The sequence below is a fragment of the Caloenas nicobarica genome, chromosome 7, assembly GCF_036013445.1.
Source record: "Caloenas nicobarica isolate bCalNic1 chromosome 7, bCalNic1.hap1, whole genome shotgun sequence".
In the NCBI taxonomy this organism is placed as follows: Eukaryota; Metazoa; Chordata; class Aves; order Columbiformes; family Columbidae; genus Caloenas; species Caloenas nicobarica.
Genome location: NC_088251.1, coordinates 634,253 through 746,465, shown reverse-complemented (window position 1 = coordinate 746,465; position 112,213 = coordinate 634,253). Strand labels below are relative to the sequence as shown.

Below are 112,213 nucleotides of genomic sequence, written 5' to 3'. Positions count from 1 at the left end.
GAAGATTTTGGGAAGAGTTCCAGAGGGAGTAACTCATGAGAAGATAAATGCAAATGAAAATGAAGTGTTTTGTTCCAAGGTATTTCTTCATGACACAGAGTATGTCCTATGGTTTGTTGAATATCCCGCAAGCCCAGTTTTAGGGAAAAACATGAAGCTATGTTCAGGAAATCAAGTTGGAAATTTTTTTTGAGCTTGCAGTAGACCATGGCCTGCAGCACGATGAGAAGGACAGTATAATAATTTATAATTTGCTCTCCCTGAATGATGACAAAAGGCTTAACATTGTCCCAGCAAAAAGTTCGACCTGGAAGAGAGTGAATGTTAAAACACATGATCCCTGATCTGCATGCTCAGGGCTGGGGGACGCGGCGAGAGGGAACAGAAGGTTCTATCACCTTGGCAGGGGAGCACGAATACTGCAGAGCCCCAGCCCAGAGCCAGGCAGCAAAATGCATCCTCTGGAAAAAGAGGTAAAGGAGGAACAATCCAGAAGAAATCGCACAGTGTGATTGCGCGTATGGGCCGTGCAGGAGCGCGCGGAGCCGGGGCTGTGGGACGGCAGGAGCGAGCTCCCGGTGCGGATCCCGAGGTGCAGGAGGCGGTGGAGGAGCTGCCCGTCCCTGGAGACGTGAGACAGGAGGAAACACCAGCTCCGGACAGGTGAGATGCACCGATCAACTGGAAACCCCTTCGTTATGTGACTGTATATACTGTGTAACTCCCTTGACACGGCTGGTAGTCTCTCTTGCTCAGGTTAAAATGCTTCTGAGGATCACACAGTTACCAAAGTGTTTATGTAAACATTATTTATTTACCTCTATCTTACTTTAGTAATTTAGATATTGAGTTTCAGTATGATATAATCACAAATGCTGACTTTATGCTTTTAGATCAGTGGTCACTCAACAAAAAATTACTAGGGAGGTCATGAAATACACTGTCTAATTTGTATGAACAGTGAGTAGTCATGCAACTTTTAAAAAAAATATGTTTTAAATGCAGCAGATTAAAATATTTTTCATTTTGCATTGAAAAGTAAAATAGTAGTCAGAAAAGTATTTTAATTCACAATTTCACTTGTTTTCTAATTGATGCTGGTAAAGCGTTACTTGGCAGGTGAACATGATGGGGACAGTAGCAGCGGTGACCCCAGCACTGTCTGGAGCTCCTTTATTTAAGAATATTGAAGAATATAGAGATGTTAGACAGGGGACCAGCACCTGGCAAGACAGCTGGCGAGAAATCGCCGCTGCCACCGCCTGGGCGAGTCTGTCGTGCCCAGAAAGACCCATGCTTGCTGAACTCTGCTCTCTATCCCAAAATGAGCGAAAATACTCCCATTTCCAAAAAATAAGAATCTGTAATAGAATTCAGTCGCTCCTGTGGATAACGCTCAGGATAAGTCTGTGAACAGGCAAACCAAGAGGCAAATCCAAGCACTTCTCTATTGGGTGAAGGCCGGTTCTGCTCTGGGTCCTGCTGGGGCTGCCCCAGCGCTTGTTCGCTTGTCCCTCCCTTGTGATACCCACGCAGGGCTGGGCTCTGCTGTAAAGCAGGACTGTCTCCCTGTACGTCATCCCATCCATTTCCTTTCTTTCTTTTTTATTTTCCAAATACTTCTTCTAAGCAGAATGTCTATCAAATCTGAGTTTGAACCTCTCTCAGATCTTAAGGTGTTTGAGTGCAGGTTACTGATTGCTGCTTTTCAAGGCCGTCAGACACGGGACGTCTGCGCACAGGGGGTCCGAGACCTGGTTTGTCTGACGCGGTGCCGCTGAGCTCGTCTGCGCTCAGGGTCAGCTGTGATGGTGCAGACTCTTCTCAGAGCTCTGCCGTGGAGGAGCCAGCAGCAGGACCAGGCTGCGGAGGGGCTGCAGCAAACGCACCGGGAATCCCCTGCACCAGCCGCCGCCTCGGGGCCGCTTGCTGGCCTTAAGCAGATTTAGGAAGTTCGTTATTTTTTGCTGTGTCTTTAAGTCATATTGGAGATTCAAAGCTCCCAGGAATAGGTAGCACAGGCTTATTTCCAAATAAACAAGTTGCCAGATAAACTAAGAGAAATTTTTCTTGATACTAACTTATGTGGAAGGGCATGAGCACCCTCAAATTTGTAATATTTTTCCTAATTATCGTATTTTAATTAAAAAAACAAACAACGGCAAGACCCAGAACACATTTATTTTAACTCTATTTTCAAAAGCAAAGAACATCTGACAAAGATAAGTAGCATTTTTAAAGAATTCTACTTGGAACCTCCACGCCTGTTCTGTCAGACACGCCTGCTGTTTCTTCTCTTTACATCAGACACAGAAGTAAGTTCTGCTGCAGTGGCCATTGACTGGCAAATGCAGTAATTAGTGTTTCCTTTTTGAAATACGCAAATGACAGAGCACTAGGCTCTGTGCTACAGCAAATGCACATTTTCCTGCAAGCTTGCCGTTGAATGCCCCTGCCTCCCTGCCTGTGTGGGTGATGTCTAGAGAGAGGTGCGTTCCTGCTCTTCTGTGCTGAGCTGGAGCACACACAGACACCCCGGGGGCTCCCCGGAAAATGGGATGACTTGTGCAGCCCAGGTTTGCATAAGGAACATCTGCACTCGATGCACAAGCTTGAACTTGAATGCTCACACTTTGGGAAGGCAGCAATACGTGTCTAAGTGTATATTCAGTCAAATCCTAAATGAACTTGGGGAGCTGAAAAGTTGTACCTAATACCATACTCTTTGTGTGTGTGTGTGTGTGTGTGTGTACACACAAATGTGAAATGCAGCTGTGAGCCTGGCATGGGAAGGAGTCCGTAAATGTCTGAGGAAAAGGAGTAGTTGCCCATCATGACCGCACAATATCTTTTGTAACTAAATTCCTTCTGATAAATACATTCGAGGCGTTATGTCACGTTACTCTGGACTGAGACTGACAGAGATAAAACTGGAATGACAAAAGTAGGTCATGTGCTCACCCTTGCAAAGAGATATTCCTGCTGTGAAGAAGGATCTGGTTTGATTCCCGACTGTAAGGTTTCCCGTTGGTAACAGGGTCGTACTGTAATTACAGTCTTAATTATTTTAATCTTAAATAAATCGTCGAAAATATTAATGTTAAAAGGAAACGGTTTACATTTTGTCAGCGATAGGAGGATGGAGGGGATACCTCGGGCTAAAAGGAGCGTGGGGAGATCGTCTCCCAACACCCGTCAGTGATGCTGAGCAGCGGCAAAGCAGCTTTAGGCTCAGCGTGGACCATGACCTCAGACAGCAACCCACCCCTTCTCAGATCCTCTCGTCCTTGTGTTTCTTACACCAGTATAAATTCTTTTTAAAAGTGGTCTGAACACTTTTAAGAATATACAATGTATTTCCTGCACTAGGCGGCAGTTGGAAATACCAATTTCAAATCTTCAGGATCAGATAATGTTGTTCACCACGGGTGGCAGGGGCGGGTGCCGTTTCTGCTGGTGAAGCCTGTGGAGCTCCCACCGGGGTCACCTTCTGCGCCTGTCTGGAGCTGCGGGTCAGCCTCTTGGGTTTGCAGGCATTACTTTTCTTTAAATTGCTTCATGCGTTGATCCCATAGTCAAACTGCTTTTTTGTTGGTGTGTTTCAGTTGTCAGAAGAGGTTGGGTTTTTTTGAGGTCAGCAGCACATTTTTCCAGAAATGATCCACAGGGGAGCTGGCGAGCTACTGGAGCTTAAATTTTCCTGTAATGTTGTATCAGCTGCCTTCTGAATATATACATTCATGCATTTTGAAAGGGGTTGTAAATGGCTTTCTTCACGGGAGTACAGCGGTAAAGCTAATGAGCTACATTGTTAGAATACTAATTGGCAAGTCTTTGCTGTGCACGATGACCCCGAACAGCTTTGTTTGAAGTGAACTGTGCAGGGGAAATTCAAGCCATCAAGAAGACTCCAGTTGAGCAAACAGTACTCGTGGGAAGATACAGAGGAAATTACTCAAAGGCTGCTCATTTTTACTGCCATGTAAATCTTGTGTAACTTTCTTGATATCAGTAAAGAGCAGGATGTAGCTTAGCAATAATAAAGTGATTTCTGGCAGACTAATTGTTGTCAATTTATATAAAAGCGTAGGGTGTCTCGTTGCACAGTATTTCTGCTTTAATGTTTCAGGGCTGTTCCAGACTGAAATGCACAGAAGTGACAATGTCAGTCTGAATTTTCAGATGAGATGAGATGGAGGTCCTGGGGCAGCACGGCTGGTGCTGCGGGACAGGGCAGGTTCGAGACACGTCTGGCAAAGTTCTTCGGTCACGGAGAGGTCTCCATTTATAAAGACACTGCTGTTTACTCTTTTGCCAACTCTCGCAGGAAAATAATTTGAGGCAGACCTGTTGAGATTTTCCTTCTGAGTAGAACATCTGGTTTATTATGGCAGTTGTGCTTCCTGGGCAGGTTAGGCAAGGGCAGTACCTGCGACAATTCTTTACGTTATCCTCTCTAGGATCAAGACGCCCAGGTTCCTATTTTATTGTAGGGGTATCTGGTATACAGCGCGATTCACATGGCTGTTCTTACACCTGTGGGAAGTAGCAAAGAGCTTTCTCAGAGTGTAAACATGCTGTGAATTTGCGCACAGCAGCAGTTCTGTGTCGTGGCTGCTGCGCCCGGAGAACCTGGGGAGTTTCCGTCCCGTGTCTTTCTCTCAGAAGGAAAATTGCAGATGTGCTCCCGGCAGAGCCTGGAGTTCAGAACAAATCCCCACAGAGACATTTCTGTGTAAACTGACCGTTTCTGGGGCGTCTCACAGGCTAGACATGCTCAGCAGTGGGTGTTGTTTCACATCTGTATCATCAATGTAAGGTTTTTGTTAGGGGAAAACAACAGGTCATCATTATAATTGAAATACACATTCAGCATAACTCGGTACAGGTTTGCATTGTCGAAGCCTGGTCCACGGAGCTGTTTTTAGAGGTAATCATTCATTTAATTGTTCATTTACTCCCAGGCAGAGCAGATTCAGTTGTCGTTAAGTCTGAAGGGTTCTTCCCCTTAATTTTATTCCTCCTGAGTTCTTGTAAATAACAAGGACACAGATTTTTATAATGTGTCAAACTCAGTAATGGCCTGATGAATTAAATAGCTGAAAAATCTATTATAAAGTGAACTTAAAAAAAAAAAAGCATTGTATTTGTAAATTAGCATGTTTGTGTACACACCCCTTACATATATATACACAAATACATTTATATATGCACAGCAGTAATTTGCGAGGCTTGCAGCAGTCAGAACCTTTGGGGAAGGTGTTATCCTGATATATGGTTTTTTTCTTCCTTTGCTATTATGTATTTTTGAACATACTCTAGCATAAATTTGCGGGAACCTTTTCTTTGTTCCTGTCAGGAACCTGATCCTTTCACTTCTGATAGAGAGATGCACAACAAAACACTTAAATATTATCTGGAGAATCAAATTTTAAGTGTAAATGCAAATTAGCTGGATTAAACTTAATTTTTTGTGACTAGTTCAAAGTGCTGTTAGACACAACTTTTTGTGAATTCATGCTCTTTATTCATGAAATTTTCACATAACAGGCCTAAAAAAATCATACAATTATGTGATAGTATCATGTCAGGGATGCTGTGTATCCCTGCCTGTGCTATTATGTGTATATAGAAGCATAAAAATATGAAGATTTTGGTTTGGGATGGATCGGGAAGGGTCACAATTCTGAAGACTTTTTAGTTAGATAATTAGGTGAGAATAATGAATATTCAACTTACTGTGTAGTATTAGCTATTAGGATGCTGTGTTGAGGAAAAGGAGAACATGTCCAAGCAACTAAGACCTGTAATGGCTTTACGCAGATCTGCGGAGGCAGATGTAGGAAATTTTCTTCTGTCAATGGCTTTTTCTAAAGACAGATCGCCCCAACGGCCCGTTTCCTTCTTGTTATAAACAAGCGCACACCCCGGGGCCACAACAAATTGATGAAATGAGTGTCAGAGTGGCTGTCAGGGACACACCAGCACGCGTTAGCAGTGCTGTGACGGTCATGGATGGAAGAGGGCTGGAAAATATTCACACGTCGCCAAATCAGAGCAACCTTTTCGACCTACGCTAATTGTACCAAGAGAGCGACTGTAGGATCCCAAAGGCTGTAAATGTGTAAGTTAACAGATTTATAAGGGTGTCAGCTGTAGCGATGTTTCCTAAAAACTGCTGCGAAAAGGTCACCTAGGAGAGAGCGCGATGTTTGGGTCGGACACAGCTGCCGTCGGGCTGCCATGGGGCTGACGGGTGGCCCTGGGTGCCCCCCGCGCACCCCGTGTTGTCAGCCCATGTTGTCCGCCCGCGTTTGCTGCCCTGGCTGTGTGCTCATGGCTTGACTGGGCTCCCCACCACCTCAAAACCTTCCGAAACGGCGTGTACTAACGCCGCAGCTCATCCTGTATTTGCGCCCTGGTGATCTATAGTAAGAAATAATGCTTGTGAGCAACCGGGTTCTGGACAGATTGTCATGTTTTCGTTATTTTTCTACCTTCCAGAGCTGTTTCGGTGATTTGTTTCCATTGCCCCTCAGAGCCGATGTAGCACAGAAGAGGTGAACCGGGGGGATGCTTTGATTCCCTGCTCTTGCTGCATCCGTTGCTCCGTTCCCTGCAGATTTATTTTGAAAGTACAAAAACTCCATTATTGACTCTTTGACAAGGCCGAGGGGAGCTGAATGGCTTCTTAGTCTGCAGTTCCCAGCAGAGTCGCCCAGATACGAAGCCCCGGTCCCCACTGCCCCAAGGTTTTGTGTCCTCGGCATCCTCAGCCCCCCAGCCCCGGCAGCACGTGGGTGCATACACTGCATAGGGGATTCCAGCCATAAACTTGCTGCTTAGACATCACAAATAGGGATTTCTGTAAGGGTCGAGTGCTAAGGAAGTCTTTAAAATCCACATTATTGCAAACATAGAAGACAAATATTTTAAATTCTTTTCCTTAGCTGGAAAACAAATTGATGCTATTTATATTTTCTGGGTATGTAACAACTAGTGATATTATCTAATATTTTATACAACAATTTATATTTACACAACATGGAAATATATTTTATAGCTATTGTACCATCTTTTTGTACCATAATGACTGTTTTCTGATAGATTTGTCCTTTTAAAAAGCATTCTGTCATTTACCAATTACATGAAAAGTATATGGAAATGTATTACAAATTCACTCATAAGCACCAATTGCCTGTTTGAAATACCACAAATAATTGGGGGATGGTACCAGCAATTAATGTAAACCAGGTTTCTAAAGGGCAAAACAAATAGTTTTCAGTGCAGAATCATCTATTATTCAAGAACAAAGCATGATTAAAATAGATAAATTTAATGTAACCTGCTCTGGTGGGAGTACAAGAACCAAGGCCATGCTGTCACGCGCTGCTTTTTGGATGGTATAGGCATCATCAAATAGTTTTACTTATAAATCTTCTTATTCTCTGTTATACACTGCTTCAAAATCCAACATGAAAAGAAATGCTATAGGCTTCTTCTATGCACAGGTACGTGTGTGTGTAAGAGTATCCAGTTTGTTTCCAAAAGATTTTATCACGAATAAATAATTTGCAATGGGAGGAAACAGCTTTTAAAACCCCGATATTAAACCTCAAAGGATCAACACTATTTGTCCCATGGCGGCAGCAGTTTATAGCGTATCTGTGTCGGATTTCCCCGTCTCCGTTACAGACAGGTGAGCCGCATCGTGCCGCGGCAGCCCTGGCATTCTGCGCTTGCGGGGTGCTGGTGGAGAGCCCAGCTCCGCCCTGCGTGTTCTGTTTGTGGCACGAAATTGTGAAGGGAAGCGGACAGAAAGGGTTAGAACTCAGGCGTGCTGGTTGTTACCCTCGTTAGTCCCGGTCTCACAGAGCTGCGGTGAGGGGAGGTGGTGGCTGCAGGATGTAGGTCAGCGCTGGTGCGGACGGCGGCTGGGGGTTGGTGTCCGAATCCTGAGCCGGCACCTCGCTGGGGGCTGGTGTTCCAATCCTGAGCCGGCACCTCGCTGGGGGCTGGTGTCCCAATCCTGACCCGGCACCTCGCTGGGGGCTGGTGTCCGAATCCTGACCCGACACCTCGCTGGGGGTTGGTGTCCCAATCCTGACCCGACACCTCGCTGGGGGTTGGTGTCCCAATCCTGACCGGCACCTCGCTGGGGGTTGGTGTCCCAATCCTGAGCCGGCACCTCGCTGGGGGTTGGTGTCCCAATCCTGACCGGCACCTCGCTGGGGGTTGGTGTCCCAATCCTGACCGGCACCTCGCTGGGGGCTGGTGTCCCAATCCTGACCCGGCACCTCGCTGGGGGCTGGTGTCCGAATCCTGACCCGACACCTCGCTGGGGGCTGGTGTCCCAATCCTGAGCCGGCACCTCGCTGGGGGCTGGTGTCCGAATCCTGACCCGACACCTCGCTGGGGGTTGGTGTCCCAATCCTGACCGGCACCTCGCTGGGGGTTGGTGTCCCAATCCTGACCCGACACCTCGCTGGGGGCTGGTGTCCCAATCCTGAGCCGGCACCTCGCTGGGGGCTGGTGTCCCAATCCTGAGCCGGCACCTCGCTGGGAGGGTGGTGCCCAGATCCCCAATCCAGCACCAGCTCTGGGCTCCCCGATCCAGGAAGGGGCTGTCAAGCTTCAGGGGTGCCCAGGGCCCCCGGAACAGCCTTTTGGGTTTCAGCCCTATCAGTAGTTATAAAGTGAAATGCTTTTATGCTCATGAATAGTTGTTTTGTGTAGCATATATTTAGTATCAACATAAATGGATAATGTCAGGTAATTTTCCTTCTGTTTGTATATTTGACTATTTTAAGGAGGGAAAAAAATCCAAAGTTTTCCAGATCAGTATGTTCAGGACCAAACTACACCATGGACGTATTCCCTGGGATACCTGCAGCGGGGCTGGAGCACTGGGGGCTCCTGGCCCTGGTGCCCTCACAGGTGAACACTGGGCAAAAGGGACAATGAATTTTGTAGCCAAACCAGCTTTCCCCACTTAAAACCTTAAAACCTGTTTTTTAAATAAAACCAAACTTTTAGCTTTAGGCAGGATGATGCTTCTGTGGAAGATTCTGAATTTTTTGCAGAGACCCATTTTTGCTCAGTAGAGAATTGAGGTGGGGAAGTTGTGTCAGTCGTCTTCAAGCACTCATCTGGCTTGCGCAGTCAGATATTAGCAAAAAATAACTTAAAAATAAGGTGCACTTTTTTGCAGCTGTCATTTGTGTAAGAATTGAAAGATCCGTAACTGGTATTAGCTGGATCTTTAGCTACTGTAAATCACCATAACTTCATTGCAACTAGCAGAGAGTTTCCTTTTTCTTGCCAGGGGAAAAAAAAAAAAAAAAAAGGAACAAAAAAAGGGGGAGAAAAAAAGAGTAAAAAAGAAAAAAAAAAATACAGGTTGTCCCTTCTTACAAGGGACCTGCCCCATCATCTTGCCTGACATAAAACATTCACCGGTGGCTGCAGCCCAGGAGCCCCAGGCTGGTTCTGGCTCCCGGCAGTTCCCCTGAGCAGAAACCTCCAGGCTGGGCAGGACGGGTTTGGTCCCCGCATTCGCGGTGTCTTTGGCCTTTTTGGCAAGGCAGCCGCCGAGGTTACCGGCTGTGACACTGGGCACGCCGTGGAGCACATCCTGCTGACATCCGCTGCACCTTGTTCGGGTGCTCGATCAAATATTATTTCACGTTTTCAGCCAACTTGAGCTTGCCCCCACATTGTAACTGATCATTAACTCTGCCTCACATAAGCAGAGTAAGATACGGTAAAACATTAGTGGGTTGAATTACTGCCTTTGTGGTTTAGTTGCCTTTTTGTTATTCCCTGAACATTTCTCATCTTTTCCCCAGCAATGGCGAGCGGTGCACGTCCAGCGCTAACGCCGCCCGCGTCTCCCAGCCATATGGTCAGTGGTGCTGGCGGAGCGAGGGCAGGTGGCCCATCTGCTGCGTGTCACCGGGACGGGCTCGTCCCCACCGCCAGCTCCCGCCAGGGACACCCCACAGGAGCAGGCGAAATGGGATTTACAGCTCAGCCGGCTGTGTTTGGACAAACCCCCAGCAAATCCCCTTAGTACCATTTGTAAATAAAAAAACATATCGATATATATATAATATAGCCTTCCATTGCAGCCTTGGTAGGAGGCTGCACATAATAACAAGTTAACTAAGGTGATCATTCCTTTTCCACATAAAATCCATAATCTTTGAGGAATTGCAGTTCTGGATTGTTCTGTTTCAGTGAGGCTGCCGTTTTCCAGAAGCAGTGAACATTCAGGTGCACAAATATTCAAGTTCCACCCATTAACACTTTTTTTGACCCATTTTCGCAGCTTTCTGAAAAAAAAAAAAAATTTCTTTGGCAGAAGATTGCATGATGAGAGAATAACTGTGTTCCTTTTAAAACAAGCAAACGTCAGCCCTCCAGACAGTGCCCAGGCAGCGTTTCGGTGACATTCGCGGTGGCAGCGGCTGATCCCCAGCGAGCGCCCAGCACCCCGTGTGCCGTCACCTAAACGCGTTGTGACTGCGCTGCCCAGCGCTGCCTGCTCGCTGGCTGCGGTGACACGCTCGAGCAGAAAACAAAGTGACATCTGCAACATCCAGTGTTGTTTACTCATGATTTCTCCAAGTTCCATGTCTTTTTAGGAACCACTTATTGAGATTCCTGGGGTCTATGTTGCCTACAGGAGCGGCGTCACCCTGTCCCGAGGGCACTGAGGAGGCCCTGGCAGTAGGATTTGGCATCGATTGCTCTCCTGGTAGCATAAGGGGCTGAATATCCATACGGAGCCATATAGCCATATGGGGCTGTATAACCATACAGAGCCATATGTCCATATGGGGCTGTATATCTACATGGGGTTGTATATGTATACAGGGCTGTATATCCATATGGGGCTGTGTATCCATACAGGACTGTATATTCATACGGGATGGCTACTGAATCCCGGAGTGGAAATGCAGGGGGATCATTTCTGCTTGGAGGGCAGGTTCTGCCACCGAATCCAGCAGCTTTTACCAGCTATCCGTCAGCTCAGGAATTTAGCTAGATTTGTCTCAGCCTTTTTTTGGTTTAATTTCTGGTAGGAGGAGAACTACTAATTACCAAACAAATCACCCGGTTGCTATTTCCCGACTGGGCTGCAGCGGTGCTGGTGTCTCGGTGCTGCGGTCACTGCTCACGCACTCGCTGTCCCCGGGACATCCCAGGATCCCCATGCCAGCGGGAGCTCCCAGGGAGGGATGTGGGGCTGGGACATGTGGGTCGGGAGCTGCGGCCTCGGAACTCGTGTGAAGGGAGACAGGGCTCATTTTAAACTCAGCATTATCATCATTACATTGTGAGTGTTACCTGAGTATTGCTTAAGAAACACTAATAATAAAATGTATGGCACAGCCTAAAGAAAATAGTACATTTAACATTTAACAAATTATCTTCTTTGTTGTTTTCAGAGAAAAAACAGCAATTGGATAAGCCTACTCCAACTGTAGACTTAATTGTGAGCTACTTAACGCAATCTAGCAAACCCCATGAAATTGAAATGTTGTAGTGCTTGGGACTAAAAATTGTGTGTTGGAGAGAGAATGCCAGGTGCAGTTAATCCTCATATTTATTTTATTCTGTAGGTACCTGCACCGCTTCCAAAGCCTGTGTTGAGTTTGTAAAGCTACGAAGAAAATCCCTTCATACTGTAATTCTGAAAACTCTCCAGATACTTGTACGTCAATCATCTACTTTAACTGGACAGTGTAAACAGCAAAGGGAGCTAAACTACAAAAATGTAAGAAAATGAATTGTTCAGAAAAGTGTTATATTTGTACTGAAGTAATGTGACATTCTAAGTCAAAAGTTATGGATTCTGATATCAGCAAATGGTTATATTGTAAAAGTAATTTAACAAATTTGCATTCTACCAGATACTAATGTTGGGAATACATTGATAAGCTACACTTTTACTTCTGTATTTCATGCTTAAAATGTTGTTAAATGCCAAGTGACCAGGAGGGTGTTTGGAAGGGGCCTGGATCCATATCATTGCTGTTTGCTCAGGCCACGCTTTTGCACGTTGTGTGTATGTGTCTAGAATTTCAGTTCCATTGTCCCATTAATTACACTTAGTTATGGTTTTGTTTTGGTTTTTTTCATTAAAAAGCTAACTGTACAGGACAGGTACATGTGTAAATAAGGGATTATGCTTATGTATATGTTAATATTTATATGTAAAAAGATATGTACATAGGAAAGAAAGGAAGAAAGAAAGAAAGGAAGAAAGAAAGGAAGAAAGAAAAAAAATGGCTCAAATAATGTTTTCAAAACTGGTTCTTATAAATGCAGAGACAGCATATTTACGTAAATGCGCTCCTTAATTCCAACATTAGGGTTTTCGCTCAATTTTCAGTCACTTTGTGTTTGATCCTGCTGGGGTTTCGTACGATGAGTCCCTGGCTGTGGCCCGGAGCCGTTGTGGAGATGGTGCCACCCTTCATCTGTGAGACGAGCCGTGTCATGTCTCGTTTGCTCTCTTCTTACCTCTGAGTCTTGTGCATCTTTTAAAAACATGGTCTCAAAGCCACAGGGCCGCAGCGGGGGTCATCACCCTAATGGGGCCTCTGTGACGAAGCTTTTTCCTGCAGCCCCTCCATCCAGGGGTGCCAGTGTGAGGCAGCAGAGCAAAGCGGGGGGCACAGCCTGGGGAGGGACCCCCACCTGTCCTGCTCCTCAGGTGACCAGCGTGAGCCAACCACTCTGGCTTCTCACCTGTGAGCATCTCTTATAAATTCCCCAGATTTCCTTCAAACAACGACAGGACAGGGGCAGATAAACCAAGTGTATCCCTGGGTGCGTTACCGATCTATCGCGACGGCTGCGTTTCACCTGCGAGCCCTGCAGCGGTGTGCGGCTGCGGGACAGGTGCCGCCGCGGCTTTGGGCAGCACCGGGGCGGCCGGACGCTCCTGCCCGGTCCCGTGGGGCTCTTGTGCTGCGGTCCGGCTGCCGCAGCTGCAGCGCTACACGTCTAAACTGAAATCCATGGGAACTGCAGCTGGCTCTGCCACACCGCGCTGGGGGGCTCAGGCCTGTACTCTGTCGGAGGACTGTGGCTGTTCTGGACAGTGTTCTGCTCTAGTACTATCTGTAGCCTTCAGAGTATCCGTGAGTGCCTTACACAGCTCGTGAACAAACTCCTGACCGCCAAGAGAAACGCGCCCAGGAGTCCCTCTGGGTGGACCCACGGCATGTCCCTGCGTGTCCCCGATGCCACCACCTCGCGATGGGCAGCGTGCGCCAGCACCAACATGGATTTAGTTTAGACTCAGGAAATCGTATTGTGAATATATGTATTAAACCCTGTACTTATGTATTGTACATTTTATAAAAAGGAACTATTGTAAACTTATGCAAAATGTAAACCAGAGAAAATGTTTTGTTTTTTTTCCCAAGGGCCAGCGTGCCGTGACTTGTGTTCTCTAATATAATCCTGACAACCATATCCTAAATATGTAATGTTTGGTCAGTGCTGAAACAGTAATTGACAGGCCTAAAATAGGGCTTGATTGCTCAATTACAGAATTTTACACATATTTTTGTATTGTGATTCATATGATATATAGCAAGAGACTTTCTATTCATTTGTAAAATACATAAATTATTGTAAACTTTTAATAAAAAGATCTGTTTTAAATCTTCAAATTAGATAAACTGTTTTGGTTCTTTTCCCAGGTTGCACAAAGGAAGCCTTTGATTAGTTACTGTAACTTCACTGATTTTTTTATTATAACGCATTTTTTTTTTTACCACTTTCTGAATTCTACCTGAAAAAATCGATTAAATCGTGAACAAAAAAAATATTCTTGCAAACCCACAGTAATGTAACTTACCTCCTACTGAGCTGAATACTAACTTTTCTTATTTTCTCATCACTTAATTGCCGGCGGGAACAAATCCATCTCGTACCTACCGAGATGAGCGGGAACCCGATGTCTGAAGCGAGTGCCAGGAGAGATGTGACAGTGTGAGGCGTTCATCACTCCGCCCGGGCCACCCCCGGGACAGGACGCTCCCGCGGGCACGGGGGTGACCCCGCAGCCCGGGCCGGGCTGCCGAGCGCGGTGAGCGGGTGGCGGGGCTGGAGCTGGGCGCTGGGACCCGTCCCGGCGGGGCCGCGGTGCAACCCGCCATGCAACCGGCTGTGCGACCCCCTGTGCAAACCGCTGTGCGAACCGCTGTGCAACCCGCCGTGCAACCCGCCGTGCAAACCGCCGGCGGCCGCACACGGGTGGATGGGCAGGGGCGGCCGGGCGGGGCGGGGGGCGGCGGCCGGTCCCTGCGCGGCTCTTAACGCGCTTTGCTCTTCTCCCCAGGGCGCGACGGCTGCGGGAGCGCAGCGGTGCCGGCACCGGGGGAGCGGCGCGGCGGCCGCCGGCGGGGGCTCCCCCATGTCGGGGCAGCGGGAGGAGCCGCTGCCCGCCTGCTTCGCGGGGCTGGGCGCGGGCAGCCCGCGGCCGCGGCAGAAGCGCGGCGGGATGTTCTGCAGCGTGGAGGACGCCTTCGACAACAAGACGCTGAACTTCGCCTCGCTCGGCGCCCCCAGCCCCGGGACCCCCTCCGGCGGGTCCCGCCGCGCCCCCGACCCCGGCCCCGCCGCGCCGGCCCCAGGAGAGCTGCCGGCCGGCTGTCCGCAGGTAAGGAGCGGCTGAGCCTCCTCCCCGCGTCCCTTCCCCGCCCTCCCGCCTGCCGGGCCGGCCCGGGGTAGGCAGGGAGGCAGCCGGCAGCCCCGGCCCGATGCCCTGAGCTCCCCGGGGATAAGCGCCCGCCCCTTCGCCGCCCGCGGCTTGCGGAGTCCCGGGGGGAGCGCGGAGCCGTCCTGGCCGACACCCCTCCCGGCTCCGACCCGTCGCAGCCCCGCCGGGCAGAGCCCCGCGCCGGGAAGGGAGCCGGGAACAGTCCGGTGGAGGGGCTGCTTGCAGAGACGATCCTAAGACTCGGTGAGCGGCCACGTTTCATTCTGAACATACAACTTTTCCCGGCCCCTGCCCGCGGCCGCAGGGCTGCTCCAGGCGGCGGACGGAACCGGCGGGCAGTGGCTGCGCATCCCGTCCCGCCGCTGGACCCGCGGGGCCGTCGGGGCTGCGGGACCGACCCCGGGGGCTCCGCTCCGCTCCTTTTCCCCGGGCCGGCTTTGTCTCAGCGCCAGGAGCGCGGCCCCGGGCCGGCGGGGGGAGCGGGCGGGGGGCGCGCACGCACGCAGGGACGTGCAGACACAAACACACCCGCAGACACGGGCGGAGCGCGGCGGGAACATGTCGCACCAGGGCAAGAAGAGCATCCCCCGCAGCACGGTGAGGGGCTCCCTGCGCGGCGCGGGGCTGTGCGGGACCGCGGGGGCTGCGAGCCCGACCCGACCCGGTGCCGGTCCGGCGGGGCCGGGGTTTTGTGGGTCTGTCCCGGCCGGGGGTGATGGAGCGGGGCGCTCTCCCCGCCCGGGGGGCCCGCAGTCGCGGGGAGAGCCGCTGTGCTTGTGTCCGCTGATGGGGTTCGGGAGCCCGGCGGTCCCGTTGGTCGGCGCGGCCGGAGCAGCCGGCCCTCCCGGGCAGGGGGTGCGGCGGGGCAGCCCCCGCCCGCGGGCTCCGCCGCTCCCTTTGTTGGCCGCGGCCCGAGCCCGGCGGCCCCGGCGCTTTGTCTGCCGCTGGCCGGGGCGCAGCCGGGGTCCCGCCGACAAAGCCCGCCCGGCCGCGGGGACAAAGGCCGGCGCGACCCTCACCGTGGCTGCGGGGCTGCCCCGCCGCCTCCCCAACTTTCCTCTGGGCGCTGGGGCGGAAAACGTGTTTCGGAACCGCTTTTTTTCGCGGAATGGGCTTGGAGGGGCGGGGAAGCATGTGCTTGCCTCGTTCCCTGCCCGGCATCCGGCCGCCTCGGAGCGCGGTCGGTACAGATGGCAGCGCCCGCGGCCGCCGGTGCGCGGCGCGGGGCGGGCGGAGCGGCTCCGCCGGCCCCGGTGCTGCTGGTCGGGAGCAGCGAGCGTGGGAGCGGATTCCCCCGCTCGTGGTGCCAGGGCTTCTCAGCAGCAGTCGGGAAAAACCTCTAGACGGCGATGCTTGTTTTCCCTGGATTTGCTGGCTCACGGCTGAGTTCCCTTGAAAACATCCCGGTGGCTGCCGGGGCCGAGCTGCGTTACTGTGCGGGAGCGGATCCGGGGCGTGCGGGGCTGGGGCGGCACAGCTGGGATGGGGTGAGGGCGAGGGTGGGGCTGGGGTGAGGATGAGGATGGGGTGAGCATGGGTCCCGCAAGGGGAGGAGCCGTTGGGCTCTCCCGTGGGGCAGCAAGCCCTGAGGCTTCTTTTGATTGATTTTATGGGACAAGGGAAAACAATAAAGACGCAATAAAAGCCGGGATAGTTTAAAAAACACAATGCAATTCTATAATTTTTTTTTATATGCCGGTGATGCTCTTTAAAACAAGACCCCAGAATGTTTTCTGGGCTGTTTTGCATCAGCACACATCGCTGTGTTGCAAGTCATCTCCACGTGCTCCTGCATCCCTCGCTTGTTGTTGTGCTAAGGCTGTGCTCTTTGTGTTGTCCATTTTGGACTTGGTGATATTTTTTCTAGCAATAACCGGAGAGTGGGAAAGGCATCCTCTAAATTAGGTTCCACATTTACATAAATGCCACTGCTATCTAATTTTTCTGGTTAAAGATTCAGCAAATCTGACAACTGTGCCACTGGCTTGCTTTGAAGTGAGGAAAGTCCTTGAGGCTTTATCTGCCTCACAAGGCTGTGAAAACTAACGAACGTCAATAAATTATCAGGTTAATAAGATGCACTTAAAGTCTCAGTAACCGGAGCTGATGGAGGAGGCAGGAACGTGGCTGAGCTGCAGGATGCTGATCTTGCAAACTTGCTGAGAACTTGGGTCAGTCCCTGAACCTGGTCTGAGGGAGCTGGTGGTGGCCTTGGGGTGGCAGGAGTGGAGCAGCAGCGGCTGGAGCACATGCCCTTCTGCCCGCTCCGCTCAGGGATGCGCAGCTCACACCTTGGACGTGGGATCGCACTGGTACCCAGAGCTGTGGGGCTGTGCTGTGCTGCCTGGACACCCTGAGGCTGGTACCGCACCTCGGAGCACATCTATGCTCCTCTCATGTGATGGTTTCATGTCATTTCCTTTGCGAAATGCAGGTGGGCTTTGGTGTAGAATAGTTTGGGTATTCAACTAAACTTGTACGATTGAAGGGCAAATATTAAGTCCTGGAATTAATGAAAGCTCAGAATGAGTAAAGTAACATCTAAATAAAGTAATATTTTTTAAAAGTGTGGGGTTTTTTCCATTAGAGTGACCAGCTTCTAATCAAAGGAGGAAAAATTGTCAACGATGATCAGTCATTTTATGCAGACATCTATGTGGAAGACGGTTTAATAAAGTAAGTTAAAAATTTATATTTTATAATGTAATTTTCAAGCATGATACAGTGCCATGGAATGTGAGCAAGGTTCCTTTCTGTCATTTTTCTCTTGGAAATATGTTCCCTTTCTGAAAAACAAGGGCAGCTCTTTAGAATGATGTCAAGATGGAACTACATTAGTGTGCTCTTGTGGCTGGAACGGCGTGCGAAGTGCTGACGGAGCAGCTCCTCCGTTCTGAGCAGTGTCCCTGCAATGCTGGCCGGGGGTGTCCCCAGCGCCGCTGCCGAGTGCGGGACCCGGGAGGGTGGGATGGTGGGACCTGTGGGGTGGGACCCGCGGGGTGGCACTCCCGACTCCGCTACGAGAGCAGCATGGGCAGTGCCGGGGGTGATGGGTGCCCACGAGCACTTCCTAGGAGTTGTTTTTGCATCTTTGCTTAAAAGTTGTTGCCAATTGGCAGGAGATCTTAATATCGTTTTCAGACAAATTGGAGAAAATCTGACTGTTCCCGATGGTGTAAAGACGATCGGTGCCTACGGGCAGCTGGTGATGCCGGGGGGGATAGACGTGCACACCAGGCTGCAGATGCCCGTCCTGGGGATGACCCCGGCTGATGACTTCTACCACGGCACGAGAGCCGCCCTGGCAGGAGGCACCACCATGATCAGTAAGATGGAGCAGCGTTCCAATAGACTTCTGAGTAGAACATTGTTTAGCAAAATACACGGGGCCATTTATCATTGCAGAGACTGTTTACCCTCACAGCAGAGAAATGTTAATTTTTGCCGTAGAAATCAAAGTGCTGCAAAGCTAATTAAAATGCATTATGTGCCTTTCAGAACCTCCTTCCATTGCCACACACATATATTAAAAATATATAGTTGCTCCTGCTTCACCTTGTAAGAGAATAAAATAGAAGAAAGCTTGAAACACCTTTTAATACATTTTTAATAGCTTGGCAAGTGTGTTTTTGTCAGAGTTTTTTTCATATCTGTGAGCACGGGTTCTGGTTTTGTGTTGATGTAAAGTAATTCTGATTTCTGGTTTTGTCGTGGTACGTGGCCGAAGGATCAGTCTCAGCAGACGCTGCTGATCTGGGCAGTGCTGCGGGAGCAGGAGCACAGAGAAGTGCAGGAGCCCCTGCCAAATGCAAAAGCGTGCGAGGACACGCTTTGGGCACCAGCCTCTCTCACATGCCGTGCTGGGTGAAAAAAGGGATAATAGTAGCCGCAACTTGGAGATAGTTTGTTCCATTTGTTTCACTTTACGTGGGAAATTTGTTACCCTTCATCTTTAACCAAGGCTGTCAAAATGGATTAGCATTAAGCTGTCTCCTTTCCCCAGCGGCAAAGCCGCGCAGCAGAGCGCTGCTGGCCGCTCCCCCGGGTGTTTCTGCCCCCGTGCTGACGCGGGCCGGTCTCTCCCCAGTTGAGCACGTGTGCCCGGACGCTGGGACCAGCCTGCTGGGCGCCTACGAGCAGTGGCGCGGCCGCGCCGACGGCCAGGCCTGCTGCGACTACGCGCTGCACCTCGACGTGCCGCGCTGGCACGACGGCCTGCGCGAGGAGATGGAGGCGCTGGTCAGGGACAAGGGTAAGGCCGGGAGCGGGGTTTGCTGGCGGTGACCCCCAGCCACCCCCCGCATTGAGTCATGGAGTCGTTTGGGTTGGAAGAGACCCTCAAGACCATCAACCATAACCTAACTCTGGCGCTAACCCGTGTCCCTAAGAACCTCATCTATGCATCTGTTAAACCCCTCCGGGTGTTTAAGCAGGTCCGTCGTTATTTCGGCAGATGCACACAAGCAGGTCGTGCAGGGGAAGCCATGGGGGTTGTCGCTGCCGTGTTCCTCCCACCCCACGTAAATGGGGTACGTGGGGGACCCTGCTCATTGCTCTCGAGGTGTGATCCTTTGCCTCTCTGATTGCACATAAGCCATTATCACAAAAACTAGAAGGGTTCGCAAAAAAAAGAAAGCGACTTGTTTTTTAAAGACAGGCAGACTGCTTGCAGACCTCTTTTATCTGCCTCCACATTTGTGTTTGCTTTTCTTGGCGAAGAAAGTTAGCTTTTCCACTTGCTCTCACCTTATGTTTTCTAAGCATCTGTGAGTTAAATTTCTTTGTGTGTATGTCCTGTTCATGTGCTCTCACCGTCGCACAATGTACAGCCCTGCCATAGAAATCCCTTTTGGAAGCTGAAGGAATGGTATCAGCACCCTGATTCAGGCTGCCTTCTGTACAGAAAAGTATTTAAATAAAAATGTTCAAGATGAGGTTTATAGAATAGGACTGAGCTTTAGGCTTTCCACAGAGATTTTGTTTGTTCCTATAATTCCTGCACATGCTGAAGTATCCGCTGGACGTGGCTTACGGGAAAGCAGGCCATGTGGCAGGAATTCTTGCATTTCATTAATACTTATTTCCATGTTTGGAGCTACATTTTGCTTTCAGATATGCTAATGCAGAGCTAAATGACTTTGGTGTAATTTGCAGCCTTGCAAGCAAGGGCTTAATTGGCCAATTAACATAGAAATTTGCAGTGAATTTCCTATTAAAGTGCAGAGTGGCTCAAGTGATGCAGCCATTCCAAGCTTATAGCAGGTATTTTTCATATGTATGTTCCCATAAAATACAGTTTATTTGTAATTTGATTGTAGTTTGGGATTAGTTGTTGCCTCTATCCATATAAAATACAGTAGCAATTCTCTGGCTTTGACTCAGCGCTTCATGAATCATCCTCTATGTTAGACAGAAATGATAGAAATTGGGATTGCGTGCAGCGCTCTATGCAAAGTACCGCCCACCTTTTTCTCTAGCTAAATAGCAGTGCACTAAGTAACAGCGCTCTAATATTACAGAGTCGCATCTTTTGCTGTAATGTAATCTTAGCACTGAGGCACTAATTCAAATACTGTTATCAGAAAGAAACTGAGGATAAACCATAAATCGTACCCGCCACTGGAGGGAGCACTCAGCCTGGGAGCAATGTGTTTGATTCTGCCTTCGGACCAAGTTACAGAGAGGACCTCAAAGCAGAAGTGGGCAGCAGGTTGGGGTTCTTTGGTTCAGGTGCATCCAAAGCCGGGGTGTATTGTCTGTCATGGCTCCCAAGCGTTGGGGTTCAGTTCTGGTGGGGACAGTTCCCGTTCCAGCCCCTTGCTTTGCTTTCCATCTGACCCCAGCCTGCACAAACCCCCTGGTCTGAACACCCCCTGCTCAGCCCGTGCCGCATCGCTGAGTTCTCAACTGGGACGATAAATGCACATTTAATTTTCTTTCTTCAAGGTGTGAACTCGTTCCTGGTTTTTATGGCCTACAAAGACAAACTTCAGTGCAGCGATGCCCAGGTAACGCAGCCAGCACCCAGCGAGCGTCATCGCCCGCGCGCTGAGCCGGGCTGTGACTTCTCTGATGTTGGGCAACTCGCTGTCTCTTGGCAGATGTATGAAATATTCTGCATTATTCGAGACCTGGGGGCCATTGCCCAAGTGCATGCTGAAAACGGCGACATCATCGATGAGGTACGGTATTTATTTTCATTTAGGTTAAAGGTTGAGTGGAGTATCTTGATTTAAGGCCAAGCGCTGACTTTAACAGATCACAGAATCATGGGATGGTTTGTGTTGAAGGGCCTCCCCAGCTCCCCAGTGCCCCCCTGCCATGGGCAGGGACATCTGCACCAGCTCAGGTTGCTCAGAGCCCCGTCCAGCCTGGCCTGGGATGTCTCCAGGGATGCTTCATCCACCGCCTCTCTGGGCACCTGGGCCAGGCTCTCACCACCCTCAGGGGGAAGAATTTCTTCCTTATATCTAATTATACTCATGTGCATTGTTTTTCTTTTTTTACCTTTAGAAAATAAAATCTTGGGTACGTAGTGCAAACAGGTGACACAAGGTAGAACTAGACTTGCAGTTCCTTTTACCTTATGGTCACACAAACATTAAGTCTGGTGTGGGAGGAGAGTTTAAGATGAAAGCAAAATCCCAGTCCTGCAAATGGGCTTATTGGGACAAACAGGACAGAGGCTAATTCCCACCTCCCCGGGGTTTTATCTGAGAAACCTTTTCTTCAGCTGGCTGTGAAAATTAACATGATTCCCGGGAGTTTAGCATCCTCAGATGTATGTCTTTAAGCTGCCAGCATGTTGACACCTGAGCCCTGGGGGTAAACTCGGAGGATGCCTGCAAGGGGAGCGCAGTGATGGAGACGTACCGAGTGGGGAAGGTCCAAAGGTGCCATTGGGACACAGCAGGGCCCAGTCCAGAAAGGTGTCCACAGCATGCGGTGGGTCTGCTGCAGTGGCTTGTGGAGCGTCACAGGTTTCATGAGTTTCCATCGTCCTTCGGGTGCTTCCGAAGAGCTGTTTTGTGCCCCGCAGTGCTTCAGACAGGCTGTGGGTACCACTGACTGCTCTTTTGTTCATCTCCATCCACCCAGGAGCAGAAGAGGCTGCTGGAGCTGGGGATTACCGGCCCGGAGGGACACGTCCTCAGCCGCCCCGAGGAGGTAACGTCCGCGGTCCCTGGGCAGCGTGTCCCGGGCTCGGGTGCCGCAGAGGAGCCCTGAGCCGCTTCTGCCGCTGTTGTTGTGTCGGCAGGTGGAGGCGGAGGCCGTGTACCGGGCCATCACCATCGCCAAACAAGCCAACTGCCCCTTGTACATCACCAAAGTCATGAGCAAAGGCGCAGCAGACGTGGTAGCTCAAGCAAAGAGAAAAGGTGAAGCGTTTCATATTTGCACACTAAGTGAGCCTATTTAAATATGCCCAAGAATATCATTCTAGCTGCAAGGTTTAAGAACTTGTTATCACCCAAGTTCTCTCACATTTTAAGGGTGCTAAAACTTGGCGTTGGCTTTTCTTCGAGTGTGCCAGTGCTAATTGCTCTGAGCTGGGAAGATTTGAGGAAATGTGCTTGAAACTTTGACACCTGAATCTCAGTAGATGCAGCTGAAAAAAGGAAATAATTCAGTTGCAATCGTTTGTCATGAACTGAATAAAAAATGGATCTGGAGCAAGCTCCGAATTGAGGCGGGGGCGAGTGGGAAGAGCCGGAAGCCCCGCGGGGAGCAGGGCAGGGCAGGACGGGGACACGCGGCCCTCCTGCCCCAGCCAGGACACGCTGTGGGATTCGCGGGCACGCCTGGTGCTTGGTACGTACCAGCGTGTGTTTGGTCTAAGGAGGAAACAGACAGATTCAAAACTTGTTTTGACAGCATTTCCCAGTCATATGAGATAATCTGAGGGATTAACGTGACTTTTAAAAGCTGAAATACCGAGACCGCTGAAGATCAGTGAAACCCTCTGGTATCGTTAACCGCAGTATTTGTCTGCAGCGTGTGAAAGAGGCCGCGGGACGTGCGGCTCGTTGGCACTCATTAACCGATTGCTCCCCAGGCACGGTTGTGTACGGGGAGCCCATCGCCGCCAGCCTGGGCACTGACGGCTCGCACTACTGGAGCAAGAACTGGGCCAAAGCTGCCGCCTTCGTCACGTCCCCCCCGCTCAGCCCGGACCCCAGCACGCCCGAGCACCTCGCCTCCCTCTTGTCCTGGTGAGTCCCGGCGACACGGCTGTCCCGGCACATCTGCCCGTGTCCCTTCCGATGCCACCTGCAGCCACGGCGTGGCTGCCGAGCGGGCGCTGGGTGGGGTTAGAAAAGTCAGGTCCAGAAGTCACGTAGCAAGAACTTTTGAAATGGGATGAGAGGTGTTTGTAGATCCAGATTACTGTTAAAAAAAAAAAAAAAAGCAGTGATACATATTTTAAAGAATAAACATTTCTTAGAGTTCCCTGAAATGTGATTTTTTTTCTTAGAAGGATAAACAGTTGTTAACTAGAGAAGTGTTTCATGTTAGTATGTCTTAGATAGTATATAAAGATATCTCAAGACATTTAATATTTTCTTAAAAGAAGCAATAAAATACAAACATAGGTCAGTCTAGCACAGCTTTGCCATGCATCGGGAGGCGTGCTCCCCGGCCCAGCGAGCCTACGCGTGCTCAGTTCTCTCTCCCTGCCTGCTGGTGTGGATCCAGTTCTTGAACTGTAATATATGATAGTGTATAATGCTTGGGTTTATCCAGGATCTTGTTTTATTTAACCATATCCTTGCTTTTAAAGAACCTTGCTTGGAGAACCATTTCCTAAAATAATCTGAGATTCAAAAGGAAGGTAACAAAGATTCCTTGTGGTCCCTTCCAGCCTGGTATTCTGTGATTCTAGGATTGAAACGTTGGGTTAAATAGTAAAAGTAATGGCCGGCTTCAGAGAGAATAGTGCTCATGAGGCTGCTGTTTACATCTCTTAGATGATTCCAGTGCTTAATTACAGTACAAATCAATAGAGATACCTCCGAGTACCTGTAAAAATTGTCTCTTACCTTACCTTGCCTTCCCTGGGGATGCAGGGATGTGAGCCGCCTGCCTTTGCTGGTGGGACCGTCTGTGGCGAGCGGACGGAGCCGGCAGGACACGAGCCATCGGTGCCAGACGCGGCTGCCGGGGTGGGGGTGCTGGGGGAGCTGGTGGCCCCGCGGGTCCCTCCTCTGACCCTGCTGTGCTGTGCCCAGCGGGGACCTGCAGGTCGCGGGCAGCGCCCACTGCACCTTCAGCACGGCGCAGAAGGCTGTGGGCAAGGACAACTTCACCCTCATCCCCGAGGGGACCAACGGCATCGAGGAGCGGATGGCCATCGTCTGGGAGCAGTGTGTGGTAGGTGCTGAACGCCGCGGGGTCCTGGCGGAGCTGGGGGTGGGCGCAGGGACGCGTGCGTGGTGCTCGTGCCAGGTGATGTCAGTGTCCTCGTTAAGTCAAACGAGCCCGGAGGTGTGACACTGTCTAGACTGCTGCTTCAGAGGAGATTGCTAATGAGAGACAATGCGACACCCAAATGCCTTTGGAGTGTCTTCAAAGGCTTCTGCAGGGATCATCTGCCCCACTTCTGCTTGCAGTCGCGGAGAAAGACTCTCTGACAAATTTCCTGAAGGGTGAGATGCGATATTCCTCTTCCCTAGTGCTCACAGGAGGCCAGGGCTGGCGGATGGGGACAGGGCGTCTCTCCCTTGGTGGCCGTGGCAATGGTCGTGCTTGCCAGCTGCCCGGTGTCCCCAGGCCCCACCGGTGGGGACGGGTTCCTCTGGTGGGGACATGCTGGGGACAGGTTCCTGTGGCACCCCCGTGTCTGCCAGGCAGAGCTTCAGAACACGAGTGTCTGGAGCGAGTCCCGTGTCCCTGCCCAGGCTGTGCCCTGACTGCCCAGGAGCATCCCTGGGGCTCCCGCCTGCATCCCCACCCAGGAGCATCCCTGGGGCTCCCGCCTGCATCCCCACCCAGGAGCATCCCTGGGGCTCCCGCCTGCATCCCCACCCAGGAGCATCCCTGGGGCTCCCGCCTGCATCCCCACCCAGGAGCATCCCTGGGGCTCCCGCCTGCATCCCCACCCAGGAGCATCCCTGGGGCTCCCGCCTGCATCCCCACCCAGGAGCATCCCTGGGGCTCTCGCCTGCATCCGTGGAGCAGACATCGCTGGGTGAGCTGCCGGGAGCTTGGCAACCAAGCCACCCTGAAGTCTCTGTCCTAGCCAGGCTTTGTTCAAAGATAAATCGAATTTGTCTTAAGATAATACATATAAATAGCACTATTTAGGTTCATTTCCCGTCCTTCTTCATTGAAATGTCCTTAACCATCTTTAGTAAACATGAGATGCCTGTACAGGGAGTTGGAACCTACCAGTGAAGGGCATGTTTTTCAGAGACCTTAAATTTCACAGAGTCCAGGGAAACTAAAAACCTCTGCTGTATTATTTAGCCTACAGAGACAGGTCTCAGCCGTCCCCTGTCCCCAGAACTGTCGCAGTGTGGATCCTCACCCCGCACAATCCTGTGATTTCTTCTCCCGGTGCCTTGTCACTGCTGGGGGGAGCGGGGACGGGGCCGCTGCCGGGACTGGGACACGTCCCTGGTGCCCGTCCCTCTGTCCTTCTGCCCCCAGGTCCCCGGGAAGATGGACGAGAATGATTTTGTAGCGGTGACCAGCACCAACGCTGCCAAGATCTTCAACTGCTACCCCAGGAAGGGACGCGTGGCCGTGGGCGCCGACGCCGACCTGGTCGTGTGGAACCCCAAGGCTACAAAAATCATCTCGGCAAAAACCCACCATTCAGTAAAGTGTTTTAAAAACTATTTTCTTGAGCTGGCTTATGAGTCAGAAGAGAGTAGCAAAGCCATGTATTTCTTCAGATCAGAAAGGTCAGATCATTCAGCAAGGGAGGAGCTGCTGGTGCAGATAAAGTGATGAAGGGCCTTGCATTTGCTTTTAAAAATACAATGAAAATATCTTTTTGTTACTGTAGAAGGTAGAACCGTAATTGAGTAGCAGTGACTACTCTGGGACACTCTGCATCCAGTACAGAAACTTTAAGATCAATGTGTTCGCTGGGGACTAGAATACTGTAAGTGCTGAACTTGTTTTAAATATTAAACTATTAATATAGTTTAAAGTATCAGCATCCTTCCAGAAGAGCCAGAGCCATTCCTGCCTGTCTGTCAGGGTCACTCAGGAGAGACTGGGGTGCACTAGTGACATTCCAGCTGTGGCTTTCCAGGCCTTGGGTGCCCCAAACTAACCTGTATGAGCCCGGGCCAGAAGCTGCAGCTGGAAGCGAGGGGTGAGGTGTCGTGAGGAACGCTGGTGGTACTGCTGATTGGAGTTCATGTAGAAACATTTTGACCTGGGTGGTTTGTTTTTTTTTTTTCACCAAAATGTTTTTTATTGAAGAAAATTCTCACTGTGATTGAAGTATTCAAGTGTTTTCTTAAAAAAAAAAAAAAAGCAACAGGTTTTCTTTTGATCCAGAAAATTAACTTTCGCTTTTTTATAATGGTGCATTTTTTCGGTGTAAACTTTGTTGTTTAGAAGATTCGTTAGTGATAGTCATGGGAGCATTTGAAGAAAGCGGCAGGATTTTGCATTTCCCACACAACAGACCTGGCTTTCCGTACCTGTTTTGGTGGAAGAGTTGCAGCGACTTGGGAGAAATGACAAGAACTTCTGTCCCCGAATGGAGAGCTGGGCTGGTCCGGGGCTCAGGGAGGAGAGTGGTGTACGGTACAAGTCCGGTTTGCCCAGGAGAGCTGCAAGTCTGCTGGGCGGGTACCGAGCGTTCTGAGGATCTGCTTTCTCCATTCCAGTTCGCTTTCATTCACCACTTAGAAGAACCTTATTATTTGAAATATGGAGGTTTAGTTAGGTACAACTGATTGTGCACGAGGAGCAATGTACAAAAGTGGGGTTTGTGTGTAGTTGGCTTCTTGTCTTCTTAAATCTTAACTGTATTGAATATCTTTTTTTGGTTTTGTTTTTTTTCCAGAACGTGGAATACAACATATTTGAAGGCACAGAGTGTCATGGGGTTCCTACCGTGGTCATAAGTCAGGGGAAAGTTGTTCTTGAAGATGGAAACCTGTGCGTCACCCAGGGGTCTGGTCGCTTCATTCCTAGAAAGACGTTCCCTGATTTTGTTTATAAGAGGATAAAGGCAAGAAACAGGGTAAGGAGAATTCTATTTGCAATAATCCTGTATTTCTGTTGCAATCTCTCTGCATTACTGTGTTGCAATCACTGTTATAGTAAGCTTCCTAATGGAATAGGCAACAGGAAAAATAATAATATTATTTCTTCTTAGGCCTTGGAAATTTGTAATGTTGTCATGTAACTGCTTTGGTGTGTGGCTTGGCACATTAATCAGTAATGCGTATTTTAGTATTACAGCTAGTAATGCTAGTATTATTAGTACTGTTTGCCTATTATAAAGTTATAAAGCAAGAATATGACTTCTAGGAAACCTGGCTTTGTTTGGTTAGCCTGGAGGTAGAAGGGAAGGATTCCTGTCCTGCCTGAATTGGGAACGTTCTTGTTATTGTGTTACCAGTGCCTGCTTTGCATCTGTCAGAGGGTAATGGATGCCGCGTTCGGTAGTTACTGGAGATGCAATCAGATAAATCCTTCAGTGTGCTGGCCCAGCTGGTTTAGAGGAGACGAAGACATGCAGGCACATGAAAAGCTTCTGGCCAGCTCTGCCCTCCCCGTGTCCGTGTGCTACTGGGACAGGAGCAGTGTGGGGGGTGGGCAGAGCCGCTGGGTGCCCACGGGGAGGGGCGCAGACACGCCGCTCCCCGCGCTGGCTCTGCGTCTGGTTCGGCCGGGCTGACAGCCGTGCCTCCCCGCAGCTGGCCGAGGTGCACGGCGTGCCCCGCGGGCTGTACGACGGGCCGGTGCACGAGGTCCTGGCCAGCGCCAAAGCCGCGGCCCCCCCGGCCTCCCGCGTCGCGCCCTGCGCCAGCAAAGCCCCGGCTGCTCCCGTGCGCAACCTCCATCAGTCGGGCTTCAGCTTGTCTGGTAGGTCCGGGGGCTCCCCGAAAGTGAAGGGGGGCTGCGGGTGGGGGGTGGCCGGTTTGCATGGCTGCCACAAAGTCCCGGGTTTGCGCGAGCAGCGGCGCGAAGCTGAGGAACAGAAACTCGGGTTTTGCTCAGTAAAAAGCAATGCTGACTGTTGCAGCAGCCTGGGGACGAAATGCAGCGCAGAAATCTCTCGATGTGGCCCAGTAATGTGTAAATGCATCGATGGACGTGTATCGCAGAGCCTGGCGGGGGCCGTGAGGCGGCTCCACGCGGGGGCTGCAGCCACGAGGACGAGGGGGAGGCTGACGGCCGGGGTGTCACCGCGGCCCTGCCCGGGTCACTGGGGACACTGCCCTGGCTGTCAGGGGTCGGGACTTCAGCCCCAGCTGTGTCCCCCACAAGCCGGGGGTTAGGAGCAGTTGGCTTTGTAGAGACCAGCCAAATAACTCGGTTTTCAGGAACCAGACAGATAATTCCTTTGGTCTTCCTGTGTGAGCAGCTCAGCATCCTGCAGAAATCTGCCTGGCAGCTTTTGGGACCTTGGAAAAAACAATGCTCTGCCATAAAACTTCTTAAATTTTGTTTTCTTAGCTGGTTGAAATCAGATGGATCGCATGTTGTTTAATAAATGTACAAGGTCCCACATTTTATTATATAGAAAGTGTTTAATTACAGAAAAGCCACTTACAGTGCTTTACAGAAAGGTGCAATAGAAAAGAAAGATATTCAGGCAAAGCCACTTCAAACTGTACTATGATAGTGTAGTGTCCAAAATAGTACATATGGAAAACACTAGTTTTTCCCAGAAAGGGCACACTTTAAAATCTGTGCGTTTGAAGCGCGGGAGCCCCGCGGCGCCGCTGCCAATGCCGGTGTCTCCGCAGGGTCGCAGGCTGACGACCACATTGCCAGGCGCACGGCTCAGAAGATCATGGCCCCCCCGGGCGGCCGCTCCAACATCACCTCGCTGTCCTGACGGCCCGCGCCCCCGCCGTGCCCGGCGCCCCGCGGGCGCTGCCGGGGATGGTCCGGCTGCCAAGGCACAGGGGGTCGCGCTCCAGCTCGGGATGACACCGAGTGTTTGTCGGCTGCCCCAGCCCCTTCTTCTCGTAGGTAGACACTAGAGTAACCCCCGAGAGGTAGCGCTCCCGTCCCCGTGTCCCCCGTCTGTATTTCCCCCGTAGCTCCTGGGAAGCCCTTACCCCCCGTGCATGTGGGCACCCAGCTCGGGGCCGGCACCAAAACCAAGGTGCGTTTTGGCTGGAATCCGCTCCTTTTAGTAGCAACGATGCCCTTTCTAGTTGAAGGATTTTTAACCGATGAACGTTTCTGACTCTGGTTTTACTACGGTGAGTTGCATCTCGTCTGTTCGCAGCATCCCGAGCAGACCTCTCGCCACGCGGGGCCGTGTCCCTGCGCCCGGGAGCCCACGTGGCCCTGCGGGATGGCCGCACGTCCCTCTGTCCCCGCAGCACGTCCCTCTGTCCCCGCAGGGACACGGGGCCGGGCACAGGACGGTGCTGGCTGCTCCCGGCACCCGGCGCCGTGGCACACACCCCACTGGGCTGTAGTCTTTCTGTTGGGCTTGTTTTTTTAAAGATTATTTATACAGTTTTTCAAGAACCGAGTGTAAGTCTTATAACCAATAACAAGGCTCATTTCAAGGCCAGTTGCATATGACAAACTCTTTTATAAAAGTTATTATAGCCCATTTATGCTATTTAAAGGTATGTACAGTAAAGGTGAACCTCTATGCCACAAAGCTATGCATGTACCTCTAACAGGATGGCTCGCCATTCTTTTTCTCTTCCTTGCTTTGAATAAAGTTTGTTGGAACAAAGAAGTGGTTCGTCGGAGTCCATTTTTGTGTTTTCTTCCTTTGGGGTTTGTGCGTGAAGGTTTCTGACCTCAGTTCATGACTTGCAGGTCAGTGTACTCCACTTTGACAATAAAAAGGGGCTTATTACTGGCTGTGTAGGAGCAATGCAGGATCCCACCCTTCTGCTTGGAGCTGCTCGATCGGATTTGCTGTCACGCGGCTGGCCTGCCCGCCCAAAGCCTTTGGTTTGGAAATACAGCTCAAATACCATGAGGGTGGGCTGATTTTTGCCCCCAGGTGCGGGCTGTTTGCGATGCCTGCGAGCCGCAGCAGGTCCGGGAGGTGTGGATTCTCCGGGGCAGTGTCCTGCTGTGGTTTCCAGCTCTGCTGAACACGGGGAGCAAGGACGGGAACAGAAGAGCTGTGGAAACGCAAGGCGGTGGCTGCTCCAGAGGTGGAAGCTGAAAGCACGGCGGCCGGCAGCTGGAGACACCAACCCAGGAGGTAAAGATGAATTCGTGTTATTACCTGAACTCACACGTTTTTTGGTGGGGGGGGGTTAAATTATCTGAACTGAACTAGCTCTCATAGCTTAATGCAATGACCTGTAGTAATTTCTACATCAAACATATATGGGAATTCATTTGTTCTTATAATTTAATTTTTAAAATTATTTAACTTCATTTGTTGGTTTACTGGCTGTTCCTGCAATTTCACCAAGACTATTGAACATGCTTTTTTTTCTTTCTAAATAGAGTTTTAAATGAAGGCAGTGGAAACTACATAAGGTATGGGAAAGACAGAGGGAAACGAAACCACCCGGGGCACAAACACGGGCTGCGTGTGCCCCAATTTCTTTGGACAGCTTTGCTGCGGGCTCCGGGTCAGGCCCACGGGCGGCGGGGCCGGGGCTGCTGGGAGCCGGCACCGCCGAGACCGCGCGGGGCTGCCGACCGCCCGAGAACGGCTCGCAGAGATTTGTCTCATTCCTTTACCACTCGTGAAGTGAGGAGGAGCCTTTGTAGATGCTTTCTGCCCTGAGGTAAAGCCAGCACATTGCACCAAGAACTGTAATAAATAATTCCCAGTACTGATGAGGGATGAAAGAGAAAAACCAGAGACCTCCTGAAAGTTCCCCAGGGCCATTTTTATCGAGTTAAAGATACAAAACGCAGGGTTGTGCAGTGAAATGCTAAAACACAGTGGGCCATAATTGTGGGTGCCTCAATGGCAGGCGCCGGGCACTGGGACGTGCCCTCCTCATCCTCACCGAGACCCCAAAGGCACCGCGGAAGGGGCCCTCAGCCCCACCGCTGTGAAGATCAGCTCTCCCTAGGGAATTACAAACACCTTCTAACTGACTCCGGAAAGTGGGACACTGTCAAATGTCTGGAATCAGCTGTTGCGCTTTTAATGCCCATTTTGCAATTTGACGGCCGCGTTCCTGCAGCTCTTGTCCCTCCCGGCTCTGCACAAGCGTCCCGGCAGCTCTGGGGCTGCAGCAGTCGGCGCTGTGATGGTTTTGTGGCTCACACAGCCACATAACCATCAGCTGCCGCCGCCAGGCTTTGCCAGGCACCGCGCCCTCAGTTTGCAGCAAATTAAAAAAATACCTGGCGTGTTGACCCGCTTGCCACGTAGCTGTAAAGTCCTGGATCGCCACGTCCCGGCTGCTGCACCAACAAGGTAACAAGGATGCTAAACAGCTCCAGTCTGCCATGTGTAAACAAGAAATGCAATTATAACATCCACTTACTGCAAAATTCACTGTTTTTACCTACAGAGCAATAACCTAGAAATGACAACAAACACTTGACAGTGTTAAAAATACACATTTATTACTCCACATATGCAATGGCTTCTCGCAGTATCAGCAAAAACACAAACGTGTCATAACTTAAATATTTTGTGACATGGTAAAATTTTCATGCAATAAAATTACAGGAATGTATTAACATAAAATACAAAGATATATTTTATATATATTTCCACTGAAATATTTCAAAAAATACCCTACCAAGGCATCAGGATTTCAGCACTGTCCAATGTCAAGTTCCTATTATTGGCCTTTTTGCTATTATTTTATTACTCATCTTCTCTTTTTGGCAAGGTACAGAGTAATAAAAAATTGGCAACAGAAGAAACATCAGGACCTGATCTGACATTTGTTTTCTAGGCAAAATTCCCAGTGAAGTCTGTGGAATTCAATGGAAACACTTAAAAATATGCAAGTTTGCAAAGCTGCATAATACAACAGAGGCAAGAAAACAAACTTATGGCAAGGAATTTAAGGAGAACAATTTATAGGCAATGTAGGCTTTTCACAGCAAATAATGGCACACCCTGTATAAATCTGTCATACAAAAAATACGTGTATTTAAATATTTATCTACAGAAAATTATTGTATTCTGGTTGTAGTGGAGATGTAAACCAGAGCTGCTACTGACTCCTTTAAGCTCTGCATGGGGAGGGGTTGGTACCAGGAGTATTTCACGACTTCACCGTGAGTTTTGCTCACACCGGGAGCTGCATCAGGCTCTATCGCACAAGAGAGAGAGACAACACCGGGGGGAGCGGTTCGGAGCAGCAAACCTGGCAGCACGTCACCGAGGGAGCGGCGTGGGGACGGAGCGGCTCCTGTCGCCCGCAGGAGCTGGCACGATGGGCTGAGCTTTGCGGGAACCACGGGCCGGGCTGCGCGCTCGGTCAGGGACACGGGATGGGGACACCGCACAAGAGGGGCCCGGAGAGCAGCGGCACAGCAGGACCCGGCGCATTGAAACCCATCACGGGGAGTCTGACAACGAAGCAAACGCGTATCTGTTTCTTATTATTTTTCTGTCTTTTCTTGTAATTTCTTCTCCACGGACCAGGCACAAACAGGCGTCAGTAACTCAGTGGGACCTGGTGAATTGATGCCCATGCATCAATTAAGATAGATAATGAGTACCTCAGTTATACTGTGTTCACAACATCTCTGCTGCTCAACACAATGATGCTGGAGGTCTGTGTCCTGTCGGTTCTCTCGATGACCGGGGTGGGACGGAGAGCAGAGTTTCCCAGTGCGTCCCAGCAGACGCGTTCCTGGGTTCCTGTGGTGCTGCCCTGGCAGCCAGAACCTGCCCCTGGGTATTTCACCTGGGAAGGAGCAATTACCGGGTGTCTCCCCAGCAGCTTTCCCAGTTCCTGCCAAGTGCTGCCGAGGATATTTTGCACAATTTACCCAGGAAGAGCAGTGCTGAAAAGGGAACATGGATGACCAGCAAGGAGAGGGTTTGGGGTGATAAACATCCATTTCAGGAGCCAGCCCCTCTCTACACACGCCAGCCTCAACCTCACAGGCCGTTTGTCACTTGTTCTCAAGAAAGTGATGAAAACGTCTGATTAGACCTGTCCTACCAAACTGCCAATATCTTTTCTGGCCCGAGAGCTTTTGGTTGAATAGGATTTATTTGCATCTCTCCTATATGGGATGGTTTGGTCAAAAAAATAAGTTACGCTCCTTGTTGCTCTGATAGTCCAAACTTTAGTCATTATTTACAGAAAGAAGATAAATAGTGCAATGGAGTTTACTGAAAAAAACCTATCCATACCAGTGGAGTAAATCATCTGTAATTTATAAATCCTGAATAAATAGGTGGTTTTGATGCTCATTCCATTTCTCCTGCCCGCAGCTGAGCCCTGGCAGGCGCAGCAGCAGGGTGATCAGAAGCGAATCAGAGCCAGTCTTGATGTGGTTTTGTGACTTGAGATTAGTGTGTTATTACTACACTGCAGCCTGTGCTGGGGACGGGGACACGAGGGTGGCAGAGGGACGAGCACCGGGCTGCCCGGGCAAGCTGTGCCCGCACACCTCAACGCTCCTCTTAAAGACTTCTACAAAATTTTGGTTCTGCGCAATTTTAGCCACATGCCGATTTCCACATAAAACTGTGGAAAATAAACGCATCGCGTCATTTTTCATCTAAAATTGTTTAGGATCAGTTACACCTCTCTATTTGATTCGTGGAAACGAAAAACACAACAAAATTTGTCCTGAAAGAGTCTGCACCTCTTAAAAACATCTATCCATTTTTGCATGACAAATATACAGTAAGGATGCAAACCCTGCACCCTCCTCGTGTCTGGCAGCAAACAGATGTTGACGGTTTGAACTGAACGCAGTCCTGACGAAACCCCTGCGTATCACAACAGCCAAATGTCGCAGCAGAACCCAAGGCTCGTTTCTAGCAACAGTAACCAAAAGCCACTTTACAGCAGATTAAGCAACTAATATAGTGAAGGCTTCTGAAACGAGAAGGCAACAGCCACAGCTGGAGCAAGTTAAGGAGATCTCCCGTCTTATTAAGAAGTTAAAACAGGTATTTGTAAATTATATACAGTATTTTTACTTTACACTAAAAATAAAGTAAATTGAAGGGTGAAATAAGATATTCCCCTCTTTCATAACCAAGCAGCATTGCAAGGCCACCCACTTGGCCTCCAGTAAAAACTGGACCTGTGATAAGCTGTGTCCTCCAAACCTGGACAAACAACCAAACCCTCCGGTTGGTTCCACAGCTCCTCGCCACTCACAGCAGCTATGTGAAGAAAGCAAATATTTTAAATACATTCCGCATCTCAATTACATGTTTGATCATTATCCAGCCCCAGAAGAATTCATGGAGTGTACAAGAAACACTTATTTGCCCCAAGTCAGGCAAGAAACTCTGACAGGTGACGAGAGGACAAGGACGTACCTGGGATGTCCTTATGCTGCAGGACCGAACAGCTCGGGGCTCCCAGGAGCCTGTGCCACCCGCCACAGCCCGGAGAGGCCCCAGGGCTGCTCCAATTTACACAAGGATTGCTTGTCCCTACAGCAGCCTTTACAAACAGGGAACAGCAAAGTAAAATTTAAACCACCTGCTCAGCCTTCCTCCCTCGCCACACCTGCTCCGTGTGTTCCCTTGTTGTACTCAAGGATGTAACTTCTTTTCTTGTCACCTTACTGCATTAAAAACATGTGCAGATCAGCAATCTGACGCTAAAAAAGAACAAGTAAAGAAGTTGATCTACCTCCTCTGACAAGTTGCATAGCAAGTATCTTTACCCGCGGCAGTCAGTGTGCCGAACTGGCGATGCATTCAATCTGGGAGCGCAGCTCTGTAAGAACCAGCTCTTCTGCTACAGCTTCGCAAGACCAGTTGCGGGTGCTCCCCGGAGGCCCGGAGGACAGCCCGCGGTGCTCAGCACGGCCGGAGGACGGCCGTGGGCACGGGCCGGCGACCCTCGCCGCCAGCGCAGCCTAGCTGCTGCCCGCCGAGGAGCAGACCGAGCTGCACATGTTCAGGTTGGAGGTGTCGGACTCGGCCTCCGTCTCGGCTTCGTCGGTGGTCTCGGGGGGGGACACGGACTCACTCGTTGGCTCTTGGCTCTTCTTTAGCCTGTGCAGAGCAGAGGAACGGGCGTTACACAGGCATCCCCAGATGGAACGCCCGCAGAAGGAGCGGGGTGAGCATGGTCTGCAGCAGTCAGCGTGCCCACGCACCGCTCCTGAGAGGGGCCTACAGCACACCCGTGGGGAATGAGCACACACGGAGCACAGGAAAAGGTCACGACAGGGGCCAACATATCAGCAAAACACACTGAGACGCTCTGAAATACTGCGCGATGACCTGCAAGGCTCCAGCCTCAGCTGCCCACAAGCGCCCGGTGCCAGGGCAGCAGGGTCCCTGCTCACCCCCGCAGCAGCTCCTGCTTCCCTGAGGAACCCAACGTCCCCCGGCAGCGCGGCCCGACCCGCAGAAAGCAGCTGCTTCAGCTCCAGCGCTTTCACTGCCCACTCGTGCCTTGCAGAGATTTTAGCACGTTCCTCGCCTTCATTTTCCTAAAACATCACCCTTGGAAAGCAGGATGGGTGAGAAGACGCCACGGGGGAACTGAAGCAGTATCACATACCTATGTTAAGTCCCAGAAGTGTTCCAGCATATTTTATTTAATAATCCCTGATCTTGTCTCCCTTTTTGGTCAGAACTGCTCTTCATACAGAGGCAGCACCTGAGCTCCTCGGCTGACGTGTCACCCAGGGCTAAGCCGCTGGCAGGATGCTCCCAGCTGCCAAGCACTGGAACTCTGACTCCCAAGGGGAGGCAGGAAAAAGAGTATTTTTTCTTTAAAAAAAAATATTCTGCACACTCACTTCTCTCTGTTAAAGATGACAAAGTCTTGCTGGATAGCTTCAAGGCATTCTTGGAGATAGTCGTTTTCCTGTTGAAGAGAAACAATACATGCAGGAGCAGTCCCAAATCCATGGCATTGCTGCCAGCTGTGTGCACAGAGCCTCCCACTTCAAAAACCTCAGCCAAAACAGCTGATGGGAACAGCACAGCTCTCTGCCCTTGTGGCTTTCACCAGAGGCTCGTTTCACCTGTGAGGAGCAGTTTTCCATCAAACACAGATAGCACACCGTTTTCCAGATAAACACAACACATTTATCTGTGTATTGTGCTTTCGGGAGGGCGATCTGCCCACAGGAAGGAAAGCCAGCGCAGGGACAGACCAGCACAAAGCCTGCATGAGTCCTCACGCAGAGACACTGGTCTCCAGCCCAGGCCACCTCGCCCAGCCCTCGTGTCACCCACCCGCACACCCCGGCCGTGGCAAGGGACAGACCCCTGCCTGGTGCTGGTGCTCGGCTCTGGGTCTAGCAGGCACTGCCCTTAGCTCTCCTGGCAGCAAAACCTCAGAGAGGTACTTGCAAATTTGCTTATTCTGTTTTTTTTTTCCTCCCTTGCTTCCCGATTTGTTCTTTGTCCTTTTACAGTGTCATTGATCGCAGCATTAACTCCCACTGAAGAGGGCAGGGATCCATTGCAGTTAATTGGCACAGACAACGGGACAGGTAAAACCCTGCTGGTGTCCCTGCTGCTCTCAGACAGGGCATGAGCCAACGGGACAGGTAAAACCCTGCCGGTGTCCCCTGCTGCTCTCAGACAGGGCATGGTCCTGCTCTCGCTGGGGGAGCAATGTTTGTTCCCTTTTCTGGGGTTTGCGCAGCTCCGAGGCACCGCACAGGGGCCGCAGGGATGGTGGGTGACACACAGGGGACACAGGGACAGTGGGTGACCCGTGTTTGCTCTCCCTGGCACAGCACCCTGCCTGCAAACACCCTCACAAACCCCTGTAGGACAGCCTTTTTTCCTAGCTGGCCGTTACCCCAGAAAGCACTTACAGACTGTGAGCTGTCTTTGCTGTTGTCCCTCGACTTGTTCTTCGCCAGCCTCTTCTTCTTCTTGTGCAAGGGCCTGGACTCCAGGATCATCTCCTCCAGCTCGAAGGTGGGGTCGCAGTGCAGGCGGCCCTTCTGCGGGACACGGACACGGCACCGCGCGTGAGGCGCCGCGCGGACCCTCCCGCAGCAAAGACACCAGCGCTCCATCAGAAAGCCTCTGCTGAACGCAGCGGTTCCTCTGACAAGCACCGACCCGCTCGGGCCGACGCGGCTCGCTCCTACTCACGTTGGGGACGAAGCCCGGCTCCACGCGCTTCTCGCAGACGTCGCTCCAGACCACGCCGGACAGGTACGCGGAGGCCTGGACGTCAGCCAGGCAGGAGAAGCGATGCTCGGGGTTCACCGTCAGCAGCTGGGAGAGAAGAGCGTTCCCGTCAGAGAGAGAAAAGGAGCCCAGCAGCACCACAGCTGCAGGACTCCGGTGGTGCAGCTGTGCAGCAACCTCTCTGACATGGGAAATTTGTCACTTACTAGAAAAAGAAATATTAGAAAAACGTTCTGGAGGTTGTGAAACCAGATGGCCAAAAATCCCGTAGCATGAGCTCTTGGACGGGCGCAGGTTTGCTCCTCCTGTGCCCACCTGCGATGCAGGACCCTTCACAGCAGCAGCTGGCACTGCCATCCCGCACCCTCCTCCCCATCCAGGGACAGACCTTGCTCTCCTGAAAAGACGGTCATTCCCCCAGAGGTTCATTGTTTCGGTTTCCATCTCCACATGTCCTATTTTCACTACCACTTCTGTGACACCAGGGAATACTACTCCATTTATCACACACACAGGTTAGTCAGTGCTGAGAAAAAAATTGAAGATGATTGCTTGATCTGCTGGGACACCAGTCTGAGGACAGAGATGATTTTTCAAAGAATTCAGCACCATGTACCGTGCTCAGTCGACCTGAGTTACAGCTTCCAGGCCTGCTGGAGGGATGTCTGAGGGGGAGGCATGTTTAAGGAGGAGATATGTCTAACAGGGAGGTATACCTAACACAGGATCTGGGTAGGGCTTCCAGAAAATCCTGTGCCTAGTCTCCCGCTGTGCAAATCCCCACCGAAGCTCAGCTGCTGCCACCTTTGCAGTGCATCCTCAGACCCCGTGCGTGTCCCTCCTCTCCCACACACGGGATGCTCCTGGTGCCACCATCGCCGCGGTGTGACGCTCACCCTCACCCCTCTCCAGGAGCTGCCTCCCACCTCTGCACCACTTCTGCCCATTTTTCCAGAGCACCTCGAATGCGAGCCCTGACCTCCAGCTGCCCCAGCTCGGTTTTGGGCATCCACAAACGCTCTCCCAACTGATGGATGTCTGCAGTAGGACCTCTACAAAATGCCCAGCTAGGGCTGTTTCCTTCAATTCTAGGCACGCTTATAGGTGGTTACAACCTTTTTGCAGAAAGTGGTCAGCATGGAGCATTTTTCCAACACCAAAGGCAGCTCTGCAAGAAGTAGGTAAAGGTCACTGTGCTCACAGCCAGGTGCCCAAGCAAGGGGACGTCGTGAAGGGCGTGAGGTACAAGCCTTGATCAGCAACTGCTGCCTGGGGAACTTCTCAGGTGCTTTTTCACGGCATAAAATTATCTTCATCTTCAAAACAAAAAGGGGGGAATTCCCAGTTCCCAGGTAAAGCTGCAGCGATGGCCCAGGCTGTCCCAGCAGGTGCAGCACTGGGGTGTCCCCAGCACAGAACCTCAGCGCTTCGGGGAGACACAGGGGCTCCCCCAGTCCGAGGTGGCTGCTGGCATTTTCCTGGGGAGATGTTTAATTCCTGCTGGTCTCCCAGCCCGGCTGCGGCAGCCCAGCAGATGGCAATGCCAACCCGCTGAATGTGCTGCAGTCCCAATGCACAGCCGCGGCTTCTCTTTAAAACAAAACCTCATTATGGAAATTGTCCACCCAACATTAACTGACATCAGAGCCACTTATTTGCTATCAGCACTGTGTATATCTTTTTTACAGCACACTCATCAGCTACTTTTGTAAGTTCTCAAGCAAGCAGCAGCTAAAACGCAGCCTGCACGCCAAACCAACAAGTTTCTTGTGTGGCAGTACAAGGACAGCTAGCCCAGGTAGGAATTGGAGTGTCACACCAAAACCAGCTTTTTTCCTTCCCTTGCTGTCAAACGTAACGCATCTTATTACAGGGATAATAAACAGACAAAAGACAACATTAATCAAAGTCATAAAAATTAGTCCTATTTCAATTTTACATTATTAATTAATACGCTGAGAGTTTTGCAGCTTGTCCCACACACACTGCAGCTAACGTACAACGTAAACCACGCCAGCAGGACTACTTACCTTTCTCAACAGAGCAACCATTTCTTTTGACCACGCCGACGAGTACTGAACGCTCACAGTACTGAAGAGCTGAACTAAAGACTCCACGGGGTTGTTGGAGTGGATGTCATATGGTCTCTGGGGGAAAAAAGCACAAAGGTGAGAAAAAACTCCCTCTCCTCTGTGCAGTCAATCCGAGAGCGCGTCCCGAGGCCGTACCCAGCCCCGCAGCAGCTCATAAGCCATGATTCCCAGCGACCACCAGTCCACCTCGAAGGAGTAGCCCGTCCCACCGCTCAGGAAGGAATGGAAAATCTCCGGGGCTGAACAGAGAGGACAAAATGCAAGAGATTATTCGCTGACTTCCATTTGTTTCTATTTCAGTATTTCATGTAAGTCAGTATGTAAACCTTGTGGTGATTTTTATGCACTAGTGCCCGAGGGGAGGCTTTGCGAGCAGGGTGAGCAGCAGTGACAGCAGTGACAGCAGCATCCCTGTGCTCACTGGGTTACTGGGCACATGCCAGGAGAACCCTCCCAGCCCAGCACATGAGGGACGGCAGGAACCTGGCATTGTGGAACCACCACATCCCAGCCCTGCCGGGACCACCACGTCCCAGCCGCGGGCAGGGACAATGCGCTGACAGTGACTCACTCGCTCCGGAGTTTCACCTCTCCAACCATCAGGTTCCACTGAACAGCTAGGCACATGCATTAACGTGATAAATTAATTCAGGGGCTTTGTCACAGACAGGGACTGTCAGACAACATGCGGTGAGCGCTCTTGAAGTGTAAAATACAGATGTAAGGAAGAGCTGTTATTTCTTACCCATGTATGGCTTTGTTCCAGCTAATGCAGTTGCTCTTTCACCATCCCTAATTATTGTTGCAATATTGAAATCTGTTAAATGTGCATGACCTTAAATAAAGACACATTTTAAGAAGGAATTAATCGCAGCACAGAACAGTGGCAATGCACAGTCAGAATATAATAACAACCTAATACGTTTGTTCCATAAGCCCCTGCGCTGGGACAGTGCAGCACGGGCACAGGCAGGTCGGGCTCGGATCCCCTGAACAGCCAGAGCAGATCCTGAAGCTTTCCCAGGATCTCAGGCTGGCCCTGGATTAAATGGTGGCCAGCACTGGGTCTTGATTTGAAATGACACTTGGAGCAATGACGCAGAGTCCCAGAGCTAAACCAGCGCTGCCGCTCTGCACAGAACAGCAAACCTGGACACGTCAGCTGAATGAAATCCTGACAATGCTTCCCAGACCCTATGCCTATATGAAGAAATGATTCAGACACTTCAAAAAGTGCTGTGACACCTCTCCTCTGTTTCTACTTTCTCTGTCATCAGGACTGAAAGTTAAAATCCAGAAAATGTCATTATTTTCAAGCCAGCCATAAAGAAAACCCACCCGCTTGGCCTTCTGGGGGCTACTTTGTGCTCTCTATGTACAAGGCAGCTATGAAAGCGGTGTGTAAATCCCAGACCACCTTGTCCTAAGAAATCTTCCCTGACATCTCCTCTTTCCCATTTGTGTTTGGGCTTTATACCCTGCGCTATTTTCTAATGAACTTCCATGCAAGTGCAAGCTTTGGTTTTTACAAGGCTTTACGATAAAACTCAGAAGGTTTGGAGCCTGAGAGATTATGTATTCATTTTATAAGATCTCCTGCTGGAAAAGAGGTCATTATAGGATCTCCTATGGTATTTGCTTATATAGGCCACTGAGACAACATTACCAATAGATCACAGAACACAGAATACCAGGCTGGAAGGGACCACAAGGATCACCTGGTCCAACCTACCTTGCTCATCAAGGAGGATGTTGTCTGGTTTGACGTCTCTGGAAAAAGAAGCAAGGTTACAGCAAGATGAAATCTCAGTCAGAAGGATGCAACTTAACAACAAACCTGCAGCTTTTTTATCTATCAAAAACTAGGAACGAATAAAAGAAAAATACACTAACATGAGACAAGTCCCACTATGATGCACAAGAAATATGCTTTTCCTGGGCAAATGGGCAAAAAAGTGGGAGCATCGGACTTGTTCAGGCATCATTTCCAAGGAAAATTAGGAACACAATACTGGGCCTATTTCTATGAAGCGCTTGACGGCTTTGAAACCTGCCCCGGGAGGAGCTGTCAGCGCTCAGCAAAGTGTCAGGCTTCCCCCGAGTGACGGGGCAGGACCGGCGGGCAGTGGCTGCCCAGGACCAGCGCCGCCACTTCCCTGACTGGGGGGCACTGGTGGCCTTAAGCAGAGCCAGCATCACCCACGGGCAGCTCCCGCCAGCTACCGACTGCGAGCGAGAGCCTGCCTGGGTACCTGCGGGTGACCTGCTGGTGGACAATGCACTCGTGGTTACCTGTGGATAATGTGCTGACTTCGCAGGTAGTCGAGCGCCAGTGCCATCTCACAGATGTAGAGTTTGACCGTTTCTTCCGTAAACTGGACGTTCTGCTGCAGGTGGTAGCGCAGGTCGCCGCCCAGCAGCAGGTCCACCACCATGAACATGTCCTCCTCGTCCTGGAAGGAGTACCTGGGGGTGCACGAGTCAGACCCGAGCCCGGCTTTTCCCTCTCCTCATCACTGCAGCTGCAAACCTTCCCACTACCAGCACGTGCCGGCTTCGCTGCTCACACCTTTCTAATTCAGCAAGCGCAACTCAAGATGCTGTCTTGTTTTTTAACCTCTGGCTACCCTGAGCAACACTTCCTTTGAAGAGCGCGTATCCCAATTAACTGCAGAGCTGCAGGCAGAGCCTGGGCTTTGCTAACCAGCTGCTTCAGAGAAACTTTCCGTTTTCAATCGTGAACAATCTGATAAACCTATACTGAAAATATCTCTGCCTATCCTGAAAAAGAATTGGAAAACACAAGTGCTAATTTAACCATAAAAACCAGAAAAAGATTTATATTTACTGTAGAGTAAAACGCCTCTCTAAATGTGCAGTGGATCCTGCAGCAGACTGACAGCAGCGAGGATACACCACACAACAACGTTCAATTGTTATATTTGGTGACGGTATTCCTGAGGAAAGCGTATGTGGGATTGTATAATCCTTATGAATCACACACTCCTGCTCTCATCTTAAACATAGGCATATTCTAAAAGCACAAGCCGACAGGGAAAAGGCTGACTGAAACACTCATCCCAAACTCACCAACGATTTGAGGATACAATGCACCATTTTCCAAAGCTTGTAAATTTATTTGTCATGCAAAATTTGATAATCACAGAATCACAGAATCACAGAAAGTTAGGAATTGGAAGGGACCTCAAAAGCTTATCCAGCCCAATCCTCCGCCAGAGCAGGAGCACCCAGAGGAGGTTCCACAGGAAGGTGTCCAGGCGGGTTGGAATGTCTGCAGAGAAGACGACTCCACAACCCCCCTGGGCAGCCCGGGGTCACCCTGACTGAGAAGAAGTTTCTTCTCAAATGTAAGTGGAACCTCTTGTGTTCCAGCTTGAACCCATTACCCCTTGTCTTACTGTTGGTTGTCACCCAGAAGAGCCTGGCTCCATCCCCGTGACACCCACCCTTTATATATTTATAACCATGAATGAGTCACCCCTCAGTCTCCTCTTCTCCAGCTCAGAGCCCCAGCTCCTCAGCCTTTCCTCACACGGGAGATGCTCCGCTCCCTGCAGCATCTTCGTGGCTGCGCTGGACTCTCTCCAGCAGTTCCCTGTCCTGGAGCTGAGGGGCCCAGAACTGGACACAATATTCCAGATGCGGCCTCCCCAGGGCAGAGCAGAGGGGCAGGAGAACCTACTGACCACCCCCTTCTAATCCCCCCAGGTCCCATTGCCCTTCCTGGCCACAAGGGCCCAGTGCTGGCTCATGGTCACCCTGCTGTCCCCAGGACCCCCAGGTCCCTTTCCCCACACTGCTCTCTAATAGGTCATTCCCCAACCTGTACTGGAACCCGGGGTTGTTCCTGCCCAGATGTAAGACTCTACATTTTCCCTTATTATATTTCATTAAATTTTTCCTTGCCCAACTCTCTAGCCTGTCCAGGTCTCTGGATGGCAGCACAGCCCTCTGGCGTGTCAGCCACTCCTCCCAGCTTGGTGTCATCAGCAAACTTGCTGATAATGATATATCTGAGCTCTACGGGAATATATTTTATTTGGCCAGTGAACCTGTTGCAAAGCACTTGTTGCCTCCAGTCATTCTCCAGCAAAAGGCCACACACCTGATAATTTGAAGAAATCTCCTAACCTTTTTTCAGCCACAGGTCAGTAAAACCAGTTACATTTCATATTGCTCAATACTAACATGATTGTGTGTGCACTGGCAAAAACTATCCTTGTTACTGTGTAACGTTGTAGGATCTAATTTTAAAAAATGCCCTCAAATCAGGCTGAAATCTAACAAATAGCTGGTAATGCTTTGGAAATGCCCCCTGTCTAGTACAACCTGACGGGCGCTGTATCTCCTTGGCTGCCTCACAAGTGCACTAATCCCCCCGCCCCGGCCGCCCTCGCTGCGGGGCTGTGGAGCCGCTCTGCAGTGCCTGCGCAGACCCAGCCAGGGTCAGGACAGCTTACACCAGCCCTAACCCCGCTGGAGTTAGGACCGACCTCAGTAACGCTCCACTGAACGCACTGGCTGTGGCTGGGAGCAGTTCTGTTTATTTAAACTGTTAGCCAATCTCTGTGAGATCGAGTCCTTTAGAGGGACCCAATACTGTGCAAAACACTATATTTTGTGTAACTTTTGTATTAATAAAAGTTATAAATCATCCTTTCTAAAAATGATGGTTTCTTTGACTTTTCAAGCTGTTATTTACTACAAGAATTGGCCCCAGGCAGGACCAGATTGCCAGAGACTGTCACAGTTGTCAGTATCTCCACGCAACGGGATGGACCATTTCTTGAACAGCAATCACCAGGAGCATCGTGCTGCCCCGGGACACCTCAGTCAAACTGCACACACCAACGCACCACGCCACTAAAATATTGTACGGTTAAATTGGTAGCGGGGCCCCTTAGGAGGGATTTGATAGTGGTATTAGCAAGGAGGCTGTGAAAAACACCCAGCAAACACACGAAAGCTTTTCATGGAAAAAGAGAAGCTAAGCCGTTTTAAAATGTCTGATGCCATAATGTTCAGATATCTCCTGTGCCATGTTTCCTGAACACATTTCACGTTATCACGGGCTGCCATTGCGGCACTGTGACATCCGTGACCCCGAGGACGGGGACACCGTGGCTGTGTGAGCACCCGAGGGCAGGGAGAGGAACCGCTCACCAGAGGTTCACCAGGAACACGTGCTCGATCTCCTGCAGGATTTCCAGCTCTCGGAACACATTGCGAACCTCGTCTCTTTCGATGCACTGCTGTTTGTTCATGTACTTCATGGCGTACATCTTCTCAGTGTCTCTCTTCTGTACGATACACACCTAAAGTACCGCAGAAGGGGAAGGAGAAAGGAAGCTTAGTAAAATGTTCCATATCCTCATTCGCTGCTTTGCCAGGCTGAGCCCCACACTGCTCAGCACTTCTACCCTGCTATTAAATATTCCTGGTCCCCAGGCTGTGACTTGTGACGCACAGGTATGAGCAGCCCTGCTCCAGGCGCAGTGCCTGTGCAGCCCCGTTTTGGGGGCTGCCCCAGCCCCCCTCTCCGGGGAGAGCCTGCCAGCGGGGACTGGGCTCAGGGAGCTGCGGGGAGCTTTGGGATCCCTGCTTCCCAACGGGACCGGCCTCGGGCAACGGGGGTGCTTCTCCCGCAGCCCCAACTCCATTCAGCTCACACCGCGGCTCCCACCTCCGGCAGATCAGTTTTCATCTATTGCGTACAAAGCTGCGCTCTGAAAGGTCAAAATAATCCCATTTGTTTTAGCAGAAAGCTATCAGCATGTACATTTGTTACCAACAACAACCGCCGTGCCCCAGCAATGCAGCGGGACTCTGTCCCTGCAAGACAGACCCTCCGGCTCGGGGCGTCACGGCCCCAGGGCTCCCGCACACCCCGCTTGGGCTCCCAGTCCCCCATTCTCCTGGTACCAGCGACACCTTAATTACCAGGGTCACTATTTTTAAAAGAGCTAATTAGTTATCAAGGTAACTATTTTAAAATGAAATAATGACATTTCTACATCTGGTATAATCACATCTCTCCTCTTTTAATTATCAGACATGCCCGGGATTACAATGCGCTGGATGTATTTTCTTTGAAAAAGAAATAATTTGGCTTTTTCGGTCCTGCAGCCTTTATCTGGAGCAGCACCAGGAGGCTGACCCGCGGCGGCTGGTTAGAGAGCAGGTATCTCCCCAGCGAGGACACGGGTTTCTGGGGGGGGCAGAAAGCATCGCAGACAGACAGGAGCCGCCGAACTCTTCCGCACTTCTCAATTGCTGCCATTAATAACCATTTGCAAGTGCTAATGGCGCACAATATCATATCATCAAGGACATGCTACAGCAAGAAGGTGACAAAATAATGGCTGGTTATCGGTAGCCTGATAAAAACACCCCAATTAGCGAAGCACACGGTGAAATTACGGGGACAATTTTGCAGTCATCATCACAATGACAGCAAGAACGGAGAATTACGCACCGCAATAGCTCCAGGCGCAGCGCAGACCTGAGGGTGAGGGCTCACTTCACGGCAGCCTGACCCGAGCAGCCCTCTCCAGTGGCAGCCGCGCGTTGCCCAGCGGCTGGCACGGCCGCAGAGCCCCGGCCACGGCGGCACAGCTGGGCACAGCTGGGCACAGCTGGGCACCGCAGCCCCGCGCTGTCCCCAGGGCCCGGCGCACGGCGCCCCCAGCCCTGGCCCCCGCCGGCACGGGCCCCTCCAGTGCAAAGCTCATCGGGACTGCCACGGACTGTCCACAACACAAAATTATACGGTAAAACTTCTGCTTCCTGCAGACTTAATGGTAATAATGAACCTACCGCAAAGCAAAGCACCAGCAGGATCCAGCCCCTGCCTAAAGCGGGCTAAACTGGTTGCACATTTAATAAAACAGGCAAAAATAACTTTATATTTTATAAATTCTTCAAGCAGAAAAGACGTAATACAATATCCCTTTAAAACATGGTCATTGCTATACAACTTCTCTAAAAACAAACCGTTGAATAACAGCCTTCTAGGCACTGAACAACATCCTTTCCTGATGTCAGTTTATTTCACATTATGGCTAGAAGCTCATTAATGTCTAATTTTATTTTATTTTTTTAGGTTGTGACTTGCAATATCTTAACAGGTATTGCACTTTATATTTATGTTATTTGCTTCTTGTTTCTCTGCAGGGAAAATGGAAACCTAGTATAATAAATCAGAAAATGACGAAAACTTCTTGTACTCTGTAATCATAATAAATAGTTTCCTGAAATGGAACATCATCACCTACATACAAAGCAACGCCAGTTTCAGACGCTCTGGAAATGTTTGTTCTGGGTTTTCTGGAAAAGAACAGGACCGTGGGCGCCCATGGAAACGCTCCCGTGCCAGCGAGGTGGCGGGGGCAGCACCAGGGGCCGGTCCGTGCACGTGTTTGTACCGCTGGAGACACCACGGTCATCAGTAATTAATGACCACGTTAATACGGCTCTTGGTGGGATCCAACGCAATCGGAGCAGCGTCAGGAGTGGAGTCACAGCCACCCAGACCCTCTGCCGCGGGCGGGAACCCTCGTGAAACGCCCCAAACGCAGCCCCCGCACAGACACGCCGCTGCCCCAACACCGATCTGTTCCTTTTGTGCTCCTCCTCTGCACATCTGTTCCCGGGGAAGGAATAAACATCTACTTGGTAACAAGTCAGAGTGGTTTTTAAAATTAATCTCAACCCATTTTCAAGCCCATCTACAATGCAAAGCAACGCAAGAAAGCAGAAAGAAGAGGCTACGGTGTCCTCATTCCGCATAATGCGGTCCCTCGCCACACAAAGGAAATGTTCAGTGGTTAAATACAGCCATTAGGAAAAATGGTATGTAATGCTGCCAGATTTGTGAAGCAGAAGGCAGGCATCAGCTGGTAGGATATTGCTCAAGACATGGCACATAAAAGATTTAACAGAGTCCCAGATACCCTGAACATTCAGCTGCTGCCAAATGCTTTGTGTACAGCTGCCTTTGCTTTTACTGCGTTAAAGGCAGAAAGGCTTTGGAGCTCGCGTTTGTGATTCAGGACATGAGATGTGCATTTAACATCGCCCAGTTCCATCTCATGTCATGGGGCCCCAGACAATGATGACCCCTGATTGTCACCGGAGCTGGCAGCTTCTCACCTGCATTGGGGACAACCTTGGTCTTCACTCAATGGCCCCAGCTATCATCTCATTAATTTTGTGAGGACTAATGAGGACCATTGAACCCGGTTATATTAAAAAAGTAATAGGGAGGAAAACTGACACTTGGCTTCGAAACACCTTTCTTTAAGGTAAGAGTTGTCACTGAGAAACGCAGCACACGAACAGAAGCGTTCAGAGCCGCGTCCCTGCTTTGTGCACGGTTTGTTTTTATCACCCAAAGCAGTGAAGAACTTAGCTTGGCTCTGTTGGACTCTTCTGAGCCCCCAGGAGATGTTCACGGCTGCCTCTGCGGAGCGCAGAGTGGGGTGCTGCTCCTGCATCCCGCTGTCACCCCACACCGCCCGCAGCGTCCCCAACCGCCCCTGCTGCAGTGCCAGCCCACGCCTCCCCGCTGCCAAAACATCTCGCCCTCTGCTGAGCTGACAGTAAGCCCATCTGTTTAAATTGGCCCGATAATGGATGAGAGCCACCGAAAAGCCAGGGGATGGGTTCCAGGGGAACCCTGCGGCAGGAGCCGGGCGTCCCGCGGGGCCGCGGCTCCAGCAACGCTCCCGCGGGCAAACCGGCACCGCACAAGCACAGCACAGCTCCCAGAGCTGAGCTGGCTTTCCCGCAGCGTCTGAAAATCAAAGAGGCGGACAAAGGGACAAGCTTTGATTTGAGAAGAAGAAGGGAAGGGCAGGGTCTGGAGCGGGAACAGCCAGCACGGCTCTGAACCGCCGTCCCGGAGTCAGTATGGTGTGGCAGTTCTCATCAGCTGCCAGCTGCACCAGGGAAAACATCAAGAATTTCAAATATCAGACCACAATTTAAGATAACAAAACAAACAAAGAAAAAATAATACTGAGACTAAATAAGCAGAACGTATCCGAGGGACTCACGCTCTTGACTGGTTCATCTTCTGCTCCCACCCACTCCATGCCTGCAATTTGCGGGGTGAACCTTGCTCTTTCGGTAGGAGCATGCACACCATTTACACTGACACACACCTGGCGTTAGGATAAAGCCTCAGCATAAACCTGATTCTGCAGGATCGAAGCACTCTCTGTCACACCATGGACTAAGCACCAAAAGCAGAAACAAAGTCCTAACCTGCCAGGAATTATCTGGCTTCTTATTGCCCTGCATCACTCACTGAGCTCTTGCTTACAAGAGTCATTTCTATTTTCCACCCAACCCTGGTGTAAGCTGGCACGGAAATAGACAGCTGGGCTTTGGGGGTTTTCTGATGTCCAGGGGACTCAGACATTATGTCCTTTTTTGGAAGTTCTTTTTTGTTCTTGTTAATTTAGGATACATTCCCCAATCACCTACATTTTTGCTGCTCTGTACATTTTTCAGTCCAACTTGCTCTCTCTTAGGCAGGCTTTGCCTTTTCTCCTTTAGAAATCCAGTAACTTTTTTCCTGCTGATTCTGAAGGAATCCAGAGGACTGAAATCCCCACTCAGATGAAAGGTCATCTAATCATTTAATAGCATGTCCTGACTTATCTCAAACTAATTATAAAGGGGCAGCACGATTTCTCTGGGCTCAAACAAAAGCGGGTGGTTTGCATTCTGGGCAGGATCTGCGGAGCTGATAAATACTTGAGCTTTCTTCATCTTGCCTGCACAAAGATGAGTTTTTCCTTCTGCAAATGCAGATGTCATCTTTAATTAAGGTCCCCGCGGTCCTGTCCTCTGCAGGGCGGGACTGTCGCATCTGATACAAATACCCACGGCTGGGCTCAAGATCTTCCTTTTGCTTCCGAACTGCGAGCAGTAGGTTTTATTCTTGAATGCCTCGGTGGCTTCTGCCTTTGAAAGATGAGACAAATGCTCTGTAATCCTTACACACATAGACACTTTATTGACTTTGGCTGAGAGCCATCAGGAAGTTTCAGCGTACAAAGCTGGATTTTGCTTATTTTGTTTTTAGAGCAGAGTCAAGGCTTAGCATCAGCAAGCACTACACACCAACATCAAACACCTCGATCCTACACGATAGTGGACTACAGCAGAAGGCTGCTCTAGCTCATAAAAACGCTTATTTGGAGTGGTTGCACCTTGCCCACATATATTGATTTCTCTTCCAGCTTCTGCTGACTTCCCTTGGGTATTTGTGTCTGGATTCCCAAAGTGGAACACCTACAAAACTCCAGTTAGATATTGAAATGGTTAAAACAAGTCTCTGTATTTCCCTCTCTCCAGGGATGAAGCACTGCAGTTGTATCATAAGTGGTCATTTGGGAAGCCGCTGCGACTCTGGGATGATGCATCGATCCCTCTGGCAGAGCTGATTTAATCCCAGCAGCGCTCTCCAGCCATTAATCACCCAGAGGAGCAGTTTCCAGCTCTCAAATCTAAGCCAGCCCTGATGAAGACGTGAGGAATTATCATGAGCAAAAGTACTAGAATCTGGCCCTAAGCTTTGAGCCAGCAAAGGAAACCCCGGTCACCTCCGACAGCGGCCACCTCCTGCGCTGGTGGCCTGGGACCAGGCGCTGCCCCGGCCCCAGAACCGCAGCGCGGACACGTGAAGAACTCGGCAAAAACCCGGTCCCGGCAGCACTTCTGCTGCACAGCTCAGCCAGACATAAAGCTGCTTGTGGCAGCCCAAAATATCAGTAGGTTTTGGGACTGCCCGGGGAACAGCCGCCGGTACAGGGGCAGCGTGACAGTGGCCTCGGGATGGACAGCGAGGAAATGGGAGATTTGCAGCCTCTGGAGCAGGAAGAACTAAGTTCTTCGTTCTGAAGGACCACAAGCAGTAAGGAGGCACTTACCACGATCGATAAACAGCTTGAGCTGTTTTGGAGAACTGAGTTTGGTTTTGATCACTAAATGTTACAGCAGAAACAGGGAGAAAAGAGAAAGAACTGGTATTTTGTGAGAGCGCCAGGTAACCACGTGCTGACTGCACGTCTGCTGAGACCACCCTGAGCGCTGGGCTCCCGTGGAACGGCTGGGGTAAGTTCCAGTCACTCCAGTGCGGCTGGAATCCACGGCAGGTGCTCGGGGAGGGTTTGAAGCCAGACTGCAGGACCAGGGACAGCCAGGTCTCCCTTGCACAGAAGAGCAAGAGGATTGGGATTACTGGTTTCTTGCAAACGTGAGTTCATTGAGCAAAAAGAGACCCTCTGCCTTGCCGCTTGAGAGCGGTTCTGTACCGAGAGCTGCAGACAGAATCTTGCCAATAATACAGAAAAAATCAAAATCAACCCTCAGCTGTCATCAGGTAAGGAACAAACAGGGATCGTGCTATTCTGAAGAGAAACCGAAGACACTTGCCATGGTATCACAGTTGCATAGGACACAGTATCAGTTACCCTGTCATTTAAAAGCAATCTTCGTATCCATTTTGTATTATGATGGCACTGATGATAATTGAAATACAATCTTTGCCTGGTAATTAACATCTGTGTAACACTTGTAATTAAAAAGATAATATTAACTTGCTCTACAGTTCTCATAAATATTAAGGATAAAACCAGCTTTTTTTTTTAAAATTTTTTTTAGGCAGAGCCAAGATAGCAAAGCTTAAAGCTGCCTCCTAGGTGTATTTGCAGGGATATAATTAAACGACCGGGATTCATTAAGCGCATACGGCATGGCAGGCAGCTGGATGAAGCTCTGCCTCGCACAGGCCAGCCCAGCACGGGGACAGGGACTCGTCACAAGCGATGGGATCCCATCCTAAGTCCTCCCTGTCTGGCCATGGTCCCCTGAGGGCCACCAGCGACTGGAAGTGGCTGTGCCAAAACCACCCCCTGCCTTCCCTTGGGGATGCCTCCTTGATCAAAAACTCCTTTGATCCCTGCAATTACTGTGCTGGTTCCCAGCTACTGCCTTTTGACAGCCCAGGGAAAGCAGCACCTCCTACAAAGCCACAGAAACATGTGAGTTATGGGCAGCCTCAGGTGTGAAACGCTGACTACCTCTGCCAAAAATCACCTCAAATTTATCAAATCGGATTTATCTCATCAAAAGCATTCTCAAAAAGGCATCAGTCGTGTTGACTCTGACAAAAGCAATGACCTGGCACCTGGGTCCTGGGCACCCAACAACACTGCCCGGCTCTGCAGACGTTCTCCTCTCCCAACACCCAGCCATGAGCAAACAAGGAAGGACAGACAGGCAGACAGACAGACGTGCTTTCGAGCACCGCTGGAAGTGCAGCCATGGGCAGCACAAAGCTGTGTGCCTTGAGCAGGATGAATCACTAACAAAAAGTAAATTGATAATTACCTGATACACGGGACAGTAAAATCAGCTGATGGAAGGGGAAGGGCCGGGGCTGCAGACCACAGGTACCCCCAATCAGGAGCAGTTCCTCTGCAAGGACAGGCCCAGGAGGCACCCAACAGCCCGAGGATGCTGGTCCCTCAAAGAGGTTCCCCCCGCGGTTGCTGACCCAGAGCGTGGCTCAGTGGGCGCAAGAGGCTGGAAATGCTAAAGGCAGCCGGCACCGCCGGACCCCGCAGCACCTCGCTGTCCCTTCAGGGCTGCTCCCGGTGGAGGGTGCTCCGGGAAGACGGGAGATGTCAGACCTGTCCCCAGAAGAGCTCCTCTGACGATGCCGTGAGCCCGGCGGCCCGGATGCCAGGGGCTGTGCCACCGCGGCAGAGGGCAGGTCCTGGCAGCAGGGCTGGAGCTGTGCACAACTTACCCGTGACGCTTACCCCACACTCAGCAGGGACACGTTACTATAACACTGTCTGATCCTGAATAAAAACATACTTTGAAACTATCACAAACCTTCATTGCTTGATTATGCAGCCTATTTAACCAGAACTTTGTTCTGGGAACAGTTTTGACAGCAGTGTCTCTGGCAGTGTTTTTCCCAACTATTATCTCCAGCACACAAAGACCCATTTAAAAGAATGGGACATCTGCAGCTCTGGTCCCAGCACCAATCTGCACAGCAATCTCTATGATGCCACGTTGAACCAGGCTCGGTGACACATCCACGCGGGCGGCTGCTGCCCGTGGCAAGGGGCTGCTCCACCTTCCCACGTCTCCATCTTTGGGCCGAGGCTCTGGCCTGGTGGGCACAAAGGCACTGCCGGGGGCCAGGCCTGCACGGCAGAGCTGCCCTGCGTTCGGATGCTCAGCTGGTCCTCACAACAGCGCACACTTCAGGTGTGACACTCACATCACTGCTCCTACCTGCTCCCACAGCGGCCCAGGTGAGATGCCAGTGCTTACAGACCGGGAACACATGAATCACAGAATTGTTTTGCTTGGAAAAGACCTTTAAGATCATCAAGTCCAGCCACTGACTCAACCCCGGCACTGCCCCATGTCCTGAGAACCTCGTGTCCGTCTGTCCAACCCCTCCAGGGATGGTGACTCCAGCACTGCCCTGGGCAGCCTGTTCCAACGCCCCACAGCCCTTGGGGGAAGAAATTGTTCCCCAGATCCAACCTCAGCCTCCCCTGGCGCAACTTGAGGCCGTTTCCTCTGCTCCTGGCGCTTGTTCCTGGGGAGCAGAGCCCGACCCCCCTGGCTTCAAGCTCCTTTCAGGCAGGTCAGAGATCAGAAGGTCTCCCCTCAGCTCCTGTTCTCAGCTGAACCCCCAGCTCCCTCAGCCGCTCCCATCACCCTTGTGCTCCAGCCCCTCACCAGCTCCGTTCCCTTCTCTCCACTCGCTCCAGCACCTCAAGGCCTTTCTTGGCGTGAGGGGCCCAGAACCGCCCCCAGGGTTCGCGGTTTTTCCTCCCCAGTGCCCAGCACAGGACGGTCACCGCCCTGGGCCCGCTGGCCACACCAGTGCTGGTCCCAGCCAGGATCCCAAGGCCTCTTGGCCAGCTAGGCACACGCTGGCTCCTATGGCACAAACAGGTACCTAGTGCTGCTGCTCGGCTGTTCCCTGCAGACACCCCCACCCCTGGGCTGCTGAGGGACACGGCAGAGGACACGGCGCCGGCGCACGGCCGCTCTGCAGCCCCAGGGAGGTCCGCCCGCGGGGCTGCCCCGGCAGCGGCGCCCCCAGGACGCGGCACTGCGGCAGCTGCTCTGCGGTTAATGGCTCCAGCCAGCCGGGACCGCTTCACAGCTACATCTCTAAGAATAACAACAACTATTTTCCTAACATAGTCTCCCCTTCAGGTGCAAAGGTCAAAACCAGAACCTGTCTGCTCTGGTATAAAGCAATTTAAAAGGTGTAACATTGCGGTGAATGGAAAATGACTGCGGCTCTGAGGAGCCATGCTCTAAGTGCAAACCTCCAGCTCAACCAGTCTGCCTTCACATCTTCAAGAGCTGATTTTGTTTTCTATTCCAAACACCTCGCCGCATTTCACTCCTTAAAATATTTTTCATGGAGTCTCAAAACTTTACTTTTTCCCTGCTGAAAAGTTGTGCTTTATCACAAGATTGATGAAGGACTGGTTTTTCAGAACACCATAAATCATTAAAATCTCTTTAATTCCGTACTGCTGTTTGCTACAGCCAAGTTGTAACAGTAGCTGATAAAACTTTAATTCATAGCAAGCCTGTTGGTGTTTTTAGGTCGTGTCAACACTTACATTAAAAATCCCTTTCTCAGTTGTTTATGCTAGAGACGAAAACTTCTTCTGGCCCAAAATAAAACCTGCTGTTCAAGATCGCACCTCAGCGTGCCATACATCAATAACTCCAGCTCCGTCGTCGTAACAGTGTGTTCATGTTCCCCTCTCCAGCAAACCTGCAGACCCCCTGGAAGCTCAACAGACACGTACGCATTTCTGTCACTCACGAACGGGGCCAGCCCTCTGTGCACCGGGAATCTAGAACACATCTCATGACACAGCTGGGACCGTGCTCAAAACATATGCAAAACCAGGCTTGCCCTTATTTTTTTTTCCAGAATGAACCATCTTTCCCTCTTGCTGTTGACACAAATGGCACACAACCAGCACACCGAAACCACGTCAGGAAACCTCTCCTTACCGGCACCGGACACAGCAAGCAGGGAGCCAAGCCCTAGTTGGTGTCTGTCATCGAATATTTTCTAATTTTCCTGCACGAATTCATGAGAGGGGAGTGCAGAATGTTCGCTACATGCTCTGAAATCCTATCACTTAAAGCAATTTTAGGTGATTTGTATTAAGCACTTCCTTTTAATGTCATGTGGAGAAAATAACGTCTCGTCAGAGATTAAGCAGATGTTTGTATAACTGAGTTTCGGATATGGGTGATTATTTGACTTGCAGCTCCAAAAACATGTCGACCTCTTTACCTCATGAGAGACGTTAATCCAAATAAACAAGGAAAAACTAAAGAAGTGACAGCATATAAACATAAGAAACAAAAAAGAAAAAGGAGCATTTTTCTTCAGTTTTCTTTGTCCTCGTTCTCCACCGTCTCCCCTCTTGCATGCCAGCTGTATAGTTTCATCATTTGATAGAAATTTTAGTCAGATATCTCAAAATCAGATGTCTTTACTAAACACTAAAACAGAAAACGAAGGAATTTTGGCTCATCCTTTGGCCATAGTCTTGAGCACGTGTGTTGGACGCGGCACGTCGGGGATGTGCCGACCTGAGCAGAGCGGAGCCCGTGGGGAGGTGGGACAGACAGGGACGCGTGTTCTGGGGCTGTCGCGCCTCCTACGGAAAGGCTGTTAGGCGTCTACATTTTTGTGGAGCTTTAATCACAAGTGCACATCTCTGCTGGGATTTTCTGGCTTTAATATTGTTTGAAGAAGAATGATGGAAAATCAGACCAACCTGCAGAAATCCCAGGAGACACCACGACCCATCTTCTTTCTGTCTTTGGGATGGATGCAAACCTGGACCTGCCATTTACTCCAGCTCTGCAGCACTCCACGGATTTATACGAGGATCTGGACCCCTGTATACAGCTACGGTTAACAAGTCTTTTCTGAATAAAATGTGGGAAGTACGTCTTGCTATGGCTGACATACATTGTGAGTTAAGTCTTCTATTGGGACTCACATTACAGCCATGATTACATTCTGTGATGTTTTATACCCTGGTCGAAGAGGCAGACAAAATGATTTTTTCAGTTACATATTCGATAAAACTTGGAACAGAGAGAAATCTAATTATTTCCAATGAAGAATGGAGGGCTTTATTTAATCTCTGAACATGAATTAACGTTGAAGCTTTTCCTGATCCCAAGGCAAGAACGCTCACTGTGCTGTTTCGAAGAACCTCATCACTCATCTTGCAGCAGCACTGCCGGGCAACGGCATTGAGAGCGATGTGGCCCAGCGCTGCTGCCGCTGCCTCCAGGCACCAAAGCTTCCATTCCACGCTGAAGCAAATAAATACAGGTATAACTTTTCAGCTAAGAAAGAAGGGGACGCTCACGTTTCACGGTGTAAAACCTTCAGGAGGAACGAATGCCTCTTGCGGCCAAACGCTCCATTTTCCACTGGCAGCAGCTTGCTGCAGTGCGCTGATGGGTTCACCACCAACCTGCTCCAAAGGGACCTGCTCTGGTAGGCATCTCATTTCTGTACTGAAAGACCTTGTTTTTCAGCGCCCGGCCCAAGGCCTTGCAAAGAAACCGTAAGAGCTATTGCAGCACAGATACCCGCGCCTAAGACACCAGCAAATCATGAAGTGACTCCCGGCACAAAGGCGAGCAAAGCTCCCTTCAGTCCTTTAAAAACAGCCAATACACCAGAGCCGTGAAAACCTCCCTGGCTTTAGGATCAGCTGTTGGGTCTGCCAGCTGCCAGTCAGAAATGAGAGTAAGTACAAACAATTGTTACTTGACAGCAAATACCTCTGTGCACATACACAGCATTAATTTGTCCATCAACCACAGCACCACGCTCCAGGTTTAAAGTCAGTAACTTGGCTGGATGGAAGTTCGGCCAGATTATAGTTGCATCTGTTCACATCTGCTTTTCAATATTGCAATAAAATCCCTACTATCTTTCCCTTGGGAAAAAAACCCTAGACTTGTAGGACCTGCCCAAACAAAGCTTTGTTTTCCCTTTGTCCTACATGCCCAAGACTCAAAGCATTTGGAGGGCAACCAACAGAAACCATGCTAAGGAACTGTCACAGTACACAAATAACTAAAGTGTCAGTGAGCAAATATCATCTTGGAAGGGAGAGGATTAATGATAATTTGTAGTTAAGACCAACGTGGCACGCCTAGCACAACTCTATTGACACGAATTTCACTGTGGCCATTGTTGCCCTTCCTTTACAAAAAGCAAGAAAGTGCATGTTATAGCAGCTCCTCGAGGAGATGTCTGCTCCAACTCTGGCATCGACCTCCGCACATGCAGCAACTCAATGTACAAAATATAATGAGTCCCTTCTCCAGGAGGAATCTATTGCAGTTCTTCTAATGATCGGTTTCTGTCACAGCTGGCTGGAGAGAGCCATGTCCCCTGCAAGAGATGGCTGTGATCTGCTTGCACTCATTAATGCTGCTGAGCTACCCGCTCCCCAAGCGGCCCATCACCCTGGATGTCCCCATGACCCCAACGCACTCGCTGACTGAGTCATGGCTGAGACTGCAGCCCGGCCGGAGCCGGCGGCTGCCCCAGCCAGCCCTGCGTGACCCAAGGCTCGCACATCGATTGTGTGCCGGCTGCGCTGATGGCACGGGCACCGGCAAGGGGCACATCGATACCTGAGCTCATCGCTGTGCGAGCAGCGGCGCTTGACCGCGGCTCTGGTTGTGCCCCAAGCCTGGAGCATCGCCCAGCAGAGCAGCTGCCGCCCAGGACGGGCTGCACATCCCGCTCAACAGCGTCTGCCACAGCGGCACTGGGGGGAGCGGCTGGGTCGTTACTTCATCTTCACTGCGGTTTGGTTTAACCGCACCATTTCTTTAATACAAACAGGTATATATTTTATACTGCGTTGCCCTTTAATGAGAGGAATTTTTAGCACTTTAAAGAATAATTTTTAGATCAAAAGTAGTAATATAGCACAACAATCTTACTGCAACGCCGTGAATAAACAACAGTAACAGCAGGATTCTTGATGGATTTTGTACATAAATGGTAACTAAACAGGAGGTGAGAGCGATAGTGGATGCACAAAAGACTTCTGTTTAATAAATACTGTTACCTTCTTTTCTTTCTTTAAAAAAATCTCATGTGTTTACAGTCCAGAGTGTTTTCCTAAGGGGGCAGAATTCCCGATCATAGAGAAAAAACATAGTTTATTGCAACTGTAATGGGTTAGTAAGAATTTTTAAAAGCATGAAACATTAGAAAAGCATATTTGCAATGCAGTGATACTATGGTTAAGGTTTTACTTCAGAGAACAAAGTCTCCAGTCTGCATGAAAATGGAAAGCACTAAATTTAGAATTTATCCATGTTTTCATTACTAATCTTTTAATTTTATGAGACTACTGAAACAGCCAGTATTCTCGTTATCCACCCTCTCTGAACAGACACACGCAGAGGTGACCGTGTGCGGCTGTCCCGGTCCCCACCGCCCGGCGGCACCGGCGCCAGCGCGGCCACATCGCACCCGCGGCTGCTCAGCAGCGTTAGCAATGGGGAGAATGACAGAGGAATCAGCATTCGGGGACTCCAGTCAGCCCAGATCACACCCCATTCCCTATGCTGCTCACACACCTCATGGCCATTTTCTCAGCTCTGGGCTCCTGACAGGCTGAGCAGCTTGACCTTTCCCTCTGCCCGTTCCTCTTCCCTGTTTCCCACTGCCGACGGCAGCATTTAGCAGAAAGACATAGCGACAGAGACTAAGAAGAGCAGGTACCAGAACTACACAACAGAATCTGGCTGAGGCATGAGAATTAGTCCCTTCTGCGTCTTCCCCCCAGCACCCATGGATCCTGGGCAGAGGATGCAGCGAGAAGCGAAGTCTGAGTGCACACCTGTGGACAGCGTGCCTGGACACGCCGGGAAGCGCATTTTCTGTGTCTGGAGCGCGGCACGTGCTCGGCTCTGCTCCGGATCAAGGCACGTCCACACACAGGCGAGCCCTGCGGCCCCGCACGCCCGGAGCTCCGCGCGAGCTTTGCTGAGCCTCTGCAAACATCGGTACCGCGCTCGGCTGAATCAGTTAATTGACAGAGAGCAGCTAGACAAACATCAAGCTTCTGAGAAACCGGAGAGAGCAGCAGCTCTTGGCCACTTGTTACTGGCAGAACGTCACCCTGTGTGCAACAAATACACCTCGTGGGTTTCCTTACATGCTTTGTAATGCAGTAGGTATTCTATACAATGTAGGCCAAGTTTACAGGAACCTTCTTCCAGGCAGTCAGAGAATGAAAATATTCAGGAAAACATCCAGTATGTTGCACTTCAACAATTCCGGCTATTTTGTGACCACAGCGCATGGGCCTCAAATGTCACGGTGTTCACGCACCACCCAGCTGAACCAACAGCAGCACCACGCTGAGGTAAGGGATTGGGGAGCAACCTCAGCCATGACCATGAAAAGGCAAGGTGTATCAGAAACACTTTTACCTGTGTTTATACCAAATGGCTGCAGGGCCCCTAGACTTTGTAAGGAATGTGGTCAGACATCATGATTTTAAGCAACACCACAAATAATAACGACAGAGGCTAACCTCGCTAGATTCATAAGCCAGACTGCACAGCTTTTACAACAGAATGAGGTAGTGAGACTGTCAGGCCCACTTGCTGCCCAGGGAAAAGGAGTTACAAATAAAGATTGCCTAGAAAACCACAGACCTTTCACCAAAGGGCATCTTATGTCAGCAACCTGTCCTGCCGCTTTCGAGGGACAGACACCCATATGGAGGGAACTGGCTCATTGCACGGTTCGAGAAACTGCATGTAGTTCAAATCCATAACGTTGGTGCTCCCTCCCTTGGGGGCTAGTGACCCACAACAGGAAGGCAGCGCCTAAAAACCATCACGACTTGGCGTTTGTGTAGGTATGGATATATACACATATGCACGTAGCTATCTATCGACCTATCACTGCTCTCCCAGCAGAACCCAGTTCCACAGGTCAGGGTAACACAAATAAAAATGCTGGTTCACTTTTCAGATTCAGTTCCACAGAGCAAAGCAGCACGTCCGACGGCGTCACTGCTGAGTTGCCGCCTGGGATGTGCTCACCCACATGGGGACAGGGACCGAAGGCCACGGCACACGGGAAAAGGCGCTCAGAGACTGATGCAGAGGGTCACCAAACTCCACAGCCATGCGAAATAGAAATGATATGTAAGCAGCAATGAAACAGAACGGCACACGAACCCGACACAGAGGTCTCTGCGGAGCCGGCTGGGGGGTGTGCAGCTCGGGCAGGCGGGCGCTGCGTGGACGGCGGTTGTTCAGGGACACTCCATCCCAAGCAGCAATTACAAGAAATGCTCTCTCTGGTCTCCCCGACCTCGTCACATAGAACACCCAACTTTTCACACAACCCTCTTGATCCACCTCTGAAGGTCTGTTCACAGAATCACAGAATCACAGAATGTTAGGGATTGGAAGGGACCTCGAAAGATCATCTAGTCCAATCCCCCTGCCAGAGCAGGAACTGGTCCACACCAACAACTTTCTCCACATCCCCTTTTTGCCTCTCCCCAGAATCCATCGATGTGGTTCACCTGGGAAACAAGGCAAATCACCACCTAATCCTTAAAAGACTGTGAAAGAGGCATTTTCAAAAGAGAAAGGCAGGCAGGAAAGCTGGGAAGAATAAAAGCACATTGTTTGCTCACCAATGGGAAAGACACTTCCCAGTAAGCCCGGCTCACGAGCAGTTGCTGTCCAGCGACAGGTCCAGCCTGGTGCTGAGCTGAGCTGGGTGCACAGCACAGGCAGGATGCCCTCCCACTGCGGCAGAATTATGTCAAATAACATAATAATAATAATAATAGTTTCTGTAGTTAATTGCATACCAGCTGCATCAGTTTACTTTTCTCGTGTTCCATTTTTTCTTCATTGCTGAGACACAGAAAATCTCAACTGCTTGTGGGCAGCTCCTGTTTTCACCATAGAAAACCCAGAACACAACTGTACCAAGGACAGCTTTATGGATTTGTGTCTGTTCCATTGCTTTGAGCTACAGATTTGGCTTTAAGCAGTGTGCAGACACGTACATAGGAAGTCATGAACTTCAGGTTTCTTTGAACGCTGGTCCAACCCACAAGAAGAAATACATCACTGGAAGAAAAGGAGAAATTCTCCTGCAAACATCACCGAATTATGGTGCTGCCAGAGCAACAGAATGGGTACACCCATCATGCTCTGAGTAAAGCCAGACAACACGTACTTTAATAAACTATTATAAAAGCGCTTGGTGAATACTTGCTGCATCATGCTGATATATTCATAATTTCATAAGAACAGAGGACATTGTTCCTTATCATTTATGACATTAAGTGGTTTGTAATTGGATTGTCCAACCATGAGCATTAACAGAACATCCCAAACTCATAAGCTGCAGCTTCTAAGGACCTGTAGATGATTTCGATGTCCAATGTAGCTTCAATTTTATTGTTGCCAGATCCTGCATCTGATGCTGAAACATCCCATGCTCTTGGTTCAATTAACTAGCTTGTGGGGGTGTGCTGTCTGATGGCTTGTCAGAACAAAACAAAAAATATCCAAATGCTGGTCATATTTAACCCACTGAGAAATTTATCATTAACATTAGCAAAGCAGGACACATGTCTTTAATAATAAGATTCTTTTACGTTGGCCATGTGAGACCATCAGTGCATTGGTGCTCTGCCCTTTCCTGCTCCACTGTTGTTCTCGTGCGAGTCGGTGGGAGCCCCGCAGCGCACGGGTGTGCAACACACGGGTGTGCAACGCATGGGCGTGCAACGCACGGGTGTGCAACACACGGGTGTGCAACGCCCCCGGCTCCCCCAGAGACCCACAGCTCCTCGCTCCTCACCCCATCCCTGGGTTGGCCCCTCTGAACACAAGTGTTGGTGTTCGATTCAGAGACATCTGCCATCCAACAGACAGCATATGTTAATCCACAAAAAGGTCTCCTTAATCAAAGACCTAGAGACCAGATTGCATTTGTGGCTTAGGTGGGGGAAGGAAGGGGGTTTGTTGTTAGAATTTAATATTGAAAAATGTCACATGTGAGAGGTAGGAAGAATTTGAGCAGGAAATAGCTATTTAGCCTTGATGCACAGGCAGTAATAGATGTGAGAAAACGACGGAGCTGACACAAGCCATAGCAAGCTCTCCTTGCATCGCCGGGCAGAAGCAGCTTTGTGGTTCAGCTCGGGACGTTGCTTCTGCTCCCAGACTCAGCGGAGCCGCCGCAGCAATGCTGGGAACGCGCACCCGTGTGCCATCGATCCCGGCTGCCCGAGCACCGCCTGCTCCTCCACCCCAGGGCTTGTCAGCCCCCTCGCGATGCCTCCCCCGGCATCTGCAGGTTGTTGTGCAAACAGGGACACGGCAGTGACAGCGGGAAATGAAAAACAAAAGCTGTGCTACCTTCTGAGTGGGGACACACACTACGGGCTTTGTCACAAACAAGAGCTAAAGGCCCAACAGGCAGAGGTAATGTGGAGAGCCAGGCAAAGAATATGGCAGAGGGATGTCCTAGAGGGTCCAGCCTGCAGTCCTACATTGTCAGAGAAAGGGCTTGGATTAATAACGACAATAACTAAACAGCCACCTGCAACAGTCACAAGTAATTGGAAAAACACCTTGTTTTTAAAAGGGCACATGAGAACACGCTGGACATTCCCCTCCGTTGGGACTTCACTGCCACTCTCATTTTGGGCAGCTGGAGACACATGTGGGACCGTGGCAGAGGATTTTGTGGAGGAAAGAGAAATTGCCCCTAAGGAAGCCTGGCTTGGTGCCTCCAGCTCACGGGACCGAGCGGGGCCCCTCCTGGGAGCTACTGCTTTTGCCGGCGCTGTAATGGCACAGCATCATCTTACTCTTTATAGCAAACTTCATAGTCTTTACACAAACATGTCATGTGGAAGATGTATTATGGATTTGCTGTCTAGGCTTCCTCCCACTATCGACCTTTCTGCAAACTGCGGTAGGAAAGCAGTAGATGTGCCTATTACTGGGTGACTTCAGGGCTGAGACAGCCCTGAGAAGGTACAGGGCCTGAGGAAGGCTGCGCTGCCTCAAAGCAGCAGCATCTTCATCTCCTTCACTATTTCTGGGCATTGCCCGATCCACACACAGATCCCTGCTTTGCAGCGCAGAGCAAGGGAAAAGCAGATTCTCCAAATGGCAAAGTGGTTCTGAGCGCGACACTCTCCTCAGGCACAAGGCAGAGTTTTGTACAGTTCAGAGGCAGTAAGGGAAGGGAAAAACGTGGTGGAGGGAGGGGAAAAAAGAAAAAAAATTTAAAAAACCAGCTTGGAAGTGGACACCAGAGGCAGGCACTAGTGACATCCCCACACCAGCAACAGTGAAGACTGAGAGTGAGGCAAGAGTGAGGAAACGGCGAGCGGGACCATTCAGCACCCTCTGTTCTCCCCGCTTCCGTCCCTGCCCACCACCGCCATCGCTAGTGACGGTTTATCCCGCCACCAACACAGGACACGCAGCCAGTGCTGCACGCCAGAGCCAGCACCTCGCGAGGTGTCGCCACCGGCCCCCGGACATTTCCCAGCAGCGCGTCCCACGGGGAAGTCGTGGCCCCGGCAGCAGCAGCCTGCCCCAAGCACTGTGACCACGCAGCGCTGGCCCCGGTGGGACCGCTGGGGGACAATGCCGACGTGACAGCCGGACCTGCTCCCGCTCCGGCTGTCCCCAAGAGCTCCGCTGCGCTGCACTGCAGCCTCGCGCCAGGACCAATCCAGCCTGCTGGACTTGCTTACAGCTTCAGGAATTAAACATCTGTGTCTGCTTTCCTAAGAAAATGGGGTTATGGGATTGTTTTTTCACACTCTTCCCTACCGACTTTTAGGACGGTTGGCCAGTTTCAGCCAGATTTTACAGATGGATGAACATCTCAAAGATGTAAAATTTCCTCTCGGCTTGTGAAAACCAATCAGACAACAAAAAAGACAGAGATCCGGAAGGAGGGAAAGGCTCCATTGTTAATTAAATCGTATTATTAGACAGCAGGGAATCCTCTTTAATTCATCACACCAAATCAGGCTGCACTGCTATGTGTGAGTTAGTAGAGACAAGCTCCGTTCTGGCAACAAGGCACGAGACCTTCTTGGTGCTGGTGCCCTTGGATGGCGAAAGACAACTAGACAAGAGCAGATGACAAAACTTCAGTGAGGAGTAAAGAGGCCCCGCAAGCGCATGGTGGAGCACGTCTGCAAAGTGTGGGGGAGCAAAGCAAATGAAAACATTTTATGTGTTGTTTTGTAGTGGATTAAAGAGAGAGGCTGGCTTATGCACAGATTTATCCTTGGTTGTGGACAAGAGCTGCGGTGCGTTTCTCAACTTCCAGCGCACGGCGAGCACAGCCGGTGTGCTCTGCCTGGCCTCCCCGGCCGGGGAACGAGGCACAGCAGGAAGGAGCCGTGTGAGCAGGGATGTGTGTTTGTGACTAAAGGCAGGGTGTCGCACACCGCACCAGAAAAGCCATCCTTACCCCGTGAAGAGGCTCCAGCAAAATACACAGGCGGCTTCCCCTGGCACAAGATGCAATGAATCAGTGCACAGACTACAGCGAGCCCAGGGTTAGAGCCTATTGGAGAATAAGCATCGCGTTCAAATGCCATGATTTGCACTCAGCATCCCATTTTCCTCCAAGCCTCCTGGTGACGAGGAACCAGCAGGTTTCGGGATGCGGGAGGGACAGAGGCCGTCTGAGCAAGCTGAGAAACCGCAGGAGTGTGGGGCGAGCCTGGCACACAGAGCAAAGCCAGCCTGCCCCATGAGCCAAGCCCCCAGGGCGGTGATGCCGCCCAGCATGGCACTCTGCACTGGGCTAGCGGCTCCCTGCCGGGGCGGCCCAGGGGCCATCGGCCGGTGTTGGGCTGGAGGTGGGCGCTTCCTCCCTCCGCTCTCTTGCATCATGTTCAAGTCCATGGCCTGCGGCTGCTGGCAGGAGCAGCCGTCCCACCTTCCGTCCCACATCGGCGTGACTCATCCACGGGGAATGACGGGGGCTGAAATAAACCCCAGGCAGTTTCTAAGGCAAATGTTAATAAGGCACTGGGTATATATTAATAACAAAAGTGGGCAGCTTTTACTACAAATCACTGTCTTATGAAGCCTGATCCTTCATAAACCCCAAACAGGTCCTCGCTGGGGGTGCACAGTATCACATCCCTGGCAGCTTCCAGCCAAAGTCACTGCTCACCTGTCACTCGAGATCACTCAGCAGCATTTTCTGCTCTGTCATTTTCCCGCTGCTGCCCCCACAACCCGAGATCTGGACAGTGCGGTAGTGTTGGACCACATCGTCACTAAGACTTTTCATTCTTTGGCATTCTCTCTCCTGTGGCTTTTCCCGATGGTAGAAGGTGCTCCCGCCGCCCTCCGGCGCCAGGGTCGGGGCCATCACCGGCGTCCGAACAGTGACGGGGACGATGTCCGGCAGGGACGTGTGTCCTGAGACCCACCTGCAGCTCTGGCAAACCCTCAGCCTCCCGCGAGCTCCAGTCCAGCAAAGGAAAACACAGGGACAAAAAATATCCGTGGTATTTCAATATCAAAGGATTACATTTCTAGCCTTTCTTTTGGGGAAAAATCTAACATTTATAAAGCTGGAAAAAAAAGGACAAAATATCAAGCTTGTGTTGAGATCAAAGAGATATTCAGTTGAGAACAGACTTTATGGGAACTTTATTTATGTTGTATCTACCAAGTAGGCATTTATGACCTTTAGAAAATGGATTAAAGCTTTTCTATACCCAGCTTCAGGCTGTGTGAACTCTTAAAGCAACAAAATAATGAAGTTAAAGTAGTTCTGCAAAGCAAACCACACTGCAAACAACCTCTCTTTGGAAACACATCTCCCTGCTGCAGGGCTGGCGGTGGCCGGGGTCCCGGCTATCCAGCCCCTCACCGTGCCCCTGCCAGCTCTGAAAACCTCTGTACGACCAGTGGGTTCCCTTCAACCTTCACAGGTCCCATTAGCACTTCACAAATCATGCAAAATAAAGAAAAAGAAAAATGAAAGCTGCCTGTGCGCTGCCTGCATGGGCCCACCTGCCCCGAGAGGTATTTGTTCTCTCTGGAAAATGTCATTTTGCATTGCCGTTCATTCCAGCCCCATCCCCTGCCTAAATCCCCTGTTCCCAACAGTGGACAAAGACATAAATCCATGCTGAAGAACCTCAGAGATGTTCAGCAGTACAGTGAAAGCAATGGGACCAGTACTATTCAATATATTCATCAACGACTTGGATGAGGGAATTGAGTGTACTATCAGCAAGTTTGCTGATGACACCAAGCTGGGAGGAGTGGCTGACATGCCAGAGGGCTGTGCTGCCATCCAGAGACCTGGAGGGGCTGGAGAGTTGGGCGGGGAAAAATTTAATGAAATATAACAAGGGAAAATGTAGAGTCTTACATCTGGGCAGGAACAACCCCAGGTTCCAGTACAGGTTGGGGAATGACCTATTAGAGAGCAGTGTGGGGAAAGGGACCTGGGGGTCCTGGGGACAGCAGGGTGACCATGAGCCAGCACTGGGCCCTTGTGGCCAGGAAGGGCAATGGGACCTGGGGGGATTAGAAGGGGGTGGTCAGTAGGTCAGTAGGTTCTCCTGCCCCTCTGCTCTGCCCTGGGGAGGCCGCATCTGGAATATTGTGTCCAGTTCTGGGCCCCTCAGCTCCAGGACAGGGAACTGCTGGAGAGAGTCCAGCGCAGCCACGGAGATGCTGGAGGGAGTGGAGCATCTCCCGTGTGAGGAAAGGCTGAGGAGCTGGGGCTCTGAGCTGGAGAAGAGGAGACTGAGGGGTGACTCGTTCATGGGGATCAATATGGGAAGGGGGAGTGTCACAGGATGGAGCCAGGCTCTTCTGGGTGACAGCCAGTGACAGGACAAGGGGCAATGGGTGCAAACTGGAACACAGGAGGTTCCACTTAAATCTGAGAAGAAACTTGTTCCCGGTGAGGGTGCCAGAGCCTGGCCCAGGCTGCCCAGGGAGGTTGTGGAGTCTCCTTCTCTGCAGACATTCCAACCCGCCTGGACACCTTCCTGTGGAACCTCAGCTGGGTGTTCCTGCTCCGGCGGGGGATTGGGCTGGGTGAGCTTCCGAGGTCCCTTCCAATCCCTAACTTTCTGTGATTATTCTGTGAATGAATTCCCATATATCCCGTTCTTCATCACTTGGAAAAGGTGTCTGATTCGAGGGAGAATCAAGAGGGAAGCCCGGGTGGGAGGGGGGACACAGGGACGAACGCTCCCCCGGCTGCCCCGGGTCGCACAGACAGGGCAGGTTTTCAGAAGGGACATGTCAGGATACCCAATGCAACCAACACCTTCTCGGATTTCCAGGTCTCATCACATCTCCTGTGAAGCAGAGTGAAACTCGCAGCGCGTTTCCCATTGAAACGGGGCCTCACAAACTGCATCCCGTTCTGGAAACCCCCTCCTGGCCGCTGCTCCACGGGGACGGCAACGGACCAGCCAAGCCCGAGCAGCTGTGCCACCCGAGAAACACAACGCTCCTATTAAAATGCTGGCAATCACATAATATTACCTCTAACACGTATGGAAAATATTACACACTTGCTAATTTGAGTAAACATGGAATTGAGCGTGACCTTCATGTGACTAATGGTATCTGAAAGATGAGGGGACGGGGCACGGGCTCCGCAGCACCTTCCCCATGGGGCAGATAGTGCTGAAATCAGCCCAAGCAACTAAACTTCTCCTATATGCCAAGTAAGAGTTTTCACGTAGGTATTAATAGTTCTAAATTTTCTGCAATTAAATGCCAGTCGTAAATTACTTTGTAAATGTAAAAAGCCTTTCTTGGTATCAAAGGAAATTTAGCATATTGACATAATTATCCAGAAAGATGACAGATGAATCATTTCAGCATTTTGTTGAAAGTGTATATACATTTCTGATGCCTGATAGACTGCTACATGCTAGACTTAACCTTGCTTTAACATAAACAGAAAAGGAAGCAGCCATGAGGAGCAGCTCTCTTCAAAGCCAAAAAGGTCCTGCCCTGGGACAAGAATATTTTTTTCTCCTTTTCGTGTTCTGAGCAGAATTAATTTTCCAGCACGAGGTGCTGCTGTTCAACAGAATAAAACCTCTTTTCTCCAGAAAGTTGATATTTGGAAGTCTGGGTGCCCAGAGAGGCGGTGGCTGAAGCATCCCTGGAGACATCCCAGGCCAGGCTGGACGGGCTCTGAGCAACCTGAGCTGGTGCAGATGTCCCTGCCCATGGCAGGGGGGCACTGGGGAGCTGGGGAGGGCCCTGCAACACAAACCATTCTGTGGTTCTATGATTCTACGAGTCTGCTCATAGGAGCTCAAAAAAAAAAAGTTAGCTGCTATTTTTTAGCAAGATTTTGAGTTAAGTTTTGGTCTTTGATGATGAGCAGAAGTTACCATTCTCACCAGGGCTGTCTGGGGCACTTTCCTCCGCTCTTTGCTTTATCTTCACAGCACTACCTCGAGGAAGGACCCGAGCTTGTATTTAATCATTCTCCATCATCTAACGGAGAAATCTGACATAGCTCTTCTGACAGCTTTTGCCTCCTCTTCCTCAAGAGACATGGCTGCAAATCTGGGTTACTATTTAAATCCACCCTCTCCATGACTTGCACACTGCTCGGCTTTACGTTTCATTAGCCCTGATCCCACGTGGAGTCACAACAAACCAGGCGGAATTGGCGTGGGCAGGTTGTGCCCCCAGCACACAGAGCCGTGTGACAGAAGCCTGGGTGTTGGACAGCTAACCGAGGCTGTGACGAGACATCTTCGTTAGCAAGCAGTGCTAATGAGAGCACCGTGACTAATGGCGCCTGTTCTCCTGACTGCCGGGAGAGCTGGACTCACCTCATCCAGACCGCGCTGGAGTTTGCACTGCTGCTGTTTCTCAAGGCTCAACTAAGTATTTAAGAGGAGACTTTCAGTAACTTAGATCTCAGATCTCCTGAGAAATTTCTCCTTTTGCAAGGTTTCCGAGCATCAGAACAAAGTTTCTGACCATGGAGTGCAGCAGGTCGGGTGACACTGGCAGAGCCGAGAGCAAAGGACAGGCGGCTCATCCCCGCGGCCAGCTGCGGGTTTTCTTTCCCTCGTGGTCTGAGCTGCCGATCAAAGCAAGATGGACAGAGCAACAACAAACGAGAGGGCATCCAGCCTTCCTCTGATTACCCAGCTTGTCTTCCACTGATTTCAGCCGCGTGCAGAGACACCGTCCTCTGATCCAGTCTCTGCTATCCCACAAGTTTGATTTTGCACATTTTGCACAATTTCAAAGGCCACTTCCCTGTCCCATCCTAAGACAAAGCCCTGCACCACGTGACCGTCACACAGGAGACAATTACAACCAAATTCAGCAATTTTCATGAATTGTCACCAGGGTTATCGGTCATACAGCTCCTGTCCATCGGGTGCACACATCTCAGCTAAACAGAGGGACACAACTACTGGTGGGGCACAGCGAAATGCAGGTGACAGAACAACCACAGAACAGCACCAATGCAGCGAAGTCTCGTGCATTGCTACATACGTGTAAGGACACACGCACGTGCACACACAGACATGCCGAACTGCGTGCTCGCAGTGCAAACAAATGGTGTAAAAAGCCGTGACAGAAGCAGCAAATAGTTATCTACACAGGGACTGAGCGCCAGCGAAAAAGGGAATGAAAAAGGAATAAACCTAGGAAACCAACCAGTAACTGATTTCCAGAGCTATCCAGCTTTCTGATCGTCACCTCCCACCTTCTCCCACATACTTGGCATAAAAGACTTGTTAAAAATAAACAGCAAAAACTCTTCAGCATCACTCATTTCTGAGTGGGAAAACAGCCCAGGGCTTCAGAGAACCCTCTTGACCACATCATGCCAGCTCAGTCAATCACCCAAACCAGCTCCCAACACCTTCCTGACCTGCCGTCACCCTCACAACCTGCAAATCCTCTCAGGAAACAAAACGTAATGAATATTCACCACGAAATGGTCACAATTGTGCTGGTAGTTTAAAATACAGCTGTTTCATCAAGATGCCAAGAATTAAAGCAATGCCAAATGGCAACAAGGTATTTTCCTGAATGCGTTTTTCCTGCGTTTACTTAGCAGCCATCATCTGACAAGAAGAATAGCCTATTTTGGCACTGTTACCATTTCAATAAATCATAAGTACATAACAGCAGGCACCTGATAAAACATACAAGCAAAGCCAAGCCCGAGCGCTCGAGCCTACCTTGCCAAAGCTTCCCTTCCCGATCGCCCGGAGAATCTGGAAGTGGTCAAAGTTCACTACAAGGTAAAAAAAAAATATATATATATAAAATTACAAATGCTTTATTGCAAAGATCTTATATTTAAAAAGAAGATGGCGAGACAACTAAAGAGCACTAGTCAAGCCTTTATTAGAAGTCACCGCCTCCCAGGGAAGATGCAGGACAGCAGTTGTTTTCCCTGGCAAACAGCCCGAATCGGGTTACTAAACTGGTGGTTCGGCACAATTTGGGATACGGCTCGGCCCATGTGGATGCAGGAGGGTCTCACGGAGACACCGGCAGCCCCTGCCCTCCGTGCACCGCACCCCCGTCCCACGGAAGGCTCTGGTGTCTGTGCTGCCAGGGGCCGCATGGGGGACGGGACTGGCTCCCACCCCCGGCACCTGCAAACCCATCCCTGCTGGTTTGCCAGAGCCACCATGAGGAGCGATGACAAGAAAGGGCAGTGCAGCTATAACACTTCAGCTACCGCCTTCATCAGCAAACACCGCAAACAAAATTATCACTACTAAACTATTGCTGCGATCTAATCTCAGTCTTAAATAAATGAAAAAGATAGGTCTATTTATACCAATAATGAGAAAACCCCCATTGCCACAGAGCTGGAGTGCCTCACAAACAGATAAATAAATACTGTCACAAAAGCCAATGTAAAGGACACAGCATTATTGCCATTTTACAAATTGCCTCTTTATACCTCAGTTCCTTCACATCCTCACAGCTCCGTAAGCTGCAGGGCTGGAACCGAAGCCCCTGGAGCACACGCAGACCCTGCTGCACACGCAGACCCCGCTGCATACGCAGCCCCCGCTGCACACGCAGCCCCTGCTGCACACGCAGACCCCGCTGCATACGCAGCCCCCGCTGCACACGCAGCCCCTGCTGCACACGCAGCCCCTGGAGCACACGCAGCCCCTGGTGCACACGCAGTCCCCGCTGCACATGCAGACCCCGGAGCACACGCAGACCCCGGAGCACACGCAGACCCTGGAGCACACGCAGCCCCTGGAGCACACGCAGACCCCGCTGCACACGCAGACCCCGCTGCACACGCAGACCCCGCTGCACACGCAGACCCCGCTGCACACGCAGACCCTGCTGCACACGCAGACCCCGGAGCACACGCAGACCCCGGAGCACACGCAGACCCCGCTGCACACGCAGACCCTGCTGCACACGCAGACCCCGCTGCACACGCAGACCCCGCTGCACACGCAGACCCCGCTGCACACGCAGCCCCTGCTGCACACGCAGACCCCGGAGCACACGTAGCCCCTGCTGCACACGCAGCCCCTGCTGCACACGCAGCCCCTGCTGCACACGCAGACCCCGGAGCACACGCAGACCCCGGAGCACACGCAGACCCCGGAGCACACGCAGCCCCTGCTGCACACGCAGACCCTGCTGCACACGCAGACCCCGGAGCACATGCAGCCCCTGCTGCACACGCAGACCCCGGAGCACACGCAGCCCCTGGAGCACATGCAGCCCCTGCTGCACACGCAGACCCCGGAGCACACGCAGCCCCTGGAGCACACGCAGACCCTGGAGCACACGCAGACCCTGGAGCACACGCAGACCCCGCTGCACACGTAGCCCCTGCTGCACACGCAGCCCCCGGAGCACACGCAGACCCCGGAGCACACGCAGACCCCGCTGCACACGCAGACCCCTCTGCACACGCAGACCCCGCTGCACACGCAGACCCTGCACAGGCACAGGCTTCAGCTGCTGCACAGCCCTGATGTGCTCAGGCACTTGGACGAGAGCATCGTTGTCGGCCCCTTCCAAACCAACTGTTCTGTTCTGTTCTACTCCACTCCACTCTACTCTACTCTGTTCTAAGCTCAGTGTGCATTGGAAGTGGCGGGAGTGTGCAGGAGCTCGCCGGTGGGCTGAGGTGCTCAGCTGCACCTGTCAGCCCTTAACGCTGCCCCGAGAGCCCGACCGTGCCAAGGGCCATCAGCGTTGCCTCCCCAGCACGCTGTGAATGCTGGACACAGAGCAGTGCTTGGCGCAGGGATTCGCCATGTGAATGGTGCATGAGCTGGTCAGAGAGCACTGAGCTCCTGTCTGACTGCCACTGCAGACCACATGCACACAGGAAGAGTGGGAGCAAAGAATTCCCTATAAATATTCCGAGTCCCACTCTCAGACCTTAAATAAATGCACATCTGTCATCTCTGAGGATGAATCAAAAGCCCACGCATGCCCATGGAGTTCCTATTACCCTTTTGTGCAAGGCTGATATCCAAAATATTGTTATTGTCACTTTTGCGGGGCATTTTCTGCAGGAAAAGTTTGCCAAATGAAATGGAAAACAGGGTCTGGGCCAGCTCTGCCACGGATGTCCCCACACCCCCAGGGCCCCTGTCAGCGACGCCAAGGGCAGATGCACCATCTCCTCCCGGGATGCTCCAGGAGACGCCGCGAAAGAGCATGTGGGGAAACCAGAGCTGCCCCGTCCTCCGACAGCCCCCGTGCAAGCGAATCCACTGACTGAGCTGTGCCACTGCGGAACACCCGCAGCACATCCAGCTCGAGGGAGCACCCTGAACCACAGCACTGCCCTGCCAGGGAAACCACGTGCAAGGGCTCAGGATCTGCAACTGCTCCAGGAGGAGAGTTTCTGACAATCCTTTATTATACTGTTTGGAACACTGTGTAAAAAGCATTGCCGTGGAGAAAACAAAACCAAAAGTGTCATTTCCATGTATCCATGACTACAACTGCTGTAGAAAGCATGCTCTAGTCAGCAGTCAAGAGACAAATCTAGATACGGATATTCACCAGGCCCTTGAACCTACCAGCAAACATGTCACTTTTAATAAACTAAATACACAACTCTGCTGATTTGAAGTTCAGATGATGTTAGATGAACAGGCACTGACTATTTTTTCAGTTTCACAATCTTCTTCAGGAATTAGTAAGCAATCCCATTAAAGAAAAAGCAAGTCTCAACATTTGAGGAAGAAAATCATAGTAGCAGCACGTTGCTTTTTGTGCACAACACACTGGATTTCTAAAAATGACAACATATCACTACAGAATATGTGATTATCCCTAAAACAGAAATCTAGAACCTGCCTGGAACAATTCCGTATGCCCCAGAGGCTCCAGTTCCCGTGAGCTGACAACAGAAAGCTGCCGGTCACCCGCAGCCGAGGAGCTGGGGACTGGGGTGACGGGCACGGGCCTGAGTCACAGACATGGGAGGGTCTCACCATACGCTGTCGGCCAGTGCAGGGCACACCCCACCTGCAAACCAACCGAACTAGCCTAGCCTAGCCTAGCCTAGCCTATCCCATCCCATCCCATCCTATCCTACCCTATCCTACCCCATCCTACTCTATCCCATCCCATCCCATCCTATCCTACCCCATCCTACTCTATCCCATCCCATCCTACCCTACCCTATCCTACCCTATCCCATCCCATCCTACTCTATCCCATCCTACTCTATCCCATCCCATCTGCGATGTACCAGTGCAAGGGAGCCGGGCACCACGGCACAAGGATGCCGATTTGTCGGTCGCACCACAATCCAACGCCATCTGTTGTGTTGAAATGCCCCAATGGGTATTCCGTTAGCTCCTTATGAAAAAACTACGCTAATTACTCCTATCGACTCCTCTAACAGCTCGTTATTGATATCGCACCTTCGCAGCTAAGCGGACTGCTGGACATCAGTATTTGCCAGGAGAGATGTGCCCCTCCTCGGCATCAGGTGACAAACCTGGAAACACAAACGCGGACACATCCTGTGAGCTGGATTTGCGTCGCTCGGGGTGTTCTGGGGCCCGGTGTCCAGCAGGCAGGAGCGGATGGATGGCAGGGCTCCCGCTGCAGCCCGCACACCTCGCGCAGCCCGGCCCGCTGCGCCAGTGCCGCTGCTGCACACACGTCTGTAACTAACATCTCACTGTGCTCACACAAGGCACTGTGTCATACAGCTAGCTGGATGCACAGCTTCTATTTGCCAGCAAAATAAAGAGAATGAAGAATGTGTTTCTCTGCAAAAATACTTGATACAGAAGAATTAGTATGCTTCAATGTAAGATGCAAAAAAAAAAAAGGGGGGGGGTTTGTCTTTACTGTCTTAAAATTATGAACATTCTCATTATTTTTGCTGTTCATTCTGCATTTATTTGCAAGATATCTAAAAGCAAGGCAAGATGAAGCTACCATAAAACTTTAGATACATAATGAATACTCAGTGAAGGTTCAACATCAGGACCTGGTATTAATGTCCAATAGTGGGAAAACAATGGATGCAGCTAGTAAATTCCATATCCAATATCCTCAAATCTGGGGAAAACAGATAATAAAAAATCACATTTTAAGAACTGAGTCAACCTTTCACTATTTATCTGCCTGTTTTCCAGCTTCACTAATAAAAACAGGGAAATTTTAACTCCAAGAGTGACTCTCTACAACAGTAAAGACCTAAGAAATTCTTTTTTGAGTCTTGCGACAGCAAATTTATAGGGCACAATCAACTTTTTCTACCAACGCATGTCTATATGTTGGTATAATTAATAGCATTTGTCTACCTATCATATTACTGCAATCTGGCTTTGGAAGAAAGTACCACAGTAATTGATGTAGAAACATTAGTACGCAGCCACAGTAACCACAGGTTTGCTGCCACAAAATGCCAAGAGTTTCAGCTCATGGAAAAGGGTTCTGGCTGAGGTGTAAAAGCCACAGCACACGTTGGTTCCAGCCGGGAAGGAAAAGCCGCTTCTGCAAACAACTTGGGGGAAAAAACAGGTATTTGGTGGGGAGAGGGAGCACAGGGCAATGGGGAACGACACCAGAATCCCCCCGAGCCTGAAACCCTTGGAACACACGGCGCCCACTCGTCTCTAAGCGGCGGGCTCCACGCAGCAGGAGAAAACACCGCTTTCCTGTCACTGGGAAAAGCACAAGCAATATGTTCAGTCTCCAGCATCCTGGGCTGATCTCTTTTGCCTATTCATATCCACGGAGAAGATTACATGGGTGAGAAAAATGGAAATACGGTATAATGTGACTGTCAGGAAACTCAAGTGAGCATTAACTACCCAGGAATTCAGGGAATGCTGGTAGATAATGAAAGAAATTAAAGGTATAATACAAGCCCAGTGCTACAAATGAGCCCCTTTAGAAACTAAGGATTCAAACATACTATTAGGAAGTGACTCCGAAGTCGTGTAAAAACAGCGAGTTAATGTATGATTAAAAATGAATCTCTGAATCCGTAAGGAATCAAATACACCATGCAAAGCAACTGCAAACTCATTTTAGGAAGACCGAGTTATTGATACTGGGTACAAAAATGTTTGCATTGGCCAGAAACCCTTCCTAATTAGTGCAAAAACATCGCTTGCGTTGGCCAGGAGCCCGTCCAAACGACTGCAAGCTTATCACGCTCACCTGCTCCTCCAGCAATGGCTCACGAGGCACTGGAGATCGCGGAGAAAAACACCGCAGCTTGTCCCTTCTGTTCTGTGTGCTTTAAAGATGCTATTTCTGATAGAAAAAAATAAGTTACTTTGCAGCCCGCACCTAATGCCGGCCAGAGCCCCCTGGACCGCCCGAAACCAGTAACCCCCGCCCCAAGGCCAGTGTGACGATGGGTTTGCTCCTCCGTGCTCCCATACGTCCAGCCAGTATTTCTGGGAGGGTCCTGCTGCTCAGCAAAACTCTCTGGTAAATGGTCCGTTTTACGCAGGTATTGCTTGTTGAACAGCTCCCAGGCAGAAGCTTGGATGGCAGAACCACCACCTCACATTTGTAATGGAAAACTTCATATGCAGCTCGAATTAAATCTCCCTGGCAAATACTCAAACTCCTCCAGCGCACCGAGTCTGGAGCAGAGCAGAGCTGAAGCCGTCTGATCACGGCAGCGTCCGATGCGGGCTAAGGACTGCTAATTAGAGCCCTACCAGGAACGACGGGAACACCCCGTTTTCATCCCAGCTCCGTGGACGTGTGGCTGTAACAAACCTGAGACCCGTGTCCTGGGGCAGAGGCACACTGAGCAGCCAGCGCCGAGGGGCAGGTTCTGGCACAGGAGCGCCCTGCACGGAAAGGCCGACGGGGCAGAGAAAATCAGTCTCTGCCCTCACAGCAGCAACCCCCAGTGCCTGCCCGGGGAAAACGTCTCCCCGGGGCAGCGTGCGGAAGGTCGGCGCTCTCCCGGGGACCCCTCGCTGCATATACATTAACTCAGTGCTAAATATGACGTGAAGTCCCTGAGGCTGTGACGGTCTGAGCGCTGCCAGCCTGGACACCAGCAGCAGGCGTCCCCTGCCACCTGCCAGCGCTCCCACGTCACAGCAGCCGGTCCCCTGGGCCAGCCGGACCCCCAGCTCCCCCTCCCACCTACCGGCAGAGGAGCCTTCATGGGCACGGCAAAGATCCCTGAGCCCATTTTCCATGCCAAATTATTTAAGCCTAGCCTAAAGCGCCTGCAGCCCCACCGGTCAGCACTACCCAAGGGTCCGCTTGTCTGTGACACTCCCCTGACGTGCCGGGTCTCTGGGTGCACGGGACGGAGCAGGCAGGAGGTGCAGGGACAGGATCCCACCAGGAGCCATTGCACCGGGGCCCCATCAGCACCGCTGCACGGCGTGGAAATAAATGGAAATCGTGCTGGTGGTGAAAGAGGAAAACCAGGAGGAGGACGGGACCAGCCTGGGCTGGGCTGGGGCTCTGCGGCACCTCTCCCCCCGCCGCCTCGGCAGCTCCGCGCGGCTGCCTTTGCCGGATAATCACCACTTCTCGCACCGCAGCACTAGTAATTATTTTTCTTCATCTCTCCCTGCTCTTTATCCCAGAATAGAACAAGAGGATCAGGAAGGTCATTTGAGCCATTTAATTCTGGGACAGCTCCATCATAATTGCAAAGTTTTGATTTTTCCAGTGGCACAGGGAAAAAAGGAAGGAACCCAACCTCCCCTAGCCACCTCCTGGCTCCTCAAGGCCAGTTGTTTTGTTGTCTTTTTTTCCCCAATTCTACAGCTTAGAAAATTTTATTTCAAGTAACTAAAATTGATGTACCAAAAAAGTCTTTATAGCACATGTTTATAGTAACATAACATTAGCAATAAACATCTGCTAAATGTTACTTAATGTTTTCACAACATATGTTATAAATGATAAATGGATGACTTTAGCTGCCTTATGAATACTTAGGTGTATTGTGTTCAGGGCTAGGCAGCGACTGCTAAAATCCCTAAAATGAACACAAAGCACCTGAGTAAAGCAAAACAGTTTTAGACAAATGTATTCCAACAAAAATGGTAAAGTTGGCTGTACCAAAACATTGAATTCATTTCCTCAGTTTGATTTCATTTTTCTACAGCGTGTAGGGAGGTGGGAAAGTCTCCCTTCCTCTGGAGTGTTTGCAAAACTGACCTCGACAGCACTCTTCTGTACAGTAAGACCGCCTTTGCATTTTAACTTTGAAAGGTAAAAAGAATAAACAATTACACAAAATGCAATGTTTGACCCAAAATGAAGTTTTGCTTTCTCTGCTGAAAAATGTGAATTTCAGGTCAAACACCCCAAGCGGGTATTTTCTCACCACCTCTCTCAATTCTGCTGGATCTGCAGCCCGCGTCCTCTCCCGCCCACAGGCGACCCCAGCCCCACGCGGGACTGTCACCCCGAGTGCCGCGGGTCGGGGGACACGACTGCCCCCAACCCCGCAGCCCGTCACCAGCCCGCCCCTCTGTGCGCCGGCCTGCCCGGGGCTGCGGGAAAAAGCAAACAAACAAAACCCTCACCAAATGGGTCGAGTTTTCTCAAAAACGAGGCTGAACACAAAGTTTGGGGCAACTTTGCCATTTCCATTTCGAACTGAAGGCTGAGGGCCTATTTTGCAGAACAGCAAACCAGCAACGTTTGGGTTTTGTCAGCCTCACTTCACTCCATCCATGGGAAAAATGTTGATGTTTTATGTACGAACCATACGTTTGGGCTCTGCAGTGCGAAGGTTTGCTAACAATGCCAGTTTAAATACAATTAACGAATTCTCATGGGAGAGTTAAGAAACCTTTAGTAATCAGAAATAAAACCCGGACAGTGAAGAAATCCACTGTTTCCAGGAGGAAACTCACTGCTACTAGAGTGAACCAGCTCCAACCTGCAGGTTCCCATGAGAAGGCAGCTACCAACTCCAGATGAACCCAAGGTCCACAGGAGCCTCTTGTGATGAAGCAGAAAGCACGAGGAACAGGAAAACAAGGAAATGTTTAAAAAGTTTGTCATAAAATTGGAGATACAGAAGTGCAAGAACCATCTCCAAAGTTAAACTAAATGCTATATGAAAGAGATGGATCTTCTAAAAGTCTAAGAAAGTCACTTAGTCGGGAATTCCTCTGACGCGGGATGTTTTTCCCCTTTATGGGGTTGCATGCTTGGCCTCATGGGACCCATTTTATGTTGTTAAACGTAACTCTAGATAAATACTTTTTACGTAGCCAGCAAGAGAGTTTCTACGTTACTGCAGCCCATTCAGAGAAATCCCCCTTTGCTATTTCCTTCTAAAATCACCTCGGGACAGCAGCTACACCAGCTGCCCATCTTCAGTTTTACTCCTGCATCGGGATGCTGCTGTGTACACATCCCTCTGCTCTCGGACTGCCCACGCCAACGGGCAACCAAACCCCGGGGCTGGGGCACCCGCTGCCCGCAGCACCGCAGGCAGCACCGCAGGCAGCACCGCAGGCAGCACCGCAGGCAGGCAGCACCGCAGGCAGCACCGCAGGCAGCACCGCAGGCAGCACCGCAGGCAGCACCGCAGGCAGCACCGCAGGCAGCGTGGCAGGCAGCGTGGCAGGCAGCACCGCAGGCAGGCAGCACCGCAGGCAGCGTGGCAGGCAGGCAGCACCGCAGGCAGCACCGCAGGCAGGCAGCACCGCAGGCAGCACCGCAGGCAGCACCGCAGGCAGGCAGCACCGCAGGCAGGCAGCACCGCAGGCAGCACCGCAGGCAGCACCGCAGGCAGGGCAAGCGCAGCCCCAAGAGCCCGGCCGCAGCACTTCCAACATCGCATCACACGCGTGGCAGTTTAGCTGAACTTATCGCCCCGGTACAGAGCCCTCGTGATTATTAGAGAAAGGAAACTAAGAATTAAAATACACTAATCTGAGTTTCGTTCTGCAAGGACATCTTTCTATTTCAATATTATTCATACCACCAGGAACACGTAAGATCTGGAGATGACAAATGCCCAAGTCCTTATCTCTCTCCCTCTCCAGAAGGACAGGTGCTGGGTGGGCAGGGATGGGGAGAGGGGACGGGATGGGGAGAGGGGACGGGATGGGGAGAGAGAGGGGACGGGATGGGGAGAGAGAGGGGACGGGATGGGGAGGGAGAGGGGACGGGATGGGGAGGGAGAGGGGACGGGATGGGGAGGGAGAGGGGACGGGATGGGGAGGGAGAGGGGACGGGATGGGGCGCGTGGCTGGCCATGCTCTGCAGAACCGTCCCCTGCTGCAGGCGTTCAACCGGCAGGGTGGCTTGCTACTTCGTGATAACCTTCCTCATCAGACCTGCCACCTCATGAAAAATGGATACTGCAGCACTCCTCAGCCTCCACACTTGTGAAGAAAACCCGCACTGCACCCTCAAGCTGTATCAGAACTGTAAAATATTTAAGCCCATCCAGTGGTGCTTGATGAATTCTGAAAACATGGGCATGCCAGGAGGGTTTGCAGCTAAGCTTATGCAAAATCATATCGAAGTGGAAGGAGGATGAGTCTTAAGAGCTGCCAGCGAGCAGGTGTGCCGATGATGCGTGTCCTGAGGACACCGCAGATGGTCTCTGCCCGCTGACATGCAAGAGAGGTCCTACCAACCGGGAGGACCAGAACCAGCTGTTCTTCCAGCAACTTCTTCAACAACAATTTTCCTGTTTATTTTTTTTCTTGGCAGCCACTCCAGCATGACCTGGGACGGATACGGTTCCAAGAGAAGAGCGGAAAGACCAACATCACACAGCTCAGGGTGCATGGGCAAAATTACCAGGGGGACCTGCAAGCTGGTGTGTTTTACCTTCCTCCTGGGTATATAGAGCAGGAACCTTCTCTAGGGTTCTCTTATAAAGACAACTAGGAAAATAAGGAATGCTAGTTTTTACTGTTTTGTGGGGAAGCAATTCTGCTAACCAAATGTAAATACCTTGGTTGAAACGTCTCGAAAGCGCAGCAGCCCCAGCCAGGTGCAGGCGCTGGGTCGGCACGGAGCTGCTGAACATGGGCAGGCCCAGCTTTGCTCTGTATATGCCAATAAAACATCAAACCACAGAACAGTTTGTGTTGAAGGGACCTTCCCGGCTCCCCCAGTGCCCCCCTGCCATGGGCAGGGACATCTGCACCAGCTCAGGTCGCTCAGAGCCCGTCCAGCCTGGCCTGGGATGTCTGCAGGGATGGTTCAGCCACCACCTCTCTGGGGACCTGGCCGGGCTCTCACCATCCTCATTTCACATCAGTGGATTAAGAGCAGGATGAGCTGTGGCTGCCTGGCACAGTTTTAAAAGCATTAACCATTTTTCAGTCCTGTCTAATGTAACAAGGATAAAATTTTTCAACATTTATGCCACAGTAATAGTTTAATTTAGTGCCTCGAACTTGCAGTGTAATAAATAAATGTTTTCTATCAGAAATAAAATCTGCTCATTTTCATGGATTTAGCTCACCCTGTGGTTCTGACTGTACAAGTGAAACCATGAAATGAGAAGTTAATTCCTTAAATCATTTCAACCCACAATTTAAACAAAAGTTGAACAGAGACAAAGCCACCTTTGTGGGTCTGATACTACAAACTGCTTCAGATCCTCTGGTCTTTAATCCATGTTTGTCATGCGGATGAGCACAAGCCCAATCCTCCTGTCTTCATTCAACAGGAACCTTCTTTGAGTGAACTCGCAGAATTTCAAGGATGCAAAGGACTCATGCTGCCCTCTTGCAAAGGAACATATTCTGCTCCAAAAGCATGCTACCTTTCACGTTACAGCTTCTTCTCTATTTTAATCACTTTAAAGTTGCTAAATTATTCACTGTTCAGAAAATACATTTTCATCGCCTAGAGTTGGCAATCGAGAATGACTTACAGAAATAGGTCATCCTCATCCCATAGAAGAATTAACATACACTTTGTGTGCTTCCCCCCCAGTTTCCATTTTTAAGCTCTGCTCCACGTGAGAATGGGCCAAATTTAAACCGTCTGCATTTTTCATGCTGCTCCATCACGCTAAACCCACAGTCTTCACCATGTGCCCTGACTTCACATTTTTAATAAACCACAACCAGCAAAAAAATTAATAGACCAACTTTTGCCTGGTATTTGCACAGACAGCGGGTAAAGCTTTAATGATAATTGCAAAGCATCCAACTCGAGTTTTCCAACGCCACCACCTCAGCTTGAGAAAAGTCCGTGCTGCCTGGAGCCCGACCATCACTACCAGCACAGCCACGGGGTTTGCTGTGCCTTGGAGGGGGATGCAGGCTGTGGGTTTATTGCCCTTCTTTTTTTCTACCTACATACCTCCAAAAGAAACAGATTTTAACATGACATTAAAAAAAAAAAAAATTACTGGCACGTTTAATTTTCTGTTTTTACACATTTCCAAATTAAACGCAATTTGCTAAGGACTGTTCCCCAGCAAGCTGTTAGCCATAATATGCCCAGGCTGCTGTCTATTGCGTCCACATCTATTTTTCCTCGCTGGGAACCACAGAACAAGGGCCGCGTTCAAGCTTTTGGTTCCTGCTCTGCTCTGCACAGGCGGAGGTGGCTCTTGCCAGCACTTGATTACATGGAAATCACGCTGGTATCTCCAGCCTCCGGAAAACGGGACTCAGCTACAAGGAAATAAACGGCACATGAAACCAGAGCACAAAGCAAGAAATCTTTAACCTACCATCCCCAGAATTGATGATAAAGAGGAAAATGAAGCTCTAAGCCCTGTCTGCATTCAGGGGAGAACGGGAAAGCGATTTTGGGAGGTGCAGGGGAGATGGAGGGGACCAGAGCACTGTGCGGTGCTGCCGAGGACAGGGACAGCCGCCACCCCGCGCTCTGCCCCCAGCTCCGTCTCTGATGCACAGTGAGTTGTGTCCCTGTAGAACAGCGCGTTGTGCGGTGCAGAGCACGCTCCGCGCTGGGTGACACACACTGGAGCCGGCGCAGCGCGGTCTGTGCTCAGCGGCGGTTGTGCAAAGATGTGGCAGCAGAATTACACCCAGAGCGGACAGCTGCTGCCAGCAGGCTGGTGCTGCAGCTCCCGATGGACACAGAGCAGGAATAACGAGCAGAGGCCCAGGAATTGTTGCTCGGGAATTCTAAGGTCCAAATTCAACTCTATTCACAGTGGCAGCAGCAGAGCTTTGGGACATTTTGGCCCAGCAGAATGAACAGGAGGTTCTCCGGCTGACTTTAGTTAGACAGGGATTCTCCTGGGCAAGCTCTGGACGGTGCCCATCTCACTGCCCCAAAAAGCACAAGCTGCGTGTTGGGTTTTGTTAAGCACCAGGGCTCTGCCTCAAGCCAGACCCACAGTGACACAACCCAACATGGGCTGTGGCCGCGGGCAGGACGGCAGCAAATCCGCAGCAAAACCGCGTCCCTCAGCATCACACCTGCCAGGGGATCCTCTCTGCAATTCACACCGAGTAGGAGATGCTGGTCACGGAATGAAACCTGCCCGGCCGTACGCAGTGGATTAATTACCACATCGTTCTGTTCCCAGCGCAGGTCGAAGCAATCATTGCCAACTGAGGAAAACAAGTGCTAATAACAGTATTGCTCACAATCTTGTTCCAGAATTCAATTCAAACCGATTGTTCAGCTCAATAGCAAACAGCTTACACTAATTCCTACTAACTTTTAATACCCAGATAGTGAGAAAAACAGAGTTCGCACTGAAATGGCACAAATTCTAATACACAGCAGGATTAACTCTTCGTGCTTTAAACTTAATTATGTGCAGTCAGGTGGCACTTGATATTCCCTCTTCCTTAGCTAAACCCAACAACACACGTTTAATGATTTCGGTGCACATACGCTGATGGAGCTAATTAGGACTCCCGTAGGGCTGAGCTCAACTTTTTCAGTGTTGCCCTGAACTGAAAACAAAATGTTCTAGAAGCCATACTGCGCAGCACAGACAACTCGCTCCTGTGAATCTACAACAACCCAATAATGTTTGCTGGGGAAAACGAAAATATCTCAAAACACCGAATGCTCCATCTCCTGGGCTTTCAAAGTGTTCCACCATTGACTCCAGTTTCAGGAGGATCAAACCAGGAACCAAATAGAAACCTTGCTTATATACTGGGAAATGGATTATGCTAAAGGCTAAATAAAATAAAAGCTTAATTTAAAAATACAAGCGATAAAATAAATTCCTCCATCCGTGGCTTGGTATTGAACGTGAGAAGGGCACACTGCTCAGTCAGGTGGGACCTGAGCTGCTCTATCTCTAACCTAATCGTACCGTCTCTCATCACGCCGTCCAAACCCAAGTGCACTCACCGCGGGGTTTCACTTGCAGCGGCTCCGGTGAGCACCGGGACACCCGACATCTCCCCACACGGTCACCACGGAGCTCCTGCCCCAGCACCGAGCGTCCTGCCCAGCTCCTGCTGCCGCTGGAGCCGCGGCGCGGGACGGCGTGAGCCTCCGGCTGGGCACCAAGCGCCGGCGGGTCCCCAGGAGATGGGGCCTCCTGCCAGGACAGAGCCCTTCCCATCGTCTCTCACGAAGGCACAAAAAGAGCTTCAAAACCAAATCCTTCCAACAAGCAACTCGTTGGTAATTATTTCTACAGTGTTGTTAAAGGCCTGACTGCAAATCCTCTAGGTCAGCCTCATTAGATATTGCCCAGAACATGACTTCGGGCTGCAAACAATCATGCCCGTCAAGAAGATGCCAGCCTTCTCTTTCTGGAAAACTAAACTCTGCATTTCTGTCATTTCTCAAAGCAGAAAGTTCACACCATGTGAAATCATCAGATGGTGCAACCGCAGAATCATACCCAAAAGGGAAGCACAGGCTTAGCCAGATCCCGGTGTTAAACTGTCCTCTCTCGTCCTCCCCATTCCCCTGCCTGTACTTTATTCCCTCCCTCCTGTTTTATTTCACTCACAAAGTCACATTTCTTTCCTCCCACTCAAATGCTGTAACAAGCTGGTACTCAGCTCCTGCTGGAAACACGCTGATCAAGACGTATTAATTCATGTAAAATCCTTTCCACACCAGCAAGAGAAAGTTGGAAAGGATCATTCTGAAGTTTGAGGTAAGTAACTGTGGTGTTCTTACAGAAACGGCTCTCTGTCACAGTAGGTGACGCTTATTTCCAACATTACTGCAGAGAGCGCTAGTCAAACTATTCATTATTAACTTAGCCGCTCGCTTGTCTAATAATCATGTAAGACTCACTCTTGCTCATGACAAAGGTGCTGGCCCTGCACATGACGGCAGGTCTGCCAGCGCAGCTCGGGGAGTCTGCAGGAGACAAAAGCAGCCCTGGGCAGTGGAAGAAGCAGTCTGGGGTACCTGACCATCTCAGGACACGTCTGGTGCAATGGAACGTCCTGCGAGTACCAATCAACCGGAAATACGGATGCTCAGAAAGTATATGTAAATATATATTATTACCTAATATAGATATGAATATTAACTAGGCTATTCTGAAATTATGACACCAGTAAATGTAAGGATACCCACTATATCTCACTTATACCTCACAAAGTAGAATCATAAAATCCCAGAATTCAGTACAGCTCTTGGGCCAAATAAACACTGGTGCAATGATGCTGGACCATTTCTGAGGCCTGAGGAAATGTACCTGTCTACCAGTGGACATCCATTTATCTTGATTAAAATTGATCCAACAAATCAGAGTAAATAGAGTTTTGTGATTTTTTTTCCCCCCCGAGGGAGAAAAAAATGTTGAAGTACTTCTATTGCAGACCAAAGCGACCTTTTAATAAAGGACACGAGGTACATTTTCAGCAGCTTTCTGCACTGGTGCAGAAGGGCCTCAGCTCTGTACCTCCTGTCCAGCGATGTCCGTACGCAGGAGGGACGATGAAGCGCTGAGGGCCCCGGGTCACGTCCCGCTGGTCGGCAGGGACGCGGTGACAGGGACTGTGCCCACACCAGCCACTCGTACATTTCATGTGAACTCTTAACAACTGGAGAACACTAGAAAGACTCTTCAAAGTGTAATTGATTTGCTACCACATGGCTTGCATTTGAGGATTTTTCTCTGCCTTCTTGCTTTAATATGGCTCCACAAATGTTTAGAGGTGGAAGGAGTCATTAATGCAAAGTGTCAGGAAGGGCTCGCGTACCTCTGGGCTGGCTCTGCCTCCTGTGGGGCCGGGAACGGCACAGGGTCGGGCTCTGCTCCCCGGGAACAAGTGCCAGGACCAGAGGAAACGGCCTCAAGTTGCGCCAGGGGAGGCTGAGGTTGGATCTGGGAACAATTTCTTCCCCCAAGGGCTGTGGGGCATTGGAACAGGCTGCCCAGGGCAGTGCTGGAGTCACCATCCCTGGAGGGGCTGGACAGACGGACATGAGGTTCTCAGGACATGGGGCAGTGCCAGGGCTGGGTTATGGCTGGATTCGATGATCCTGAGCGTCTTTTCCAACGAAAACAACTCTGTGATTCTATGTTTCTACAACAAGTAAAGCTGTGACAGTGGCTGTTGGCATCCCGGGGTGCAGCAGAACGGTGCAAACCCTGGAGCCAAGCGAGCTGCCTCGGCAGCCCCGGCTGCACCTGAAGGAGATGCCGGGATGACCACGACCACGGCCGGAGCGCTGCCGGCGGCTGCCATGGCCCGACGCCGCGGGGCTGGGCACCGGCAGCGTGTGGCGGGGGGCTGTCACCCCCGGGCCCCGCTCCCCACCCAGCCCGCGCGGCAGAGTGCACGCGGCGAGCTGGAGTGAAGATGCATCAGGAAAAAAACACCATCGGCGTAACGATGACAAACCAGAAAACCGTGCCATCTGGAGCGGATGGGCTTCCCGGCTCTATGTCACCATAATCTATCTGCTGATGCACCGGATTTAAAGCAATTCCTTAAAGTAGGATGTCATTCCTATGTAGCCGCTACACACTAAGAACCTGTACATTTTAGTTTAAAAATATTCAGGCAAACCAAGCCAGCATGGGGAAGCTGAGCCATAGCGCTGGTGGCTGCCCAGCGGCTGCAGTCCCTGGCTGGCTGGAGCTGCCTGACTCTGCCTATAAGCAGAAGAGACTGATTAAAAACAACGACACGGTAAATTAGTGGATTTTCACCGCCGCCCCAGCAGCCTCTTCAGCCCTTGTCACAGAAGGCAGGAACCCAGGAACCCTCTTTGGCCGCTGGGAGAGCGCACGGTGCAGCCACGCCGAGACTCACGCCCAAAAATATGAAAGAAAAAAACCCAAAACAGCGTATAACTGATGCCAAGAGCACCCAAGATACAAAGCAATGATTCTCTATGAACTGTCATAAATATAAGGTTCAAATATATGGTCAGAGCACCAATGAAGTCCTGTCTTCACTCCAACTAGCACAAGTTCCCTCAAGAACAAGGGGGTAGGTTTCATCCCTAAAACAGACAATCGGAACAAGCAGGTGGGGGCAGCACTGGGGGCTCCTTCTGCCGTGAAAACACCCCCCAGGGAGGGGAGGTGACCTGCCTGTCCCTCCCCCAGCCTGTCCCACTGCCACCAACCCCTCCTGCAGCTCCGTGTCCTGTCTCCCGGGCTGGACCACGGCTGCTGTTGTGCATCTCGCACAACCACTGCGCTGGGAACACCACTGAGAAGAGATTATTTAGCTTTTTCCTTCATTATACAATTAAAAATAATTCTGATAAATGATATAGTCAATTGAATAAAATCGGCACCTTTCCCTTCTCTCAGCCCCCATTTTCATACCTGACACCTTGAGCACTTTCCAGATAGATTTAATGAATGGAAAGTGTTCTCTCCTTATTCCCTAAAGGCAAATAGTACTCTCCTGCCTCCTGGGGAGAAAAAATTGCTCAAAATCTGCTTCCTTTTGATTATGAAACAGGGAAAGAAAGACTAAATATTTCCTAAATTAGCTTAATAGTATCCAGAAATATTCAAAAAGCCCTTATAACGGATACATATATCTCCATATAATGGAGAACATACATTTATATTCATACCATACTTGATCGGTGGGAGAAAAGAACTCATTGCCAGAGGAGGGGCCAGATCTCCTGCTCGTGGTATAAATGGAGTGCCACTGTCTGACAGACCCTAGATAGATAAATACACACACATATATATATACACACCCTTACTTGAAAAGCTGCGAGAACACAACCTGGTTCACCCCTTCCAGCTTTAAAATCACTGCTTTGCCACAGCCTCATTTCAGCACAAAAGACACCATGGGGCCGTGAGGAAAAAATGTGGCAAGACACAAGTTCTGCATTTCCAAAATCCCCTATTTTGTCTTGCCTTTCCCTCCTCTTAGCAGGCTGCTTTTCCATGAGGTGTTTTAAGCCGTCAGCTCTGAGCCGGTACCGCACAGAATGAGCCCGTCACGCAGCTTGCGCTGGGAATCACAACAAACCGCCAAAGCCTGAATGAATCGTGCTTTTCCCCTGCTCCTCACCATTCACCACCCATCTGCATAATCACCAATTTCCAAAAAGTGAGAAGAAATTCTAAAAGAAACAGGAGCATTACATTAAAGCAGAATTTGGCCTCGGCATTTCTCCGAGCACAGAAGAAAGTTATTCTGTGAATGTTTTCTTCCCTTGTATAATACAGCAAAACACCCTGCACGTGTGTGCGGCTTTTTCGGTGATGCTGAACGGCACGCGTTTGCTCTCGAGCGCACACCTGCCCAGCGACAGAGCCTGCGTCACCCAGACCAGAGAAGTCTCCGTGTCATCCTGCATCCCAGCAAAGCCACAGTGAAGCCTTTTTTATTTTTTTAACAATATGGATGTCTTAGCTACCTGCTTGGAATTTATATAAAGCATCTCTAAGGGTAACAGACCCAAGTACTGACATGAATCATCTCCAGACAGGAAACTCTCCCAAAAATGCAGCTCCCAGCCACGTCAAGCAAGTGAAGGATGGCTTTGCCTATATGTAGGCTTTTTTTTTCTTTTTAAAGCTGCTGGCTGATTTCCCCGAGCCCCGGTAGGAGAGGGGGAGCCGGGAGGTCCCCAAGTTCGTCTCCAAGTTCGCGGGGACTCGGGTTTCAAACCTTTGCGCAGCTCTGTGTTTGCCCTTTTATTTTTTTTAGTAAGTATGTAATTTACAATGTTGAACATATTATGGAATAAATACCACTTGTCACTATCCAATGCTACAACTCCCCTGAAGCCTGTAATTCCTTCCAAAAGCCTTTTATGACTGTACAGATCTCCCACAGATTTCTCCCCAAGTAAGTTCAGGCTGAATCTGAAGACTGTCATCTGAGAAGATATGAAATTATTTCAGCCTATTTATCCCTCCAATTTGATCCATCGCAAGGATGAGAAGAGAAGAAATCTATGCTGCCTGTGCTTATCGTGCGTCCTGGGAAAGCTCACGACAAGGCTGCGTGTGGCCGTGCAGGTCTGGGCTCCACGCTGCCCAGCGACACCAGGGGATCCCGGCCCCCGAGGAGACGCCGGCGGCTGACGCGGGAGGGGACGCAACGGGTACGGCTCATTTGGGGTACGGCCCATTTGGGTCTTCCGCCCGCGGAGCAGCACCAGTGACAAGCAGGGAATGGCACCAGAGGCTGGCGTGAGCCCCCAGCGCTGCCGGGACCCCCCGCGCCGCAGCGTCCTCAGCCAAACGCGCCCTACGGCATCGGGGAGTCTCTGCTTTGGTGGTCCAAATCCAGAATATGCACATTTCCCAGTTACTGTCCAACAGGGTTTGCAAAGGACAAAGTGCTCCGGGGCGATTTCCAACACTTTTCTCACTGCGCAGATCCCCATCCCATGCCCGACAAACACAGCGCCTGGGGACACGATGCTGTCCGCCGACGGCACGCCAGCTCTGCATGCTGCTTGTAACGGGTTCCAGTTCCTATCTTTAACCATAAGGTGTTTTTTCATGTGTTTTGGGCAAGAAGTACTCAAAATGCATTAATGCCTTTCTCTGTTAACAAAGAAACTATGGCAACACGCGCATAGTTGCCAAGAGAATTACTGAAACAAGGTTTAATAGTTAATAAGCAGCCAGATGATGTCAGACTCATCTGTTAAGACCAGTTTTTATCTGGCTATTAGAACTTAATGTCCCAGAAAGTTGGGTTGGCCAGGATTAAATAGTCTTCCTTTTAGCCCAATTACCAGTAATAAAACCAATTTTCTAAAGAATAGGGTAGAATTATCCAAAATGTGGCCAGACCATGCCTGTATTTCATAGCACAAGTATTACTCTCCTTTTGTTAAAGAGCAATTTTCTAGATGTCAGCGATGTGAATCAAAATGTAATGTAATTTGTGTGTTACAGAAATTGCAGAGCAGGCAGGCTGCTCACGCACCGAGGAGACCAGAGGTTTGCTAAACCGGTATCTGTGCCAACGCACTTCCGAAGTGCACTCAGATTATTTTTCTTTTTTCTTTTTTTTTTTTAAACTGAGGTGATCAAGAATTCTTAAGAAAAAATTTCCAGTGAAAATTAGTTTCTAAAAAGCGATAATGATTATTTCAGGGAAAAGCATTAAGTTGGCAGATCCGCTTGCAGAGTTTTGCTTTCCTGGCTGAGCACGTCCACGGGGAGACCCCGTGACCCTCACACACGGGCACCATGTCCAGCAACGCTGTTAATTGCAAATGGAGAGTTGTTAGGGATCGCTGGTTCTGTGGCCTCCCGAGCCCGAGGGGAACACGCCGGCGCGGTGGGTCTGCAACCCGACACTGTGGCGGACCTGGAGCCATGGAGCGACACGCGTCTCACCGCGAACTTAACCCAATGGCTTTGGCCAGCATCACCTCAAAAACAGTACCGAAAAATAACGTTTGTCTGGAAAGAATGTGTTGTACACATGAAACACTAAATCATTTTAAAAATATTAACAGGTTACCAGTCAATGCAAGCACAATAAATGCTATAAGTCTGTGTCAGTGAGCCACTGATTCTCTATTATCAGTCTATCAAAATAATGATTACTGGAGTTTCAAAATCAGGCAAGGTTTCTACTACGCTAAAAGTTTTGCAAATACAGTACAGGACAACCCTTGCACTGAAATAGCTGTGTTTCCGGCCAGGCAGGATAGAAGAACATCCCGAGTCAAGATAAATCAAAACAGAGATGGAAGGGGCCAAGGGTCCAAGCCCTTGTCTCGGCAGGTCCAGCACAGCCCGGCTGCTCAGCACCGCACCGAGAAGGAAACGGGACTTCGCTGAAGTACCGTGAGATTAATCAAAGTGACCGGTGAATCCACTGTCTTAGCTGGTGAGGATTCGCTGCCCACCACCCCGGCGGCTCCAGGCACAGCTCCTTTCCTTGCAGAGCTGCTCTCCAGCCGAGTGCTTCCCCACCACCCACCGCTCTGCCGCTGCTGTCAGCACCGCATCCGCGCGGCATCCGTCCCGTCAGCCTGACACCCGCGCTCTCTGTGCTCTATTCTTAGCAGCTCTCAGCTCAGTGATCCTTTAAATCATCTCATCCCTGACCTACTACATCTTCCACAACTTTCTTTCATTTTAGTCTCCAGTGCTGCTTCCCCTGAAATCAATCATAAAACTCTTCACACTTCCAGAGGGAAAGACGGGATGTCACCTCTGGACTATTTCTAGTTGTCTCTTGATTACGTCTGACTCCGCTCCACTTATGCTCAATGCAACGTTGAAGTCCTCTGGCAACAACCTCCTCCTCCAGTTCCTAAAGCTTTTTGTACCGGACACCCCGTCCAGCCCCTGCAGCGCAGCCCAGCGCCAGCAGCTGCAGTGGTGAGAGCCCGGCCAGGTGCCCAGAGAGGCGGTGGATGAACCATCCCTGCAGACACCCCAGGCCAGGCTGGATGGGCTCTGAGCAACCCGAGCTGGTGCAGATGTCCCTGCCCATGGCAGGGGGGCACTGGGGGAGCTGGGGAGGGCCTTCCACCCAAACCATTCTGTGATTCTATGATTTCGTGGAGTTTCTTGTGTCTTAGCACCCGCTCCCTGAAGAAAAACATTAAACAGCTTTAAAAAATTCAGCTCTTCATGTGAACATCACACTATACGGAAACGTTCTCTTCTCGATGAAGTGAACAGCTTAATAACACATAACAGATGGACCATATTTGGAGCTCTCTGTCATAAATACAATATTCACCATTTGGAATAAAACGAGCAGTACAGCTGGCCATTGTCCCCACTTGGAGGGGTTTTTGTTCATTAAATAAGCAGAAGCCAAGCGGCTGTGGAAGGAGAGCAGCGGATTGACAGCCCGTCTGCCCCAACAACAGGGTGACTCTGGTAAGAGCGCTGCCAGGGCCTCGCGCCGCTCACACACGTGGGATCCAAACAGCCCGCAAACCCTCCTGGAGCAAAGACACCTTCTGCGGGCAGCGCCACGGAGGGAGCGAGACTGCTCACCTAATTCGCTGCTCAAAGAAAGGGCTGTACTTTTAGAAGGGCTGCTCTTCCTGTACGTGTTTTGCTACGCAAAACCCACAACAGCTACAAAAATAGGCAATAATTAAATCGAGACCTAATTTGTTGTCTTTATTTATGATAAATTATGAATTACTGTATTATGGACACTCATTCAATTCAGAAGGCTGCTGAATAAAATATATCAATACTCCTAACTCCCCAGTCCAACGCCCACATAATTTAATCAGCCCAGCCTTGCAGTGAGGCCAGCAGCAGCTGTGCTTGGCGGAGTCGGGTCCTGGGGGGAGTAGGCGCAGAAGGGAATATAAATCTAAACTAGGGATGAGATGACTCAGACAAGACCGGGAGAATGAGGCAGAAGATAAAAATACCCGAAAGACGTAAGGCAGATTTCAAAAACACTCGTTTGGTTCTGAACCAGCCGGGTTGGGCCGTGTCCTCCCGCTCGTGCCCCACCGGACCCCGCAATGAGACGGCAGGTGGGGCAGCCTGGAGGGACGCGGCCCCCGGCGCCCCCGCACAGGCACGGGGACGGGACCGGCTGCGTCCCCGGCTCTGCAGCCTCCCTTGGTGGCACCGCTGCTCCCAAGGCCAGCAGGAGAATGCCGGGGAACTTGTGGGGCGGAGGGGAGGAAGAGGAACCCCCAGAACGCGTGGGCGCCCCCACGACAGAGACCGATGAACCAGCTTCCAACCAAGCTGGGCACAACCTCGCTCTGCGGCTGCAACTTTTTCCACAGAATGCGTGTGCAGAAAGTGAACACGAACGCTTTTCACTTTCCAAATTAAATCCCTCCAAGGATAGACATTAATTTCTCTAAGGCTTCAGCTCTGGAGCAGGATAAGCTACTTTTATCTTATTATTTTTAAAAGCAAGTATTTGTTTGGAAAGTGGAGATTTGCCTCTTTAAGAAGGAAGGATTTTCTCTCCATAATTGCCATTAAGTAATGGACACTCATTTAATTAAAGACTCTCTGTAATTTGACAGGAATCTCTAGAAATAATTTCTCCCTCGAATCGCCTCCTTGAGAGGTTTTCTGACACAATGTAATTGAGAGAACGACCTTCACTGGTAACGGAGGAGTTCCCAGAGCCCTGGCCAGGAGCCGTGGGGATCAAACACCCCGGGGTGCCACCCGGGGGCGCCTGAGACGCCGTCAGGGGGATATTAAACCCCCCTTCATCACCCTGAGTCCCAAAGTGGCTTTCAGAAAGAAATTCAAGCCCCCGGCTCAATTCATCCTCATCTCTGTCCATGGACCAGCTGAGGAGGGGAACGGGAAACTGTCAGCCGAGAGCTTTTGAAAATCCTTTTCTTAATTAATAGCGTGTCAAATGCGTGCTGCATATTTCAATGGTATTTTGAAAGACACGTACATCGTAAGCGATGCCTTGTTAACTAATTATGAAGTGCAAAGTCATTGCCAATTTACCATCACAAGACAATGTTACAGCTGCTTTCATATCGACACAATAGGCTCAGACTTTAAAAAAGATCCTTCAAGGGCGGTAAGTGATGAGCAGGAAAATCAGGCCCTTTTCATGGTAAATGACAATTGAAGATACCCTCTGTTTTGAGCAGAGAACTCGCTCCGAGACTTAAATATTGTATTTCTGCTGTAATATCTGAAGCTGCAAACTCAAAATAAATGAAGACACAGAAGTGGTTTTCTCTCTTTCCTTTCTCATGTCTCGGGTTCCTGAGCTGGCTCCCTGAAGGCTCCGGCGGCTCTCGGCGCTGTCGCTGCACAGCGCACAGCACCCGCACGCCTGGCACGCAGGCTGCGAAAACCAACACACGCGCCGTGGGTCCGCTCCAGCTCACTTGGGTTTCAGCGACTCGGCTTCAGAGCAACAGTGTGTCTTTAATAACCATATCTCACATTAGCAGAACATCTTTGTTTACGCCAAACATACCACATAACATTCAGCAGTATATGCGGAAGAAGGATCGTAATTAAATCTGTGCTGTAATTGTCAAAACAAACAAGCAACATTTATTTTGCTCATTTGCTGATATAGATTCGCAGCAGAAACAGAAATGAAGGTGTTGGGTGGCGGATGGAGGTGGATGGGAGGAGAGGCGGGAGGGTGGGCGATGATCTGAGATGGACGAGCCCCAGCGCGGTGACACCAGAACCACGGGATGGCAAAGGAGCACGTCACCCCGCGCTCCAGCCCCCGAAAGAGCCTTCCTCTGGCTTGCTTTGTAATCCGCCGCCAGTAACCATCGCCCAGGCAGCCTCAGCAGAGTGCCTGCAAATGGCTTCTTGCTCCCCTCCAAATGCCGTGCGTTTTAACTACCGGCTGATCCCGGCCGGGCGAGACACGGCATCCACGGCACCGGCACAGCTGCCGCGCACAGCCGGGAACGACAGGAAATAAAAGGAGGATCTGCATGTGTCGCCCTGCTCAGGGCACGCTGCTCCCCAAAACACCAGTGAAACCGCAAGGGCTGGGGTGACGGCTGGTGACAGGCACTGCACCGGGGAAAGAGCCAAACCAACAGGGACGAGTTCACAATGATAACCACTGATCGGTCCACAAGACACAGAAGCTCCAGACAGCAGAAGAATTAGGTATCGTTTCCCCATTCCAGCTATTTCTTCGCCCGTTTATTTCCCAGCGCAGCGGTCGCACGGTCCCGTGCACCCAGGACGATGCCGCCGTGCCCCCGGTGCCGGGGAGCGACGGCTGCGGCGGGGACCCGAGCGACCAAGCAGAGGAAGGGACCGCGGAGCCCAGCCGGGCGGGAACAGCCGCAACCAGCCTGTTCCCTGGGTCGCTCCCCCCCGTAAATGTCAATTTATTCTCGATATTTTTCTTTATGCTCCGTGACATTAACAGAGTAAATTTAGAAACAACAGACTGTTTCTTTATATAGCAACAGCCAACCTGTGGAAAGCAGTGCCTCGAGACTGCAGCACAACAGATTCTCCAGTCGGATTTTTGTTAAGGGCTGTCAGGTCGCGTTACCACTACCAGGCTGACAGGCTGAGCGCAATAGGGACGCTCGCACGTCTCTGTCACGGCGTACGGGGAAGGGCAGGAGCAATTCCTGGCTCCCGCGGCAGCTGCTGCTGCGGCCACGCATAGAGACGGGTCATTCGGGTGGCTCAGAGCTCCGATTTGGAGTAGGAACCCTATGGAAAGTTAAGTAGTGCTGCTATCTGGCTAAGAAAAATGAGGAAAAAAAAAAAAAGTTTCAGTAGCTTTTTACAAGATGGGAAGAGTTCTGATGGAGCTCTGCTGGATGCAGAGACAAGGTGGTGCTGGCAGCTCCAGCCCCGAGGAGCGCGGGCTGGACCGCACAGCGCTCCTGCCGTGGCCAGCCCTCCTGGTGCTGTGCAAATGCAGGTAACGGTGAGCACATTGGAGAGATGCACCAGCTGCTAACGTGAAATCCAACGCACTTTATCATGCTGTAACAAGATCCCAGCTCCTGACACGCAATCACACAAACACGTCTTAGAGAGACAAAGCCGTTTTGGAAGAGGAAAACAAAACCAAAACCACCAACAAGAAAAAAACTCGATGCTTTGTATTAAAAGATGAGGGAAAAGGCTTACAAGAATATTCAAAGCAGACAGACCATCACTAATCTTAGTACCATGTCACTTGGAAAGGCACCAACTTCGGAAGACTTTAAACATTAATTAATAGGAAAATTAGCAATATTAATAATTAACCATGCTTTTCCAAGAAAGAGTGAGCCACATTAACTCCAGTAACTGTAGGTAATTGAAGTCCTCAGACTTGGCATATTTTTCCTGTGTACCTAAAGAAAGCAACAAAGGCTGCTCCAAGCAGAAAAGAAAAGCAGCTACCTACTTCTTGTTTAACTTCATGTTTTATGCAGAAACAAACGCTGAGGCATTGTGAAAAAATTATTGGGCTCACAGCAGCAACTGGTGTGTGATTGATCACAGGCGAGCAGGACAAGTCCCCTGTATTTTGAGGATAAATAGCCCTGCGGTGGTTTGTGCTGTGGGAGCTGCTGCTCCCTGCCAGCCCTGTGCTACACGAGGCCGGGCGAGAGGAGAACCAACCCCGGACCCCGCACAGCATCCCGGGGCCGCAGGTCCCACCGCACCAGGGCAGCCTCCCGAAGCGCTGGGGCCCCGCGCCCAAGGGATGTTCTCTCCAGTCCCCTGGTGATCGGCTCACTTTCCACCAATTCCACCAGAACAGCATCTGTTTCTTCTACTCCCTCACGTCTATTGAACTGCAATTGTCTCTCTTTGCACAATTCTCTCCCATTTCAGCGCAGGCTTCCCTGGCCTTGCCATAACACAACCACACCACTCAAGCTGTGTTGCTGGCTCTTCAGTCCTTCATCCAACACTCCCTTCTTTCTCCACCCATTATTACATCCCTGATGAGCACAGGGAGCATTCGGGTTTCAAGCAAGAACTTAAAAATAGCTGAGAACAAGACCGAATTCAGCATTACCATCAGTTTTTTAAATTACAAGAGAGCCTTCAAGAGATCTGAGACTGAAAAAACGGGTCTTTTGCAGAACAACCTTCATTATTCTATTCAATATCACACATTCTATTATTTATTTTGTTTCCTGATTATCATTGCTTTTTCCAAATAAATCCAGAAACGTTAGAGTTTCCTGTGGACCCTGTGCAACAGCCCCGAGACAAGAACTCTTTGTAACAACAAGTCTCCAAGAATATTTCCTACGATCAGCTGCTTCTGGTTTTTAGTCAAAAGAGGCTCTCACTGCTTGCCACACCAGCAAATTCACTGTGGGCAATGAAAGACAGCCTTGTTTGTCTTGCTATTCCACTGCGGCTGGTAACCACTGTTGGAACACTGGGAAAGTAAACCAAGAAAAGGTGTTTATGCACCGGCTAGATCAGTCTGTCTGCTTTTCTAGCGCAGCGGTGAACCTGTCGGGTCACAGCACAAAACCTTTGGCTGTTCCAGGACGGTAAGCAGTCAGTAACCCAGCAGCAGCTCCGTGAACAGATACGTTCTATCACTGCTTATCATCTGTGGGTGTAAGAAACATTTCATCTGCAAGAGCTGCAGTGGAGGATACACTTCAAAACGAAATGCAGTTTTCTTGCTTTTTAACACATATACTGTAACTCTGGTACTGCTGCTTACATCGCAATTACAGCATTTAAGAGTAGTCTCTGCTATGGCATTTCTTTTCACTTGAGTACCATAAAGAAAACTGAAAAGGAAAAAACAAACAAACAAACAAAAAAAACCCCTCATGACAAAGGGCTGGAGATGTCAGCTACATTCATTTCTTGGCAACTGGATGGAGCAGCACCATGGAATTCCAGTCGATGTCTGGTTTGGGGGTGGTTTTTTTAGGCTGGGGCAGGAGAGCGGTTCGGAGCTCCCACCCCACGCCTGCGGGGCCAAGGGCTCACACAGGAGCACGCCCTGAGCTACAGCCACAGGGACGCTTCTCTTCAGCAGGCAGGCCATCATCTAGAGATGTAAAAACTAACGAGTCCTTTATTTACTTACATTGCACTGTGAGCAGCGTGCAGTAGTCGCATGTGTGTACCTCATACTTGGAGTTAATGTACACATTCGCAGCGAGATCGCTTTCCCCGCGACAGCCCTGTCAACACAGCGATGACGATGTGACAACAAACTCTGGATTTCCTTCCCAAGAGCAGCCGCCGGTGGGTTTGCACCGCGCGCGTGGCTCCAGGGCGCTATTTCAGGGCCCCATCTCTGTCCCGAGGCTGAGGAGCAGCACTCGCAACGCCTGTGGGAAACACAACTGCTCCGCTGACCCACACGGTGTGACAGCCACTGGCTCCGGGAACACCAGCCCGGGCGGCACCGGGAGGCACCAGCTCCATGAACACCAGCCCGGGCGGCACAGGGAGGCACCAGCTCCATGAACACCAGCCCGGGCGGCACAGGGCACCGGGAGGCACCAGCTCCATGAACACCAGCCCGGGTGGCACAGGGCACCGGGAGGCACCAGCTCCATGAACACCAGCCCGGGCAGCACAGGGCACAGGGAGGCACCAGCTCCATGAACACCAGCCCAGGCGGCACAGGGCACCGGGAGGCACCAGCTCCATGAACACCAGCCCGGGCGGCACAGGGAGGCACCAGCTCCATGAACACCAGCCCGGGCGGCACAGGGAGGCACCAGCTCCATGAACACCAGCCCGGGCGGCACAGGGCACCGGGAGGCACCAGCTCCATGAACACCAGCCCGGGCGGCACAGGGCACCGGGAGGCACCAGCTCCATGAACACCAGCCCGGGTGGCACAGGGCACCGGGAGGCACCAGCTCCATGAACACCAGCCCAGGCAGCACAGGGCACCGGGAGGCACCAGCTCCATGAACACCAGCCCGGGTGGCACAGGGCACCGGGAGGCACCAGCTCCATGAACACCAGCCCAGGCGGCACCAGCTCCATGAACACCAGCCCGCACAGGACACGGCTCACTCCTGCAGCTGGGGGTCGGTGTCCCTGCGGCTGCCGGTGTCCCCGCACGCACCCTGGGTTCTGACACACATGGGGTTGAACAAGGTGTTCCACACAGCTCTGGTTAGGGAATGGGCTCTTTTTTGCAAAGGAAGAAAAATTAGGACCGAGATGGTGTAAATGAGCGGCTGTTAGTCACACAGGCTTGAGATATGGATAAATCTGGAAAGGAAAAAAGGAGCCACAAGAGGATTAATGAATACTTGAAGATATTTTTGCTGGGGTAGGCTTGACGCCAGGTAGGAGCAGTGATCCCCATCGGTTCTCCCTGAAGTCAATAACAAACCTGTTCTGTATTTTGGAGGTGTCAGAACAGACTCGCTCAGCGGACAGGCTACACCGACACATCCGAGCGAGCCGAGCATCGCGGGGACCCTGCCTGCCCATGATGACCACTGCTGCTCAGGATTCATTTCAACCCAACAACAAGAGAGCAAACCCAAATTCATAGACAGTGGGGATGTCAAACAGAGTTATTCACCAAGTTTAACTTCTCTGGGGAAAGCAGACATCCTAGTTCTGTGATAAGAAACTCTCATGAACATGGTCACATACCAACTCACTCTGGAAAGACAACATCTCCTGACAAAGACTTAAAACACAAGGAAGAGGGAAACCTCATCTCCACGGCACACAGGGCAGAAGGTACTCCCGGGTCCCCCTCGAACAAACCCCCGGGCAGGCGTGGGGAGAGAGGCCGAGCAGAGCCAGCAACAGAGAACTTCAGTGCAGGGAGGAGGAGAAAGAGGACAGAGGCTTCCCGGGGCAGGGACAAGGCGGGGGTACCTTTGGAGATGCCAAACTACGTGCACAGAAAAATCCAAACCAAGGCCAGAAGAGACACTAACTAAAATTATTTCCAAAGTATTACTGAGGGGCAATCAGTGATTTAATTGTTTGTGTATGTTACTCAACATTTTGTTAAACAGAAGCAATTTGTTCTAGTTAAAAGAAACCTGTTATTTTTTTTAATAATTTCACTCATCGATCTTTACATCAGAAAGCCATGTAGAAAAATACACAACACGCTGAAAACATTCATTAATCAATCCCTAAGTTCTCCTTGTCACAACTGTGCTTGTTTTGACACCTGCCTGCAATTTCCCTGCTGTGGCATTCAACGTGCAATAGAACCCAATTGAACAAAATGAGCAGTGATTGCGAGTGCCCCGGCGCTCGCCCCGCGCGGCACACACCGTCCAGGGCTGACAGCAGAGCTGTCGTGCTGCCGTGAGTTTTACGGAGTTACAAGAGACTCTCACAAATCCCCAACACGTTTGTGTCCCATCAATAACTGGCAACCTGGGGCAGCTTCCAGATCGCTGGTGGATCTAACCCATGAATGAGCCGAAGGAAGAGCCGTGGCCAGCCGGGATGTCCGAGCAGAGCCGCATGGTACCACCATCAGCATCCCCACGGGAGCATCTCCTGGCCCATCAGCTCCACCCAGCCGCCTGCCCGTATCGTCTGTACAGCTGTGCTGGAACCCCAGGGCTCCGGAGTTACCCCCAAAACCCCAGTGCTGAGCCCACCAGCACACTGGTGTTGGAGGGGACAGCCAAGCACAGCCGTGATTCCCCCGTGCGCCGCTCCGCCTTGCTCCTCACCACACCGCTTCTGGCTCCGGCACCATTTGCTGTTCGGGGAGCTGGGAGCGTTCTGCTGAGCCCAGCGACAGCTCAAACCCACCCTGGCCCTCCTGCTGCTGCTTATCACTGGGGAAAGGTGCAACGGTGTATGACAGTAAACAACACCGAGTCAAGGTCAGACCCAGGAGGTGCCCGAGCAGGAAGGACGAGGACGCTCCTGGTCCGTACTGAGACACATGAGCACCGGCTCGTCACATTGTCATTGTCACACCCCCGCTGACGGTCCTGCCGAGCTGCTGTGCTGGAGGAGCCCCTCACCGATGGCAGTTCAGAGCTCTGAGCAAACCTAGAATCAGGCTCAAATATGAAGTTATGGGAACTGCTTGAATGTGTATGAATTATTCATGTGAGTACAACATGCGGCATTGAGCCTTTAAAGTGCAAATTTTTTGGGACCTTATTTTCTGCAAAGCATAAAGCACGTTTTCCTACAGTGCAAACAATCCAAGTCTAATATATATAATTTTCTGTGTTTCCTACTTGCTGGTCTTGCCTGCTAGTTTCCATGAAGACTGGGGAACCAGTAAAATATAAAGCCAAAGTGCAGTACATAGCTTTCCAGTGGATTACATGACATTTGTTTTACAGAGTAATTTAGCAGGCTACACACCACAGTTTTAAAAAAGGTCTTTCAGAAGAGATGCAATATCCTTCTGACGGTGAAAACGCTCCGAGTCACAGAGGTAACGGTGTGTCCAGCCGACTGCAGCAGACGGACCCGCCGGCGGTGCGAGCCGGGAGGCGACGGGAGGCTGCGCCGCGGCACCGGCACGGCCGGGGATGCACAGCCCGGCACCCAGAGCTCCCGAGCTGCGCACACCTACCGTGCTACTCCTGCGGCCCGCGGAAAATAGATTTGGAAGGACCTTGACTGACCCTGATGGTCTCCTGGACGGTCACCTGGCATCTAATGAAGGAGACTTCCCAACTGTACCAGTTACTCCACGGTTTTGGTAACTGTAGGTAGCAGCCTGCACCTCCGTAAGCGTTTTACCTCGTCCTCAGCAGAACTGCTGCTCCGAGGAGGAACCTGAGCCGCGGCACAAGCCCTTCCAAGCCCCTTCCTTCTGACTTCTGGCAGTACACTCGGGTACTGGGACTGCAAACACACCGGTAATTCTTCAAACTAACATAAAAGGGGATCTGTGTAAGTACTTTGCATATGCTCTTACACTGAGCATCCTGCCTACACACTAATAACATGAAATGGTGATGCTACAGGTGTCGTGGCTGGTCAGTTCCTACATACAGTGATGGGTTTTTTTCAATCCAAGTTTCTTCCCAGTTAGTACTGAGTTTCCCTGCTCCCTTCCTCTTTTTTCCCCCTCGATGTATTTGAAATACACATACAATGGCCTTGTGTAGCCACCAGGCAATCCCTCTGAATTCACAGGACATGAATTATCAGCCGGTATTTTCAGGAGTGATGCCAACTTTTGTTTAGTTTTGGGTTTTTTGGGGGGCTGGTTGGTTGGTTGTTGTTAGGAGGTTTTTGTCTGTGGTTTTTTTTTGATCAGGGATTTAACCTGAAATGATGAAAGGAAGAAATAAATATCTTTTTCTGAGCGAAGACAGCTGTATTTTCCCCTGTACAGACCATGCAGAAATGGGAGACCCGACGCAATGCAGCAGCAGCGACGGGTCCGTGCTGTCACATCCTCAGCCCTTGGTTTCAGAGCTACTCGCTGCACTTCCTCTAGTGTTCCAATACGCTGTGACCAACATATTACTCATATAAATATAAAAGATCACTTAAATCTTTGGACAGTTGGCTGTAACGAAACAAAAACCTTGGTCAATGAGGTAACTTTTCATGGTGGAACAGCCTGTTGCAGGTTAACCTGAAAGCTGCTCGGAGCATCACCAGCCTCACAAGCCCATCAGCTCTCTGCTGGTACCACTAGAAACAAACAGTGTCGTTTTTGAAACAAGAAATGGAAATTATCAGCTTCCAGAACTGTCAGCTGAGCTGTAAATATATTACATCGACGTTTAATTTAATTACACGGCATGGCTAACCGTCAGCCTGTAAGGACTGAGTGCACAGTGTCAAATCCGCAAGCCACCAAATTCAGAACATTGTTCAGTGCCTGCATCTCTTCATTAGTCCCAAGTATTGGAAAAGACCCTGAACAACAGCCTAGATGTAAATGAGCACATCAACATTCACACACTGTCAGATCTCATTGCTTAGCTGTATTCAGAGCCGTCTATTCCCACACATCCTAAGCACTTTTAATTTTCCATAACTGTCACCTAAAGCAATTTAATTCCTGAAGAACAGTGGGAGAGGGAAAGAGGACACTGACATTTATCTGCTTGTTAGGAGAAGCTAAGCCGCTCACGAGCTATCCCGCCTCTGTGTACTTGGGGAGATAAATGCCAAAGCAGAGCTGAGCCATCGCTGCTCTCCCTCCTGCACACGTACTTGTGCTCCAGCACACGCAGCATTTGCACGTAGATTTACACACCGCGCCCCGTGTTACGACCCTACGACTTCGAGTCTGTCGTGCGCAGGAGTGATTATTCATCATTCATGTAGGTGCCTCAATACAGGATCCTGCGATGAGGTGGTAGGAACCACATGTTAAAAAAACACACGGCTTTAAGGTGTTTCATAGACTCTGGTGAATGACAAAGTGTTTGAAACCGCGGCTGGGGAGCAGGTCCCTGGGAAAGCAACTGGAAAAGTCGTACCTGATTTTACATCCCTGCGGCTGACCAGGAACAATGGGCTCAGCAATGTCCCCTGCCCAGATACATCCGGACAGGACACGCTGACGGGGATTCAGTCCAGACCACGGTGAGCAGAAAGCCCACGTGCGGACCCTGGGCAGGGAGGATCTGCTCCGTCACCTTCCCCGGCACTCACACGTGTGTCCCACGGGTGGGAGCACCAGCAGAGCGGGGACGCGGTCACTCAGCTGTTCAGATCCCTGTGCTCTCACACATTATTCAGAATTCACAGAAAGCCTGTTTCAATTCAATTATGAAGGCTGTGGCCTTTACAGACAGACCAAATATTAATCTGGTCTCACATTTCATTGAACTGTATTCCCAATCACTTTTTCATGATTGCCTCTTTCCCTCCCTATCAGCCAAGCATCCTATGAATTGCTGTTGGGTTTGTTCATTTGTTCTTACTTAGCTTCATGCAAACATCCTCAGCTGCCCTCAGGGCTTTTTCCACCCTGATCTCCTCTCCTTAGACCTCCCACAGAGACAAGAGCCCCCGGAGGCCTCGCAGGACCTTTCCTCCCCACCTCCAGAAGACACCGGGGTGATGCTACAGGAGGAGGGACATGACATCCCCAGCCAACGGTGCTCAAAGACCCACCCCTGGGGAACCCCGCAACGAGAGCATCACCATCGTCATCACCAGAAATGGCAAAGGCAATGTGAGAACACTGCAAAAACTTGAAAGAACAAGACACACAATGAAATGCTGGAAACATAAAATTTCCAGTCTCTCTGCATTCTCCCTATGAAAGGCAGTTTAGTTTTGCAAATAGCTGTAAATGAGAATATTTAAACAAAAATGTATGTTCTTAAGCCAACACAAGTGAAAGGTAAAGCATGCTTTTAGGTGAGCAATAGCAATGGTTTTCCATAACTGCAATTTTCCCTGTTCAAAGGAGACGTTTTGTCCCTTCACCAGCACAATCCCAAATGGGTTTTCTTCAGATTTCTTCCAGTGCCATTGAGAACAAACCACGGACTTCAGTGTGGAGAGTGACAGCAATGTTATTAATTATTTCTAAAGGAGAAAAAGAGCTGGTAACCCAAACGTCGTACTTATCACCGCACACTTTCACGACTTGCAGTTACTGGGTTCTCTAGATGTCACCTACTCCTGTGTTAGAGGACACGCTGAAAAGCTCGACACATGGAAAGCTGTCGATGGCCAGGCTGGGGAAGGAGCATCGGCTCTGCTGGGGGCGGGAGGCAGGAGCTTGTCTGGGCAGAGCACACACAAAAACCGCGGGTGCAGGGAAGCAGGATTTAAAGGAAAAACAAAGCACTGCTGACAATACTAAACACAGCTTTTCTGACACCTCCTTGTTATTCCCACTCCCTTCTCCGCTCACTTACTTAGCTACCACTTTGATAGTACATAAAGGCTTTTTTCTCCTGTTTTTAAATAACAGGGAAAGGCATCTGGTGCTCTCAACCCACAGTCACATAAGAGTCAGGCAATGAAAAAACTTTGCCTTGCAATCTGGTCAGTGATTACTCTAATAAGTAATTTGCAGAGTGTGGAAGCTTAACACATCTGTATCTGACCCTAAATAAATAGGATTCGGCATTTTATAACCACCTTACTGGGCATTAGTCCAGTTTTCCAATCAAAAGGGCAACGTTTCCTCCCCAGGGCTTGACACCCCTGCCCAGCAAATGATGAAGCTGGGTGGGGGACTCGGTGCCGCGGCTGGAGGAGCGCGGTCAGCAACAGCCAGAGCGGGGATGGTGCTGAGCGGGACACGGGAAGGAAGAGGAGGAATGAGAACAGCTCGCCAGCCTGCAGCGGCTGGACGCTTGGCTTCCAAGTGATGTCAGTTGACAAGACCTTGAGGTGCTGGAGCGAGTGGAGAGAAGGGAACGGAGCTGGTGAGGGGCTGGAGCACAAGGGTGATGGGAGCGGCTGAGGGAGCTGGGGGTTCAGCTGAGAACAGGAGCTGAGGGGAGACCTTCTGATCTCTGACCTGCCTGAAAGGAGCTTGGAGCCAGGGGGGTCGGGCTCTGCTCCCCGGGAACAAGCGCCAGGACCAGAGGAAACGGCCTCAAGTTGCGCCAGGGGAGGCTGAGGTTGCACCTGGGGACCAATTTCTTCCCCAAAGGGCTGTGGGGCGTTGGAACAGGCTGCCCAGGGCAGTGCTGGAGTCACCATCCCTGGAGGGGCTGGACAGACGGACATGAGGTTCTCAGGGACATGGGGCAGTGCCAGGGGTGGGTTATGGTTGGACTCGATGATCTTGAGGGTCTCTTCCAACCAAAATGATTCTACGATTCTATGACACGTGGGTCTGAGAGTCCTCCCCAAAGCTGCTGCTGGAGGCAGCCAGCCCCCCGCAGACCCTGCAGCCCCCGCGGTTCCCCAGCCCCAGCAGAAGGTGCTGCAGGTGACAGGTCGGCACCGGGGCAGGCTCAGCACAGCACACGCGGTTCGCTCCCTGTAGCAACAGCCCCACGGATGAAGCACTCGGGTTTCCGCTCACCAGATGAGCAGGGCGAGGCAGGAGGGATGCGTACTCTGCCGTGTGTGTAACCCCACAGCCTGCCAACACTGGGTTTGAAATTAAAATGGGGATTATTTTCAGCACATTCCCCCAGGTTTTGCAGCTTCTCGCCCGTTGCCATGGGGACGGGCGCTGTGCCGTGCAGCTGCCAGGCTCTCCAGCCTCCCGCATCCCCGAGGATGAGGCCGGTGGGGATGCAGAGCGGGGACCATCCCTCCGCGCCGCTCGGGCTCCGAGACCCACCCGGGGCCAACACACCCCTGAGGATGGAGCACTCCAGCAAACCCAGTGGCTGGGAAACAGCTTCAAGATGTGTAACAGTTTTCCTGTTTTACCGCGTTTTTATAAAGTAGTGTTTCTCAGCTCAGAAACTCGCAGCGGGCATTCGCAGAGCGGCTCTTTTAGCAGCTTTAGACCCACATACGCCGATGTGTGCAGGTCACAGGAGAGACCACCCTCCACAGACACGGGCATCGCGGGCTGGGCTCAGGACAGTGCCCACGTACCCCATAGCCCCCGAACCCCACACCCCGGACGGGGCCCCCCCCAGGACGACCCCCCAGCGCTGCACCTGCCCTTGGGCTTTGCTCCCCAGACTCCAGCCCGGTGCCTCCTCCCGCTGTTACCTGAGCCAAAGAGTCTCAAACACACATTGTTCCCCAAGAGGGGACACAAAACCACCCGTGGTCACTTCGCCTGGCCCAAAGCCCTGAGCACACGCTTCTCTGAGTCAGGTTGGTTTACTGGGAGAGCTGCACCCGTGGGCCGTGAAACTTATTTTAAAAAGTTGATTTTGATTCAAGTAGAATAAACCCAGGAGACTGCACTTGCCCCCTTGCCAAAAGCCATCTGCATTCTACCAGAGAGAGTCAAACAAGGGACAGGCAAACAAGTGATTGAGACAAAATCACAATGAAAATTACTGGGCTGCAGCATTAAAACCTTGTAAATCAGCTGGAAATCTAATTTATTTTCAGGAAAGAGGCAGAAAGCCCTCGGACCGCTCACCTCGGTGTAAGCGAAGGAAGCAATAGCTCAACAGAAAGCAGCAGATGGCTTTACATATTCTCATGTCTATTTTCATACACTTTTTTAGTAAGCCACTTTGATTCAGGAGAAGCCACAACCAACATGCGCTCCTGAAATTCCTCTTTGGATGTAGCTGCATGCAAAGATCCATCACACTGCGCTTCTCCCCCTCTCACTTAACACACCTGCGGGCAACACTGCCGGCATTAAGTGTCGGAGTGCCCTGTACTTCCTATTCCTCAGCCGTTTCCCAAGTCCCAGCAACTCTGCTAAACACTTTTTCTAACGTTTGGGTTGAAACACTCCCCTTGGCTTCACAACGAGGGGTTTTCCTCACTCGCTATAACAAATAAAACACATAAACAAAGGAGAGGGGCGTCAATAAAACTTGCTTGGCCATTTCCCAGAACGACACCACAAGCCCTTCTGCCCACGCGAGCGCCGCGCCGGAGCCCTCCCCGCCGCACCCGGCCTGCCCCAGCAAACCAGCCCGCCAAGTCAGGAGGTTCGAGAACATCCTTACGGGTACGAATAAGAAACCCTAAAAAGCCCTTACAGACAAAGGCCTGCGTCTCCTGACGGCAAACAGTACACGGTGATACTGACACGTCTCCCAGCCCACTATGATTCCCTGCAGCTTCCCGAGGCCACCGTAACCCTGGGAGTGCTCAACCCTGCAGCCCTGCTCCTCTTTTGACCTATAGTCTTCTTCCCACCTTTTTAGTATTCTCTTCACATTATCATTCCCTTGCTCATCCATTAACTTTCTCTGTTCAGAAACAGAGTACAACATACCTCGCCAAAAACTGTCGAAAAGGCATCACTAGGCGGCATCTCTAGTTGGCCAAGTGACGCGCATGCAGCAGCTACGGACCACGCCAAGTTTTCTGTGTAAGTGGAACCAGCTGAAGCCGACGCTCACAAAGCGAGGGGAACCAATCGCTCACGTACGAGCGCTTTCTGGAAGCACACACAAAACACGCAGACACTCTCCTTTCAAAGTCGGCTTTTCTGTTAGTTGAATCCCAACTGCAAAATGCTCAGGAATATTTCAGGGGTTGTATCAGCAAACACGAAGCAGCAGAATGTGCATGCTGCAGCCGAGCACAGCACCAAGGGTGTCAGAAAGATGCACCGTCCCCCCACTGCAGCTCAGATGAGACACGAAGGAGCACTCGCACTTGGCTTGCACTGGCTTCCCAGTCAAGAGCAGTTACCTGAACTGGGGGAAACTGGGGGGACAGGGGACAACGCAGGAAGGGAAGCGAGGAGGGCACAGGATCGCTGTTCCTTGGGCAGGTCTGTCCATGGCACAGCTCCACACCATCCTGTCCCCGGAGGGACGAGGAGCCAGCGCTGCACACGGCTGCCCCAGCACCCGCCCGCCCCAGCTCCATCCCTGCTGGAGCAACGAGCCCAGTTCCCGCGCTAACAAAAACCACGCTGGAAAAAATAGAGGGAGTCGGGAGAAGATCCAGAGGATAGACTCAGGAATAGGAAGTGTGCCCTCGGAGACACGCATCCCCCCAACGAGGACGTGACCCCAGCCCACCGCTACACCAGGCAGGGCTGACAGCAGGAGCTCCTCCGGCTCAGCAAGCTGAGATCCAACAGCGGGAAGCTGAGGTTGGACAGACGCCGACTGGAGGGAAAGGACAATTTCTGACTGTGAGGTTAAAAGCAGATAATCCTCCAAGCCCGGGTGTTTTACCCGCAGAGCAAACACACCGCTGCCCACCGCAGGGACCCGCCACGCTCCGGCTCAGCCACACCGCTTGGACTTGGAGCAGCAACCCAGTAAAGTCCTGAAACCCGGCCCAGGACAGCCAGCAAGACACCTCAAAAATCTACACATTTGGAGTTTGATTTATGTGTGAGTAAATACTGGGCCTTGTGTTACTACTCACTAGAATAAATGTTAACCTTCTCTTTACATACACCCTGTCATAATTAAAAGGGACTAACCATTGGATTTAGACAGTCAGGCTCATTCTTGTACATCCATCACTGGGAACCACCTATGGGTAAAATTTCACATGCTAACCTATCTTTTTCCGTTTTTATAAATTTATTTACCTTTAAATTGGCAGCACTAGTAGTTCTTCCACATTATGTCACACACAAAACCAAAGTATTAACCAGCTTCTTTATGTAAGGAAGTTATTGGAGTGTCTTAAGAGATCTCCATAGCAACCACGCTGTGCCAGTAAATATGAGTTCACCAGAACAACACTGTAATTGCTCTGAGCACACACTAACAAACAATGATGAAAAAGCAGGCAATATTAAGAAAGTAACGTCCTAAGTCTCCACTACTGCAAAAGCGCTGCTTGCAAATGCCTTATGAATTGTTATCAGGGTGTAGTCAATGGTCGCTCACCTGCAAAGCTCAGTTTCCCTATACTGGCTGTATACAGGCTCAGTTCAGAATGGAATATGTTCTGAATTATGTAGTAAAGCCTTCAGTTTAAGCTTTTTTACTTGTCTCGCCTGCTGCTCCTGCTGACCCACCACATCCAAGATGAAACACGTTTTCCGCTCTGCACACATCCAGCAGTCACACCACCCCAACCTCACGCACACCCTCAGTATAACGGGACAGGGGTCTGGAGGGATCTTGCAGTTCTTTCCAACAGCAATTTAGTTTTGTGTTTCAGTCCCACCACAGATGCCCCTTGGGCAGTGAGGTGTCCTTCTCACACATGTTTTCTCCACACTTCTGTAGTAAGAGACGCAAGGGTTAACAATTCAATGTTATATTCTGAATTGCTAATAAACACTTGTTGGTGATATCCGCTAGCTACTTCTCCAGTAAAGGTTTACCTGCTCTAACACCCCTCAGCAGCAGCACAGACGGGCTCAGGCTGGATCACCCTCACCCAGGGGATGCCAGCAGACCAGTGTCATGTAAACTAGAGCATCGCCACGCCTTGAAGACTCAAATTAACACATAGATTTCACTCCCAGTTTATCTGGTGCAATATTCCAGCACGCTGAGCACCCGGGGATTTGTGCAAGCGCTCGCTTGGTGTCCTACGGCTAACACAGCATTGTCTGTTCGTCGGGAGAGCTGCGGCCATCCAGCACCGGCTGCCGGGCTGCTGCCCCTCCTGAGACTTGCCCCAGCCACGATCAAAGTCTCCTCTGGTCCTCTGAAGTTTCACCGTGCCTCTGAGAAATCGAATGCAATTGTGGTACTTCATAGTGTATTTCTACAAAAACCCCTTGAATTTTAGGAGAAAAAAGGCAGCGTTTTTTGCAAAGACAAGTAGTTTTAGAAGTTTGATGACCAGCTGCACTTAATCTTTACTTGTTAAAACCAGGTATTTCCTTGCACGGATCGACAACTTCACTGCTAAACCGTCCCCTCACTGCCCGCCTCTGAACCACCATTCCGGTAACGACAGCCGCCCCGTTCCTGCGGGGCTGCCCGCCGGGCAGGGCACGGCCGGGGCTCCGCGGCCCCTGCGCCCCGCGGGAGGCACCACCCGGCCGGCAAACCCGCACCCGGGGCCCGGGCCCGCTGCCGCAGGGCCCCGCCGCTGCCCCGGGACCCGCACCGCGCAGCCCGCGGCGGGCGGCCCCGCCGGGCCGAGGGCAGCGGGGCTCAGCAGCTGCGGGGCTGGGCAAGCCGGGGCTGGGCATCCCGGGGCTGGGCATCCCGGGGCTGGGCATCCCGGGGCTGGGCAACCCGGGGCTGGGCAAGCCGGGGCTGGGCAAGCCGGGGCTGGGCAAGCCGGGGCTGGGCATCCCGGGGCTGGGCATCCCGGGGCTGGGCATCTGGGGGCACCCCGGCCCGCACTCACCGTCCTCCCGCTCGTCGAAGACGGGTCTCTTGGAGGAGGAGGCGCTCGCTCCCATCCTCTTCTTCCACTTGCCCCAGTGAAACATCGGGGCGAGGCGGATGGCATGCCCTGCGCTCCGCTCCACGCCGGCCCGGCGGCTCCCGCGGGCGGGACCAGGCGCTGGAGCCGCTGCGAGCCGCCGGCAGCGCCCGCCGCCGCCCTCACCCGCCCCGCGCCCCGGCGCCGCCCGCCCGCATGGCAGCGCCCGGCGCCGCCGCCTCCCGCCCTCCTGCCCGCGGCGCCCGCCGCGGCGGAGCCGAGCCGAGCCGAGCCGGGCGGAGCCGGGCGGAGGAGAGCGGAGGGAACGCGAGCGCAGCCCGGCGGAGCGCGGGCACCGGGCGGCCGCAGCGGCGGGAGGCGGGCCGGGGCGGGCCGGGCCGGGCCGGGGCGGGCAGCACCGCCCCCTGCGCAGCGCCCCCTGCGGGGCCGGGAGGGCAGCGGCGCCGCCCGCAGGTGCGGCCGGGCAGGGTCCCGCCGGGTCCCGCCCCGGAGGAGCGGGGTGTCTCCGGGGAGGGCGGTCCCCGCTCCCCCAGCCCCGCGCAGCGCCGCGGGTCTCCGCGGTGGCACCGGGGCACCGCGCTGAGCCCCGAGCTGAGCCCCGAGCTGCCCGGTGCCCCGCGGCCGGCCCGGCCCTGCCCCGCCACCCACCGCCGCCACTCCCTCCGGGGCTTCTCGGCCGCCAGCAGCGATCCCGCACGGTTCCGTTATTTTTAACCTCATACATAAACATCGCAACCGCTATGAAAGGCAATCGGGTTATATTATGGCCAAGTCTTTTACCAGCATTCGGTTGTTATTTATGAAAGCGCAAATAGCTCATCTTAAATTAGTCACTAGTACTCGCTACTGATTTTTAATCTTATTAATGTGAAGACAGCCACATTGATTTTTATTCAGCTATTGTAATAAAACAAGGACTTTATTTAAATTAGTGGGCTGCTTAGAAAATCAATGTTTTTTCTTGTATAGAGATTCCACAGCGTTTCAGAAGCTCCCTCGCCATGGAGATCTTTATTGCACTGTGTCTGAAGATGTTATATGGGAAGTTTCGATACAGAGAAGGAAAACAAGCCTGAGGTTGGTAATTTAGGCCTGAAATGCTGGTTCTCACTGATCACGGCAACGAGTGCCATGCAAGAAACCAAACCAAAGTTAGAAAAATCATTAGTGTCTAAACCTCCATCTTTTCCCCAGGTAGAACATGAGCCCTTAACACAGATGCAGACGGAGTCCCCAGGTTTCTCCAGGACAGGTTAAAGGACATGGTCGCCCCATCCAGCTCAATGCCCGGGACGGATGCTCAGCAGCGTGGCCGGGGCTGGTCCCTGTGGATTCCCCTGCAGCGGGGTCAGCCCAGCCAGGAGAGAGCTGGGGACCCCCACTGCTGGGACAGAGCTGGGGACCTCCCACCGCCAGGCTCTGCCAGGGAGCATCCACCAAGGCAGCCCAGGAGGAGCACAGGCAGAACCAGATGTTCCACCAGCCCAAAAAACGCTGCTCCTGCTGTGCTGCCCTCTCCCTCGCTCCACGGGTTGAAGCCTGCGAGACTTGCTCCAGCGCTTTAACCCAGAGGGTAACCCCGACGCCTTGTTTCCCCAGAAGCATGTCCAGATCTCTGTTTTCCTCCGTAAACTACTTGGCCTGTGACCTTATTTGGAGCACTCAGGAGAGAAGTGTGGCCCAGAGCCGCTGTCGCAAAGTCTGCCTGCACATCAACAGCAAAGTCTGCACCAGTTCCCTTCTGCTGCAGGAACTGCCAGCACATAATGAGGGTGAGCTCTGACGAGGAGCCTTATGCTGCATTTGTGTTCTGTGCAGCACCACGTAAGGGAAAAGCCACATTGCCTAAACAACCAGTGCGAGTATGCTGCTCTTTTGTCAGTGATAACTCAGGATTGCTGCAGAGCTCCTCGGGAACAGAATTCATCCCAAGTCACTCCAGGCTTTGCAGAATGCTGAGCTGGAACATGCTCATGACGCCGGTTTTTATGGCTTGTTGAAATGAAATGTCTCATGGAATATATAATTGAATGCATTTCTCAGGAATAACTTGCACCGTTAACAGACCACATCGGAAATGTCAAGGCGAGACACGGGCCTTTAGCCATTAGATTGTATCTGTTATGCCATCAGCAAGTACTTTTATGATTTCTGAGATGCTACTTGCTAACGTTTAATTTAAAATTTATGGTGTTTTCTTTCGTAGCATGTTTTGAAATGGATATGTTAGTTATTGTACTCTTTACAGAAAATTTGCTAGGAGTTAGTCATAATTTAAAAGAGCCTGAAACTTGTAGAAGCATTACAATAGAAGGATGTAATTTAAGAACAGTTTTCCAAAGGCAAAGAATAGTTCTTAAAGAAAATTTCTTTGAGAAATCAGAAAGAATTGCTCTCAAATAAAAAGAACACTTTTCTACAAGACAGTAATTTTTGCTTTGTTTAGGGATAGGTTTGTTTTTAAATATAGTGCAAATCTCTGAGCTATCAGCTTTCACTCCTGTTCTCTTGCCTTTACATTCTGCAGGAAAAGTCTGCATGATGCCACTACACGGCTCCAGCCTATCTGCCATTCAGTTGTCATTTCTCTCTCATTCTTCACTAATATTTGGATAATCAAATCCATAGCACAGAATCATAGTCTTTGAGAAGTTTGCCAGAGGTAGAGCAGGAAAACAGAGTGGGAA

The 112,213-nt window shown here is 51.0% G+C and overlaps 2 protein-coding genes across 3 annotated transcripts; one reads left to right on the top strand and one right to left on the bottom strand.

The window, feature by feature from the left end:
- The first annotated feature begins 14,437 nt into the window (after positions 1-14,437).
- DPYSL4 (dihydropyrimidinase like 4) lies at positions 14,438-28,778 on the top strand. 2 transcript variants are annotated; one of them, XM_065638664.1, is made up of 14 exons: positions 14,438-14,683; positions 17,331-17,419; positions 17,885-18,069; positions 18,831-18,995; positions 20,690-20,751; positions 20,845-20,925; positions 21,842-21,910; positions 22,002-22,122; positions 22,800-22,956; positions 23,974-24,115; positions 25,394-25,564; positions 26,772-26,951; positions 27,631-27,799; positions 28,687-28,778. In XM_065638664.1, exons 1-14 carry the CDS (start codon positions 14,438-14,440, stop codon positions 28,776-28,778), a joined length of 1,929 nt encoding a protein of 642 aa, XP_065494736.1. The 2 variants fall into 2 exon arrangements, with proteins under 2 accessions (XP_065494736.1, XP_065494737.1); XM_065638665.1 differs by lacking the exon at positions 14,438-14,683 and adding an exon at positions 15,302-15,340.
- A 6,131-nt stretch (positions 28,779-34,909) lies between these two features.
- Positions 34,910-109,571, bottom strand: STK32C (serine/threonine kinase 32C). Its single transcript, XM_065638956.1, has 12 exons — positions 109,488-109,571; positions 69,658-69,713; positions 44,438-44,589; positions 41,546-41,719; positions 40,986-41,023; positions 39,999-40,088; positions 39,389-39,492; positions 39,191-39,307; positions 37,122-37,247; positions 36,836-36,967; positions 35,804-35,871; positions 34,910-35,048 (listed from the first exon to the last, which is right to left on the bottom strand). The coding sequence occupies exons 1-12, from the start codon at positions 109,540-109,542 to the stop codon at positions 34,910-34,912; spliced, it is 1,251 nt and encodes a 416-aa protein (XP_065495028.1). The 5' UTR covers positions 109,543-109,571.
- Between the last annotated feature and the right edge of the window lie 2,642 nt (positions 109,572-112,213).

What these genes read in the sequence shown, in the direction of transcription:
- DPYSL4 (XM_065638664.1), top strand. Translation starts at nt 14,438, where the DNA reads ATGTCGGGGCAGCGGGAGGAGCCGCTGCCCGCCTGCTTCGCGGGGCTG. An exon ending in GGCGCTGGTCAGGGACAAGG is followed by an intron (nt 18,996 to 20,689) that starts GTAAGGCCGGGA and finishes TCTTTCTTCAAG; the next exon opens with GTGTGAACTCGTTCCTGGTT. An exon ending in TCGTCTGGGAGCAGTGTGTG is followed by an intron (nt 24,116 to 25,393) that starts GTAGGTGCTGAA and finishes TTCTGCCCCCAG; the next exon opens with GTCCCCGGGAAGATGGACGA.
- STK32C (XM_065638956.1), bottom strand. Translation starts at nt 109,542, where the DNA reads ATGGGAGCGAGCGCCTCCTCCTCCAAGAGACCCGTCTTCGACGAGCGG. An exon ending in CTTCGACGAGCGGGAGGACG is followed by an intron (nt 69,714 to 109,487) that starts GTGAGTGCGGGC and finishes TTTACCTTGTAG; the next exon opens with TGAACTTTGACCACTTCCAG. An exon ending in TGGTTGCTCTGTTGAGAAAG is followed by an intron (nt 37,248 to 39,190) that starts GTAAGTAGTCCT and finishes CTTCTCTCCCAG; the next exon opens with CTGCTGACGGTGAACCCCGA.